Here is a 143,545-nt window from a genome sequence, read left to right as displayed (position 1 = left end):
AAGAGGGAGCTAAACTTACAGTCTTAATAGTTACAGCTGAAAACGTCAGACGTGGCATCTCCACAAATATGGCCGAGTAAACTGACGTGAGTCTCCAGCAATTTCTGTAGCGGTAATCCTGGTTTACACCAGTACAAATCAGATCAGAATCATGTCCTCTGTGTGTATCATTTGGACAAAGGCTTTTCCTGTTTTGTTCTTCTGTAATAAGATACACCCAGGGGACTAATTAGGCAGACAGCATTGCCTGGACCCAAGTTGCTTAGCAACCCCCCAGTTTACCTGCAGGTACCATGGTGTAGTCGCAGTGTTTGTTCAATTGCTTCACGTCACCAACTAAAAACAATTCTGCAGAGGCCAGTTTACATGTTCACGCCAAGTTCAGCCGCCAAAGAGCACAGAGTGAAGAGTAACGGCCCTCGTGGCTTTGAACACCTCAGCCAGCCCAGCCCTGCTTGACCTGGGTGATGAAATGCTGCTGCTGAATCAGGGAGTTACGGATGTGCAGAGCCATATTCACTGCTCTGGAGAGTGCAGGTTAATAAGCCAACATGTGAACCAAACCTACATAACTGGAGCCATCCTAGGTCTGGTGACAAAATAGCTGTACGGAGCTAGACTTCGCTGCGCAACTGCAATCCAGTGCAGGAGCAGTCCGTACCCGCGGCCAGCAGCAGCTCCAGCTGATGGAGGCTAATGCATATTGCTACTCCCCCTACTAGCTAGGCCATGAGTGTGACACTTAGCCCTGGTCTACACTAGGACTTTAGGTCGAATTTAGCAGCGTTAAATCGATGTAAACCTGCACCCGTCCACACAATGAAGCCCTTTATTTCGACTTAAAGGGCTCTTAAAATCGATTTCCTTACTCCACCCCTGACAAGTGGCTTAGCGCTTAAATCGACGTTGCTGGCTCGAATTTGGGGTACTGTGGACACAATTCGATGTTATTGGCCTCCGGGAGCTATCCCAGAGTGCTCCATTGTGACCGCTCTGGACAGCACTCTCAACTCAGATGCACTGGCCAGGTAGGCAGGAAAAGAACCGCGAACTTTTAAATCTCATTTCCTGTTTGGCCAGCGTGGCAAGCTGCAGGTGACCATGCAGAGCTCATCAGCAGAGGTGACCATGATGGAGTCCCAGAATCGCAAAAGAGCTCCAGCATGGACCGAACGGGAGGTACGGGATCTGATCGCTGTTTGGGGAGAGGAATCCGTGTTATCAGAACTCCATTCCAGTTTTCGAAATGCCAAAACCTTTGTCAAAATCTCCCAGGGCATGAAGGACAGAGGCCATAATAGGGACCCGAAGCAGTGCCGTGTGAAACTGAAGGAGCTGAGGCAAGCATACCAGAAAACCAGAGAGGCGAACGGCCGCTCCGGGTCAGAGCCCCAAACATGCCGCTTCTATGATGAGCTGCATGCCATTTTAGGGGGTTCAGCCACCACTACCCCAGCCGTGTTGTTTGACTCCTTCAATGGAGATGGAGGCAATACGGAAGCAGGTTTTGGGGACGAAGAAGATGATGATGATGATGAGGTTGTAGATAGCTCACAGCAAGCAAGTGGAGAAACCGGTTTTCCCGACAGCCAGGAACTGTTTCTCACCCTGGACCTGGAGCCAGTACCCCCCAAACCCACCCAAGGCTGCCTCCTGGACCCAGCAGGCGGAGAAGGGACCTCTGGTGAGTGTACCTTTTAAAATACTATACATGGTTTAAAAGCAAGCATGCGAAAGGATTACTTTGCCCTGGCATTCGCGGTTCTCCTAGATGTACTCCTAAAGCCTTTGCAAAAGGTTTCTGGGGAGAGCAGCCTTATTGTGTCCTTAATGGTAGGACACTTTACCACTCCAGGCCAGTAACACGTACTCGGGAATCATTGTAGAACAAAGCATTGCAGTGTATGTTTGCTGGCATTCAAACAACATCCGTTCTTTATCTCTCTGTGTTATCCTCAGGAGAGTGAGATATAATTCATGGTCACCTGGTTGAAATAGAGTGCTTTTCTTCAGGGGACACTCAGAGGAGCCCATTCCTGCTGGGCTGTTTGCCTGTGGCTAAACAGAAATGTTCCCCGCTGTTAGCCACAGGGAGGGGGGAGGGTTGAGGGGGTACCACGCGGTGGGGGGAGGCAAAATGCGACCTTGTAACGAAAGCACATGTGCTATGTATGTAATGTTAGCAGCAAGGATTACCCTGAAAGAGTGTAGCCACTGTTTTATAAAATGTGTCTTTTTAAATACCGCTGTCCCTTTTTTTTTCTCCACCAGCTGCATGTGTTTCAATGATCACAGGACCTTCTCCTTCCCAGAGGCTAGTGAAGCTTAGAAAGAAAAAAAAACGCACTCGCGATGAAATGTTCTCCGAGCTCATGCTGTCCTCCCACACTGACAGAGCACAGACGAATGCGTGGAGGCAAATAATGTCAGAGTGCAGGAAAGCACAAAATGACCGGGAGGAGAGGTGGCGGGCTGAAGAGAGTAAGTGGCGGGCTGAAGACAGGGCTGAAGCTCAAATGTGGCGGCAGCGTGATGAGAGGAGGCAGGATTCAATGCTGAGGCTGCTGGAGGACCAAACCAGTATGCTCCAGTGTATGGTTGAGCTGCAGCAAAGGCAGCTGGAGCACAGACTGCCACTGCAGCCCCTCTGTAACCAACCGCCCTCCTCCCCAAGTTCCATAGCCTCCTCACCCAGACGCCCAAGAACGCGGTGGGGGGGGCCTCCGGCCAACCAGCCACCCCACCACAGAGGATTGCCCAAAAAAAAGAAGGCTGTCATTCAATAAATTTTAAAGTTGTAAACTTTTAAAGTGCTGTGCTTAAAGTGCTGTGTGGCATTTTCCTTCCCTCCTCCACCACCCCTCCTGGGCTACCTTGGTAGTCATCCCCCTATTTGTGTGATGAATGAATAAAGAATGCATGAATGTGAAGCAACAATGACTTTATTGCCTCTGCAAGCAATGATTAAAGGGAGGAGGGGAGGGTGGTTAGCTTGCAGGGAAGTAGAGTGAACCAAGGGGCAGGGGGTTTCATCAAGGAGAAACAAATAGAACTTTCACACCGTAGCCTGGCCAGTCATGAAACTGGTTTTCAAAGCTTCTCTGATGCCTACCGCACCCTCCTGTGCTCTTCTAACCGCCCTGGTGGCTGGCTGCGCGTAACCAGCAGCCAGGCGATTTGCCTCAACCTCCCACCCCGCCATAAACGTCTCCCCCTTACTCTCACAGATATTGTGGAGCACACAGCAAGCAGTAATAACAGTGGGAATATTGGTTTCGCTGAGGTCTAAGCGAGTCAGTAAACTGCGCCAGCGCGCCTTTAAACGTCCAAATGCACATTCTACCACCATTCTGCACTTGCTCAGCCTGTAGTTGAACAGCTCCTGACTACTGTCCAGGCTGCCTGTGTACCGCTTCATGAGTCATGGCATTAAGGGGTAGGCTGGGTCCCCAAGGATACATATAAGCATTTCAACATCCCCAACAGTTATTTTCTGATCTGGGAATAAAGTCCCTTCCTGCAGCTTTTGAAACAGACCAGAGTTCCTGAAGATGTGAGCGTCATGTACCTTTCCCGGCCATCCCACGTTGATGTTGCTGAAACATCCCTTGTGATCCACCAGAGCTTGCAGCACTATTGAAAAGTACCCCTTGCGGCTTGGTGCTCCGGTGCCAAGATAGGGATATGGGTTCCGTCTATGGCCCCACCACAGTTAGGGAATCCCATTGCAGCAAAGCCATCCACTATGACCTGCACATTTCCCAGGGTCACTACCCTTGATATCAGCAGATCTTTGATTGCATGGGCTACTTGCATCACAGCAGCCCCAACAGTAGATTTGCCCACTCCAAATTGATTCCCAACTGACCGGTAGCTGTCTGGCGTTGCAAGCTTCCACAGGGCTATCGCCACTCGCTTCTCAACTGTGAGGGCTGCTCTCATCTTGGTATTCATGCGCTTCAGGGCAGGGGAAAGCAAGTCACAAAGTTCCATGAAAGTGCCCTTACGCATGCGAAAGTTTCGCAGCCACTGGGAATCGTCCCAGACCTGCAACACTATGCGGTCCCACCAGTCTGTGCTTGTTTCCCGAGCCCAGAATCGGCGTTCCACAGCATGAACCTGCCCCATTAGCACCATGATGCATGCATTGGCAGGGCCCATGCTTTCAGAGAAATCTGTGTCCATGTCCTGATCACTCACGTGACCGCGCTGACGTCGCCTCCTCGCCCGGTATCGCTTTGCCAGGTTCCGGTGCTGCATATACTGCTGGATAATGCGTGTGGTGTTTAATGTGCTCCTAATTGCCAAAGTGAGCTGAGCGGCCTCCATGCTTGCCTTGGTATGGCGTCCGCACAGAAAAAAGGAGCGGAACGATTGTCTGCCCTTGCTCTGACGGAGGGAGGGGCGACTGACGACATGGCTTACAGGGTTGGCTTCAGGGAGCTAAAATCAACAAAGGGGGTGGCTTTACATCAAGGAGTATTTCAGGCGGGACTTCACGGAGGGTTCCAATAGGAAATGGTGCACCTAAGTTATTGTTCTTATTGGAACAAGGAGGTTAGCCTGGCCTCTGATTGATACATGGCTAGATTTACCTCATTGCACCTTCTCTGTGAGTGACTACAGTGTGACCTAGAGGAATGAGTCCCCTAGACAGGGGAGGGGGGGAAGCAAATGAGTACAAAACAAATCTGGTCTATTTCTTGTTTTGATCCACTCCATCTATCTTTTACATCTTTGGCTAGCAGCAGACGGTGCAGAAGGACTGCATGCCATCCACATCTCATGGCTGCTCGCAGAAGATGGTACAATACGACTGCTAGCAATCCTCATCTCTTGCCTGCCTGGCAGAAGATGGTACAGTACAACTGCTAGCAATCCGTATCGCCTGCCTGCTCACCATAAGACGGTTCAATAGGACTGACTGCAGGACTAAAGAGAATGACCTGGTCGAGTCACTCCAAATTTAGTCCCTGCGCCCATGTCTGCCCAGGCGCTCCTGGCCGACGTGGCCAGGAGCACCTCGGACATGACGATGACGGCTACCAGTTGTATTGCACCGTCTGCTGCCAGAAGGCAATGGGTTGCTGCTACTGTGTAGCAAAGCCATACCGCATCTGCCAGCACCCAGGAGACATAGGGTGACGGTTACCTGAGCGGGCTCCACGCTTGCCGTGGTATGGTGTCTGCACAGGTAACTCAGGAAAAAAGGCGCGAAACGATTGTCTGCCCTTGCTTTCACGGAGGGAGGGAGGGAACGGGGGCCTGACGATACGTACCCAGAACCACCCGCGACAATGTTTTAGCCCCATCAGAGTGCTCCATTGTGACTGCTCTGGACAGCACTCTCAGATGCCCGATTGTTTGCCATTGCTCTGACGCAGGGAGGGGCGACTGAGGACACGGCTTACAGGGTTGGCTTCAGGGAGCTAAAATCAACAAAGTGGGTGGCTTTAAATCAAGGAGTATTTCAGGCAGGACTTCACGGAGGGTTCCAATAGGAAATGGTGCACCTAAGTTATCGTTCTTATTGGAACAAGGAGGTTAGCCTGGCCTCTGATTGATACATGGCTAGATTTACCTCGCTGCACCTTCTCTGTGAGTGACTGCAGTGTGACCTAGAGGAATGAGTCCCCTAGACGGGGGCGGGGGGGAAGCAAATGAATACAGAACAAATCTGGTCTATTTCTTGTTTTGATCCACTCCATCTATCTTTTACATCTTTGGCTAGCAGCAGACGGTGCAGAAGGACTGCATGCCATCCACATCTCATGGCTGCTCGCAGAAGATGGTACAATACGACTGCTAGCAATCCTCATCTCTTGCCTGCCCGGCAGAAGATGGTACAGTACGACTGCTAGCAATCCGTATCACCTGCCTGCTCACCATAAGACGGTTCAATAGGACTGACTGCAGGACTAAAGAGAATGACCTGGTCAAGTCACTCCAAATTTAGTCCCTGCGCCCACGTCTGCCCAGGCGCTCCCAGCCGACGTGGCCAGGAGCACCCCGGACATGACGATGACGGCTACCAGTCGTATTGCACCGTCTGCTGCCAGAAGGCAAGGGGTTGCTGCTACTGTGTAGCAAAGCCGTACCGCGTCGGCCAGCACCCAGGAGACATAGGGTGACGGTTACCTGAGTGGGCTCCATGCTTGCCATGGTATGGCGTCTGCACAGGTAACTCAGGAAAAAAGGCGCGAAACGATTGTCTGCCCTTGCTTTCACGGAGGGAGGGGGGGAACGGGGGCCTGACGATATGTACCCAGAACCACCCGCGACAATGTTTTAGCCCCATCAGGCACTGGGATCTCAACCCAGAATTCCAGTGGGCAGCGGAGACTGCGGGAACTGTGGGACAGCTACCCACAGTGCAACGCTCCGGAAGTCAACTCTAGCCTCGGTACTGTGGAAGCTCTCCGCCGAGTTAATGCACTTAATGCACTTAGAGCATTTTCTGTGGGGACACACACACTCCAATATATAAAACCGATTTCTAAAAAAACGACTTCTATAAATTCGACCTTATTCCGTAGTGTAGACATACCCTTAGCTTGTCCTCTCAAACTAATACCGGACAATATTCTCCAAGCAGAAACATATCCAAATCTAGCACTGGCAGATCACCCAGTCCTGGGCCAGCTTTCTATCGCCATTATTTCAGTGGGTTCCCATTTTAATTGCAGAGGCAGGCAGAAAACACAGGTCTCAAGTCCAGGTCCCGTGTCTTAACTAGAAAGCCATCTCCTCCCTGTCCTGTTTCTTCTCTCCCCGCTGCTGCTCCGTGTCACCTCCAGACAAGTCTATAAAACAGGAATGCAAGATGCGCAGGGTACCGCACTATGCTGCTCACACGTTTCCAACTCCTGCATCTGCCCGATAACCAGGTTTATATGCATAATCAACAAAAGCCATTTTTTTCTGCCCAGAAAGGGGCAGATTCTCAACCCCACCTGCTTTCAGTGGGATTGCTCTTGAGAGATGTTCCTCGGCCACCCCGTAGTCTGTGGCATGGAAAGAGCTACAGGATGAGCCTGACACAGGGTGGAATTGGGCTCTGATCTCTGAAGAAAGAGCATGTGTGTGTGTGTGGGTGTGTGGGTGTGTGTGTGGGTGTGTGGGTGTGGGTGTGTGTGTGGGTGTGTGCATACACACACAGGCATGTGTAAACCTCATCTGGAATGGATTTGAGCCACAGGCTCCAACAGCTGCAGATTCTGAACTTATTATCTACACTAACATGTAGAAAATTGATTTCTCCGGTGCCTTTAAAACTCTAATGGTGCCTGGTCTGTCAATCACTGTAGCATCTCGGTTAAATCCTCAGCAGCATTTAGATTGAGGAAAGGACTAGAAGGCCCGTTAGGTGCCTATGAAAATATTACCCAGCATGCCTCCCCCTTCCCTGGCTGTCTCAGTGGGTTACGGTAATGCAGCCGGAGTAAAAGTCTCATATGCATTCTATATCTCCTCTGCATGTGGTTTGTTTACATTGCCCTGCTCTTTAGGCTTGCTCATAAGTGTCCATGCTTGCCAGCTGTTCGTACAATGCTTTGTTTACATTAAGAGGGCCTTGAAATGCTGTACAAATAAACCCAGTATTGAAAAGTTCTTTAAACTTCAGGCTGCCGGGAGGGCTGTGCAAATGATAACGCTTTCGGGAAAGATTAGGCGCGAGATGGCACTCAGCATGTGTTCTCTAGGGCATTCCTGGAGCGGATACCCGTGTCTGAGTCACATATGCTCGTGGTCCTTGGGGGCTATTTTGTAGGATGAACTCAGAGAGGAAAATCGAGCTATTTGTGCATCTTCCTCCCTTGGTGCTTGTGAGTAACATGTAGCCACCCCACAGGCCCATGAACTGCCACCCCCCACCTAATGTCAAACCTCCCATCCCTGAGCAAGATTCTAGAGAAGCTAACCAAAGGCCAACTATACGGTCATCTCCTGAAAGCTAATATTCTAGACCTGGCACAAGCTGGATTCAGGCCAGGACCTGGGACAGAATCAGTTTCAGTGGCACTGATGGAAATCTCCCGCTGTCAGTGGGTATAGGGCAGCCCTCCATTGTCATCCTCTTGGGCCTCTCTGCAGCATTCAACTCTGTTGACCACGATATACCGAGAGAGGTGGCAGGGGAGAAGGCCCGGGGAATGTGCTAAAAATGGTTTGAGTCCTTCCTGGTGGGCTAGTGATGGGAAACTGCACCTCCACCATGAGACCCCTCACCTGAGGAGTCTAAGATAAATTCTCCCACTGGTTCTGTTCAACAGCTATACGCAGCCACTGGGTGCCCTGGTCAGACAATGCCGACTCGTGCAGCAATATGCAGATGGCACACGGCTTTACCCACTCTTCACCATATATGTCCACACCACTACCACCAAGATGGCCCCATGCTTGAAGAGATCAGCTCATGCACGAAGTACAGTTGACTGAACCCAAACAAGACAGAGGTGATGCTGATGGGCAGAGGAAAGTATTTTGGTGAGTTTGCAGACGTGGTGCTGTGTCCTTTGGGTGAAAGCACACACACATAATAGGTCAATTCAGGACATAGTTTAGGAGCCATTTGGTCATATCATTTAATGCCATACCTGCAGGTGCTCAGATACTACAGTAGTAAGCAGTGGTATAAGAATTTATATGGGGGGGCTGGTAGTACTGTCTATTATTAAAGTTGCTTATCACATCCCATTGTAAGACGCCGTTTCCAGTTGTTTGTAACTTAGCCAGGCTTGGGCTGGGCTGAAGTGTTCCATGCCAGATGTCTGCTGGAGATTGCTGGGGGGGGCAAAGCAGCTCGGCCAGTTTGGAGAATGAGGTTAGGGGGAAAACACACTTTTTTGTCTATGTTAAACAATTCTCTGACCTTTCCTTTGAACGGCTCTAGTGCGCTTTGTGCTTTGGAGCAGAGACTGGGCAGCTGGCCGGGGACAGCCTTTGTTTCAGGGATGTGGCTTTTGTCATCCTCGTGAACATCTGCCTAAATAAGCCCAAGTTATCAGCCTTTGAAAAACTGCAGTTTGCACAGTTCAGTAGAGACGTCTTGTGTTTCAGCAGCTAAACTCCCTGCCGTGTCTGTCCTTGCTGAGAATGCTTGAGGCTCTCAGAGCTCCTGGTGCTGACCAGGCCGCCCGTGCACCGAGCAACTGAGCATGCTCCATCTCCTCCCGGCTCCTAATGCTCGTCAAATGGCACACCTGCCATCCCCGTGCCGCCTGGCTTCCCGGGAATGGCTGCTCTGGGCTGGGCTGCAGCAGGCATCAGAACCAAGAGCAGGGTGTCGCGAGGAGGCAGCTCCCCAATTCTAAAGCAGAGGCGACAAAAGCCAGGCCGGGGAGAGGGAAAGAAATAGAGGGGGAAAGGAGGGAGATTTCTTTCCTGCTCTCAGATATGACCAGGCTAGAGGGGCGTTCAGTCTGATACTCACAGGATACGAACAGCTGGCTGCCGTGCTCAGCCCAGGAGGAGGCCTGGCCACGGCCCACGCTATGCCACCCCTGTTGACTAGAACCACGACGTTCACTGTGCACCACAGACTACTTTATATTTAACCATTTCGCTACATTAGAAACTTCTGTTCACCTGCCCACAGCCCCACTGCACACTTAGCAAAGTAATTCTGAGCAGAAGCGACATGCAGGGCAAACACTGGCTAAAGACACACCGGTTTTCCTAGCGAAGCCGCCGCGTGGGGCGTGCGAGAGAGACATCTCTCCAGCTGGCAGGTCCTAAGCCAGTTAGGGCTTTAAAGAACAAACGCCAACCGTTGCGTTTTACATTGAAATGCAGGTTCCTATGGGGAAATGCCTTTGGGAGACGTAGTTTGAATCCCTGAGGCTTCCATTTATCTCATATAAACTAGGGTCCCTGGCTGGACTACATCTTCCATGATGCAACACACTTCCCCTCTGACCAAATGGGATGGCGTCCAGCCAGCGAGCCCACACTCGCTGAGAATGGGGGAGAATGGCATCAGGAATCCAAACGACATCTCCCACAAGGCAATGCACCATCATAGCTTAATGTTGATCTGACTTGAAACGAAACATTTTGCCTTAGGTCAACAAACTGAATGGATCATTTCCATTTGGGACTAACAAACTGTTTATATAAAAAATGGCAAAACAAAATATTGTCATTTCTGAATCAAAATTTTTTCTAACTTCTCATTCTGTAAATATTTCAATATCTCAACTTTGTTTTCTGATTTTGGAGAAAACACAGATGTTGAAATATCAGAATTTCCTGGGAGATGGCAAGTGACATTTTTGCTCGGCTGTTACTTCTGTGCCTTCAGTACACAGCCTGGCGCTCCGGAGCATTGAAGCCAACCACTTCTCAATGTTCTTTCTGAACCCACCGCAGCTCTGCCGCGCTCAGACTTCCAGCACATGTGGAAATCATCATGTTAGAGGTTTGCAAAGCAGGTTTGCGTCTCTGCCTCATGACAAATGCTGACTAAAACAGGGTCATCACCGTTTTCTAGGCAGGACATACTTTTCTACATCCTCCTCCAAATGAGCTCATTAACACACTCCACACCAAAATAATGCAACCGTATAAATGACTTTGGATTAGATAGCATGTTTCCCTTCCCCTGCCCCCCCGCCCCCTTAGCTTCTAGGGCAAACTAGATAAACCATATCACTTTAATTCCAGACTAGCTCTCTCTTGAGAATGGTCCCCCTTATTTAAATCTAATCTTATGAAAAAATTGCCTACTTAAAGCATATTTCTGTTAAGTGCCTGGGTTAAATGTGTATATCATTTTCTGCTGTTGCAAGGAGCTGCAGAATAATTGTTGGCTCATTTATTCCTTTATTGGCACTGAGTATAAAATGACTATTCTTCTATATCAAATATTCTTAATCAGAGAACTCTGCCCACATTGTTAGAAAGGCAGCTCTCTCTGTTTCAATTTTGAGGAGGATTAACCACCACATTACAGTCTGAAGGTAGGCAGCATGGTCAAGCAGACTAGCCTGGGATCTGTTATTGGCTTTGCCACAGATTCACTGTATGACCATGGGCAAGTCACCTAACTTTTCTGAGCTTCAGGTCCCCATCTTTGCAATGGGAGGTAATCATACCTGCTCACCTCTGTAAAACACTTTAAGGTCCTTGAATAGGAAGCACAATGCAAGTGCTAAATATTAGCATAGGTTAACACTGCTTATAAACCATTTTATTAGACATTTGATTTGTATTTGCCACAGAACTCTTTCCTAAATTGTTCCCATCTCATAAATTGTGTAGAACTCTTCATCTGATACATAAATTTTGATGGAATATAAAATTTAACACCAGGTATTCTAATGGTGTCCTGTCACTTCATTTCTCACTTAGGGAACACTCTGATTGACTTCTGGTGGAATTCTTCTTGAGAAGGAGTACAGGATAAGACTCTGGAACAGATGTTTTAAGTATTTGGGAGGAATTGAAGAAGAAAAGTGCAGAGACTAAAGGGTGAGCTACATCTTGGGCTGAATTTGAGCAGGTTGCAGTTTTTCGATTGTGAATAACCATTAAAATTTTCAAAATATATCGGTGACAACATTTACTTCTTTTGACCAGCTCTAGGGTGAATGATTGTGTCGGGTGGATCTAGTCCAAACACTGAGCGAGGAAAAGGGATTTCTTTCTATTAAATCATTTGTTTGCAGGCCATGACTGAATTATTTTACTGGTATTATATAATCCCATTTCCCAGTCTCGGCTGGCATTTGCTTTTAAGTACAGCTCCGTCACCGATTCAGGAAATTTGAGATACATCAATCATCAAACATCAAAACTCAGGAGACGGAGGCTGAAATTTTTGTTGCTGAACTTCTTGACAATCCAATCCTCGGCAAAACCTCCATTAACATCAAAGGGGCTTTTCCTGACTACGGGATGCTGAATCCGACCCTGTATTTGGACAGAACATAGTGCAGACTCCTTTTCTGGAGTTGGTAGAGAGAATATTTACTTTCCAAGGAGAAAGAGCACATTTAACTCTGTGGCCCAGCCACGAAAGTCAATAATAGGACTTAGGATTGTGGTTGATACAACACACACACTGCTTCAAAACCATAATACCTTTCTAGCCTTGACCCAAAGACCATTTAACTCTCGCTTTCAAATGTCTCAATAAATAAAAAATAAGCATGTTGAAGGTTATGCAAACAGAGTGGCAAAGTTCTTGCAGTTTAGATTGCCTTTCATATCAATTCCCATTCCTATTTCATGACTTTCATTAGCTTGCAATATATATTCCCTTCTGTCTCTCTGCAAGTCTTAAGGCGACCCCAGCAGAAGGAAGGTGAATTTTTGCCCCTTTGAAGTCTGGTTACAAGCCTGCCTCTTTGGCCCAGGATATCACCACCCAGCTTGTTTTACTTTTTGTCTGGTGACAATCCACCCAGACCAATTCTGGCCTTGGCTATGCCTTGAATTAAAACACACTGAGGACCAAATTGTCACTAGTGAAGCTTTGCTCATAGAAAGGTGTACAAACTAATGGGCATGGTCCTGTTCCCAGAGCCTCAAGGGCAAAGTGTCCATTTGGAAATTGAGTGGGAGTAGGAACTGGTGCAAAATTAGCTTCCGAGCGAAGCATAAACATTTCATTTGTGGCTGAGAAAGTAACCTTCATTGTCTAGAAATTATTTTTGCTCAAAAGCTAGTTGTAGATGTTATCAACGCCTGCTACATACTATAAGGACATATCAACCCTACCTACTTCGCTTTGCAACGTGCAGTGCGATTTCTAAAAGTGTGTATATATAGCTATATAGGGCGTAGAATATAGTTGTTAATGAAAGATTTCAAACATAGTATCCTTTGAATACTCAGCATAACTTCGTTCTTCCCCAAAAGCTGCAGGAAGCAAAAGAGTGGAAAAAATATATTACTAAAACAGGTATTGCCTAGTATAGGTGGGCGTGAATTTTTCAATGAAACAGTTTTCATCTGAGAATGCCAATTTGTCAAAACCAAAACGTTTTGCAGGAAAGGGCTGGTTACTGGTTTTGGCAAAGTTATCAACTTGAAGTTTTTTGTTAAAAAAAATTTAAAACTATTGGAAAGTTTCATTTCTTCATTTATTTTAAATGAAAGATTCTAGTTTTCAGGCTCAGTGACTGATTTTTGCCATTAAAATTATATATATTCAAAATCGAAGCAAAACAGTTCAAAATTATTGAAATGAAACAATTTGATTGACCTGAACTAAACTTTTTCTTTTTCTTCAGATTTTTGATTTTTAGATATTTTGACTTTTTGTTGGGAAGGGAAAGTTTTAAAAATCTTGGCAATTTTCTCAGGACAGGAAAATCATTCCACCAACTTGTGGAACTCATTGCCAGGGGATGTTGTGAAGGCCAAAAGTATAACTAGGTTCAAAAAAAGAATTAGACAAGTTCATGGGGGATAGATCCATCAATAGCTATTAGCCAAGATGGTCAGGGATGGAACCCCATGCTCTGGATGTCCCTAAACCTCTGACTGGTAGAAGCTGGGACTGGACAACAGGGGATGGATCACTTGATGGTTGCCCTGTTCTGTTCATTTCCTTTGAAACATCTGCCACTGACAGAAGACAAAATACTTGGCTAGATGGACTATTGGTCAGACCCAGTCTGGCCGTTCTTATGCTATTACTGCCTACAATAAAATAATAGCTCAAGCAGATGACTTGTGAATTTTTTTAAAGATACAGACACACCCACAGCCTGATGTAGATGCCTGAAGTACTGCAAAAGGAGGAAATCTGAGGCAGAAGAGCTTCCAAGTGCTAATCTCAGTGTGGCATTTTTTTCCCCTGCAGAACTTAATTGGTCAGCATTCATTTGTGCAAAACCAAACCCAAGAGTGGTTCAGATCCTGTGCTGGAACCATTTAAATAGTTGTGGGTTTGGCCCATCTCCACTCATGTTACGTTTCTGTTCAACCAGCCAGTGACGTGAACTCCAGGATCATTTTGATGAACACCAGCTGAGGTGAATGCAACTCAGAAGTTCCAGAAATATTTATCCCGCACCACTGAGCCTACCCTGACCCCTGTGTAATTCATCAGACGTGATTCGCTGAAACCACAACCAGGACTTGATCCTGCACTTCCTTCAGGCAGAACTAGGAAGCCAGGCATGGAGCACTTGAAGATTTGGACTCTGAATCATCTCTGTAGGGCCATACAGTGTCTTTAGTCCACACACGAATAGCCCTTAGTTTGCTATGTCTGTACACAAAACACCTGACGTCTCCGGAAGGTTAAATGTTCAGCTCTTTATACAGGATAAAACTGCAGTCCTCAGGAAGGAAAGAGGAAACATACAATTTAAGGATGTAACTGAATTAGACCAAGGGTATAATTTGCGTTTGGATTATTTACGACCTGTGCTCTTAGAGTTGATGATATTCATTAAAATGAATATAGCCTGAGAGGTGTTTAAACTCAAAGCCAGGGCAGCTAAAAAACAACATTATGCAATGGGTCTGTGGCTGCTGAGAGCTGTGTGAAATGCCGGGGAGCGGAATGGCCTAGCCAAACGGAAGAGAAGGGGGTCGCTCTCCTTTCTGAATTGCACTGTTTCAGGATGAGGGCAGGACAAACAAAACAATCACTTGTCCCCATTCTTTTTAAGGCATCCTTGTCTAAAGGCAGAAGGGGGGGCAAGGGGGCTGGGGGCAGAATCTTAATATTTCTAATATGTCCTCAGCTGGCTCCAGACTTTACCCAGTCGCGTGTTCCCAGCTAGCAGCAGTTGCGCCAGAAATATCAAACACAGTATGCCCACCAGTGTGCAGGCCAAACAGCTCAAACTCCTCTCTTTGCTGCGTACAGACATTAGAGGTTACATGCCTTGCTCAGACTGAAAGCTGCCTTGTCTAGACCCTGCAATATACTAGTTGTCCTGTACCAGGAAAGTGTCCCAGAGGCATTTAACTCTAGACCATTTTTTTCTTCTGGCTGGTATAGTGATTGCCTCTTTGGAAACTATTTGTTGCCATCAATGGGGGTCAATAGATGATATTTCAGTAAATCATTGGGGCAGGCTCTGTCCTGGTCCCTAGAAGCTGCTGTGGTGGGATATGGGGCGGAACTGTACTGCAAGGGTGCAGGAAAGAATTGCCCGGGTGCAGGCACAGCCCGGGGGCAGCGTCCATCGGGCCATGGAGAGCTGCCCACAGGCCACGCAGGGAGGCTGCCGTCATGTGGGGTATGTCTGCACTTGGAGCTGCGAGTGACGTTCGTGCAGACGCTCTCGCCTGAGCTCTCGTTGAGTTAGCAAGCTAAGAGCAGGAGAACAGCCGGGGTAACATGAGCGGCGGTGAGCAGCTTGGGCAGTCGTGCCGAATACACGCCTGCCTCCACACTGTGGGGATGTGCTCACCATGGGTAGCCTAGTCCCCCATGGCTGCCCTTCTCTTTGTAGCCTGCTGGGTCGATGAGAGCTAGCAAGAGTACGTCTACACAAGCTGGGAATCACCTCCTAGCTCCAAGTGTAGCTGCAGTTCTAGGTCCCCAGGGCTTGTCTACATTACACCGGGGTCTATTCATCCTCTGGAGCAGCCCGGGATTGGCAGGGTGCAAAGGTGGCTGAAGGTACTTCTCCCCAAGTCACGAGTTCGACGAGGCGCCGCACAGAATCTCACCCGACAAGTCTAGACAGCAGTGAATTGCCAACCCATTCTTGCTCCCTTCGATGCCAATCATAATCTCAGCGGATGCAGGCTCTGGCACCTGGAGTTATTGATCATAATTATTGCAGCTGTGGTAACACCCACCTCATACCCGCACCAAGAGGCACCTGTCTGAGACCATGCATGGGCAACCAGCCACTTATAAATACATATGAACTGGGACAAAATCATTTCACTTCCTAAAGGCCAACGCTCACTTTTATCCATATGTGTATCTTCACTTGCTTCTTTGGCTGTTATGAGAATACTTTCCAGTTCTGTCAAACTACTTAGTGAGACATCAAAACAGCAGACGAATAGGATCCCAAGCCAAGGAATGGGTCCAATCCTGCAAACACTTATTAACGAGTCTCATGCTCTGTGTGGATCATGAATTTCACTTTCAGCTCATTCAGTATTGGTAGCAATTGTAAACATCAGTACTTGGTGCACATAATTTCCGATAAGAAAAGGAGTACTTGTGGCACCTTAGAGACTAACCAATTTATTTGAGCTTAAGCTTTCGTGAGCTACAGCTCACTTCATCGGATGCATACTGTGGAAAATACAGAAGATGTTTGTTTTCATACACAGAAATCATGAAAAAATGGGTGTTTATCACTACAAAAGGTTTTCTCTCCCCCCACCCCACTCTCCTGCTGGTAATAGCTTATGTAAAGTGATCACTCTCCTTACAATGTAAGGATTATTACTATTACTATTACCAGCAGGAGAGTGGGGTGGGGGGAGAGAAAACCTTTTGTAGTGATAAAAACTCATTTTTTCATGCTTTGTGTGTATAAAAACAAACTTCTTCTGTATTTTCCACAGTATGCATCCGATGAAGTGAGCTGTAGCTCACGAAAGCTTATGCTCAAATAAATTGGTTAGTCTCTAAGGTGCCACAAGTCCTCCTTTTCTTTTTGCGAATACAGACTAACACGGCTGTAACTCTGAAACCTGTCATAATTTCCAATGCGATCATATTGCTACAATATTGCTGGGATTGTCTGTACATTCAGGGTTTGATTCAGAAATCAGTGGGAGTTGTGGGTGCTCAGGATCAGGCCCTTAAAGCGCTGTTTTAAGTAAAGGAACAGTCACGTTCTGAATGTTTCCTTTCTCAGGCAAGGATATTGCAGAGTAAATAAAAGGCAGAGAGAATAGATCCAGGCTCCTATATTTATACAAACCCTGAGCAACCTGTAGGTTACTGTTCCCGTCGTTTCATTGCCCAGAATGGCAGACCTGAGCCAAGACATTTATAAAAAGAAACGTAAAGTTAGGCTCTTGCGTCTAGCGTTCAGCGCCTGCCTGATTGTCAGGGTTGCTGACACCCAGCAGCCGCGCTGAGGCCAGAGAACATTTCTGAGGTCCGTGGGAGCAGCCGGGTGCTCAGCCTTTCAGAAAGGCAGCCAAGTGGCTCCATATGGATTGAGGAGTCTCACTTCTTGCTCCTCTTTTTAAAAATCTTAGCCATGGTCGCAAAGTGACCTCCCTCCTCTTTTCCTGTCAGAGAGAGAGTTGCCAGATTCAGAGCGGTGGTTTTCAGTTGTCCAGCTCAGGACACATCATCCACACAGCCTGGAATGCACTCGCTCTCTCGCCTTCAAAAAGAGGAACGTGCGCCAAGCCGTCAATTATGATTTTAAAAAATACTAAATAAAGATTTTTATATTTGCACCCTCTTTTTAGTGTGGATGGCACAGGTTTCAAATGTCTGTATAATTCCTAGTGTTTAACATTGTTCTAATTTGGTAATGTAAATCTGTATGCTATATAAAAATAATACTGTACTTATGCCATTGCAATCCTAGCTGTATCATCGACTATACACACAGTGAGAACACAATTCAGTATTTTTCTGGGACATGTGCATATTTAACATAGCACCAGCACCGAGGGAAGGGGTATTGATCCAATAAGGGGCAAAATATAAATCTTTGTTCAATGAGCCTCATAGGTGGTGGGCATAATAGGCCAGGGGAGGCTAAGAACACAAGTCAGAATTCATTGCACTGGCAAATTGCTGGGGGGCTCCTACCGCCAGCCCACCCTGGGTGACCGGGGCTCCTGCTCTCAGTCCGAGTGAACCAGAAACATGCGGGGGAGCGGGAGGCCTCCGGCTCGCTTGACTCCTGTCCCCATCAACTGGGTCCAAGAGGGGAGCAGAAAGGGTGGGGTGGGCCAGTGCCCTAGCTAGGCTCTCTCACAGGCAGCTATCGCACTGCACAGAGCTGCCAGCACGAGAAGCAGCTGGTTCCCCCCCTTCTGCTCCCTGCCCAGCCCAGCTACCAGGGACAGGGGCCGAGTGTGCCGAGGGGCAGGCGCAAGCAGAACGAGGAGGACATAGCCCTTCTCCCCCCCCCCCCCACAGCAGGCCAATCTGGGGGTGCACTTGACCCCACATACCCCCCTACATGTTTCCTCTGACCCGAAGTTACAAGCCAGACAGTAACAGAACCCCTTAGCGGCCTGGGTGATCGTCAAACCCTCACACTTGTCTAGGCCACTGAGTATGAAGAGCCACATCAGCACTGGTTGCAGGAGTAACAGCTCCTGGGTGAAAAGGTGCAAGAACAGGAGAGACGTGCTGAACTCTGCCCTCAGCAGGGCTGGGTGGGCATTTCCCAGCAGCATCAGAAAATACCAGTGCATCAGAAGTAAAAGCATCACCCGGCGACGTGTTCATTTCAACAAAATTACACTGAAGGGGAAAAGAAAAGAGTCTGGATAAGGTCAAAGCTTTCTGTGGCAGCGGTTTTGGAATGAAACCTGTCCGCTTTTCAGTTCAAAACAACGGTTTGTTTCCAAACTTTTCACTATAAAAAATTAAAAATTGGAATAAAATGTGTTGGTTTTATTGCCCTGGAATATTTTTAAAATGTCATTTCATGGGATATTTCAATTTTGGTTTTGTTCTTTTTGCACAGTGCCATTTTTTTTTTAATTCATGCGATTTCCCATGAAATAGAAAAGCCTGGTTCCCACCCACATCTAGCCCTTGGTTATGCGTGTACAATTTCAGAGAAGGCAGTGGGTGTTGTGGACGGAAACCAAAGGCACAATTTAGGCAGCTATTTCTAGGCCAAATCCAGACCTGTCTGAATGATTGAGTGGACATGGGAGCTCATTTATGTTGCTAAAACCACAATTAATATTGGCTTGTATTCTACAGCCAGATAACCCAGGCAAGTTTACTCAGAACGGGCAACTCCAGGAGGGGATGATCCAAGGGACGTATGTTACAATGAGTCGATCTGGCTCCCTCAGTCCAGGGCCCACTCTGGAATGCTTCCTCCACCGAGAACATGTGGGGTGGGTGGGGTGTGAATCCTGTCCTCTGTCTGACCACCTCTCTTTGGACAGACGTTCAGGAAGTGGCCCGAGTGAATCTGGCTCTCAGTTTTCTGTACGTATTCTCGAATGGATTCCTCCTCCTCCTCTCAATCCAGCCTCCAGCTACCAGCAAAGGGCACTTTCTGCAGAGGGGTCACCTGGGCAGTGACTCATTCAGTGCCTTTTGTCTAGCGATGTTGTTTTCATTTCATGTCCTTCCTCGGGAGGGCTCGTCGCCACTGCATTACAGTGAGTATGAAAATCTATTTTAGCAGCTGCATGCACTGAGCAAGAAGCACGTTACCCCGATTTGAGAGCGGCAGCAACTGTCCATTTCACAAACAAACACTCATCTAAGCCAATCAACACGTGACTCTTGACAGGCTTATCAGGTTTGGCTTTTTGCCACCAGGCAGGTCACGTGCTTTGGTTTGCACCAGATACAGAAAAAATATCCTAACATAAGCCAGTGTAATTCAGTGAAAGGTTGTCAAAGGATCTAGATTAGAAAAGAGATTCTAACCTCTATAGGCAACAACACGGCTTAGTGTAACTGGAGAGTAGGGTTGCCACCTTTCTAATGGCTGGTAACTAGACCCCTGAGGCCCCACCCCGTGCCCCACCTCTTCCCCGAAGCTCCGCCCCTGCAGGCCATGTGCCGCCGCGAACCTCACGAGCAGCCTGGCCCTGGAAGCGAAGGTGGCGGCTGCTGCTGCGTTGCCTCCTTCCTTCCACTTAGGGTTGCCACAGATCAAAAAATAGCGGACGTTAATCAGAGCTTGTCAAACGGCACCCTAACACACCAGCTGAAGCCTGGGCTGTCCGGGTGAAAACCAGGCATGCGGCAACCCTCCTGGATACTCAGCATCACTTTGCAGTGTGGAGTGTAACCATTTTCATCCGCCTGAACCCATGTCAATTTCATCCCATTGGTTGGTCCCTCGCCCTGCCCCACATTTCCCTGTGCGCTTTAGGTTCACCTGCACCTCAGAACTCAAGCAGAACTCGTCTAAAATCACCGCCGTGTATCAACAGGGCTCACAGTACAGGTTTTGCATGGCCTGCATCCAACCCTGCAAATCAAACCAGGCCTGCTTGAAATGGAGTCCCAGTTTCACCCAGATGGTTCTTGGCCCTTCCGATGAACAGGGCCTGAGTTTTTAATGGTTTCAAATGTGTGAACTTTTAGCATAGGTGTAATTATTATCCCCCCAAACTTCAACCAGTGCATCTCACCCAGACAGCCACAGTCTTAGATGAATCCTTGTTTATGCTTGTGACACCCTGCACTCCATATTCACCATAGTGATATGATCATGATATGGTTATAATATCATAATGCTGCCTCTTGAACAAAATATGTCATGTGAGGTGTCAATGGAAAAGTTATGATTTGCTGAATATGATTATCCTATTTGTGTGCATGTATCATTTATGTATCTGGAGTTATAAATATTGACTATGCATCTGTATTTCAAATGTGCTTGCTCATGGGTAACACACACAAAGCATTACATCCAGTCTAGCCACCACATTGTAAATGTCCTATTCAAGTGGAAAGGCCCATCAACAAAGACAATGGGCCATGGGAAAAAGCTTATCCTCACCTGTGGATCCTTCAATCAGCACATGGCTAATGACCGCAATGTCTCATTGAAGCATGTAAGGCCATGTGATTAGATCATGTGACATCACCATGGGGCCTCACTCCCTCTACAACATAACACCTGGAAATACCGTTGGAGCAAAAATTGACCTGGGGAACTGCTGGTCCCGGGCTGGAAAAGAGGATTCCTACCTGTGTATGCAAAAACTAACCCGCTCGTACTATCTAACTGCGTGAGACTCTGCTTGATTCAAATCCAATCTAGTGTCTAAGACTTAGACTGCGATTTTGTTTATTTCTTAGGTAACCATCTTTGATCTGTTTGCAACTCTTATAATCACTTAAAATCTATCTTTCTGAGGTCAATAAATCTGTTTTATATTTTTTACCTATAACAGTGTTGTTTGCTTGAGGTGTGTGGGGAATCTGCTCAGGAACAGGGGCGGTGCATTGTCCTCTCCACATCAAGGGAGGGAAGGACTGGGTAATAAATTTATACTGGTCGGGCTTTTGACCAGGGCAAGAAGGTACAGCTGTGGGATCCTAAGGGTGAGCTGGCTGGAATCTCTATTGTTAGTTCATGAGTGACTGAGGAGAAACCTTCATGTAACTGGAGCTGGGTGTGTCCCTGCCTGTGAAAGTGCTCGTGTGAGTGCAGGACCAGGAGTGGTCTGCAGCTTGCCACAGCAGCACAGCGTGAGAGGGAGCCCAGGCTGGTGAGACAGAGGGTTCAGCGGTACCCCAGTTCTAGGTTGCACCCGAGGGGAGAAACCCATCACAATGCTATTTGAGGTAACAACATCAGTAATATCATAGAATGCTACAGGGGATCTTCTCTCTCTGCCAGCAGTGAAGGGCAAGCCCTGCCAATATGAATGGGAATTATAGCATCGTTATTAGTAGCAAATATTTATATTCTGGTAGTGCTGGAAGACCTACACATTCCCTTGTGAACTGAGTAGAGAATCTATCCCACTGCATGTCACTTTGAACACCAACATATTTCAAACAATATCATGAAAAGGGAAGTTGGACAACATATCTCCTCAAATGCTAAGGCCAGAAGAGACCATTAAGATCATCTAGTCTGACTCCTACATAACACAGACCAAAGAATTTCACCCAGCAATTTCTACATCTACCCCCAATAACTTCTGTCTGAGCTAGAGCAGACAGCCAGTCTTTATTTAAAGACTTCAGGGGATGGAGAAACCACCACATCCTTAGGCAAGTTGTTCCAATAGTTAACTACACTCACTGTTAAAAATTTGCACCTTACTTCTGGTCTAAATTTGCCTAGCTTCAACTTCCAATCATGGGTCCCTCTTATACCTTTTTTGACTAGATTAAAGAGGCCCCTCCTATCCAAAATCTCTTCCCCTTGTAGGGTCCTTATAGACAGTAATCAAGTCACTTCTTAGCCAAGACGCAAGAGCCTAACTTTCTCAAAGAATGGGTCACAGCGGATGTGCAAATGGCATTTTCAGTTCTGAAGTGTTCTACACACTCAGCAGGGTATAATGCACTTATCACTTCTTAGCCAAGACGCAAGAGCCTAACTTTACATTTCTTTTTATAAATTCTTGGCCCACGTCTGCCATTCTGGGCAATGAAACGGCGGGAACAGTAACAGTTTGCTCAGGGTTTGTATAAATATAGGAGCCTGGATCTATTCTCTCTGCCTTTTATTTACTGTGCAATATCCTTGCCTGAGAAAGGAAAGTCTCAAAAAGAAATGCAAGTATTCCATTCACTCGCTAGACTCTTAGTCCACTCACACTGAGGAAGCACGAGTAGTGAACGAACCTGCCGAAAGCTGCATATGATTACTACAATTTTGTAACTGTATAGAGTGAGAGGAAGTGGAAAGGACGACCGAGCATACGCCCTTTAAACTGTTCTCCTTCGTCTTTACCTTACTGGACTGTGGAAATTTGAAATGCTGATTGAACTCTGTTGGCCTCCACTCAATCGCCTTGTGTATTAATACCCAGTACAGACTGTTATATATTACTGCCAAGTCATCGTGGGTGACCCGCAAAGGAGCTTTTTGGTTGACTATAACATTTGGTACTTCTGAAAAGGGTTACATTCGTTGTGTGCTGGGCAAGATTTAGTGAAATGACTCTGTTGAGGATATTTCACAAAGTCACTTTGAAACACTTGGCTGCATATTTTATGGCTTTCAGTCCATTAAAGATTAATCAAAAATGAGCTTCGGATCACCTCAGTGTTTTCAGAACAACCCATTATCTGCAATCGCTTTTTCCCCTTCCTTTTCCGTATTCCTTTCATTTTCAGGTTATTCGTTAATAAAATTCCTTAACAATCGAACACTACAGGGTTCTTGCCCCAGACGTGGACGTAGCTCCATGGTAAACTGTTGGGCTTTGGACGGTTACTGGATAGTACTCTAGCACTTTTTAAGGCAAGGGCCAGGATGACAAGGTTTCATTCCTCACCCCTCTCTGAACTGCACAGTTTGAACACTGCATTTTACAATATGACTATTCAACAGGCCAAATTCAGCCCAGGCTGGCTCTGTTCTAGTGTTTAGGAAAGAGAGCTTTTCTTCCTCGGCTTTTCTTCCTCAATTTCAATTGAGTTCAGGTGGTTAGCGAACCCCATGCAGATGTGTACTGTGCCATGAATGAGTCTGAATGCAGAGTAGATAACCTTTGGCTTGTCACTGAGTAGACTCTTACAAAAGTGACCCTACCTGTTCATTGGTGTCAGGATCAGAGATGTCTGCGGAAGTGTGATGTCCAAGCAGAGGCCTGGCCTTTGTGACTAGAACCATGATAAGGAGGGTTTGCAGTCGGCTGCTGAGAATCAGGAAGGGACCAGGCACAGCTAGGCTCTTGGATGCATGAAGGCAAAGGTGCGCAAAGCTCTTGTTAACAGGACAAGCCAAAGGCACCCCTCACAGCCTGAGCACAGCCTAATTAGAAGTCCAGAGAGCCCTCCCAGCAGTCCGACACCACAGCGAGGCAAATCTTTCTTCACGTGGCATATGGAAGCACTGCTGGTCACTCTGACTTGGTCATGCAGCTAATGCAGCAGGAGGAGAGGAAAGTGGGGGAGGGAATTCATCTCCCCAGCTATTACGGCTTCAGCATGTTTCCAGGGAAGTGGCGAAAGGCACTTGCAGCTGTCAGAGCTGTAGAGTTCTGACAATAGCAATCCGAGGTTTGGAGTGTTTTTGCTATTCTGAGTCTGGCTATTTTTACAACCCCCCACCTTGCATTGCCAAGAGCCCTTCCCAGAGCACATTCATTTTTCCTAGCACCAGAGCTTTATCTCTTCCAAACTATCCGTCGCTGGCGTGTGCTGGAAGGCCTCTCATTTGTTCCCAGGTATGCAGGTGGCCCCCTAGCAAGACTGGGACGTAGCATGCCTTGCCATAACACAGCCTGCTCCTTGATGAGAAACCCTCTTTAAAGCAGACTGTGCCACCAACCAAGATTCATGGCGTCAGCAGGAGAAACAGCTGAATGATGCTAGGATAGGTAGTGAGCCAATTTCTTTGGGGTAAACAGCTGCTGATTCGTTGAGTTGAGTGATGTTGCTCCAGTTTACACCCGCAGAGAACTTGGCCCTTTGTATTGTCCTGTAGTACTACAGAGAATACACAGGCCTGGCAATACTGACAGACGGTGTACAAGAAAAATCCAGTCTCGTCTGAAAAATAAAAATCTATTCTAACCCTGGGGGTGTAATTTGAGAGAGTGTGAGAGGTATGCGCAGTGCAGCAAGGGGACTGTTGCAAGGTTGTTGTGTGTCTTGATTCTTACCGTTAGAGAACTATGACAGAAGAAAACTGCCAACATCATTAAAACCCATTGCTTGTATCTGAGTGCGTATACTGGCATCCACCAATTTATAAACGGAGTCCCAGATTTTTAAAGGTATCTAAACATTGAAAGTCAATGAGATTTAGGCTCCTACAGCCCAGATCTTCAAAGGTATTTAAGCACCTAACTCCTATTGAAATCAATGGGAGTCAGTTTTGAAAATGAGATTCCCATGTTTAAATCACTTAGCGGTTGTAATGCTTAAATATCTTAAAAAATCTAAGACCAAGTGCCTAAGGATTAAATGACTTGCCTAATGTCTACGGGAAATCCATGGCAGAGCCAAGAAATGATCTCAGAGCTCATGACTCCCCATGCTGTGCTTTAACCACAAGACCGTCACACCTCCCACCCTGTCCGTGGCTATGGAGAGGACTGAATTGCTCAGATACTAATGTTATCAAAGAAGGGGTCACAGCGGATGTGCAAATGGCATTTTCAGTTCTGAAGTGTTCTACACACTCAGCAGGGTATAACACACTTAGCTGTGGGTTTTCTTCTTTTTACTTGCCATGCTCTGTTTGTCTCATTTGCAACAAGAAATGAAATGATAATACTATAAACAGACTTTTAAAAAATGGTGTCAGCATTTTTAATACAGATTTGTCTGCCCAGGATTTAAATCTCGGGGTTGCAAATATTTAACAGTACCCTGGGGAAGATCCTATATGGTTAAAGGGCAAAGTCTCCTTTCCTCTCTTTCATTTTTTATTTCAGTAGAGCTCTCTGTGTGTATTATGGTGTGGTATCAAAGACTTAACTGCCATTTTTTGAATATTAAATGGACCATATTTTTCCTACAGATAGTTGGATGTTACATATGCAACTGGGTGTTTGAGATCCCTATTTTACACTACATTACATATTTATTTTTAACAACGGCCCTCTATAAACTGTTATCATAACCCACTTGCCTAACAGCATGTAGCCAAACTGTAGTCATGGAACAAGGCATTATTGTTTTCACATGTGTGGCTGGTTGTTCTTTTGCAGTCACATTGTCTTCATATGATCCTGTTGCATATTTTTTATGCCTTCAAAGTTTGCCCAGTCCAGATGGTATCTAAGGAAAAAATATCATTGTGTAATAGAATTGACAGTTTCTCTTCAAATAGCTTTGAATATAAACTAAAGAGGAATTCAGTGCACATGGTACTAAGGAAACCAATGTGTTCCGTTTGTACTCAATGCAAACCATATTTCAGTAATAAAAGCCTTTTAATCCAATTTTATTTCATTAACATGATTTTTCTAACAAGAATGGTAGAAGTGTCAGGATTCTGTGATTAAAGGGCATGCTGTTGCTTTCAGTTACATTTTGGATCTCACACTATTAGAAGGATATTTTGGAAACTGTTAAATATAAGGGAGGCAGGGTTTCCTAGTGGTTGGAGCACTGGTCTAAGACTCAGAAGACATGGGTTCTATTCCAGGCTGCTGGGTTACCTTGGGCAAGCCACTTCCTTGGTACAGTGCTTTGAGATCTACATAAGAGCTAAGTATTATTAAAACATTTTTTTAAAAACTCCTTGGAAACGTAGGATGAAAAACATTGTTCTAAAAGCTCTTTTCTTCCTAGGACTCCCATACTGATGCTTTGGAAGTTACCTTGCCTGCTTTAATATTGCTATCTGCTACAGTCTCTCCTATTAGTTGGGGATTGGTCCTGCTTTGAGCAGGGGCTTGGACTAGATGACCTCCTGAGGTCCCTTCCAACCCTGATATTCTATGATTCTATGATTAGCATCTGCTACGGTCTCTCCTATTAGCATAATGTCATAGTTCCCTGAGTTTCTCAGCTAGACCTTTGGTTCAGGACAAGCAAGGCCACCTTTACCCTCTACTGATCCTTGGGCTGTTCTTTGCATCCTGGGGCCCTGAGCACCCCAAGTCACTCTAGAACAGATCCCCCTCTGCTTCATCTCGGTCTCCATTACTCTCAAGTGGCAAAGACAACAATAGGCCCTTCTGTGCCGATGCTTATTGCCTAATTCTACAGTCACACAAGTGATCTGATCCCTGCCCAGTGCTCGGGTTATCTAGCACATGAAATCTCAACTTACTGGTAATGTTCACTATGAAGTATCATGGGCCTAAGGGCTTCTGGCCAGGTGGAGCTTGGCAGCCCTGAACTTAGTTTCCCCTTCCCTCAGGACCCTAAAAAGTCCACAAGCTAGATATTTAGAACTTCTGGGGTCCAGCTTATTAAATGCTGCACAAAATCTTTCAAAAGAAAACTCAGCCTTATGTCTCATCCCAGTCCCAAACTGGGCCTAGCCCCTCCCCGTTGAGGTCTGTCTTCATGCCCTCCCAACTCCTCTTGCCTGGAGTCTTCCCTACTGGTGCCTTCTCCCTGCAGTGTCTGCAGCCATCTACCTGCCACCTACAGCTGTCTCCCCTTTATAAGGCCCCGGTGCCTTCCCCTAAACCCTATTGGGCAGCAGGTGATCTGTCCAGCTGCTTTTAAAGGGGCCACTCACCCTGGGACACTGTCCAGTGACGAAGGGGGCGTTCGCCCAGCGAAGCTCACGCTCCAGTACGGCTGTTCGTCTGTAAGGGCCACAGGACTCTTTGTCGCTTTTACAGATCCAGACTATCACGGCCACCCCCCTGATACTTGTCCAAGGAATAACATGCTGCGTACATTGTAGGGTGTGTTAATGCTCTCCTTATTGTACAAGGATTTCAATGCGTGTCTACCTCTCCTTCTATTGAGATAAGAAGGCAAATGCCTACAGACCTGCTTACCAGGGACTGGATCACTGACCAGCATTTGTATTTATTGTTCAGATGCCAATTTTAATTACATAAATGATGCAGGGAATGGAAATTAAATGAGACTTTTTAGAGTGCATTGAAAGAGTCCTACGAGGAGACAGCTTTTCTCAAACGCAACTTAAAAGCTCTTCATATGAGGAGTGCGTCGATGGGATTGCTCAGCCATTTCAGACATGACCGCACGTGTGACACGGAAAAGGAAAAATCGGTTTCTTTCATGGCAGGAACCAGCCATTTATAGTGTTCGGCATAGGAGCTGGAACCGGGGGGGCTCAGGATGCTGCCGCACTGCCTGGCTTGAAGTGGTTTCCATCACATACAGGGTTTGCAGTGGCTCTCAGCACTCCTGCTATACAAAGTGTTCCAGCTCCCCGCGAGGCTCGGGAAACCTGTCTTGGAACCGACGCATTTCCGAGCCGTACGAGGAGAGCAGTCTGTGCGGCTAATCAGCCTGCAGTAACTGAAAGTAGCAAAACCTGATTCTGAAGCAGAACTACAAGCAGAGGTAGATAAAGGGACTGTATGTGCACTGCCAAGGGACTGTCAGTTAAAACTCCAACGTAGTCAGAAGACAGCTTTGGATCTGGGTGACGTCTCAGGCAGAAGGGCCTGATTTGTACCTGGGAAAGATCAACGGGCCAAATCATGGTCACAAAAGTCCCATTGGATCCAGGGTCGAGCTCTGCCCCTCTTGGACTTGTGCCAAGTGCAGCTTGCCCAGTCCAAAGAACCTGGTCCTTCAGCTTTCTCTGTCACTAGGGGAAGATCTCCTCCATCGTCCCTGTGCAGCCTTGGTGCGGTTCCCAGACTGACCAGGGTCAACAAGTCCTGACTCCACGAACTTGTACTGTCTCCTGCTTTCCAGCTCAAGGCTTATACTACCCGTACACTTGCCACGCTGCCTCCTGCATCGTCGGTCAGCAGTAAACCAAAGAAGTGACCTATTAGGGTGGAGCCAGAGAAGAGGGCACGAGGGGGGCCATTGCACTGCTGACGATTACGGGATAAGTCCTACCAAACCGTCGGTAGAATGCCCTGTTGGAGGAACAGCGTATTCCCTCCAGGCCTCTAGGAATATTCTGGTTCCATTAGCCTTTGAGGTGGACCACAAAAACAGAGCCCTCTCCCCAAAAGCCTAGATGCTCCCCAACCTCGAAATACAGGAGATAATTGTTAGTCCAAGACAGTGATCTAGTTTCCAGCTGCCAAACTCCAGGTCAAGACTGTGACCAGTGGGGCAAGTTGAGCCAATAATCACCTGGCCATAAAATCCACAGCTGTCTCTCTGGATTTCTTATCCAGGTGGATAAGGTCACCCACCGCTCTCAGTCTCTTTGGTGAGGAACTTCATCAGCTCCCACAGGGACTTTGCACTGCAATGGGGAATTGATACCCGAACGCCAGCCAGGACTTAACCCCACAACAAGCGAGCACACTGTTCTCTTCAGCTTTGGGATTGGAGGCTTCCTGCATTTCAGACTGGATGTAAACAGCACAGCCGCACCACCTCTCTGCTTATCCCCAGTCAACTGTTGCTGCACGAGATCCCCAGATAGAACCGACGGTGCCGAACCCAGTCCGGCCAGCTTTCGGCAATGAATGCAAGGTCGGGGGCCTCATCCCTAACTGTTGTCTCCTTACATTTGTCACAGTGATTTCTGTGAACTTTCCCAACCTTTGTACAAAACCAAATCTGAGGAAAATGAAAACAATTCTGCAAAGCTGCCCTTCACCATGGTGCCCCTTGGAAACGGTTGACAATTGCTGTTGTAGGACACCCTGAGCAAAGAACCTCTGAGCTCCTCTGTGCACCTGAGGTATAAACATAAAGGAGGGGCACAGTTTGTCCAAACTGCACAGCACTCAAATGCTTATGAGATCTTCGGAGCTTTGTTGAGCTGTGAGAAGCTATGGCCTTTCAATAACCACAGAAAATTTAGAGTCAGACATTTCAAATAGACTTTGGCAGAAAAATAAAGAGAAATGCAGGATGAACAAATCCAAAAACTACAGCACAGATTTCCTTTGCTCCTCCTGGGCTACAGCACTCTTTTCCATAACATCAGTCTCTGTCTCTTCTTGTGCACACACACAGACAAACGCACACATCCCACTTCTGCAAAGGAAAAACTCCAGTCTGAGAACACTAACTGATTTACAACCTGTCTGCGTTACAACTCAAGCTGACAAAGTAGGAAAAAACAATCAAAGCTTCAGAAGGCTCTGGAAAATTCAGCCTACTGGGGCAACTATGGCTCAACATCACAAAGCATAGCTTTCCTGCCACTCACATGATACAAACAACTGCCCATTCCATGTGTAAGACCAGTTGGTTGTAGCCAGAACTTCTTTCAATGTATCTGCCCTGAAGGAAAAGAGGAAAAACAACAGTCTAACAATGATTTTGAATGGATAGACAGGAGCCTGGCGATCAATTTCCTCTTTCTTCACATCCTTGGAGAACAAATTGTTCAGAGCAGTGGGATATAATTCTGGAACATTAAAGGGGAATGGCTGCTCAAAAATTGGAGCAGAAAGAGCATCTGGGAAACCATTACTCTATTGCTAAGTTTAGTAAACCATAACCAAAACTTCAGCACAAATGATTCAGGGCATTATTTCATGAACAGCTTGGCCTGCACTTTCCCCAAACTGGGTACAGATTGGTCTTCTAAATATACACATTTGGTAACCCGTGTAAGCTTGCTTAATGCCATCTCTTCATGAGGCATGAAAATGAGGCTATAATTTGCTTTATGGGTTTAAAGGTTTCACAAAGCAAATCATAGAAAAGCTGAGGAATGAATTCCATCCACAAGTGCCACTTCCATATCCAGACTATGCACCACAACACAGCTCTACTGAGACAATAAATCAGAACACAAAATGGTATTGAAATGGCTGACTCAAGGGGGAATTCCATCAGCGCAGTGAGTGGGGGTTTAGCTGGGTGACTCCCATTCTGCTTGATACAAATTTCAAGGCTAAATCTCTGTTTGACTCTGAACATTTCTAGCTGCACGGTTGACTCACTTTCAATTTGTGATCCACTATAACCCCCAGATCCTTTTTCATCACCTACCTATTTATTTCCCATTTTGTAGTCATGCATTGAATATTTCCTTCCTAAATGAAATATTTTGCACCTTATTGAATTTCATCCTGTTGAATTGAAGCCAATTCTCCAATTTGTCAAGGTTGTTTTGAGTTTGAATCCTGTCCTCCAAAGTGCTTGAAACCCCTCCCAGCTTGGAATCATCTGCAATTTTTATAAGCATATTCTCCACTCCCTTATCCAATTCATCAATGAACATTTTGGATAGTGCTGGACCCAGGGCTGATGGCTGTGGACCCCACTAGATACAGTCTCCCAGGTTAACAGCAAACTATTGACAACTGCTTTTTGAGCATGGTCTTGCATCAGCCTTATGGTAATTTCATGTAGGCTGCATTTCCCTAGTTTGCTTACGAGAACGATTGCACATAAGTAAGGAAAGCACAGAGCCCCACCCCCCGCCATTGCACAATGACTGTCATCTTCAGAGGCAGCAACAAGAGCAGGGTTGTCACCCCACTCTGAGAGACATAGCAACACCTGCCCCGTTTCAAACGTTTGTTTGTCTGCAGTGCTGGGGATACAATGTGAACTCTGTTCTGTTGTTCGTGTCTGTTGTTGGGCCTTCCAAGTCAGGCATGATTCCAGTTCCCAGATAGTCAGGACGATGGCTGCCGACCCCACCCCCAGCGTCACGGTGAAATTATTGCATTCTGCTTTTGTTTCCGTTTGCTGAGCGCCGCAGCCCGCGTGCGCCCAGGAGACACAAACCAGGAATTTTCACGTGGCATAAACACACAACTGAACAAAAACTCTTTAAAGCACTTATATCCCTGGGGACATTCACATGCCGCTTCCATAGTCACATACCAGCTGAGGGGCTGATGTTTGTTATGAGGTCCGTAGCAAGACAGAAGGATTACAGTCTCATTTACCAGCCTGCACGAAGCTGGTGTGCCCAGTATTATAGGAGCATTCAAAACAATAACGTATCGTACAAGCCCCTGTCTCAAGCGAACATGATAGAGTACGTCACATGCTGGTGCAATGTCTCCAGTTGGGTTAAGTAGGCCATATCCATGCTTCATGCCCACTGTAACGGTGCTCTAAGCCTGCTACTCCTATGACACGCTGTGGCTCTGGGCTGAGCATGCTGATGTTCACTTTGACTCTAACCAAAAACTATATTTTTATCACAGATCCCCTGCTATAGAGATTGTCACTGTTCAGGGCACTTGCACCTGTATTCCCTCTCCACAGACCCTCAAAGGCACCCAGCTCCAGGCTCCTGGCCTATCTTGGGCAGAGACCCACATCTCTCTCCCTCCTGACCAGGAATATTTCCAGGTGGCACAGTTCCCTGCCTGCACTGTGATATCTCCAGCAAGCCAGACTGCCTAAAGAGGCTGGTGTCAGCACCTTGCTTTCTCTCCCAAGGCCATGACCAACCGTAATTTCCAGCAGTCACAAGTCACCACACAGCTTCTAAGCAAGTACATTTATTCTTAAGGTGAAAACCTTACAGAGAAAACATGTTACAAACAACAAAAGAGCCTACATGGATAGATTCAGACTCACAGACTCTAAGGTCAGAAGGGACCATCATGATCATGTGGTCTGACCTCCTGTACATCGCAGGCCACAGAACATTACCCATCCACTCCTGTAATAGACCCCTAACCTCTGGCAGAGTTACTGACGTCCTCAAATCATGGTTTAAAGTTACAGAGAGTCCACCACTGACACTAGTTTAAACCTGTAAGTGACCCATGCCCCATGCTGCAGAGGAAGGCAAACCCCCCACCAGGGTCTGTGCCAATCCTTTCCGCCCCCAAATATGGTGATGAGTTAGACCTTGAGCATGTGGGAAAGACCCACGAGGTGGACACCTGGAAAGAATTCTCTGTAGTAATTCAGCACCCTCCCCATCTAGTGTCCAGTCTCCGGCCATTGGGGATTTTTGCTACTGGCTGTCGCCGATGGGCCACACACCATTGTAGTCAATCCTGTCATACCATCCCCTTCATAAACGTATCATGCTAATAAGCTTACCAGAGCTCACCCTCCAACTTCAATCTCAGGTAGGAGCCAGTCCTTCAAACACCATCAAGGAGTTTCTGTGGTTACAAGTTCACAACAGCCTAGCTCAGAACTCACACCCTACCCATAGGTCAGTCTTTCCTTTAGACAGCTTGAGCCTTTGATCTTGAGACTCTGGGAACAGGTAGTCAGCAGACAAGGGCCCTCTTCTCATGGCATAGCTTCAGAAGGCTGGTTTTGTGCATGACTGGGGGGAGGGGGGAAACTGGCATTCACCTGCCCCTAGAGATGACCCTGGCAAACCCCTTGACATGGTTTGTCCATTCTTGCCTGGCTCACTGTTCAATACAGTCCTCTGAAGTTCATAATGCTTTCAAGGGTTCAGAGCCCATCTCCTCCCTAAAGAGGTCACACATAATCATGGCCCACAAGAATATGGAACCTGTGCATTTAATACAATGGACCCCAAAGATACTGACACTTAATTCAATTAGACTTTTAAAGAATATTGCAGGAAATTGCCATATCTGTCACAGAGATATGCTAAACGAGGGACTTCTTTTTTTTCTTCTTCTCTCTTTTGGTTTTAGAATATATATATCACATGATAGCCTCATACCGTTTAGCTATATTACTCATAAAATGCCCATAACAGAAGTCTAGAAAATGGTTATTTAACTCTCACAAAACATAGCAGCTGGGAGAGAGCCATCCAACATAAAATAATACCCCTGATTTATACATCGCACAGAAATTCCAGACAACTTTATAGTCTAACAAAGTTAAATGCAACACTGACTTAGTAGCTGTTCAATTCAATATGGAAGCTGGGAAATTTTGCTGCATTCTAAGGAATGTGTATAGACTGCCAAGGAAAAAACAGGCCAAGGAAATCATTTGTAACTGAATTTCTTTATAGTTGCAGGGATGAACTGCATGTAACAACATCAGTTCCCAGGATCAGTGAAAGTAAGGACCAAATAAAATATTGGACCAACTCTTAATGACTCTGTTAATGACAACCTTACACATTAGAAATGCAGAAGAATTCAAGAATTCAAGATAGTGAAATGAACAGTGAAGTACCTAAGGTCATGACATGATTATGTGGAGTGAGTGTCGCAGTTTTAAAATGGCACCCTACTGAGCTTCCCAAAGGAAAGAAGGATGTGGAAAAATTGGAAAACGTCCAGTGGAGGGCAACAAAAATGATTAGGGGACTGGAACACATGACTTATGAGGAGCGGCTGAGGGAACTGGGATTGTTTAGTCTGCGGAAGAGAAGAATGAGGGGAGAGTTGATAGCTGCTTTCAACTGCCTGAAAGGGGGTTCCAAAGAGGATGGCTCTAGACTGTTCTCAATGGTAGCAGATGACAGAACGAGGAGTAATGGTCTCAAGTTGCAGTGGGGGAGGTTTAGGTTGGATATTAGGAAAAACATTTTCACTAGGAGGGTCCCTAGGTATCCCATTCCATAAACACTGGAATGGGTTACCCAGGGAGGTGGTGGAATCTCTTTCCTTTGAAGTTTTTAAGGTCAGGCTTGACAAAGCCCTGGCTGGGATGATTTAGTTGGGGTTGGTCCTGCTTTGAGCAGGGGGTGGGACTAGATGCCCTCCTGAGGTCCCTTCCAACCCTGGTATTCTATGATTCTATTAAAAGGACCCGATAACAGAGATGGCTAAATAATTTAGTCTAACTTTCCTTCTCTTTTTGTCTGTGGTTTGTTCACTGGTAGCTTCCATTTTTCTCACATTTATTTGCTTGTTGAAATTTCTTTCTAAATCGTCTTCACTGAAAAAATCATGCTCACTAGATTATCCGCGGGCAGTTTGTTGCTTCGACTCTTTGACATTTGATATTCGAGGTGGGGTGCTTCGTTTTGATTGGATGCACAGGTCACGTGGTACGTTTGAGTCGCTCCATCTGGAAGGGCGCGGCGTCTTGAATCAGCCAGCCAGCGGGAACGCTCATGCTCACAAGCTCTGGATGAGCTTTCTGGGAACCTGTGGGGCTCTTTGCATGACAGTCTTGCCAACAAACTTGTTCACTGGAATATTTGGGGAAAGTGAATCATAACAAAAGGATCTTGGACACAGCTGGAATGACTTCAGGGCTTGATCCTCACCTCACTCACTTGCTTTACCCTTGTAATGCTCCACTGACTTACTCCTGGTTTGCACCAATGTGAGAGGAGGATCAGGCCCTCAAAACTCTTGACTGAAGCAGGTTTGTGCACAGTATGCGCCCGGCTGCTCTGGGCAGCAAGATGGTCGTTACTCAGAAGGGAGGCACTGGGTACAGCTTAAACAAAAATAAAGTCTGTGTTGTGACTGCAACACCTACAGGCCCTCTGAGCCAGGGCAGCAAATCACACGCTCTGGTGGCCGAACGTCCCGCACGTCGACACTATTCGTCTCACTGATGTTTGCCGTCTGTCGCTCAGCAGCAAGGAGCTGGGGGTGCTGCCCCGCTGCCCAGGATAGTCCGTGGCGCTGAGTCCACAGTGCTAGTGGGCCTGCTCTAAACGTGGTGGCTGGCTGAGTAGGCAGGACGGTGCTTGGAGAGCCCACAGACAGGGGCAAACCCCAGCGACTGCCGGTGAAGGTCTGTCCGAGACACCTCAGACTGGGAAGGTGGAGGCGCGGGGAGAGGTATTCGGTGCTGGGAGGAGGGCAGTGTTAATATCTGGCTGCAGATCGCAGCCTCAGAAGGGCTCCAAATCTCTCCTGACTATTGGGGCCCGAATGCAGAAAGCATCTCAACGCCAGCCTGCTCCTAGGTGCTCAATGAACACGCCACACCTGCTGGCTCGCTCCCTCAGCAGCTTGTAGGAATAGCAACATGACCAAGGGCCTGCAGCAGGCCCCCCTGGAGGGGCGGTGTTACGGCACAGCCATTCTAGACTCAACCCATCCCCATCCGTCTTCATTGTCCTCACCCCTTTACACTGAACAGAAGTGCCGCCAACGACAATTTCAGGGGGATTCAGAATTAGCTCCTGCGACTTGCCGGTAATCGCCAGGAGTCAAGTGTGGTAGCTACTTAGCCAGAGGCCAAGTTCCAGATCCTATGGCAAAGAGATGCATGAAGAAAGGAGGTTACAATGCTGGCCTAGGGCTTGGGAGACCAGGGCTCAAGTCCCTGCTCTGCTACAGGCTCCCTGGGTGACCGTGGGCAAGTCATTTAGCTTCTCTGGGCCTGGGTTCCTCCCCCATACTATGGCGATAAGAGCCCTGCTCTGCCTCCCAGGGGCTGGGGAGATAAATACATTCAGAGTTGGGAGGTCCTCAGACACTCCAGGCCAGGTAAGTACCTCCGATGGAAATCGGGCCGACGCTAGGTCCTGCCCTTGCAGGGTAGGATGGCTGAGCCTGGCCAAGGGAATGTGATGCGAGGCACCATTTGCTGCTGCTCTGAGGTGGTGCAGTGCGCGCCCGTGGCCAGCACAGACATGCATCCTGCAGGCTAGTCCCCAAGGGATTGGATTTGCCTTCGAGACACACAAGCACATTCCTGGTGGGAACCCAGGTCTCTTCCTCGTGCTTCCCAGAGAGACTCTGTCTTACTGCTTGCTGGCAGAAAAGGCATCCTCCTCCCAAGCACCTCTCTCCCCTCGCACACCCAGGTGGCACAGCCCCAGGGCTTGCCCCACACTTCTCCCCACAGAGGACCTTGCGGGAATTATGTCTGTCATTGGGAGTTGGGAGCTTAAGTGCCTTTGGGACTCTCCTCCTGTGCGTATTGGTACAGAGCAAATAGGTAGACAAATCACCTGCGATGGTTTCTCTTCCCGTCCCCCTTTTCTCTAGGACCCTAATTCAGATATTAGCTCTCCCCTTATGGTTGCCAAAGATTAGGGGTAAGTGCTTCATAAGGGCTGCTAGTATCTGAGGTACAGCAAGTGACTCGAAGAGCTATGATTTACCTTATCAAAGAGTCTCTGGTACTAACAGAGACTGCGGAGATTTTGTGTATTTAGAAGGGTATTAGTCTGGCTTCCTTTGTTCTGCTGTGGATTTGGTCCAAGGTACAGGTCAAACTAATATGAGTTCTGTCATATCTGCAACAAAGACAGCGCTGTTGTCTCTTGCTTACTTCCTCCAGTTTTTAATTGCATTTCCATCCGAGAGTGGAAGCAATTAGCAGGGGAAATCCCTTTGCCAAAGCTACCCAAAGAGCATTCCAGCATGCATCCTAAGCACCGATGGCTCTGGATTTTCAGGGATCCAGCCTTGCAGTGGGCATGTAGGATTTCTTGGGAAGTGGGCTGAGCCCCCTCATCTCTCACAAACTTTTTTTCCCCATACAATTTCCTTGGTTTGTTTTTAAGATAAAACAACATTGCAAATCACTGAGTCAGAAAGTGCCATTAACAGAGGATATCTTCCTTATTTGTTGAGAGAGAATCATAAAGCAAGATTCCACCAGGAAAAGTTTCTCATCAGCCCATTGGCCCTTACTGGAGCTGAGGTTCTCACAGATCCCATTTCGCTCAGAGTGAGAAGACGTTCCCTTTACGGAGTGCTTCCCCTCCCAGTCTGTCTGTGCGGTAATGGGCCTGTGGACCACCACAGACAGCGCCTTCTACTACAGAGCCCGGCTCCGCAGAGCAGGGGTGAGAAGCGCTGTGCTCCTGTTCAGAGTAGGCAGGACAACACTTTGCAAGACAGGAGTGCTCCAGGGCCGTCCCTCCTGCTCAGAGCCTCCTGCCAGGTGCTGGGCAGCAGAAAGGGAGCTCAGGGCACTCATGACCCCTCAGTGTCTTGCAGGCTGCTGTACAGAAGCTGAGTAAGTGGCCATGTGCTGGAGCGTCAGAGTAGCCCCATGCCCTCTGTGTGCCCAGTCTGAGGGGCAGGGCCAGCCAGTGGCTGTGTAGTGGTGGGTTCATCAGCCCCAACCTGCTCCGGCTCTGTGGCTCCTGGTAACCCCCTGGGGCTGTTCTCTGCCTCACAGAGAAGAGCATTGCCTCTTAGAAAGACAGCTCCTTACTGCTTTATGGAGACACTATTCTCTGCTACAGCTGCGGGATTGTCTCCCAGGTCCTGAGACACTGAGAATCCTGTCTGAGCTCAGCTGGGTGACCGTGTTTCTCTTTGTCTTCTGGAAAGGGAAACATATGAATAACTGTTCCCGTCAACGTTCGGAAGCTATTCAGTCAGAAAATGCAGGAGGACGGTCCTCTGTCTAAACAGCTAGCCTCGTCCCTTTCATTCCCATCCCTTGTCGTTACAACCTACTTACAAGCAAATGAAAATAAACCCTCTCCAAAGCTGTTTGCAATCAAAGGTTCCCCTAAAGTGCTCGTGTTTCCTCACTGGAAGGGTGACAGTTAATTTCAGAACTCAGGGCAAAGTACCATATACTGCGGTCAGCTCCTCCAGGGCAGCATGCAGAGCACCACTTCCCAGTCTGCATGCCAGGGCGGGGGGAATGGGTAACACAGTAAAGCCCCATCTGCAGAATTCCCTACTGCAAGATTCAGCTGTTTCAGCAGAGGTGCCGGTTTCTACGGCCAGCTTTCCCGAGCACTGCTGCAGCTCTGTCAGGCTTGGTCTGCACGAGGAACTTCCATCAGGTTAACCGTCCTGAGCGAAGCAGTCGGAGCGTCCTAGCCTCCGGTGCAGACAGCACTCTGTCGGGAGAGCTTCTCCGGGAGGTGGAATAGCTCCCGTCGGTGCAGGCGACATCTTCACGGACGTGCTCCAGCCGCACAACTGCACCGGGGCAGCTGTGAGCGTAGACGAGCCCTCAGTCAGGGTCACAGGGCCGTGGCGGGGCACGAAGAGACATTGCACATCTGGCTGCACCCTGCCTGCACGACACTCACACCAGCAAGTTCGAGTGCTACCAGGAACCCCGGGGAGAGTCGTCTTTGCTCTCCCTTGATTGCAGTCCACTAGCTGGTGTGGAACGGGGGGGGGGGGGTGCTGAGGCCACAACCCCTCCCCCCACCTGCTCCTCTCTGCCCCGCTTTGGGGGCATTTAGCGTTGCTGTGACTAGCGCTGTGTGGGCAACCGATTCCTTGGTTTGCTGGCATTTCCAAAAAACTGAAAAAAGTCAGTTAGGTGTGGAAGGGAGGGAGTGTGGCCTAGGAGATGAGGGCACTGGGCTGGGACCCAGGAGACCGAGTTCTGTTCCTGGCTTGGCCACTGCTCTGCCTGATGTCCTTGGGCAAGCCACTCCCCTATAGGAGACTCAGTTTCTGTGAAATGGGGATAATGGTCCTGACCAGGTAAAGCACTTGGCGATCTGCTGAGGAAAGGGCTATAAAGAGCTGGGTATTATTAGTACATCTGACATTGTCCGAACAACAGGGTCAGTGTCGGCCATTACAGTGACAAAGCCAATGGGAACCTTCTGGTCTGTGTCTGGTGCTGAGTCCCAGGGCTGATTCCTGGTTCCTGATTCCTTCCTGACTCCAAATATGGCGATCAGTGGGACCCTGACTATGTGGGTGAGACCCACCAGCCAGACACGTGGGAAAGATTCTCTGTAGTAAGTCCCTTCCCATCTTGTGTCCCGTCACTGGCCATTGGAGAAATTTGCTGCTAGCAGTCGCAGATCACAGTAACCTTAACTCCAGCTCTCTCTCCAACACAAATCATTACAAGAAGTCTACTTTCCCCCTCACATTACAAAGACCTTCAGCCTTGCCACCATCTCAAGATAGGAAACCTTGTCCTTGATGCCACAGAGCATTGGACTGACATCCAGCCGGGTGAAGTGATGTTCAGCTCTGCAAAGGAAAGGAATGGGCGGTGCTTAGTTGGGGATTGGTCCTGCTTTGAGCAGGGGGTTGGACTCAATGACCACCTGAGGTCCCTTCCAACCCTGATCTTCTATGATTCTATGATTCTAAGGCTAAGGTTTGCAGTAACAGGGGAACGTTGCTGGGTTCAGGGACCCGCAGACCTTCTGCACTGCTCACTACAGCCAAGCTACAGGCTTGAATGAGGTAAGGGGCCCGACATATCGACGTTGATCCATTCGGTTGGCACTAGGTTCTCTGGCCACCAGCAGAGATGCACAGCAGTGGCTGACAAACAGGGTATTGACTCCCAAGGAGAGTTGGGAAAATCATTGATTTTTTCGGTTTGGTGGCAGTCCTGAAAAATTGAAAAAGAAATTTGTGTTGGGGTTGAACCGAATCTGACTTTTCCAGGGGCTCAAAGAAGCCTGTTGGGGGTCTGTGCTCAAACAGGGATTTGAACCTGCATCTCCCAAATCTGAGGTGAGTGCCCCAACCTCTCAGCTACAGATCAAGGGGTAAGGCTGGGAGGGCAGCAGGGGCTCCACCTCCTCCTCTGGCTGTTTGGAGAATGGCTGATACAATTCATGTCAAATTCAGGTTGACTGAAAACACATATTTCAGCAAATCACCCTGCTCTGCTCTCGGGGGCACTTCCCCAAAGAGGCGGCTCCCAGCTGCCCCTGGCTCAGTGCTGCCATAATAAGGTGGCTCTAGTCACAACCGTTTAACAGTGTCGTTTCCTCCCTCTCTTTAGCAAAGATCACACAGCAGAGTCCTTTGGAGAAAGTCGTTCACTGATGCAAAGATTGCCAAGCACATTTACTGGCAGTATCTCAGCCAATTATAAGGAAAGCTGGGGTGCCCGGATACACAACCACGGCACGTTTAGCGATGGAATATCCCTATTTACTCACTTACTAATTAGAAAAATCCAACAATCTGCAATTCAGTGGGAGTCTTTGGATGTTCAAGGAACGGACGACAGACACATGGAAGCAAGAATGGCCCAGCGCACATTCCTGTGCCCATGGGGTGTTACTAAGATTTATGGCATCTGCTTTTCTAGGCCCATGTGAGATTAGTGCGTATGGATTAGTTACATGACCAGGCTAGATACCGTGGTGGCTGGAGGCATCACCTTTGCAGTGTTGGTCCGGACTGGGGAGTCCCTAAAAAGAAGCCAGATTGACTCCCTCCAGTGCCTGCCTCTGAGCACCCGTGGGTGCAGAGGGATGGGATGACGGCCCCCACAGCCCCACTCCTTTCAATGGGAGATGCCCAAGGAGGCTGCCCAAGCCTGCCATCTCCCTGCACACGGGGTGCAAGCACCCATATCCTGTCTGGGTTTGGGCACATGCACAAGAGGATGAAAGGGTTTTCTGGATCTTCTCCCTCCACTCACTTTGCACAAGCATAAAAGAGCCACAGTTTGCCCCTGAATGACTCTGTTGCCATGCTTGCTGTGGGCACGGTAGGCAACAAGCATTTCAAATGCTAGTCCTTGTTCCTGGTTTATTTCAATGAGAGAAGATGTACCTGACCCCCGAAAGAGAAACCAGACTTTCATATAAAGCCAACAGGGAAATGGCCATGCACCAGCGAAGGGCGCTGTATGATCATCGTGCATTAGCACGGCTCTCTCCTTTCATTTCACGATAAGCTGTGGGATGACAGAGAGAATAAAGGATCTGATGAATAATTATCAAAGAGCATCTCCCAGAGAAGGATGGGGAAGTGGATTCAGAGCGAACCATTCCCTCCCCTTCCCACACCTCGCTATTGAAACGGGAAGGTGCACACCTGCGAGGGTACAGTTAGTTCCTGCTGTGGATGGTAGTCAGGAATGGCTGTCAAAACTCCTGAGTTAATGTGCGACATTGCACAGTACTACCTGTTTGTAAATTGCTCTGGAGGATGTTTGCTGTGACCAGCCTAACACTGCAGGACTCATACACTTATGAGAATCAATCTCTGTCCTTTACCAGACCTCATGGGAAAGCAGAATAGTCCTTCTGAATTCTTTGTTCCACTATTATTTCCTGCAATTCATGTCATACCATTTCCTGGCACCGCTTTGTATGAGGGCAAACACTTATCATATGCCCGTAATCCTCTGTAAATATCTACCAGGGCTGTAAAATGTTTGGGCTGCCTCGTTCATTCGGAGCAGCGCTCGGCAGTGTGGAAGGGCTACTAACGCTGGCATCTCTGACTTGTTTAATATTCTCATCTCAGAAAGAATGTCCCTGCTCCTCGAGCACTGCTCATTTACATTCCTCTCCCCGCCAATGTATGCTTTGGGTCTGAGCAGGTCACACGAGATACTGCTCATCCACACAGCCATAAACCGACTCAGCTTCTGTGGGAGCTGGCACACCCTGTGCACTGGAGATAACCGCCCTCTCACAGGGGAGATAGCACAGGCCACACAATTAAACGGAGTGAATGTTTGCACAAGACTTTGAGGGTGTGAACTCTACAGAACTGCATGCTCTGGGAGGAAATGCAGGGGCAGCTCTGTGATCCAGAATGGCCCCTCCATGAACATACCTACAGGAGGTGGTTCAGTGGGGGAGGAAAGCTCAGTAAAGTTCTCCTGGCACCACCACCCCTGGCAGGAGGCGACAGGGGCCCGGCGGAGTTTGGAGATCTTGCCTCCTCCTGATCACACAGATCTTGGGATCAACCCCTACCCCCACTGCGAGGAGCCCGAAGTTTTCTTGCCAGGTTAACTGCTGCTCTGCTGGCCTCCAGCCTTTGGGAGCATGTGTCTTGCTCAAGTCAGGCTACCCCTGGCTGCTCTCCGGACATGACCCCAGAGCGCTCCCCTCCCATCTCAGAGAGCCCCAGCTGTGTGGAGCTGCTGCTGGGGAGGAGGAGCGGTGCAGTGACATCAACAATAACAATTGACAAGAACAGACTTAAAAGTGGCCATTCTTCAACAAAAAAACTTCAAAAACAGACTCCAACGAGAAACGGCAGAACTGGAATTAATTTGCAAACTGGACACCATCAAATTAGGCCTGAATAAAGACTGGGAGTGGTTGGGTCACTTTAAAAACTAGTTTCCCCCTGCTGGTACTCATACCTTCTTGTCAACTGTTTGAAATGGGCCACTCCCATTACCACTACAAAAGTGATTTTTCCTCCTTTGGTATCCTACTGTTAATTGAATTGTCTCATTAGGCTGGCCCCCTACTTGGAAGGCAACTCCCATCTTTTCATGTACTATGTATTTATACCTGCTACTGTATTTTCCACTCCAGGCATCTGATGAAGTGGGTTTTAGCCCACGAAAGCTTATGCCCAAATAAACCTGTTAGTCTCTAAGGTGCCACAAGGACTCCTCGTTGTTTTTGCTGATACAGACTAACACGGCTGCCCCTCTGAAACCATTCCCTATTTCTGTGCCCCGTGGTGTCAGGTCTCGCAGCTCTCCACCTGCGTGAGGGGAGGGGAGCACCAATCCTTAGACGGTGCATTGGATCTATTGGCCCTGCTCACTTTACTTCACTCAAACTCCTCCCTGCCCCTCTCTTTGTTAGATTCATCCACCTCTTGCCATTAACCTATGCCCCCAGTCTAGCACCAGCATGCAGCCCCCGACAGCCCCCCGGAGCTCCGCTCAAGTCACAGGGGCTCTGTGCAGGCACAGTGGGTCACCTGCATGGAGCTCATGGGCCCTGGACTGTGAGCTCTTTGGGGATGGACTGTCTTTTTCCTTTGTCCTTGCCCATGGCCCCACATAATGGGGGTCCTGACTGGAGCCTCAAAGAGCTATTTTAATGCCATAGAAAAATGACTGTCAACAATGGTACCTCCGACTTGCACTGTATCTGCTGCTTTCAATACTGTGCTTGTTCTATCATGTGAAAAAAATGACGGTCTTTATTCCACCCCCCCAGTGCCAGCATCTGCCGATGTGAAAGTGACAGGGCACTTCATCAGTCCTCCAGGAAATGTGGACTTCGTAAGAGAAGCAAGGAAAGAACACAACTTCTCCTGTGTTTTATAGCTTACTTTTAATAATGGCAATTAAGTTGCAAATCAAGTTGTGTATGCGTGTAAATGAATATTGACCCTGAGCCATTCCTGTTTCAACAGGTGCGCTTCATTTGGTCTTTATCCCTCTCCTGCTCTTGCTCTGTTGACACTCAAGTCAACAGCTGGGGCCCTCGTTTGGTAGCTGCGTAGGCTTGGATTACTTTCTCTGCCATATATTGTGTCAGCAGTTGTATCTGACTAATTCCTCCCTGAAACTTCTGTTAGCTCTTATGTGGCATTCTGCTGGCTCGAGAACAGTAATCTCCACACCTACCTCGGGATCAAGCAGCTGAGAGTTTGGCTGGCCTGTTTTTCAAGGTTTTTTTTTAAACTTCTGTCAAAGGTCAAGTCCTCTGAAGAAAGGCCTTTTCTTCACCCAGGTGACCAAGAGTGCTGAGTGTATCATCCCAGGCAGGGGAGAGGAGGCTTCTTTCTGGCATCAGGTCATCAGCCTGAGGTAAGAACTAGAGCTGCCTGGACATTTCCTTGTGAAACCTGAAATTGTGAAACCCTGAGGTCTGCCCTCAGAAAACAAACCAGCTTTGAGTTACCCTCACATTTCCCCCAGCCCGTCACCCTACAGTGCATCCTATTATTGTTACTATCATGCGCATCACCGTGACACCCACAGCCCCAGTCACGGACCAGGATCCTTCTATGCAGGGTGCTGTATGAACACAGGACAAAAAGACAGTCTCTGCCCCACAGCGCCCGACAATCTACGTGTCAGATGAGAAGCAGCAGGTGGATTCAAACAGGCAGGGGAGCATAAGGAAACAATGAGGCAATACCAGCTGGCATGACCCTGGGCAGTGGCATCCACACTCCAGCTTTCTCATGGGTGTCAAGTGTTTTGCAGGCATGCTGGGGAAGGAGAGATTTCAGAAGGGTTTTCTGGGAGGACGAGGAAGTGGTTCCTGGGCAGCAGAGAAGAAAGCACAAAGATGCTTGTTTGAAAATGGACCAAGTGGGGGATGAAGGCAGATATCCGGGCACACTCGGCGGTGGGAGCCAGTGGCAAATGAGGAACAGTCAGTCAGGAGTCAGGCTGGGAATTCAGCCTGGCCTGAAGGCGACAGGTCTATGAGGGAAATGGTCAATGAAAATAAATGAGACTGAGTGTCTCTGGCTCGTTCAGGTTACAGTGGGAGGGGTTATGCGGTGTTAACGATGTTGTCGGGCTTCTGAGTCTCTGATTGGTTGAGCCAACTCCCTGTCATCAGGAGGGCCAGCTAGGAGGCTGCGCCTGGTTGAACGCATACAGCGGGACTGACCAAGCCACAGCGGGCCACAGGAGCCCTGGACACTTGCTGCATTGCACCCAGCAAGACCGGACGTTTTGTTACTCCGGTAATTACAGGAAGGCGTCCAAAAGCAAAACGCCCTTTTCTCCACTCCCAAATGCTATAGGTAGGTATGTCTTCCCAGCGCCACGCAGGGCCCAGCCTTGCCACACCTGCCCCGTGAGCAGTGGCATCGGAATCCCCGGGAAAGAGGGAGGCCCTGCCTTTGAGGAGTCGGAGCCCGGCATCAGAGGAGGGGCAGTGATTACAGTGCTATCTCTAAGTGGAAATCAGAAGGGATTTACAGGCGTCTGAGGCCAATGGTGCGGAGACCCAGGGCCCACGTGCCAGCCTTGTGCTCCAAGTCTCCACCCACCTCCTCGGCAGAGAGGCTCCGGGTGCTACCGCCTTTGCTTCACCTGCTTCAGAATCCCCTGGGGGAAAAGAACCAGGCTGAAAACTTTGGGGAAAATTCTCAAAGCAATTCCTGAATGTTTCCTTGGCATCATGCACCGCTGTGGCTGTGAGTCACACAGCCGAACGGCTGCACGGATTAGACAAGAGAGAAGCACAGAGACTGAGCTCTGTGAAAGCAGAATGGCACGAGAACTTACACTGAAGGAGACAATCCTGCACTGGGGAGGGCTGGGAATACCCTGGGACTTGGCCACCTTGCCCTTCCCACGTTGCTAAATGAGATGAGGGTCCTGACTCAATCCAGGCTAGGTGGGACGGGGATCACAGAGTTCCCCAGAATGAGAATATCCGAGAACCGCTAGCTAATTGGTCTTTTTTAATCTCTAATTTCTGTGGTTTTAAGACAGGACCCTCCTCAGCATCCCTGGTTCCAAGCAGAACTCTTAGGATATCCTCAGCTCACTTTCCAACTCTCTCTATGCCAAACCCACAAAAAGAAAAGCTACAGGATTTTCTTCTTCTGTTCTTTAAGCCACGTTGCAGCTATTAATACCTTTCTATTGGCCGCAGACCCTGATCAGACATGAATGGAAACGGTCGGATGGAATTCTGGGAGAAGTTCCTTTTTTATGCAACCCTGAGACATTTTTACAAGCCGTTTACTGCGCTTTGTCAGTAAGTGGTTTGTTTGTTTGTGTGGACTGCACTGGTAGGACTCTCAGGCTTCTTGTCAAACAGGAATGTGAAATGACAGCGTAGCATCAGCACCAAAGGCTGCCCCATGCAGAAGTCACAAAACTATAGCTCAGGAAGTTTCTCCCGATTATTACAAATGTCTTGCAACACCAATCGTATCCACTTTCTATGAAACATACAAATGAGTCATGAACCCATAAAGAATCATCTGCAAAGCTACACTCTCCTCCTCACGCAATTTCTTCAGTTGCCAAACACTCAACCCACACCTGGGGCCACACACTCTCCTCAGTCAGCACCTGAAAAATTTCCACTTGAGTAACAGGCCAGCCCGCAGGTTACTCAAATTTTGCTCTGTGGCCTCCCGCATACCCTCCTGAAGCCACGCCCTCTTTCTGGGCGCGGTCAGCTTTTGCGCGGTTCCATTTTTGTGTTGTAAGCTAGCAGCCGCACCCAGCAGGATGTTAGAACTTGTGCTTAGAATTTGGAGACAGGTTATGGTAAACGGTTACAGGTTTTGGTGGGATTGCTTGCACTGAACTCTTCCCTTATAGGAAACATGACGCCAAGCTTACCCATTGGGTACACATTGCCAGCTTAAGAGGCGTAAGATGGGACAGTTACAACGACTTTAGGCAGGATTGGAAATAATCAAGGAAATGTTACCAAAAAGTAAACCAGGAGGCAAATGTACTGGCCCAGCTGCCCTCTTTGCATTCCTTTTTAAAAAGAGAGCTGGCAAAGGAAAACATCGAGAGAATCTTACTACTGGTTAGTCTTCATTACAAGGGAGGTATTCAGAGAGTTACAAATCCCCAGCCTCATGCAAATGAATAACACAGTCAACAGTTGAGAATGGCAACAACCTAGGAACTGTACCTGGTCTACTGAGCGTCTTGCCTGAGGAACCTGTGGAGAATTTTATTTTCAATACATTTAAATCGATTGGAGATAAAACATCAAGGGCTAAGCAGAACCAGAGCAGTAAGTTCCACAACACATGGCCAGGGCACAGGCTGGAGAAAACTCCCATCCCTTGGGTCCAAACCCTCTATGCACTGTGCAACCTGAGCAATGCTGTCATACAGGTTCATTCACACCACTGTGCAGAGGAGACGGGGCTTGGAAAGGGGAGGACGCAAGGCGTATGGGGATAGGTGCATCTTCTAGGTCTTGCAGCAGCCTTAGCCACTACTACAGCTTTTGGGCTGCAGGACGGGCCAGCTGCTGCTGCTGCACAGCTATGGAGAGGGGACGTCGCAAAGCTCGCTGATTCAGCATTGCTCAGAGGGGGCTCGGACAACGAGAATTTCCCTTTGAGATCTCAGGGGAAAGCAATCTTTTTCTCCCAGGATTCCCCTAGGACCAGAGTGATGCCTGATTAGTATGAGTTTGCTGCAAAAAAGGTTTCAGCAGCACGCATCCTACATCATGTTTTTACTTCGTGCACCTCGCTGTGCTGTGCAACCTACAGGTGTGATTTCACGCTCCAGAACAGCATGTGTGTCCCCTATGTCCCTCTCTCCCCATATCATCGTCTCCCTCTCCCCATCCTCCCCACCATGGCAGGAGCTCGGTGTGTACCCAATTTCCCTTTTTTACCCCCATTCCAGGGTCCTCATTCTCCTCCTGCCAGGGATACTGTGTCTCTCACATCCTCCCCTCCTCTCACACCAAGGTCCCTCATTCGCCCCCACCATGCCAGGAGCTGTGTGCGGCCACCTATTCCTCCCTTCCTTCCCCCAGCCCTCTTTCTCTGTCAGAAAATAAGTCATTCAGGATGCCCACTTGTTAAATAGTATTGGGAGGATGGGCAGAGTTGAAACAGAGGGTGTTGTTATGCTGGAAAGTGGCATCGACTGGTTCTTTGATCTAGCCACAATTACAGAGGTGGTTGACGTTGCTGCGTCTGCTAGCCATTTGCCAGGGGTGCTGTGTCCCCACATCTCTCCCTTCCAGGTGTCTGGTTTTCACCCAAATCAGTAGGGCTCTACCTACTGATGCTTAGAATGTTCACTTAATTTTGGAATTAATCGAATGTGGCATTCAAAAGTGATTGCAGTACATTCAAACAGACAAACAAACGTTCCAGGGTAGGGCCTCCCATCATTCAGCCAAATAGTGAGCTTCCAACACAGAGTAATTATTCCGGAATAGTGTGTCCACAAAGGGAGCTATTCCAGAATAGCTATTGCTGAATAGTTTGTTCCCTGTGTAGAGAAACCCTTATTTGGCATCACAAGTATTTTGGTAACTTAAATGCCAAAATTGTGGGTGCAGAATTTCATCCCAATTATTGCTGCCCATAGAAATGGACACACACACACACACGTGAGCGTGTGTAATATTGGATATAAGCATATATTTATAAAGATAAGGAAAGGTTATTTACAAAAAAGGGTTATCTGAAAATCACCTTATTGGCTTTGAATTACACGTTTTATCTTGCTCTACGATTTTCCTGCCTTATGAAGTCACCAGTGGGTCCATGTTTATTAGCACCGGCACTCATCCAGGCTGTCTCCCCAGCTCTAGGCTTGCACGAATGCCCTCTTCCACCCTGGGGGGACCTCAGAGGCTGAGAGCTGGTTGGGAATTTGGAGTGCTACTCCACCCCTGAAGCGGAGCAACGACTGTGCCAGCATTAATAAAGTGAAAGAAGAAGTAAAGGGATGAGGAGAGGGATAGAGAAAGAAAGAAAGATGAAGGCCAAAAGACAGTAGAGACAAGGAGGAACTACAGAGAAAGGGAAAGAGAAACTCACAGATTACTCTATGGCAAATAATCACACTTTGTCATAGATTCCAGGACAATAACCAGAACAAATTCCAGAACAATTACCACCAAATCCACTTAAAGAAACAAAGTTTACTTTTAGGGCATAAAAATTCCAAAGCAATAAGAGAACTTGTCCTGATATCTCTCCTCCACACCCCCCTTCCTGCTTTCCATCACATACAGGATTAATCCTGTTCATTACCCCTAGCCAGCCCTGTTAGACCTCATTTCAGCGGGGCTGAGCTAGGGGAAGGCAGACAGGGGCTGAGAGAGGAAATGGAGGTTATCACATTCTGTGGCATTGGGCTGCTCTCACCATGTCTTTGTATGGGATAGGAAACACACTCGCCCATTAGGATATTACCGGGAGATAACTGTCTTGTGTTAGCAATTTTGTTATGACCCTAGCCCACACCCACACTCACCTTTGTAGCAGTGAAGACAAAACCTATGTTTTGATCATCTCCTGTCTTGACTGCTGTGACCTCCTCTCTGACCACCCTGATTCTCACATTGCCCCCCACCTCCAGGCCACCCAAAATAGGGCCACTAACTCTTCTTTGTCTACTCTGACCACAACCCACCTGTGAGATGTGCACCATCCTTCTCAGGAGTAGGAGAGGGAAACCCGGCAGGAGTTAAGAGATGATGGGCAGTAAGCAGCAGCTAGTTGCAAAATAACCCCTTTAGGGCTGCAGCTGCATGCCTTTATCAAATTTAAAGGGCCAGCCCACAGAAAGGCATGCTGTAGGGGAAAGAAACCCTGTAAAAGGCAACCAGGGTTGTAGCGAGAATCAGTCAGGGAATTACAAAGGAAGGTGGTCCTAGGGCCATGGTTTTGGTGCATTTCACATTTCTTCTTTCCATTATTTTCCTGATGGAGCAGAGCAGTCTTGCGGACTCTTTAGGAAGTGGGACATGTGCATTGTTAAGAGATTCTCTGAGCAAGATATTGAATCTGGTTTCATCTGCCATGTTGCAGAGCTAGTTATGTGAAAGCATTTCATAGACACTCCTGGCTTCCTCAGGGATATAACATCTCACTTCATGCTGCATTGAGTTTAAATTACATGTCCTCTCTTTTAAAGCCCTACACAGCTCTAATTCAGTCTAGCTTAGACTCTTTCTTGTGTCACATTTCCTTTGGTTCCCCAGCAATGCCAGCCTCAGACAACCCTTTCCCCCCCGCACAGCTTCCTCTTCTGGCTCTGTGCTCCACCATTTGTACGGAACACGGCCCAATCCCACTTGGCCAACCCCCTGGCTTTTCTCCTTCACATCCTTCCTTCAGACTCATTTCGGGGCTGTGTTGCCCAGCGCTGTGCATGTGATCAGCACTTTAACAATAAGAGGCTAGAGGCGTAATTTCAATTCACAACAATGACCAAGTTGCTGCATGTGAAATGTTAACTTAGAAGCAACCACTTCTGGTTCCATGTTTGTACAGCTCCTAGCTCGGTGGAGCACTAGTGCATGACAAGGACTCCGAGGTCTCTACACAAGCATAATGAGTAGTGACTATATTTCACCCCAGTTTGCAGCTTGGTTTATTGATCCAGAATGTGCTGGCCACTGGTTCCTGCCCCTTCACCACATGCTGCTTTCTAGAGATGAGATCTCAGAGGCTTGTGCTTTGGAGATAGCCATTTGTCAGCTCCCCACGCTGGAAGAAGTGAGTGTGGATGCAAGCCACCGAAAGCAGAGATGGCTGGGCTTAGAGGGGATCATATGGTCAGGCAAAGTGAAGACGGAGGGAAAACTCCCAAAGCTGCTTTGTCTCAGTGTAAATATCGATGTGGGACCCTGTGGCTAGGAAGGAGGAAAGTTCAGCCTGTAGATATGAGCTACAAATAAAGGCTTCAGTCACCCACTCTCCTACATGGTGAATGCCCCAGAGGTCAGTGACTCCTCCAGAAGCTCTTCCTTTTAAAGGTTTTTAAAGTGCCACAAGGACTCCTCTTCATTTTAAAGTCTATCAGAGTTCTGCGGCGCACACAACTCTGCCTTGCACCCTGTCCTTTTGGAACGACACTGTGACTTCTCTGCTGCATCCTGGCTCCAATGAGGGGAAACAAGAGCATATTTTTTGAGAAATAACAGTCTGACTGCAGACTATAGACTGCGTGAAACCTGGGCAGCCCCGATGCCAATAATGAGCTTATCTTACACAAGCAGAACAAACAGAAGGCACTGGTGATTTCACAATACCATTCATTTTTATTGACAAGTCCCATGACATGACCCACCACTTACTTAGCTTTCAGTAGAGCAAGTGAACGTGCAGCGACTGAGAGCCAGCCCGCTGTAATAACCATCCAACAATCCAATGGACTGACCTTGCAAGCCTTACTTTCCTGAGTAATCCATCCTTCCACCAGTGATCTTATTAACTTGAGTGGGTAACAGTTCTTCCTATGACTCAGGCTTGCTAGATCAGGCTCTTTTAGATCTCTCTGTAAGAAGTTGTTTGTAAGTAGGCAAGTGTCCAGAACTATTCAGGGAAATGTTTCTAACAGAAGGTGAATCCTGTTTGCTGCAGCACCAAAACATTACTCAGATTTTTCTGTGCTTTCTGCAGTTGGGGGAAAAAAAAAAAAAAAAAAGACCACCCCACCAGTGCAGGCTCATTAATCTACGCAGCATGCCACTTTAATTGTTCTCTTTATCGGATAACCTTAATGCAGGTTTTTTTATTACATTACTATTTAGTATTACAGCTCTTGGACAAACAATCTCGAGTGCTGGAAAAGTTGTGAATAATTACAGAAAATAAAGTGGTAGTAAAAAAAAAAAAAGATGTCGTAAAGCACAGTAACGGGACCAATATTGTACCCTTTGAAGCCAGCAGGGGTTTTGCCACTGACCTCAATGCGTGCAAGGATGTAAGAAGCCCACTTCCACTTGATCTCTGGACACATCCTCTTTCCATTCTTCTAATGTGTTCAACAGTCGTCTTCCCTTTCTGCAGACTGCACAGCCTTGGGTTACCTTTCCTCCGGAGCATCCCCTCCTCACATCTGGGATCCTCTTGACCTTAAAGAAGCTCTCTTATACATGATCATATCAGACAGACCTCACAAAGATATTACACAGATGCCACTCTCAGCTGGTTATCATGGTCCCTTATGACATGTGCATTGTCCGTTTCCTCATTTAATTTACTTTTAGTAAAATCCTACTTCTTTCATACTTGTATTTTAGCCCTGCCTCCGTGCAGGGGCCTGGACTAGATGACCTACTGAGGTCTTTTCCAGGCCTACATTTCCAAGATTCTATGAGGTTACTAACAAAGAAAAGGAGGACTTGTGGCACCTTAGAGACGAACAAATTTATCTGAGCATAAGCTCAAATAAATTTGTTCGTCTCTAAGATGCTACAAGTCCTCCTTTTCTTTTTGCAAATACAGACTAACACGGCTGCTACTCTGAAACCTGTCATGATGTTACTGTTGATTTGGATTGTTTTGGTTCCTGTTTTCTTGCACAACTTAAAAGGTGACAATAATGGTCTCCAGGCCCACCTTTGCATTTGATTGCCAAAGGGCCATTTGACCTTTGCCCTAACCTAATGTTCACGCTTTTACATGTTAATGGTCTCGGCTAGTGGTGTCTGCCTGAAAACAATCTGATCTGCCATTAAAGAGACAAGGCTCATTGATTCCTTATAATGCCGACTTAACTTTATTTCACCCTGTTACTGACATCTTAAAGGCAATATGTCACATGCACCAACCAAAATGACATGATAAAAGCACGGACAATTAAATAACTTGGACAAGAGTGAAGATGACATGATTTTTATAAGGAGGCAAAGCAGATACAGATTATGTATCACCAAACTGCCAGCTAAGAGATTTATGTTTAAGCAGGTTTCAGAGTAACAGCCGTGTTAGTCTGTATTCGCAAAAAGAAAAGGAGTACTTGTGGCACCTTAGAGACTAACCAATTTATTTGAGCATGAGCTTTCCTGATCTACAGCTCACTTCATCGGATGCATACTGCAAGCAGGTATCATTAGAATCCATAACATTTACTTCCGTGAAATACACAGTTACTATGTTAGCACTAATCTGACCATGGGAAAGCATGTTAAAAGGCCAGCCCTGCTCCCACTGAAGTCAAAATGCCAAGGGAAGCTGGAGCCCTTTAACATGTCCAGTTATATACATTCTAAACAAAGTGGGTTTAAGCAAATATGTATTCCTAACATTTAAACTGTTTAACATACAAATACTGTGGATGACCCTGTTCTTGCTGAGTTTTATCCAGGATGTCCTCTCACACCTGTTAATTCCAGGTCGCTCTGCTGAAGAAGCAAATTACCTCTCCCTTTTCAGAAGTGGGTCAGTAATTGCAGGGTTTCTATGAATTTAAGGTCCTGGTGAGTGGGACAGGCAGGCTGATGATAGAAGTCAAACGCATCTTGCTTCCCTGGTGCCGAGAAGCTGGTGGAAATGAGGCGGTTCCGGAGCACACCCCAGAAGCCCCTGGGCTCTTCACGGAGGACGCAGCTCGGCGGCGGTCCGAACGCGGCGGGCGGACTCCCGGGGACGGAGTTTCTCTCCAGGCGGCTGTGCCCTGGGTGCGCACACATCGGGCTTCGCGCGGACAAAGGGGCTGCCCGGCTCCCGGCTCCCGGCCCGGCCCCGGTCCGCTCCCGCTCCTGCTCCCGCTCCGCCCGCCGGGGCTCAGCGGGGCGCCGGGACCCCAGCGCCGGCCTGGGCAGGGAGGTTCCCGGCCGGCCCGCTCCCGCCCCGCCCCGCCCCGAGCGACTGGCTTGACGCGCCGGCGGCCGGCCCAATCCCAGCGGCGCTGCCCCCGCCGGCCGGAGCCAGCCCGCGGCGCGGGAGCCGGCTGGAGACGCGGGGCGGCCGGAGCGCACGGAGCGTGAGTGGCGGGCGGCCGGGTGGGGGTGCCCCGGGGCGGGAGCGGCGCGGCCGCGCCGGGGGGGAAGTTGGCGGCGGCCCCGGAGCCTGGTGCGCCCCGGCGCCAGCCCGGCCGGAGCGGGGACCCCGGGGGGCGCCCCTGGGCCGGGCACGTGGGGAGCCCGCCCGCCGGCCCGAGGACCGTGTCCCGCCGGCTGGCTCCCCGCGGGGGTGGGCGGCTCGCCCCGGCCGGGCTGCGGGTCCCCCCCTGCGCCCCGCAGAGCGAGACGCGCCCTGTCCGGGGCGGGGGGTCCCTGGGGGGCTCCGCGGCCGCCCCTCGGCGCGGGCAGGGCTGGGAGCGCAGTCGGGAAACACCAACCCGCCTGGCTGCGAAGTCCCGCCCCCGGCCCGGCCCGGCCCGGGTTAAATAACTGCGGGCTCGGGCGCCCGGGCAGCGGCCTCGGCGGGGCTCGGGCAGGAGGGACGCTTCCCTTGGAGTCTGCAGCGAGGACCCCGCTCTGCCGCGCTCGGTCTGTCTCTCTCCCCCTTTCTGTGTGTTTCTGGTTTGTGGCTAACGCCGCTGGCCCTCTCTCCCCTTTCCAGGGGGATTGCGCTTCTCTCCGCCCGGGGTTTTATTGCCCTCGTTCCCAGAGGCTGTAAAGAGACGCATTCTTTATTGGGAGGGAGGGGTCCTGCTGCACCCTTCGCCTGGAGTTCCGCGTGGGTTTTATTCCTCCAGGGCAGGCTTTTAAAACGTTCCTCTCGAGGGTGCCCGCTAGGCTCCTTCTCCGGGGATCTGCAGGAGTTGCCTTGAATAACAGCCGTACTGGGATGCCGATGCGAAGCCCCGCTCTGAGGTGCTGGAGCAGTTTTTTCTTGACTGGATTTATGGGGCCCGATCATTCGGCAAATGTTCTGTGCTGAAAATTCCCAATGACTTCCGGGCAAGTTAAACCTGTGGAAAAAATGCAAGATCAGCCCCTTCCTCTGGGGGAAGGAGGCTGCTGCTGTGAATTGCATGTGGTATTAGGAAACCATACATTCATTGCAATTTCCCTTCTAACTTATTTCTGCAGAGTAGTGTCCCAGAGGTAGACCAGTCACTGGGCAAGGGAAATGGCAGGCACAGATTTAATCCAACAGACCTGTGTTGGACTAAAGGGAACTACTCAGGGGACTGTTTTGGTTTGTTTTTATACATCTCTAATTTGGGATCAGAAAGGAATTGTGACTTCATTGTGTCCACTGAATAATGATTGTGCATGTTAAGTGTTTTGGTAGGGCAGAGCTGTGAGGAGTGGACTTTTTCCAGGGGTGCTGGATTACATTTCCTCCTCTTACGAATTTGCAAGCATTTAGCTCTAGCTGTAAAAAGAAAAGGAGGACTTGTGGCACCTTAGAGACTAACCCATTTATTTGAGCATAAGCTTTCGTGAGCCTCAGCTCACTTCATCGGATGCATCCTGTGTGGACACTGCAGAAATGTCTTCTGCAGTTTCCACGGTATGCATCCGATGAAGTGAGCTGTAGCTCACGAAAGCTCATGCTCAAATAAATTGGTTAGTCTCTAAGGTGCCACAAGTACTCCTTTTCTTTTTGCGAATACAGACTAACACGGCTGTAGCTCTAGCTGTGAATGTCTAACCTGACATAGTGTTGGATCTTGATGCTTTAACTGAAATTTAAATCTTGCTTGGGGCAGAGGTGTGTGTGTGTGTGTGTGGGGGGGATTATCGAAAGACCGGAGTGGGAGAGCTGTATTGAGAGTTTTCCATATGTATGCAAAAAACAAAACAAAATAAGCAAAACCCCCAACCTCCTGTAGGGAAATATGCCTGCTTGCTTTATGGTACTTTCCTTACTTTATATGAGGACATCGCTGTTTTGATTTATCTAAAGAGCTATTGTTATAGCTCTGAGAAAATGCCATTGAATTATAACCTCTGAGACTATTATTACATGTTACAAAATCCCAGTGGAATGTATGTGCACAACCAAAGCTATGCTTCCTGTTTTTGGTCTCTTTTGTAGATGGACGATAAAATATAATAGATATTTCAGACGAAACATTTTCTATGAGAATTGAGATATATTGTTCAACCAATAACACTTGTGAACTTTCAGATGAGTCTAGTTAAAGGTAATCCAAAAAGAAAACCTTCAGACTGACAGAATTACATTCATTAATTTTAAAGACGACAGCTGGAATGTGGATGTGGCTAGGAAATAGCTGCAGAGATCAACATGTGTGTATATACTGCGGATCTTAATGTATAGAAGTTGTCAATATTTAAGAAGAGAGGCCTTGTTCGGAGGGGACCTGTTGGTAGCCCTGCAGTCTAGGGCAATATTTCTTGGATGCTAATGGACAGAAGCATGATCATTTATTTAAGTGTAATGTTCTGCAACTGTTTATTCATCCATGAGTGTTAATGTACAGTTATGTATATGTGGTGGATCTCTGATTCCAGATCTACTGGAATGCTTCCAAACATGCTGTAAGGGGCAGAATGACTTCTTTTTTTTAAACAAATATGCTAGAAAGTAACTTACTAGGAGTGTTACAGCACTGCTCGTATCGCAGTTTGCTAATCTTACCGAGCTTGATTTGTTTAAACAATTTGAGGATGTTGCCTAGTGGTAACTGAACTCTTTTGAAGGAGTTCTCCTTTTATGGACGATGAATCGCTAATTCTTTGTCTAGATTAAAAGATCACAGCAGTGATTATTGAATTCACTGCTCTATATTTAGCCTTGGATGACTGTACTCAGATCCTCTCTGTTCTTTTATCAAAATGTATATGACAAGGTTTTCCTTTTTATAAAGATTGAAATAACACTGGATGACTAGAACAAAGTTTCTAGAAATATACACATTCTTCGTTAGCTTTATGTTGCTTTTCTGTAGTTGGTTTCAGAATGGGGTGGGGCATTGGGGCTGATGACTGCATCAAATAGCTAACTGATGGGATGCTTGAATATCACACAAAAATCCAGAGGAACTCCCTTCCCCTGACACTTTCCGTGCTAATTTCTGTGTTCCCAATTTCACTTCAGAAGTGTAAACTTGTTCTGGAATTCAGAATGTTTGTGGAGGTGACTGCCACCCTGTTAAATGTTTTTTCTTGCTGAGCTTACCTGTAGAGGACTTTCTAGTGGCTGTCTTGCTCTGTTGACCTGAGCTCTAGTAACAACTCCTTTGCTTTGCAGGAGTTGCGATACAACCGTTTCTAATTGATAAAGACGGCTACATTTCTGGTTTCTTCCCTCAACGCTATCCTCCCTGTCTGTCAATCCCTAAAAGATTGATTGAATGGAGTTATTGTTCCTAGCAGCTGCCAGAGATCCAGCAAATGGTAACACTGTTGCATACAGCTGTATAGATTAAACCTAATTTTAGAATGATTACTTGTGCCACAAAAGCTGCACAGGTGCTTAAGTGTTTGTTTGCAGGATCAGCACCTTCGTTACTTTTCTCCCTGATATTTGTGTGGATATTAACATAACGGGAGAGAAACCTTTAACAAAATAAAGAAACAGTTCCCCCCCCCCCCCAAAAAGAGAGAAGGAAAAAAAGAAAATATGACTGTGAAAGTACAAAACTGTCTTCATCAAATGTCTGACCATCTTAGTTACTGGGATCTTTATATGACAGACTGACTGTAGTTGCAGTGTTCATTCAGTAAATCTGTTAAAATGCCAATTAACACCTCAATTAAAGTCCAACCTGCTGCTCAAAGCAGGGCCAGTCCCCAATTTTTGCCCCAGATCCCTAAATGGCCCCCTCAAGGATTGAACTCACAACTTTGGGTTTTGCAGGCCAATGATCAAACCACTGAGCTATCCTCCCCTCTATGGTTTGAGCATTGGCCTGCTAAACCCAGGGTTGTGAGTTCAATCCTTGAGGGGGCCATTTAGGGATCTGGGGCAAAAATTGGGGATTGGTCGTGCTTTGAGCAGGGGGTTGGATTACATGATATCCTGAGGTCCCTTCCAACCGTGATATTCTATGAAAGTCATGGACAATGATTTTACCTTTACTGTCAAATGAGATTTGTACTTAATGGTTTTGTAAATGTAGGTGACTGAGCTAAGGCCATGTAAAGGGTATATTTTCAGTAAAGGCAAAAAAAATACACATCGTCCCCAGCTTTCATCAGTACAGTCGTGTTGCTTAAACAAAAAAGAAAATATTCATTATGGTCAAAACTCTTCCTGAGTTGGGGAAATCACTGATTTGTTGACGTAAACTAGCTTTTGTGGTCCTTAAACTCCAAGAACAATATTATCGATTTTTAAAATGCTCAAAAGAGAAACGTCTGTGTCTCTTGTCCCTTTTCCAAGACAGTTTTCATGTGAACTGCCAGTGGCAAAGGAAATGGTTGTATTACAATGTTTGGCCTGCTCGTGATGGATTGGGTTTCATAGAGCCCCGACAACACTCTGTAAAATAACAGGTGCAGTTTGCGCTGCACCCCAGAGCAGAATGCCAGTTCTGGGACTGAAATATGTGTCAACCAGCTACGCAAGCTGCTAAACTGATAGGTATTGGTGAACATGAAATACTGCCAAATCCAGAGATTGAAGTGTCTCGAGCGTTATGGCCAGAGAATGTCTTGAGCAAATGAAGATGTTCTAATTTCACATGCTAATACATGATTACCTCTGCATCCTCCAGAGTAGGACTACATTATAAAGTCTAGTTTACTTTGGCTGGAACTTAATTTTATCAAAGACTATTATAGTGAAGTAATGGAAAAGTGACAAAACAAAGTGTTTAAATTAGGGGCTTGTATCTTCCTTTAAACCCAGACTTATCTGTAATGTTCAGTAATAAAAATCAAAGACCTTAATTGGTGAGTTAGGCTCATAATCAATGCCAGTTGTGTAACTGACAACCAGGACTACATGATAGGTTAAACTTTTGCACTTAATTTTGTAACAAAGAAGCTCTCTTCCCTCTAACAAATGTTGGAAACAGCTGCTGTGTGAGGTATGTGTTAGTACTTATATGACTGACTACACAGTAGTTAGTATATACCAAGCTGTGTTCTATGGAACTTGATGATGGCTGTATTCATAAAAGATTCATTTGAAAAATAGTTTAATTAACCTATAAAAGCAAAACACAACCGTTCTTCAGAAACTTCCAGCTCTGCAAATGGCAGGTTTAGTCCACACCAGAGTTAAATGCTGTAGGTGAGATGAAGTGAGCTGTAGCTCACGAAAGCTCATGCTCAAATAAATTGGTTAGTCTCTAAGGTGCCACAAGGACTCCTTTTCTTTTTGTAGGTGAGATAAGCTTTTAAATCTGCCAAATAGTCTGAGCAGAAATGCAGAACAAAAGCTGTTACTGAATATCCTTTGTTTCAAGTAGGGTACTGGTGCAACCTGCTTGAAACAAGAGAGTGAGGGAAGCTATCTTATGTTAGGGCAACTCATGAGTTTCTAATTTCCCTTTACGCTGTTTGTCTTTATTTCATAAATGACAGGTCCTCTCTCCTACATTCCCATCCCAAATATTTAGACACGCATCTGTTGTCAGTATCCTGATGCATCTGCTCTCCTTGACATGTGAGGAGCTAGGCTATTGTATAAGCAATGATGACTGTATTTGCATTTGTTGTGACTGGCTCACAAGTGAGCTTTGTATACAAATGCTTCTGTCAATATATGGGGAATGGGTGGTTCCATGCACACCTGTCAGGCTTGGTTAGCTGAGGGCAAATAGCCTGGTATCAGGCCACTCTCAACTAACTGCCCCAAAACTTTAATGCAGAGGTGGGTTGCCTGGTGGTGAGGTTTTGTGCTTTTCCAGGACATAGAGTTCAGCCACACGCAGAACTCTGAAAAAGAAGAAATACAAAGGTAAGGTACATGCCACCCCTGCAGTATCACCTTGCTTCTGCCCCCTGGAGCTGGTGGTAGCCTTCGGGAATGTTTCCGTAAGGGGGGGTGCTGTAAATAGACAAGGACACTTGTGCTCCTCTGGTTTGAATGCCAGCATTTATCTGCATGCACTTTAGCTGCATTCACTGTTGCGTAGCTATATTGAATGGTGAAGGGATTTCGGTATGAAATGAGAGGTGCACATGTATCTTGATGGCTCAAATATGCCTCACTTCAGTGCTGAGTTCCGTAGGTTGTCTGAGGTGCACAGGGTTGTCTTGTCATGGGGATTGTCAGCGGTCTGGTCACATATGTAACTCTGGTCTCCAGGGCTTAGTGAGGGGTAAGTGAAGGCAAGTAATGTCACAGAATGATCCCTCAAAGCAAGGGTGAAGGGATGTTAACATGTAGCATGTCGGAGGTTGGTGGTGGTTTGTGTGATTTGTGCAGAGCTTGAGAGTAGCCGGGGGTAGGTAACACCTGTTTGCTCTGCCTGACCTGAACCTGAGTTTTGCCTTTTCAGTGGTCGTGTGCTCCGTCCCCAGAGAGTTCGGTCACATCTGGAAGGACAGAGTGCCGGTATAGCTTTGGCACACTGAGACATTGCTCAAAGAGGGCAGAGTTAAGGTTATGTTACAGGGGTCCTGTGTACCTTAGCACCTTGCTTTTGGGTTTTCAGACATTTGAGTGTAGCTGAACTTGTCTTGTGCCCTTCCAGAGTATCACCACTGAGCAACCGTAACTTTTTGTTAATTAAGTTTTTGGGCAGTTAACTTCAGTTTTGGTTAAATAATTTCTCAGCACTCATGTGGCCCACAGCCTGGCTCTCCTGCTCCTTGGCAATGATTGAGTGGCACAATAGACACTGGATGGCTGTTAGCTCCTTTACTGCCCTACATCATCTCCTTATTTCCCATCTCTCTGCCTCTCCAGCACACGCAGGTCCTCTCTCCGCCCCATGGGTTGAGGACCTGGGAACAGGGTGCAGGGACTGAGCCTGCCCCCCCCCCCCAACCCATCATCCCCTGTAGGGCTCCAGCACCCTTCGTGTCCTCCCTGCCTTGCCGTCCTTTGCTCACGCGCAGCCCCGTTGTTCAGGGAAAAGGTCGAGGAGCCGGACTCCTGCTTACCTGCCCCTAATACAGGGATACTCTGGCTGAGGCTTGGGAGCTGCAAGCAGCTCTTTCATGTGTCTCCGGCTGCTCTTGCAGCACAAGCTATTAAAACACTGGGTGAGTTCATTATTAACCCGGGTGAGTTATTAGCCAGTCCAGATGCATTTACTGTATTGTAGTTAATAATAATACTTGGTCAGTCCTTTCGCTGTGAGAAAAATATATATATGAGAGAGAGACCGACTCTAAATATTTCCCCGTCACACTGTTTCAATGTGATGAGAGAGTAGTAAATAAAACGGTGAATTCACACGACGGTGACTCTTGTGGGGACTGTTGATCTCTAATTTGGCTCCGGAAGCCCTGAGGTCTGAGCTGTCCTGTTACTAGAGTCTCTCATGTTCCCTGTACTTCATTAATGCTAATTTCCTTGGCAGTACTTCCAAAGTAAAATCTGCATCTGCAGGTGGGGTTTAGAGCACATTAAAACGTTTTCTCTTAAGCCAGGGCAAAGCTGCCAAAGGAAGCCCCAGCAGAAGGCAGGCAGAGAACCGCTAATGTGCCTGGCATGCATTCTCTGAAACCTGCCATGCGTAGGGCTTGAGCTCACAGTCCGCGGGTGCTGCTAAGGGTCAGTGGCCACAGCATGTCCTCTTAAGCCACCCAGTTAATGTGACAGCAGGCGGCCTGCAAACCTCCTGGCCTGAAGAAAGCACTAGCCCTGCTGCACGTGTGGCTCGTCAGTTAGGCTCCGGCTGACTGGGAAGTCTGACCTTTCCCCACAGCGGCTTTGGAAACGTTCCATAGGCTGTGGAGCCAGAGGGGCCATGGCCCGACCTCCTGTAGACAGTGGCCCCCTATGAAACCATTACCGCTGCTGCTGGAATGACCTGGAGCGTCCCGGGGGACGGCTGGGCCAAAGCTCAGCGCGTGGTGGTGTGACCTAGCATGCTGGGGGGCTGTTCTGTATGGTGCAGCACAGGGGAGTCCGCTGAGAACCTGGCAGCACCAGCTGTGTGGGTTAGAGGGGGGACTCCGAGGCGAGGGTGGCCTGGGATCCCTGCGGAAGGAGCTGGGGGACAAGCAGGACTGGAATGAAGTCCCTGCGGGGGCGTGTGATGTCACTGCTGGCAATGTCCCTTAGTAACTGTCAAGCGTTTGCTGAGAAGTGGCTGTCTTGAGCCATTCTTTCCGCCTCTTCCCTGTTTTTCCACACACACTCCTGTTGTGTGAACTCGTATGTTCACACCGAGAACGACCCGGCCACCAGGCCAGCATACCGTATTCCTAAACGATTACAAAGCAGCCCAAAGCCCATCACTCTGGGATTTAAGAGCAGATATAAAATACGCGGGCTCTGGGTGAGACAACCTGTGCGGGAAGGAATATGGTGTGGTACTGTATTGCACAGGGATTTGGTGCCACCTTGTTATCGTGCTACCTAATTCCACATTAGCACGTTGGGTCTAAACCCTGGACTGTTTATTAGGGATTGTAGCAACAAGATGTCTGTCCCCAGGCTGGAACGTTGCTATGGGGCTTCTGGAGATTTCATGGCCATTGTTCGCTCAGGAGTAATTGGCTGGTGGATTTGTGTAGCCTTCCCCTGGCCCGAATGTCCCCTCTGTCCTACTGAGTAAGGCGCTATGGGGCTTGCGCCTTCATGCAGTACCTCGGTGATGTGCTAGCTGGGTGCTCCCGGGGGGGAATTCATTGCTTCATAATTCTGTTGCCCGACTCCCGTTCTCTCCCCCAGTAAGCTGCACTAGCTGGGTACTGTTCTGTACTGTACCCGTGTTTCAGGGATATTGGGGAAGCAGTGACGTGGGAGCAGTACAAGGGCTTATTGATGTTGGGGCCCTTCATGTGATGCTACAGCTGGTTGGCGTATGGGGAGGGCAGCGTGTGAAGTGGATGTTTTAGTTCAGCGCTGTTGAATCTTGTGTTTAATCTTTGTGGGCCAAATGTACCTTCTGGCCCGTCCTCTTGCCTATCCTTGGTGGGGCTCAGAATTCCTTTCGTGGCGTCTCAGCAGCCTGGAAAATGTCCATTAGTCATGCAAGTTATTGGGCTTAATCCTGGGGTAAGTGGGCGAAATGTATCGGCCAGACATAGAATCATAGAATATCAGGGTTGGAAGGGACCTCAGGAGGTCATCTAGTCCAACCCCCTGCTCAAAGCAGGACCAATCCCCAATTAAATCATCGCAGCCAGGGCTTTGTCAAGCCTGACCTTAAAAACTTCTAAGGAAGGAGATTCCACCACCTCCCTAGGTAACGCATACCAGTGTTTCACCACCCTCCTCGTGAAAAAGTTTTTCCTAATATCCAACCTAAACCTCCCCCACTGCAACTTGAGACCATTACTCCTTGTCCTGTCCTCTTCTACCACTGAGAATAGTCTAGAACCATCCTCTCTGGAACCACCTCTCAGGTAGTTGAAAGCAGCTATCAAATCCCCCCTCATTTTTCTCTTCTGCAGACTAAACAATCCCAGTTCCCTCAGCCTCTCCTCATAAGTCATGTGTTCCAGACCCCTAATCATTTTTGTTGCCCTACATATGCAGGAGATCAGACTTGGTGACCTAGTGGTTCCTTCTGGCTTTAAAGTCTATGAATACAAATAACCACACTCAGCTGAGGCTCTTGTGTGCAGTTGTAACTTAACTTAAATATGGTGCTTACCCGTAGAAAATACACTTGTTTGTGTTCCTTTGCCTTGAAGAGCACAAGTTTAAGGCAGCATCTTAAAGTACTGTATCCAAAACAGAAAATCAAGTACTTTCTTGTCCTGAGCTAAACACAGGGCCCATCTCTTTGAAACTTAACACACAGGATAGATCTGCCTTTCCATTCTGCTCACTTTTCATAGAGATTGGAGTTGGTTCTATTTAGGGAATATGAGCTTGCTTTAATACTAAATGACAGCCTATACAGAGAGGTCACCAGATCTCAGTCTTGCAGGATAGAATCGAATGGCATATTCTTGGCCTGGCTAGAGACTGAGACACACCCCATCTCAACTAGGATAAAACCTATGTTCTTTCCGGTAAGCTAGCAGCTGTGCATGATGTGTTCGCATCTTGGTAGATGGCTCTAGACCATTCGGCGCTATGGGAAGCCCTTTACCTGTGAAAGACCTCAGAGGAACTGTTCCTCACTGAATCTGCAGAAACTGTTATGTTGCTCTAGGTCACTGAGGCTGTTAATGCTAAGATCTGATTTACATTACAGAGTTCGCTTACGTTGACTTAACTCTGTAAGCGTCTACAGCAAAATGTAGCTTCCACTGATGTAACGACTTACTAACGCCATCTCCGAGAGTCACAGCACTTAGGCTGATGTAGTTAGATCGACCGTGTCAGTGTAGACACTGTGTTGCTTAAATCTATGGTTGCTGTCTTTCAGAAACCGTCATGCGATGCCCCAACTAGCAGTTAAATTGGTGTAAGTGTTCCTGGAGGGGACCAGCACCACAAGAAACATAGTGTGGATGTGTAAAACCGATTCAATTACTGGGATGGTTATACATCAACGTAACTTAGGTCAACTTAAATTTTGTCGTGTAGACTTGTCCTAAGTGTTTGATTGCAAACCAGCAAAAGCGAGGTAATTCAGTTATGACTGAATATCAGTTGATGGTCCGGTATTGATTCTTGCTGCTTTTCAGAAGAGGCTTGGAGAAACGGGAACTGTGGCACATGCTGTAACAGGTCCTGTGAGCTCTTTAAAAATGCAGGTTGGCGACTGTAGATTTCTGTAGCCCACGTATAAATTCATAATACTTGGGGTCCTATCTCTGCTCCCTAGCAGAGTAAATCAGTGACTGCAGAGGTGGGTGCTCTCGCTTGCTGACTCTTCCCTGCCTCTAGGATTCAGATTTTGTTTTTTATTTTTGGAAAAAACTTACCCAGGCTTCAGCTATGCTTAGGAAAAACCAGACTGAATGAACTACCCTGTGAATCGTTAGCACTCTCCGCATTCTGTTTGCCTATTCCCACAGTGTCTTACAACTCCCACATAAAATCAATAGCAGTGTCCCTGCATTGTGTGTCTGGCCCATCTCCCTTTTAGGGTTGAATTCTGCTTGCAGTGGGTAGACTGGCTGCATCGCCCGCAGCATGTTTGGAGCTAGGCTATGAGCGTCCACACTAAGAAAGGGATGAGGGTCACTGGAACCTGTGTGGCGTCCCAACCCCATGCTGCAATCGGAGAGGAAACCCTGACTTGCCACAAATCCTCCTTCTCTGGGCAGTGGTAGTGACGGGCTGGGTTTGAGGCCCGTCGGGGCACTTTCTGATCTGTGTGGATCTTGGCTCTTGGTTTTTCCTACTTGGAGCTGTTGTCTGCAGCAGAGAGAACCGGGTTACAGCTGTTCAGGGAGTGCAGGAACTTCAGCTGCTTGCTGCGCTTCCCCCTCCTTTCGATGCAGGGGAATGGTGAGAGGGACCACGAACATCCTCCATGTCTGGAATGCAGAAATGTGCAGTCGCAATCAGGACAGCTACACTTGGGGGGGAGGGGGTGGGGTGGAGGAGGCTTATGGAAGCCACCAAAGCAGTGGCGAATTAGCCGTTGGGCCAACGGAGCCCATGCCCTGGGGGGCCCCGGAAAAAATCTGCCACTGGACAGCAGACACTCGAAGTCCCTGGCCATCGGGTGGGCAGGGCAGGAGAAGCCCTCAGACCCTGACCCTGCTCGTTGGCAGAAAAGGGCAAAATGGGGGCAGGGCTGCAGGCAGAAGGGAGAGAAGGCTCCCCCACTTGCTCTGGTCCAGGGCCCCAGGAAACCTTAATCTGCCTCTGAAAAGGCTGGAGGGTAGAAAGGCTTGGCCATAAGCACTGATGTATGCCCTGCAGATGAGTAACTGGGGAGTGGTTAAGAAGAGATGGCTGTGCATGAGAAAGCCAGAATGACTTTGGACTTGGTGTCTGAGCCCACAGACCGCTCTGGGCTTCATGCTTTCTTTGCTTGGAGTGGCTTCCCTCTCCTCTGCCAAACACCTGATCTTGCTTCCTTTGAAATCACAGGGCCCCTCTTTCTCCTGGTCTGTTCTGTGTCTGATGGTTCTTAATTTTGACTCTAAGATCTTCAGGGTGGGAAATGTTGAGCATCACTTCTGGAAGGCACTATGTAAATATACTCTAGGTGGCTTATGACTCCCTTTTGTAGCAGTAAGGACTCAAGTTGCCCAGAAGTCTTAAGGGCTGGAGCCTTTGCTGGAATCATTTTCAAATTGCTTGATACTACTTTAGGTGGGATTAAAGAGTTTGTGTGTTCGCTTAGAGGTGGAAAAAACTGACTCCTGCTGTAGCAAGATGATAGTCTTCAATGTAAGAAGCTGATCCTCTTCAGGAGCGTTTGAACCAGGCTGTTCTAGACCATATGCAAAAACCTTAAAATACTCTAAATAGGGAAAACGCTAAAGCCACAGTGAGCCCTTACCCTTTGTAAGAGAAACATGTAAACGCTGAGATCCTCGTTGTATGATTGATCACAAATTCATGCCCAACTAAAGGCAAAATTCCCTGCAATGAGATAAGGTGGAAAGGGCAAAGTTGGAAAACGGAGAAAAGGCAACAGAATGTCCAATGTCTCATGCTAAACGCTGCTGTGAATTTGGACAACTTGGCATTCCACTTAGAAAGTGTGAGTAAATATACATGTCTAGAGCCGTGGCATTCACTCTTGACTCTCAAAGTATGGAATGCAGTGGGTAATCCCCCCAGCAACCTGGTTCCTATTAGCTATGGAGTTTGTGCTTTAACTTTGTTGCTTGATCAAACTGGTTCTGTTGCACTTACTCCCAATGATAGCTACGCTATCTTTCTGTGAAGAAAGAATGGAAGTCCAAAATGTTGATGTGGAGCTGGTAACAATGTCCTTTCGAACTCCTATCAGAAGTGTGGGTTTTTCTAAAAAACAAAAAACAACCAACCAAAAAAAAAACAAAAAACCAACCAACAACAACAACCCCTCCCTTAAAAACCTCTTACTTTTCCATTAGGATTGCACCAAGTATAAACGAATGAAATATATTTAGATACTAATGTGTAGCAAAGCTAGCAGGAAAATAACAGGGTATGTAATCCTGTAACTAGGCTGTGGCGTTGCATGCACAGAAGGGGACGTGCAACCTTTGACTCTGGCATTTGCACGCTTTTGGGTGCCTAATGGCATACCTTGATATTCTCCCAGTTTTCTGTGTGGAATAACTGTAAGACTTGGAGAGCAAAGTCACTCTAGATCCCCACCCTTTCCCCTCAAATCAGGCACATAGCCTGACACCACAGTGACTTGGAGAGAGGACAAGGTTATGCTCTGCCTCAGTGTGGTGAAACTACCAAGTGATAAGGGGCATAACTTGCATAGTTCATTCAAATGTAACACTGACATGTTGCAACTATTCAGCTTTATCAACAATAGCACTGTGTGTAACTAACACAAATTGCAACACCTATAGCGATTGTAATGAAACACAGATTTGTGTGTGTGGATTTTATTTCACAATGGCAGCGGCTGTTAGCCTCTCCCCCTGTGATGTACGATATGTAGGACAGGTCTTATTCTCCTCTTTGCAGGAGAATCAGCTGAGAAAGCCCCTTAGCGCAGAACATAAGCAGTCTTTAAAAGAAGTTAATCTATTCGCCCTGCCCATTGCTTGCTGTGACAGTAATAACATGGCTTCCATAATGTGCGGTTCTGCTGCCTAACTTTCGTGTGCCTCTGATTTGACTCTGCTGGAAAGAGGGAGGCAAAGCTAATTCCTACCCACTCGTCAGGGCTGTGTGTCTGACTCGCTGGGGAGTGCTGCTGTGAGAATTGAATGCTGTCTCAAGGCAGGTAAAGTTGCTGGATCAGCAACAAAGTTAACTATGTTCATAACTGCACTGACACAATTGAGTGGAAATTTGTATTGAGATTATTCATTCCTGTAACTGGAATTCACATCCTGGGAATCCACAGTTCAGACTAGGATTGTTTGGTGAAGAAAGTTTTGGAAAGAATGTAAATACTGGGTCCCCATTTACTTTGCTTTCATAATGATCTTCCATTCTCTTCCCTGCTAATCTGTTGGTAAGGGTCTGTGCAAAACAGACTTTATCAAGTGAGTATTTGTGTTTGGGTTTTAAACAGGGTTGTGGCTTTGAGATTCCAGGACGCTGACTCTTCTGGAGACAGGCTTAAATATTCTTCTCTTTTGGAGCACTCCCTGGAATCTTGAACAGGAGTCCAGTGGGCAGGCAGAGACTCCAATCTGTCACTGTTTTTCTTGGGTGAAAGCAGTGTTTGTCTTTGCTATAAGTAATGCAGCTGTGTAGAGCGGGCCTGCAGAGTACCAGCTACTGTAGAATATGTAGTAAAACGTTGCTTTGAGCCACAGTGTAAAACAATGCGCTCCTCTCCAACTGATGTGGTGGCAATAGGGGTTAAGCTAGTGGTAACAATATTACCCTTCAGTCCCCATCTTCATGGCTCATGCACAAAGCATTTCCCCATAAATACTAAATTAAAAGGACATTGCTTCATTTAGGCCCTGAAATATGTTGTTAGTTGTGCCCACGGTTATCAGCTGGGGATCAGGGTCCTGCTGACCTAGGTCCTGTGAGGACACGCAGTAAAAAGATGGCCGGCTTCAAAGGGGTAGCCGGGTATCAGCAAAAACAACAAGGAGTCCTTGTGGCACCTTAGAAATTAACACATATATTTGGGCATAAGCTTTTGAAAGCTTATGCCCAAGTAAATGTGTTTAGTCTCTAAGGTGCCACAAGGACTCCTCGTTGTTTTTACAGTAAAAAGACATTCCCTGCTCCTAAAATCTTACAGTCTGGGTTGTGACAGGATTCAACAGGTAGGTGTAGTGAACAAAGGGGGTAGGAAAAGGAGAGAATGGTAAAGTGACCATGTTACTGCTATAACTTCCACCATACCGCCTTGGGGAAGGCAAACTCCTGGGCCCTGATTTCCATAAATGCTATGGAGTGGAGGGGGCGATCTGGACCCTGGATGTGTTTCTCATGTCACTAAAGCTCTTGTGACTGAATCTCTAAGGTGCCACAAGTACTCCTTGTTCTGTTTGCTGATACAGACGAACACGGCTACCACTCTGTAATCCAGACTGCAGTTTATACTGCTTACAATCCCTCTGCGCTGTTTGGCTGGGGGATGTGCCAACCCCTTTCTTGGGGAGAATGATCAGGGGAGATCCCAGCACAATATTGCTCCCACCCTCTAATCGCCCCTCCTTGTTGATCAAATTTTGAGCTCAGAATTTCTCTGGGATACTTGCCACTGCTTAACTAAGTCAAGAACGGCAGTGCACTTGAATGTACCACTCCAGAGCTTGCAAAACTTGCGTTGCTGATATCCAGCTGGGAAGGTTTTGGAGGTGTGGGCCCCTGTAACCTTAACCCTCCTGGAGAGATGGCGTCAAGTTACATCTGCCACTGAAAGTGAGTTGTAGAATGATGTGAAGAAGGCTTATCTCAGCCCTTTCTCCAAAGATCAAAGCTAGCATGGTTGGTGATGTATGTCTGCTGGGGTTATGTAAGGCCCTGTTCTGGGGAGGATCTGAAGGAGAAAGGGAGCAGAGGGATTACAAGAGGGTTGTGGGAGGAGAGGCCTCACAGGTTAGATAAATATGAGCCGTGACCCTTGTTTGTCCATCACCAGTCACATAGGAACATCTGGAGATTTTGGTGCGATCCAAGTCTTTTCTGACTAGTCTGTATCCCTTTATCTTCCCACTTGTCAACGCTTCAGCTTCATGATAAAGGCTCTGTCTTGCTTTAGGGGAGCCGTCAGAAGTTCAGCAGAGGGTAGGAGGGGCAATACCATGCTGTGTGTAGTAGCGTGCTATCCTTCGGTACGTGGAGTCTTCTGTATAGAATGCACATGAGTTAGTGTTGGCCTTGATCCATGTTGGATGCTTTTGGTGCAGTCAGTACGCTGATAAAGGGTAAAAAATGCACAATAAATATTTGAGTTTTATCTCTCTGCAAAACAGATTTGTGTTCTTCCGGTCAAAATAGGTTTTGTATGCTTTAGAATCTCTCTTTAATTTCTTAGTTAGAAAACAAGCTTAGCAAAGGGGAAACACAATCCATGAAGTAAGTATAAAACATTGAGTAGCGAACCTGTTAAGTGAAGGGTCTGGTTTGATTGCAGCCATCTTACACTAAGTCTTTGCCTTCATTTCAAAAAGTGGTGTTCTCTCTCTCTCTTTTTTTTTTTTTTTTTTTAAACATTGAGCTAACAACTTATTGTGTAGACCTAGTGGAACAAGTCACAGGTAGCTAGTACCTCAGTGTAGCCAGTTGAAGTCAACCCAAAACCTGCCACCTGGGATTTGCCACTAATAACTACACCTAGGTAACAAGTATCGGGGTAGCCATGTTAGTCTTTATCCACAAAAACAACAAGAAAAGGAGTACTTGTGGCACCTTAGAGACTAACCAATTTATTTAAGCATAAGCTTTCGTGAGCTACAGCTCACTTCATCGGATGCATTCAGTGGAAAATATAGTGGGGAGATTTACATACATAGAGAACATGAAACAATGGGTGTTACCATACACACTGTAACCAGAGTGATCACTTAAGGTGAGCTATTACCAACAGGAGAGCGGGCGGGGGGGGGGGGGAAGAGGGAACCTTTTGTCGTGATAATCAAGGTGTACTTTACTTTACTTTACGTTACTTTGTGTAATGACCCATCCACTCCCAGTCTCTATTCAAGCCTAAGTTAATTGTATCCAGTTTGCAAATTAATTCCAATTCAGCAGTCTCTCCTTGGAGTCTGTTTTTGAAGTTTTTTTTGTTGAAGAATTGCCACTTTTAGGTCTGTAATCAAGTGACCAGAGAGATTGAACCAGTTCTCCGACTGGTTTTTGAATGTTATAATTCTTGACGTCTGATTTGTGTCCATTTATTCTTTTTCGTAGAGAGTGTCCAGTTTGACCAATGTACGTGGCAGAGGGACATTGCTGGCACATGATGGCATCTATCACATTGGTAGATGTGCAGGTGAACGAGCCTCTGATGGTGTGGCTGATGTGATTAGGCCCTATGATGGTGTCCCCTGAATAGATTTATTTGAGCATAAGCTTTTGTGGGTAAAAACCCACAAGTCGCAGGAGTGCATGGGGAGGGGAATCTGGTAAGTTAATGCTTGAATGTAAATATCCCTGAGATACATGGGCTCCTGCTGCTGAACAGTAAACTGTAGGAGGCAGAGAGAAACCCGACTTCTCTATTCTATGGGGACTGGTTACGTGGCTGCTAATGCAAACTTAGGGGTAATGTATGAACTAACTCATCAGGGGCTGTCACGTGGGGCTAGAGCTGGTTACACTGAATGTGGAAGGCGGGAAGTCATTTCAGTTCTTCCTGGGCCTGAATGCTTTGGGCAGTTAACTAATTAACAACATCCAGAGAGCTATGGTGATAGGAGACTCGCAGTCTGACAGATAATGACCTGCATTGTGTGTGTGAGCCAGGAGAGTTTGAGTCACATTAAGCATTTAAAAAGCTTTCAGAGCAAGCTACCAAACAGCCTGGGGCTCACTACTCCAGCGGGCCATTGTCACAGTGGATTTTCCAGCAGGGGCTTAAGAATTAGATGGAAAAATTTTTAGCAGAAACCAGTAAATCTAGTCCTGAGCTAAATAGCTGGAAATGGCTCCAAGATGTCTGAGGCATGAGTGCTCATGATTCTGGTTCCTGACTTGACCAGTTTGACTTAAATGAACTGATAGGCTAGCTATTAGAGGCGCTTAACAGACTGATGAGGTTGACAGCTGGCCATATAAAATCTGGGGGTTCTTAAGTAGGGTGACCAGATAGCAAGTGTGAAAAATTGGGATGGGGTAATAGGCACCTATATAAGACAGGTTTCAGAGTAACAGGCGTGTTAGTCTGTATTCGATGAAGTGAGCTGTAGCTCACGAAAGCTCATGCTCAAATAAAGTGGTTAGTCTCTAAGGTGCCACAAGTACTCCTTTTCTATATAAGACAAAGCCCCGAATATTGGGACGGTCCCTATAAAATCGGGACATCTGGTCACCCTGTTCTTAACACCTGGAGATACTGATGAGTTCAAAGTCTGTCCTTGTCAGAGTGAAGGTGTGGACCCAGCTGGGAGCTATGGTGGTGGGGTTACTTTAGAATTTGTATACAATTTTACAAGTGTGCATTCTGTAAGAGTGTTTCCTACAATGGGTGAGTTACCACTTCTGCCTTTTCATTGGTAGGTGAAGTATTGTGTGTTGGCAGCATTTCCCATCAATAGCTACTCAGACAACTCACATCTGCTCTAGTGTAAAGATCTCTCCTGGCAAACTGGAGAGAGAGATTATGTAAGACCGGAGGTCAGGTGATGCCTAATTGCCATTCCTGCTGTAGTCATGAGTCATGGGCAGAGCCACAGCCTGTTCCCTGAATAGCAATCCTGCCTTGTCCATTACAGCAATTTGCTTTCTGTTGGTAACTTAATATAGTACTTCTGCAGTCGCTCACTGACCAAACCATTCAGTGTCCTGTTCTGTTTAAAAAAAATAAACAAAACAAAGGTGTGTTTAATATTAGGCAAAATCCATAAGTCTGACTTAAAATGAGGTAAACATTTTAAAGTACCTGTTAGCATTTTGGTGTCTTTATTTCAAAAGTGAATTTGTGCAATGAAAGATACAAGCACAAATGACTGGTGAGTGTGCGGACTTAAGTTGCTGCCGTTCACATGGCAGAATATCCCTTGTGACAAGGAAAGCTGAAAGGCAAGGACCGTTTCTGACACTCTCCTCATACCCACTCTGGGATACTGAAAAGCCAGGTTAACTACTGGTTATATCTTACTGGTTTTAAATGATCACAAATGTCCCACTTTTGCTGCATGTCAAAAGAAGACTTTGCTACTTACACACTTGTTTGACTTTTTAAGGAGCACTTTGGTTAACTTGCAAAAGGTGAAGCTCATTCTGTGAAGACCCAGCGTTCTATCTGGGTTCAAAGTGTGAACTGTTTAAGGACTTGTCTACACTGGAAAACTGCCTGGGACAGCTCCCTGTGTGGACACTACTTTGGAATACAGTACGAATGACTCCTACTCCAGAACTGAGTGTCCAAGCAAGGAGCTGTTCTGGAGTAGCTGTTCCAGTCAGTTTCCTCATGTAAACAAGCCCTCTCCATTCATTCACCTTCTGTGGTTGAGCAGAACAGCACCCCGGTAGTCCAGCAGCTGGCTTGGAGGTGATGATGCAGAGTCCCAAGCAGCAAGATGAGTGGTACTGAGAGGAGACGTCAGCTGAGCCGAAATCTGCCGATGTCTCTTGTTGATTACCATGCATATTGTAGGGAGAGTGGTCACTTTGGATGAGTTATTACCAGCAGGAGAGTGAGTTTGTGTGTGTATGGGGGTGGGGGGGTGAGAAAACCTGGATTTGTGCTGGAAATGGCCCACCTTGATTATCATGCACATTGTGTAGAGAGTTGTCACTTTGGATGGGCTATTACCAGCAGGAGAGTGAGTTTGTGTGTGGGGGGCTGGAGGGTGAGAAAACCTGGATTTGTGCTGGAAATGGCCCAACTTGATGATCACTTTAGATAAGCTATTACCAGTAGGACAGTGGGGTGGGAGGAGGTATTGTTTCATGATCTCTGTGTGTATATAATGTCTGCTGCAGTTTCCACGGTATGCATCCGATGAAGTGAGCTGTAGCTCACGAAAGCTCATGCTCAAATAAATTGGTTAGTCTCTAAGGTGCCACAAGTACTCCTTTTCTTTTTGTCTCTTGTTGGTCTTCCTGTTGCACTGAGAACTTTTTTGGAAGACAGGTACTCCCTCTTCCTGCTCCTGGCTCACTGCTTGTCTCTTTAAATCTGCTCCTTTTGCATTTGTCCTTGGAAAACTTCAGCTACCCCTTCCCCTTCAGCTCTCCCTGGCTGTAGCAGTAAAGTGCCTTTTCTGAGCAACCAATTTACTGTAATTGCTGTGCTTTCTGATTATAGCACAAAGTGCACCTTGCAGGGGAAGTTTGGTTTTTGGCTAAAAATATTCTGTGCTTAACTTCTTACTAGCGTCACCTCCCTCTTTTTAAGACAAAGGCCCGCTCTGCTTTTCCTCAATCTCCTGGTGGTAGAGCAGAGGTGGGAGAGTCCCCGAAATTGCTGGTGTAGGTCAGGCCTTGTGACACTGCTCAGATGCCAGTCTTAAACCATTCCCAGTAGGGCAGCAAACTCTGAGTTCTCTGCAGTTTGGCCGTGCGAAGGATAACGTCGCTGGCAACTGCCTCTTGCTGTGAAATCTGCAGAAGTGTTGTAAGCAAAAACTGGAGGAGAGATTTCTTCCCCTTGCATGTAGTCTGAGTCTCAGTGTGCTCCTGGGTTCACTGGACAGCATGTTCTCTTCCCTTTTCAATCCCCCCGTTCCATGCTTCTCACCTGACATTTCTGAGATGTAAGAAAGTGGGTGATTCAGTCCCAACCATAACATATGCTTCCTGCTTGTCAGCATCAGGAAATTAGTGGACACGGAGCTTATTCGAGACTCTGCTTACCAAATAGCAAGAAACAAGGTGCCCTCTACATTGTGTTCAGGTTACACCTTCAGCCTCCTGGAACATCTGTGATCACCTGCCTGAATGAATAGGGGTTTAGCTACTACACCAAACGCTGATATTCAGGGCTAGCGAAGAAGTGGAACATAGTCCTTAATATCCTTTGTGAGCTGCAGAATCCTACTCCAGTGTGTAACCTTTGTTAAAGGCAAACACACAAACTTCTAGCCCCGGTGATTGTGAACAAATCCTTGAATGCACACAGCACAACTTCTGTGGTGGTGTCTTCTGGATGCAGGCAGCCTGAAACGATTGCTCTGAGATGTGTTAAGTCTGAAACCGCAAGAGGGCAACTGCTAAAGTTAACCTTGGTGTTCCTCCCGCTCCCTAGTTGTCAGACTCTTCCTACACCTTTTATATTGATATAAAATTCTGCAGTATGTCCACAACTGAGACTCTGGGTGGGGGCGGGAAAAGGGGAGCGACGTGAAATGGAATGTGGTATGAAAAGAACACCGGGGAGAGGGTGCTGTTCGAGTTTTGAATTGAATTCCATATGAAAACAATTTGCAAATGAGGCTGCCACCAAAGTCAGGTGCTCCCGAACCCGGAGCTGGCTTGCTGAGCACTACACAAGACTCTGGTGACCGTTTGTCCTGAATTGCTTGTGGCTCTGCATGGATCGCAGTCAAAGTCAATAATAGGTGGCTGGAGAGAGGACGGGCATTAGTTGCCAAAACTCTGCCAAACTGACTTTTGGCACGTTCTTCCTGACGAAGAAGTGGGCAGTACAGGCGGTCCTGTTCCGGAGTTCTAGCCTCTGACCTTCTCTTCCCCTGCCACTGGTTCTCTGGCTAGTAGGGCCATTTGTTTTCTCTTGAGAACCTAATTATACCAATCATCCTGTAAATGGTCCAGGATACTGAATGTGAGAAGCCTTTAATGGAGCAGGGCAGATGGCCTTGTTTTTGCTAGTTAAATGATGCTTTGAGCACTGACTTTAGGGCAAGGCCTCAAGGACAAGTTGATGATGGTGACTGGAGTGGCCCAACAGCCACCTGCTCCACCCCCCCCAACCCCCCCCGAGTTTTGGGTTTGTATGACCCTGAAATCTCAGAGTCGGAGCCACAGCTCCTTCAAGCTCTGTTTGCGCTGCTTCAGTGGCACAAAGGGGCTTCATGCAGCAGCTAACTAGCCTCATCTAGGGCCTAGCCTAACCTACTGGCTGCAGGGGGCATCCTGGTATGTGTGTCAGGTGTAGGCTGGGAGCTAGGCCACTGATCCTAGCTAGCAGAGTGATATTTTCAAGACTCTTGTCGGTCAGTGTAAGTTAGAGCAGTCCCAAGGCTGCTCTAAATTGTTCAGGTGGCCAGTTTGGCCCCAGCAGCCTCCCAAGGTTGGAAGGAGGAATGTGGAAGCCACCAGTGCCTCCTTCCCAGGAGGCCTCTGGCCCTGCTCTTTTGCTTCTGGGGATTTGTGAATTTTGACATCAGGGTGGATTTGATTTAAATCACATTGATTTTAAATCACTAGTCAGGAAGACTTGATTTAATCATGCGTTTCTACATAAAAGTGCATTCTTTTTGGTTGTTATAACCATAATACATATTCTTCACCACTCAGAGGTAGATGTAGGTTTCATTTTTAGAAGGTACATGCTATATACATTTTTAAACAGTGATTTATTCTGAAAACTTTTCAGATGAGTTTTACAGATATATCAGAAAATGAAGGATTGTTTGGTTATTTCATTTACCAAAGGTAATTGAAGCAGATAGTTCACCTTCCAATTATTTCATAAATATCTCCAATTCAATAGGTTAATCATTAACATTTGGAGGATTTTCTTGCCATGCTGTATTAGGAGGAGAACATCACCAGACAGACATTTAAATTTGTTTTATTTAACTAAAACAACAACATTAAGTATTCTGGATTTTTTTCTTCAACAGCAAACATATAATATTTTAACAAAACAAGCATATGTCCCTCGCTTCTCACATTTATCTCCAGACTTCTTCTCCTTGTCCAGATCTATTCCACCCCCAACAATCTTCTATTCGTTGAACTGTTTGAAACTTTGCACTTTTAGAAAGAGGTAAGGGATTGATTCTGTGTACACAAATTTGCAGAGGGACAATAGAGTTGTGGTCTGTTATTTCTCACCTCTATGTATTATCTATTCGTTTAAAAACATTTTTGTTGTTAACAAGCATGTTACCTCTGGAGATGCAAATCCACAGTTTGAGAACTGCAAAACTAAGCATCTCTGATGGTATCTTCTAGACTGAACACTGAGTCCCATTGGGTAGATAGAAAGATTAACCTAAATAAGTGTTTGTTTGTAATTTAAACCTCTCAGGGATTTCTGTATGCCTTTGGGATGGTCTGGTTGGCTCTTACAGGAGCAGGTATGGTTAGTCTGTCTGTCCAATTACTGCTAGACAATATCGGTGCGCCTAGTGCGGAGGTGGGCAATTACAGCCTGCGGGCCACATCCAGCTCGCGGGACCGTCCTGCCCGGCCCTGGAGCTCCCAGCCGGGAAGGCTAGCCCCTGGCCCCTCCCCTGCTGTCACTCCTACCCCGCGGCCAGTGCACTGGGCGGCACGCTCATGCAGGGCAGCACAGCAACGTGTCTGGCTCCGGCACGGTCAGGGGGCGGGGGCTCCCAGGGCGGCAGTCAGGGGACAGGGAGCAGGGGGCAGCTGGATGGGTCAGTGGTTCTGGGGGGGCAGTCAGGGGACAGGGAGCAGGGGGCGGTTGGATGGGGTGGAGGTTTTGTGGGGGGTGGTCAGGGGACGGGGAACAGGGGGGTTGGATAGGGCATGGGGAGTCCCAGGGGGCCTGTCAGGGGTTGGGGGTGTGGATAGGGGTTGGGGCAGTCAGGGGACAGGGAGTGGGGGGCTTGGATAGGGGGTGGGGTCCCAGGTTACGGGAGGGGGTGGTCAGGGGACAAGGAGCGGGGCGTTGGGTGGGTCGGGGATTCTGAGGGGGGCAGTGAGGGGGCAGATAGGGGGTGGGGGCCAGGCTGTTTGGGGAGGCACAGCCTTCCCTACCTGGCCCTCCATATAGTTTTGCACCCCGGTGTGGCCCTCGGGCAAAAAGTTTGCCCACCCCTGACCTAGTGGATTGAGTGCATTGCAGGGAGCCAGGAATTTCTTAGGGCTGATCTACGTTGGCACTCGCTCAGGGGTGTGGAAAGCAGCCCTCTGGGCGCTGCAAGGCTCAGCGCTGTGACGTGCCAGCCCCCGGAGGCGCGCCCCTCGCGGACGTGGGTGTTTTTAGAGGTCTGCACCATGCCCGCACAAGGCACGTTAAAGAGCTGCCATGGCAGTGTTTTCATGTTGCCAGGGAAGACGCGCCCTTACTTCTAATCCCCAGTGCTTGACTCGGTTGCTCTTTGGCCTTGAGCAAATCTCTTAACTGCTCTGCCTGAGCTTCCCTGTGTCTAAGATTTACTTCATTTCGGGAGGGTGTGGGACTGTTAATGTTAGGGGTAGTTGCACTGTGAGGAATGAGTCATTTGTCAGAAGTGAAGGGGACAGTTCAGGGTTTAATGGGAGTTCCTGCTGTGTGTGTGTGTGTAACTGGCATGTCTTAGGGCAGGGCTACACTGGAAAGCTCAAAGCGCTGCTTGCTGCGGGAGCGTTCCCACACTCACACTTCAAAGCGCTGCGGGAGAGCTCTCCCAGCGCTCCCGGTACTCCACCCCTCCAGGGGATTAGCTCCCAGCGCTCGGAGCCTGTCTACACTAGCGTTTTAAGGCGCTCAGCCTTGCTGTGCTCAGGGGGGTGATTTTTCACACCTCTGAGCCAGCAAGTTAGAGCCCTATAAAATACAAGTGTAGAGGAGCCCTTAGTATCACTAGAATCTCTGCTAACTAGCTCAGATAAGCATGATTGTGCTCTCAGATTGACAAATGGATTTGCTTCCCAGTAATACTCCATATGGAGAGCGAGACTTTGACTTGTGTAAAATACACTCTCTGCATGTGCAAACACCTCCGCTTTGGGTAGCGAACTACAGAATTTGGAGAATGGTATTAATTATGAAATTGACAACATCCCGATTTTGGAGTCACTTCAGATTCTGTAAATCTCCCTGAAAGACTTTTTTTCCCTCTTGAGATCATATGTTGAGTGGCTGTAAGATTTCTCTTGTGCAAGAACTGGAGAAACCAAATCTGACCAGGCATGCCCTAGGAAGCGACGTGGGAGTGTTCCTGAAACTGTCCACTCCACAGGCTCCCAGAGATGCTCTCGCTCCAGGGTGTGGCTGAGAGCATGACTTTGGAGTGACTAGCACTGGCTTTAGTGCTGGTTGAGGTTTTTGAGCAGAATTGCATATGTATCGACAGTACTGGATTCGGAGAGATTTAGAGAGCTGACTGCTTCTCAAGGTACAGATCGACTAGTTAGCACTTAACCTCCCCCTTCATACTCGCGTCTTTACAGATGTGTGAAGAAGTAAGGGATGTGTTGCGTCATGCACCGATGGTACGTTCAAAGCTTGCTATCGATGGTTCTGAAGCCCCCTTAGTGCTCACAACCGCGTCCATGTTGACTAAAAGGGCTGGGAGCTGACCTCCTTTAGCTCTCCCACGATGGGAGTGGCTTAGGCCACAGCACTGCACGCGGCCTTGTCTTGCTGATGCTCAGCTTTCAAAGGGGCCATCGCGTTGTTCTGAACCAGATTCAGCTGGTCTAGGTACAGGAGGGAGAATGACGTTATCGAGGATCCAGCCGAACTCAGAAGCTGTAGGGTTTTTGGTTTCGGCTATGCCTGCTTCATCCCTGCTTCTGTCGCATGTCCTTTCCCACACGAGAGCTGCTGCTGGTGTGCATTTCTTCTCCAGTATCCCAGCGCCGTCGGACCCCGGTGGCCAGAGGAGGAGAGGGGTAATTGGAAGAAGCTGGTACTCAAGTGCTCCGTAACCCCTTTGACCTTTCTCTGGAGAGTCGAGATGCTGGTGCTTAGAGTTCAGAGCTTGTCTTGGGAGCATGCAAAGAAGTCATGAAATCCAGAGTTTAGTTGTACAGAGAGAACATATAAAAGACACCCACGATACCAAGAGATTTTGTAATGTCTGAAAGCCCATGTGGTAAATCTGCAGTATCTAAGTCTTGCTGTCATGTGCGAATCGCTTGCAAAGAACCAAGAGAAAACCGTTCAGACTAGTGACCTGTAAATGTCTGTCTTGTTGCATATTTGTAAACTGAAACTTTAATAATGGTCTGGGATAGAACCACCAGATAAGGACTAGATGTCCTAGTTAATACGCTGTATTACTGATAATGTCTCACGAAGGCATAGGACAGCATGCATAGTGTATGTGGTGACATGAATGGAGATAATTCATAAAGGACACCTACACTTTAGCTGTGAGACTTGTTGCTGGGTTGGGCAGAAGGCTGGGGGAATCAGGATTATCTTTTAAAAAAAAATAAAATAAAATAAAATATGAATCTTATTTAGTTTCTTCAGTAGTTTTGCCTAGACTAGCTCTTTTTTGTTCTATGTAGCACACTTCTTAACTGCTCATAGTGCTCCCCAAAAGTTCAGTGTCAACATAGCTATCTCCTGAACCTCCTCGTTCAAGGGAAAGGGTAGCAGTACTGTGTACTTCCTCAGGCAACCAGGTACACCAGCCTATGTTATCCACTCCTGTACCTGATGTAGAATGCCTGGCTGTGATGTTCTTATACGCCCTGTTTGTTCCAGTTAGTATAAGTTAGAGCTGCCTTTAGACTGCCCTAACGTGAATAGTGGGACTGCCCTGGTGCACAGCCAGCCCAAGATCAAGGGAGTACAAAAGGTAGTTTTAAAGCCACCTTTGTATTTCTCTCGCTGTCTTCCTGACTTCTGCTGTGTGCTCCTCGGCTGCAGTTGAGACCAGATGACTCATTTTCCTGGCTGAAGTATTTTTGTTAATAAAATGCAATGAAAATCTGTTAGCAGAGTATTTAAATCTTCAGAATGACCACAGATTCTTTACCACTCTCAATTCTTCAGTCACCTGACAGTTTTATTCAGGGTGGAGTAAACTCCCCTGCTAGCATGGGGTGGGAGGGGAATGGATTGATCGCCCTCTAAAAGAGGGGCTTAATAAAAGCAATTTCTTAACATGAATAGTGTATAAAACCTGCCTCACTTATCCTTGATGGGGTTTGTATTTCTGTGCATCAAGTCAGAGATCAAGTCAATGTAATAAAAAATGCTTGCTTGGTAACTTGCCTTTTGCTTGTGATGTCTGATGTGAAGCCTGTCTGTCGTGTTATAGGACAAACAGCGTGGGTTTGTGCTTTAAAAGTAGCTGGACTTTTTATTAATATATTTATTACAAAGTACACAGGCCAGTGTTGAACTGCGTACACTCGTAAGGTTCTGGAGAGGCAGTGATAGAAGTGGCTGTTGTGGATGTGGGAGAAATATGCCACTTTTTTGTAAATGTTTTGGAGTGTAATGCTAGCTTCTCAGGAAGAGTATTTTAAGTGGTAGTATTCGGTCAGCATGTTCTCATTTGCTGGCAGGAAGTGTTGTAACTTGCTGTTTAGAATTGCAATTGTAAGAGGAATGCTGGATTTCCAGATTAACTTTCTGGGCGTGGGTCTGGGTGAGGTGCCATTAGTCCCAGGACTATGCAAGGGAGCAGGGTTGCTCTCCTCTCAGAACAGGAGGAGGAAAGGTAAGGATGTCTTATTCTGTGAGCCAGCATTATAACCTCAGCTTGAATTTACTACATTTCCTGGTAGCCCTGGATGCTGGTAGTTTGTACATGAATTTGTGCATGCTTGAGAGAGATGCCTTTCCCTTATTTTTTGTAGTAGCTTCTGATGCTGTAGCCTGATATGCAAAGCAAGTAGCTTTAGCCGAAGAAAACCAAATCCTAGCGAACATGGTTTTCTTCTGTGCTCCTGATCAAATATCACTGTATGTTAGCTGTGTCTCGTTTGTTTGGAGTGCTGTGATGTAAATATAATTCAGTGTTCATTAGTTGTCTTTGTTAGAGAGTGAAGTGACAAGACATAACTCTTTTTTAAAAACTAGCTGGACTGTGGTCTTCCCTTCCACCCTCCCCCGCAAGCACTTACCGTAGTTTAATAATTTTAAATGGCTTTCTGCAATGTTGAAATGCTAGTACCATTTAAGCTTGCATTCCACTGTAACTTGCTGAAAGGTGCTAAACATTTAGTGCTGGTAGCTCTATGCATCTGCTTCTGTATATGAAGGATCTAAGCAAGAAGAACAAGTTTTTAAGGGAGTATCTGGGAATACTACTGGCTCTGGAGTCCAAATGCTCTTTTTCAGAGGATTACAGCAAACCGGAGTCAGTACCCCTCTGATCATTTATTTAAATACACATTGCTGGCATGATATGAAACAGTGCTTTAGTGAATGGAAGGCATCTGGCATTGTAGGTTAGGAAGCGTTGATGTCTGAGGCTGAAATACACTAATCTTCCATAGAAGTTTCATAGTGGAAAAATAGCCCTATGGCTTATTTGAAAGCCATAATACACTAGTTATAAATACTTAAACAGAAGCTGTCACTTTGACTAATGGTGCCTGTTAAGGTTCCTACCCCGCTCTGAACTCTAGGGTACAGATGTGGGGACCTGCATGAAAACCCCATAAGCTTATTTTTACCAGCTTAGGTTAAAACTTCCCCAAGGTACAAACTATTTTACCTTTTGCCCTTGGACTTTATTGCTGCCACCACCAAGCGTCTAACAAATATATAACAGGGAAAGAGCCTGCTTGGAAACATCTTTCCTCCCCAAACCCTACACCCCCTTTCCTGGGGAAGGCTTGATAAAAATCCTCACCCATTTGCATAGGTGAACACAGACCTAAACCCTTGGATCTTAAGAACAATGAAAAAAGCAGTCAGGTTTTTAGAAGAAGAATTTTAATTGAAGAAAAAAAGTAAAAGAATCACCTCTGTAAAATCAGGATGGTAAAGACCTTACAGGGTAATCAGATTCCAAACATAGAGAATCCCTCTAGGCAAAACCTTAAGTTACAAAAAGACACAAAAACAGGAATATACGTTCCATTCAGCACAGCTTATTTTATCAGCCATTAAACAAAACAGAATCTAACGCATCTCTAGCTAGATTACTTACTAAGTTCTGAGACTCCATTCCTTTCTGTTCCCGGCAAAAGCATCACACAGACAGAGAGAGCCTTTGTTTCTCCCCCCTCCTCCAACTTTGAAAGTATCTTGTCCCCTCATTGGTCATTTTGGTCAGATGCCAGCGAGGTTATCCTAGCTCCTTAACCCTTTACAGATGAAAGGGTTTTTCCTCTGGCCAGGAGGGATTTTAAAGGTGTTTACCCTTCCCTTTATATTTATGACAGTGCCATTTTCAGGTGCAGCTAGCAAGAGATGTTCAGAGTAACAAGAAGGGTTTCTTCAGGTATGTTAGCAACAGGAAGAAAGTCAAGGAAAGTGTGCGCCCCTTACTAAATGAGGGAGGCAACTTAGTGACAGAGGATGTGGAAAAAGCTAATGAACTCAATGCTTTGTTTGCCTCTGTCTTCACGAACAAGGTCAGCTCCCAGACTACTGCATTGGGCAGCACAGGATGGGGAGGAGGTGACCAGCCCTCTGTGGAGAAAGAAGTGGTTCGGGACTATTTCGAAAAGCTGGACGAGCACAAGTCCATGGGGCCAGACGCGCTGCATCCGAGAGTGCTAAAGGTGTTGGCAGATGTGATTGCAGAGCCATTGGCCATTATCTTTGAAAACTCATGGTGATCGGCGGAGGTCCCGGACAACTGGAAAAAGGCTAATGTAGTGCCCATCTTTAAAAAAGGGAAGGAGGAGGATCCGGGGAACTACAGGCCAGTCAGCCTCACCTCAGTCCCTGGAAAAATCATGGAGCAGGTCCTCAAGGAATTAATTCTGAAGCGTTTAGAGAAGAGGGAAGTGATCAGGAACAGTCAGCATGGATTCACCAAGGGCAAGTCATGTCTGACTAACCTAATTGCCTTCTATAACAAGATAACTGGCTCTGTGAATGAGGGGAAAGCAGTGGACATGTTATTCCTTGACTTTAGCAAAGTTTTTGATACGGTATCCCACAGTATTCTTTCCAGCAAGTTAAAGTAATATGGGCTGGATGAATGGACTATAGGGTGGATAGAAAGCTGGCTAGATTGTTGGGCTCAATGGCTCCATGTCTAGTTGGCAGCTGGTATTAAGTGGAGTGCCCCAAGGGTCGGTCCTGGCGCCTGTTTTGTTCAGTATCTTCATAAATGATCTGGAGGATGGCATGGACTGCACTCTCAGCAAGCTTTCAGATGATGCTAAACTGGGAGGAGAGGTAGATACGCTGGAGGGTAGGGATAGGATACAGAGGGCCCTAGACAAATTAGAGGATTGGGCCAAAAGAAATCTGGTGAGGTTCAACAAGGACAAGTGCAGGGTCCTGCACTTAGCAAGGAAGAATCCCATGCACCGCTACAGACTAGGGACCGAATGGCTCGGCAGCAGTTCTGCAGGAAAGGACCTAGGGGTTACAGTGAATGAGAAGCTGGATCTGAGTCAACAGTGGGCCGTTGTTGCCAAGAAGGCCAATGGCATTTTGGGATGTATAAGTAGGGGCATTGCCAGCGGATCGAGGGACGTGATCGTTCCCCTCTATTCGACATTGGTGAGGCCTCATCTGGAGTACTGTGTCCAGTTTTGGGCCCCACATTACAAGAAGGATGTGAAAAAATTGGAAAGCGTCCAGCAGAAGGCAACAAAAATGATTAGGAGGCTGGAACACATGATTTATGAGGAGAGGCTGAGGGAGCTGGGATTGTTTAACCTGCAGAAGAGAAGAATGAGGGGGGATTTGATAGCTGCTTTCAACTACCTGAAAGGGGGTTCCAAAGAGGATGGATCTAGGCGGTTCTCAGTGGTAGCAGATGACAGGACAAGGAGTAATGGTCTCAAGTTTCAGTGGGGGAGGTTTAGGTTGGATATTAGGAAAAACTTTTTCACTGGGAGGGTGGTGAAACACTGGAATGCGTTACCTAGGGAGGTGGCGGAATCTCCTTCCTTAGAAGTTTTTAAGGTCAGGCTTGACAAAGCCCTGGCTGGGATGATTTAGTTGGGAATTGGTCCTGCTTTGAGCAGGGGGTTGGACTGGATGACCTCCTGAGGTCCCTTCCAACCCTAATATTCTATGATTCTATGATTACCTGTAGATGTGGTGGATGCTCTGTCAATTGAGGCTTTTAAAGTTAGAGCAGCTCTCCTCGAGGCATACAGCTGGAGGTTATGGGTTTGATGCAACAATCACTGGGTGAAATTCTCTGGCTTCTGTTATATAGGAGGTTAGACTAGGTCATAATGGTTCCTTCTGGCCTTAATATCCATTAACTTCTGGTGCATCTCACAAAGGTTCACAGCTGCCTCTCTTCTCTGTAGCAGCAGAGCTTGGCTGATCTTGCCTTGGGCATGACTGTGTTGGCAAGTATATTCCCTTGGCTCCCTGTGCCTTTCCTCCTTTGTAATTAATTTACTCTGGGGAGGAGAGTGGAACGCCTTGCTGTCTTTAAGGAAAACTTAATTTCACTACAGCAGATACAAATTTAATTTCACAAAGGTTTGCAATCTTTTTGGGAGGGAAAGGCTGGCAGAGTTTTTCTGCTGTTCGGTACTTCAGTCTAACCTTTTTTTTTATCTGCTTCGATTAAAGATTCTGTCTCCTCCTTAACAGCCTCTCTGCAGTAAAGGAGCATCGTTGCTCTTTCAGTATTGCCCTCCCCTCCACTAATCTTGAGAGGATTACAAAGAAGTGCTCAGTTGTGTGTGGTTGTTTTTTTAGAAGAACCATCCTAGGCAAGAAGTTATTTTCCTTTTTGCTTTCTTTAGTTCTTTTTGGTACCAAGGGGAGAGAATTCTTTCTATTGGCTGAATGGTCTCTCTTCCCTCAAAATCAAGTTCTTGTTTTCCTCCCATATCTAATCTATGCCCTTTTGATCAGCGTCTCTCTCTAGTAAGGAAGCTGTCAGCTGAAATTCTTCTTAAACCCCTGAAAATACAGTAAGTTCTTGGTCATGATAATGGTCTCTTGGGTTTCACAGTGGCTTGTTTCTAGTTCAGGAATGTATTCACTGTGTGGCGTTTTTCTGTTAAAATGTATTGTTTGTAATCTGCATAATGGGTACAAATCTCTAATATGGTGGCATTTTGTTCCTGGCTTTACAGCTTGAAGACTGCTTCTGTTTGACACTCAAATTGATCAGATCTTGTTCGAAAAAATGCTTGGAGAGTGTTTCTATATTTTTGAAAAGGGTTACACAAATGGAGACATGAAAGCAGTTGCTGAAACTTGCTGTAGTCTAACTCCTTTACGGGCCGGGAATGGAACAACACTCAGTTATGAATTAAATAAGCTTGTTTGCAGGGATGGGGTAAGCAGTGTCTAAGGGCTTGTGTACATTGTGCCACAGTGTGCTCAACAAGGCTGAGCGTTCGAGAGAGAGCACAACACATTAGGGCCATGGCCCTGTCTAGACCCTGCTGGCACAAACTGGAAGATGTCTCATGCACATTAACATAGTCCTGTGGGATCTCTGTGTAGGAGAGAACGTGCTCCGAAGTATGGATAAATAAAATCAAGACCTCTTGGGTTCAACCCATTGTGTTGGCATGTGAGCGTAACCCACAGGCTGGTCATTTCCCCCTTGTGCCCCGTTCAGAAGATAGGAGTTACAGCCCCCAGCTAGAGAGCCTGGCTCAGTCTCTGGAGACTCCTGTTTCTTGCTCTGGAGGTCCCTGGTTCCGTTACTGGTGTTGTGCTCTCTAGAATTACACCGGAGGAGCAGTGCTTAGAGTCTAGCTTCTTGTGAGCCTTTAGAGAGGCAAATTTCCTGTCTAGAGACCAGGCTGTGCTAGGGTATGGTTTTGTGGCAGCTCTGGGGGTGGGATGGGGAGGACAGGATTGGGGGAGGCAGTGTCCTCTCATTCCATAGCCAGAAAGAATGAGTTCCCTGTACGCTGAATGCTGGCCAGGTCAAGCTGGGGAATCTCCAGGGAAGAGCAGCTGCTTGGAACCCAAAGGGTCAGGAAATGCTTAGGATCTGATGCGTGGGGGCCAGAGGCTTCTGGGAGGAGGCAATGTAGTCTGATTCACCTTTGTCAAGGAGGGAAGTGCCTGTGTCACCCAGCACCTGGAGGCCCTGCTGTGCTCGGTGTTCTCCGTACGCTTAGTCAGAGAGGCTTCCTGCTCGAACAGTTTCCATTCCAGACGGTTGCTGGGAGGAAGGAAACACTGCCCACAGAGGGAGAATGAGACTTGCCTAAGGTGCAAGCACCTGCTGAATACCAGCGCCTTAACGACAAGATTCAGAGTAGCAGCCGTGTTAGTCTGTATTCGCAAAAAGAAAAGGAGGACTTGTGGCACCTTAGAGACTAACCCATTTAAAGTGAGCTGTAGCTCACGAAAGCTTATGCTCAAATAAATTGGTTAGTCTCCAAGGTGCCACAAGTCCTCCTTTTTCTTTTAACGACAAGAACATCCTTTCCCTCTCTCCTCCCTTCCCACACTCCGCCTGAGAAAGGAGCTGAAACCTGGTGAGATCAGGTGTTATAAATTCCAGACAGAATCAACAGTTTGTCTCCCCACCCCACACGCCGCCATGGGAGATGTCTTGAAATGAGCACCTGCTCCTTGCAGTACGTGAAGCCATGAGTTCAGTTAACAGGAAAGACTGCCACTGTATTTTCACAGTTGATGTGAATAAGTCTTCTTGTAATCCAGTGTCAAGGAAAACAATTTAGCAGGTTTTGTTTTTCAGATGGCCCATGCGTTAATGCGGGAGTGGCTGCTTTGCTAAAATATAGACGTTAGCTAAACTATAATGTTTCGGAAATAGTTGGCAAGCAGGTCTCTTAAGATTGAGTTAGAGCAATAGTTTAACTGGTTTCTGCTGCATGCTATACAGATTCTGAATACTTTGTTTATATTGAAGTTTTTGGAGTATGATCATCCTACCACTTAAGGTACTAGATTTATTTACAGTTGGCAAATGATAATCTAACCTATTCACTCCATCTTCTCCCCGTTATTCGTGGAAACAGCTCCCTTCCTTTCAAGGTAGCACTGTCTGTAGGTACTCCGTACTTCTATTACTCCCCAGTGCAGGTGTTCTTTTGAAGGGCTTGTCTGCATGACAGGTTGTCAGTATAATTTGTCGCTCAGGGGTGTGAATAAGCCACCCCCGGCATGATGTAAGTTACACGGAGCTAAGCGCCGCTTGCAGGCGGGGAGTCATGATGCCGACAGGAAAGAGCGCTCCTCACCTGATGGGCTTCAGTGGCTCAGCTTGTTGCTGCAGCTTGTGGCCCTGCTTCAGCTCCCGCTTGGGTGGGCGGTGGTGGGAAGCTGTAGATGCTGTCGCCGTGTCTGTCTCTCCACTTCCCTGCTTCGCCCCCTCTTGTGCAGATTGATTTCTGGGTTTAACTTTTCAAGGGGTTAGCATGAGTCTTAATAAACAGGGCTGTAACCGGTTCCTGCATAGTCAACTTCCGCCGTCTCTCTAGCACTCTCCTGTCTCTCTGCCACCAGGGTGGGAAATTATCTGCACGCTGTCACCAGAGGGGCCTGCTGATAGGAAACGAAGGGAGCTTTTACTGGGAGGCCGAATCCCCGGGGCGTGGCTGGCCATCTGGATCTGGCTGTCCTGAGGCCTGAGTCTAAAAGATGCAGCCAGAGTCTCTCTGCCTTTGAGGATTCCCACCGGACAGTGCTTCATCCTCCCCTCTCTCTGGCCCTTCCTGGAGAGATGTGCTGGTGCCATCTGTCAGGCAGCAGGCGAAGAGGTAATACTGGGACACGTATCTGTAGCCCCAGTCTTCGTTTCTGAACAACTGCTGCTCACCCCTAGGTGCAGCCTCCTTGCTCTCAGTGTGCCAGGTGAATTCCCCCAGGAGAGCTTCTGCTGCTCCACGTTTGGAGTGAGCAGGGTCCTGTCCCGCATTGCGTGTCGGGGGTAGAGCACACAGCATTGAGCAACCTTCTCTCCTCAACCTCCCTCTGCTCTCCATCTCTGCCAACCAGACAAAGAGCTGCTGTGAAGCTACAGATTGCGTGCAGCAGGTGTGACTGATCTCTCCTCCGACTTCCCTGCCTCTGACAACAGCACAGTGAGGGTGCTAGGTGGGGCCTGTGGCTGCATTCCCAGGAGTAATTGTGCTTTTAACATGAGCTTTATTAACTACTTAATTGCTCCGGTTGGGATTTCCTGCCAGCTGAGCTAATGCTAAATGTCTCTGTGCCTAATGGCTTGAGTTTCACAGTCTCCAGCACTGGACCCAATCTTGCTGATTGTATAGCCAATGGATATAGCTGTACATTGGCAAGGCTTGCTTGTGTCATAGAAATCTTCGAGTAATAGGAACTGTCTGAGCCCTTCCTAGAATAAGTGGTGGCAAGTCTGCCCCCAGCCTGGGTTTTCTCCAAGACTGCATGGAGAAGCCAACACTCCTTCTCGACCAGCTCCCCAAAGTGAGGATTCTGGACTTACCAAATCAGCTTTTTGTTTTTTCTCTCCGGGAGATAAGTTTGAGTGTGGGGAGTTCCCAGGGACATCCGGAAAAGCCTGTTTGCAGCTCACACGCAAGAGGGCTTGGGGGATTCCACCCTTTGGTCTCCGTCCCTCCATCTCACACTGCCCCAAACAAATCCTTGTTCTTGAAGGAGCCCCAGTGCATCCACTCCAACACTGCAAAAATCTCTCCCAGAACCTATCGGCGGAAAAGTGAGCTCTGGTAGAAACATCCCAGCAGGAGAGCTATTTCGATAATCCCCGGCTGCTGGGGGAAAGTGCATCTGCATGGTGGAACTCCTGCAGCGCTCTGTCCCATAGTGACATGGCTCCAAATCCTGTCGTGATCCCCTGCCAGTGCCCTGGCAGGGCTTGCCGCGACCAACTCCAAACTGTATTTCAACTCCCCTGATGAATTTGGCAGATCCCCCGGATATTGGAAGCTAGCGCTATAGTCTCGGGAGCGAAATATCTTCCAGTCTACACGCAAATCAGCAGAGCAGCAGCAGAGCAGGTCTCTGCCTCTCTTGGTGTGCTTGTCTTCAGTGGTTTGCCAGCTGCACCCTGGCAGGGTTCATGGAAAGGTGACGTTTGTCAACATACTCTAGGTGACCTTATTGGATTTGATTCTCCTCTGGATGCTCCCTGCCCGTGTGTCCCATGCCACTTTCACCTGTTTGCCTCTTGGGGCACGTCTACACTGCAGTGAAAGACCTGCAGCGTAGCCACAGCAGGCCTTTGTTGGCTGACTTGGACTGTGGCTGTGGGGCTAGACGCTTGGGCAGGAGCACAGGATATGAAACCCCATGACCTGGGCTCCAGCCCACGCCTGAATGTCTAGGCTGCTATCTTTAGTACTGCAGCCCAAGCCCTATGAGCACCAGTCAACTGAGCTGGGCCCTGAGCCTGGTGCCGGGTGTTTTGCTGAAGGGTAGGCATACCTATGGAGAGCTCTGGGAGTCCCTGCATATCTGGCCGGAGACAAAAGCTCAGTGTAAACAAATCCAAGTACTTTTATTCCCATTGTGAGAGTACTTCCTAGTTCCAGGAAGCAGGAAAATTGGGAGTGGGTGAAGGGGGAGGGAGACAGTTGGGACAAACAATGGGATTTTTTAAAGTTTATAAATTGTCCCATAAACCAAGTTCTAACTGACATTAAATCAGAGTTAACCATCTGAGCCGCTGCAGAAACAGGGAGCAGTGGATTTAAAAAGTACAGATAAGCGTGGAATTCAATTTAGAGCTGGCTCAGCATCTTTAGAAGAAACTTCAAATGGTCCCGCGCTGCTCAGCGGCAGAACGTCTCCGAGGTCCCTTCTGGCCTTGAAACCTGTAATGAGTACTCGGTTATTCCCTTCCTTAATGGGGAAAAGAGGACTGCCTGCATTGGCCGCAAGATGCTCACAATAGCTAGGTGTTGGAAGGATGATATTTTTCGCGGTAAACACGGATTTCACTGAACACACAGGCATGCGCACACATACACGAAAAACCATTTCCACTGATAGCAATTTTACAGATGGGCAAAGGAAGAGCCGTGCTGCTTGGGAACGTTGAGTTGGATTTAAGAATATATACTTGCCATATTTTGACGTGTGATGTTGACAGATTGTTTTAATGGTTTTAGAGCTTTAACTCTTTTTGAATCTTAAAATCTGTCATTAAATAACTAATAGACCCCCCCCCCCCAATTTCCTGCAACTGTGAAAATTTAAATTGATAATGATGAAATAAACATTGATGTACATCAATTATTTAAAAAAAAATAGAAATTTGAACACTTCCAGCTGTAACTAGTGCTGGTAGAAAACATCAGAAATGAAGGTAACTATAATAAAATCTCATGCTTCAGAGCTTCGGCCGATTGCCTGCAGGAGTCAGGAAGGAATGTCTCTCCCAAAGTACATGCATTTGATTTTCTCACCTTCCTCTGAAGCATCAGAGATTGGCCACAGGTAGACATGGGATACAAGGTGGGGTGGGTCAGCGCTCGGAGGCAGTACAGAAATCCTTTTTAGATGCCCAACTGGTGTCTTGCTCATATGCTCAGGGAAATACCAAGTGGGGGCCTACAGCGATCAGTTCTGGGTCCGGTTCTGTTAAATATCTTTCAGTTATTTAGATAATGGCATACAGAGTACACTTATAAAGTTTGTGGACAATACCAAGCTGGGAGGGGTTGCAAGTGCTTTGGAGGATAGGATTAAAATTCAAAATGATCTGGAGAAATGGTCTCAAGTAATTAGGATGAAATTCAATAAGGACAGATGCAAAGCACTCCATTTAGGAAGGAACAATCAGTTGCTCACGTACAAAATCGGAAATGACTTCCTAGGAAGGAGGACTGCGGAAAGGGATCTGGGGGTCCTCGTGGATCACAAGCTAAATGTGAGTCAACAGTGTAACGCTATTGCAAAAAGTGTATTAGCAGGAGTGTTGTAAGCAAGACATGAGAAGTAATTCTTCCACTCTAGTCCACGCTGATTAAGCCTCAACTGGAGTATTGTGTCCAGTTCTGGGCGCCACATTTCAGGAAAGATGTGGACAAATTGGAGAAAGTCCAGAAAAGAGCAACAAACATGATTAAAGGCCTAGAAAATATGACCTATGAGGGAAGATTGAAAAAACTGGATTTGGTTTAGTTTGTAGAAGAGAAGACTGAGTGGGGACATAACAGTTTTCAAGTACATAAGAGGTTGTTACAAGGAAGAGGGAGGTGAATTGTTCTTGTTAACCTGAGGGTAGGACAAGAAGCAATGGGCTTAAATTGCAGCCAGGGCAGTCTAGGTTGGACATTAGGAAAAACTTCCTAACCGTCAGGGTGGTTAAGCACTGGAATAAATTGCTTGGGGAGGTTGTGGAATTTCCATCATTGGAGATTTTTAAGAGCAGGTTGGACAAACACCTGTCAGGGATGGTCTAGATAATACTTAGTCCTTCCATGAGTGCAGGGGACTGGACTGGATGACCTTTCGAGGGTCCCTTCCAGTTCTATGATTCTGTGATTCTATACTGACCAACAGATTTGGGGTTGGGAACGAATTTCCCCCCGTGTTGGATTGGCAGAGGCCCGGGAGATTTTTGCCTTCCTCTGCAAGGTGGGGTGCGGGTTGCCTGATGGGATCATCTGGGCATTTCTTACCTACTGAGTTCTCTGCCATGGCAGGGGACTCAGATGTTGGTGGTAGCTTTGTCTGTCCTGTTCTCTGCCTGTGACACAGCAGGTCATTCTTCTGACACCTGATCTGCTTTAGTCTAACTAAACTCATTGGACTAAACTTAGGGGTAACTGGGTGAAATTTAATGGCTTGTGATATACAGGAGCTCAGATCAAATGGTTTCTTCTGATCTTAAACTCTACAAAACTTCATTTGGGAACAGAGCTGAAATTCATAGACCTGAAACTTGATGTGCACTGGCTTCTGTATGCAGAATTTTGTTTCTCTGACAATACTCTAGGGATGTTTAAAGCACTTCCAAACAACGAACGAAGGGCCGGAAGTACAGTGACTGCAAGCAAAGCTGTGCCTGCCCAGGAACGAGTGCTTGCTTAACGCTTCGACACCAGACCCAAGCACAGAGGAAATGCTGGCCAGGTCGCCAGAAACTTTTCCCATTTACACATGGACAGATGCGAGATTTTGGCCATTGTCCCTGGAGAGTCCATGTCACTGAACATAAGAACGGCCAGACTGGGTCAGACCAAAGGATCCATCTAGCCCAGTATCCTGTCTTCCGACAGTGGCCAGTGCCAGGTGCCCCAGAGGGACTGAACAGAACAGACCAGACCACTGGTTTTCCTTTCCCCAAAGCTAATAGCTCAGTTTCTCTTTTTGTGCCAGCAGCCTAGGACCTTTGAGTAATCCTGCAGTAACAAACGAACGTGCTCCTCCTGAGGCTGGGAAAGGATTTGGTAAACAAGGAAACACACTGTAGACTTCAGACTTCCAAATGGTGATACCAAGAATGAGAGGACAGGTCACATCATAGGTTTTCATGTGCTGGCAATGGCTCGCTGACCGCTTCTGGTGTCTGGGGAAACGAGTGTCTGATCAGTCGCATGTGCAGGGCAGAGCTCCACACTCTCATGTCAGGACCGATCTTGTTGGCAATAAAACCCCAGATAATTATCTCCGGCTGGACCTGAATCAAAGGAATCTGAGGAGCCTTTGCAAGTATGTACTGTAATTGCTGGTAGCCAGGGGGCAAACTCTCCCCGCCCTCTCAGATGTCTGCAAACCTGGCATTTAACCTCTGGCCCAAAGCAACAGCTACCTCCCCAGAGATGTCATCCTCTACTAGGCCTCACGCCCAGCACACCTGGCTCCCTTTTAGCTGAGAGGAATAGAAAAAGCAAGCTTTCAGCTTGCATCAAATACTCCGCTCTTTTCCGGGTGTGTGTGTGTGTATATGGCAGCATCAGTGCTGGCCTTTCTGACCTAGTATGGCCATACGAGGGGTAAGCTGAACCCCACGGCAGGAGGCATGAAAGCCTCACAGATGTGACTTTTCATTGTTGGGGAATGGAGAGAAGCCTTCTCAAACTGCTCTGTAGAAAGGCCTTTTGCCCCGGATGGTTGAAAAGACCATGTGGCCATCCAGGCATGAGCAGCCCTCTCTAGAGTTTCCGAGGAGATGGGGAAGAAGGCAGAGCAATGTCCCATCATCCTCGCCACATGGAGAGAAGCTTCTGGAGAGGGCCTGTGCTCCTCCGAGAAGATGGAGGTACGGGAGGAGGTGTAACTCACAGCAGGAAACACAGTGGCTGAGGCTGGGAGCTGAGGGGAAGGCTTTCTGCAAATTAATGGCAGCTTTTACTGACGCCAGGCATGAGTGAAAGGGCAGAGGGGGAGATGCTGCCACTGCAGAGTGTACCGTATAGCAGTGAAGGGAGTCACTGGGTTACAAAACTGGAAAGGGCCGTAGTCCATTACCATGCAGCTGACTAATGAAGAAAGAGGGGTGTGAAACCAGCTGGCATGCTGTCCATGCAGTCCCTCGTTCAGGGTTGGAGTGCCCTGAGCTTGCTAATATGGTCGTTTTAATTGCCTTCTAATTTTTTTTTTTTTTTTTTTTTTTTTTGAGGAAGCCACCAGACAACTCAAAATCACAAGTCTCATTAGCAACATGCCGCTCTCTTCTCAGGGAGCCATTGCTCCTAGATGAGTCTCATTGTATGGGGTGGGGGAAGGTGCATGTTCCTTCCTTACTGCTTGTTTACGCTTTAAAATCTCTCTCTCTATGTTTGCTTACTGGAGTAAATGGGTAAATGCTGGCTTCCTGCTAGTTTTTACCCTGAGGTACTAAGATGATGGGGCACGTTTAGGAATACTGGAGTTGCCTGGCTTTTAAAGTAGCCTATAGGTGCTAAGAAGGCAACTTCCACAAGAAGCAGTTAGAACTTGTTTTTCACCTAGAGCCGGAAGTGTTTAACGTGGGCTGTCAGGATGTACGTTGTTGCCTTGTACTAGACTCTCTAACATTACAATGTTGTGCAGAAATTTTAATATTGCAGAACTTTTAAACTTCTGCTATTAGCTCCTTGCCTTAGCCCAGACCGGTTAGCAGGTTTTTCTAAATCCTGCTGTGCCGCAGATCCAGACACGCCCAAAGCTGAGCCGTTGGATTTTAAACGGGGCGTGCACGTCTTCACATGGCTAGTGGCATAATGCTGCCTGGCACTTCCAGCCGTCGTAGGAGTGGCTTGTACTATTGGGGAACTGTTTGCCCATAGGTTCCTCCAGCTTGATGGAGGATTCCTACTTCCTAGGTTAAGTCGCAACCTTAAAACGTGCATGTGTGTGGTTTTGTATCCCATGTGCTCAGTGAAAGCCGGTGACTAATCACTCGTGAATCATGCTAATGGTCTCTAGTAGTTCAGTTGTGAAAATCTGAACTGATCTCTCCACTGTGGCTTTTGGTGAATCGTCGTCCTCCAGGAGGACAGGGGCCCCATTGCCAAGCCCCAGCTCAACCTGACCCAGCCCGCCCTGGCTCTCCCACACTTGCTGTGCCCGGTGCTGTCTTTTGTGTTGGAACTGTGATGGCTGTTGCCCCTCCCTCCACCTGCAAACCACCCCTGCACACAGATATCACTCTCTCCCCACTCCCTTCAGAGAGAGCTAGGGTCCTATTCTCCCTCTTGCGCTGTCCCTGCCTCCATAAACCTGATTTTGACCCTTCAGGGAAAGTCGGGGATGTGGCGGGTAGATCTGCTGTGCCCACGTGCCTTGCTGCTGCTCCTGCCCTCCCCAGGAATGTCTGTTTGCAGTAGCCACAGTCCTTTAAAAGACTCCTCCTAACCCAGAGCCTGAGGCAAAGGGCCCCTGGATCCTGGCTGTGGGGGTGCTGCATGGAGGGGAGGACCCACAGCCTGTCGTCCCCCCCACTCCAGGGAAGATTCTGACTGGGACGTGGCTGGAAGGAAGAGCAGGCTTAGCTTTCTGATCCCCTGCACGTGCTAGCGAGGAGAGGGCTGGTCCGGACCGCTCTCCCTCGAACAGCTGGGAGGTGTAGCAGGCAAGCCAGCAAGCTCAGGCGGCATGTGAGGGGAAAGGGGTGAGCTTGGGGGTATGAGGAGGGGGCTTCTGAGCGAGCGTAGCCTGTCTAATCAAACCAGTCAGACCGACCTGGCTTCAGAGGGTCAACCTGAGTCTAGCCGAGGGCCGATTTCCCAGGGCTCCAGCTGGCTACAGTGAAGAGCAGGGCTCTGAGGGGGTGTTTGCTGGAGCAGCAAGGAGCATTAAATAGTTCAAGACCAGGCCAGGTGTTTAACAGCTGTGAATACAAATCCCGGGGTACCTTTGAGCTTGTGTGGCTAATGCCATAACTCCCTAGCTCAGTGGCTGGTGCGTTTAGAAGTGGTACACTGTTTGACACAGAGTTCTGACCCAGTGCACATCTGGGGAGTGACTTGGTATGACACCAAGTGGCAAAGTCGGAATGGGGCAGCGGTAGGAGATATTGGTCTGCCAACTCCTTGCTTGTATTCCTTGCCTCTGCCCAGACGTGCAGTAGAAAGCCATGTACTCTCCGGGCTTTCCGTCCCCAGCTGGGGAGTGTTGCTTAGGCCGGAGTAGTTCCGTTTGCTTGCTCCAGTTCGGGACGATTGTGCTAATGACGTAGATGAGGCTTCACTAGCTGAATCCTGTATTTTCCATCTGCAGATCCTGAAACCGCTCTATAGCGCAATTCTCCATCGGGCCGCAGTCTGCTCCTACGCAGCCCTAGCTGGGACGTTGACCCCAACAGAAATATAACTCGGTAGGTAAGACTAGCATGGCAACTGGGGAAAGAGAAGGCTAAAGTGGGGGGAGGGAGGGAACGAAGCAGGGGAGAATGCCCCAGCAGACAGGGCATTGTACTGGAACTCTGGAGGAGCTTGGTTTTAGCCCCACCTCTGCTGCGTTCTATCTCTATGTCTGTGACTGGCTTTGTGCCAGCAGGCAGGTCACCACCGTGCCTCAGTTTCCCTGCCGTTAAAGTTGGGAGGGGGCCTCACTGGTAACTTGCCTTGCACGGTACGGATGGAAAGGGCCGCACAAAAGCGAGACGTTCACTCTGATTTGCGGGGCTGTCTCACATAAAGGACTTCCCTTGCTGCCCCGTGCTCATGCTGTGTCTGCTGTGCTCAAGTTCTCCGCCAGGTCGGGTTAGATGGCCAGCTCACATGCTCTGACTCCGGTTAGCAGAGCCTCCCATCCGTGTCTTCGCTGCCTTGGATGGGGGTGGGGTTGAGGTAAAAAGCAGGGCAACTAATGTGCATTAGCTATTAATTAATTCGCTGTCCTGCTGCACAGCTTTAATGGGGCTCTTCCACCTCTTACTGGGAGAGGTCAGCACTGTACCTTTGCCCGCAGATGACCTCTCCCACCTATCTCATGGTAAAAATGCCAATTTTCTCTCTCTCTCTCAAATTCTTGTGCAAATGTGGCACCATCAGGCATTGGTTTACCCCACTGTCCAACCTGCCCTTTGGGCAGTGTAGACACAGCTTAAACACTGAACGTTTGATCGTTCAAGCAGATGCATGGCCAAGCCCAAACCGTATCCTCATCCAGAGTGCTTTCCACGCTCCCTCACTTGGAGGTCGCAGGAGCTGGCATTTCAGGTGCAGTGTCAGTCCCAAGCACGCTGTAAAAGTTTGCTTTTACTGTGTCTGGCCTTTATCTGGCTAGGTCTGAAGTGTCCAGAAAAATAGCCTACCCCTTCTTTGTGCTGGGTTTGTCTGGTGCCTGCAGGACACCTCTTCTCTGGTATCCCATGAGGCAAAATGCACCATAACTGCGGATGAGGGTGTGAGGTCCAGGGGACTCTGTCCAGCTGGTGACAGCTTGGAAGGGAGCCCACTGTATTATATAATTCCATCGCGCCAGTGGGATGAACTCTAGTGTCATGGGCAACTTGTGTTCTATTTAGGTAGTGTAGCTGAGAATGCAAGGCAAGTGCTGATGACCGAGCCCCAAGAGCAGCAGACGTTCTGCTGACGTAGTGCAAGGAGGGTACAGCAGTCTTCCCCATCCCTCTGCCTTCAAAGCAAATATACTGGTGACTTCTAGCTCACTAAATGTGGGCTGAATTATACCCAGATGAGAGCCTTGCAAAGCCACACCCATCCAAAGGGCCAGTTCCTGCAGAGTTTTTGGTGCTATGGTTTGGTAGAGCAGTTAAAAATAGCTTCAAATACGCTTCCAGTCAAATGATATCTGCTGGGAGAGCAATACAGCGGTGCATAGACAATCCAGGAAGTTTTTGGAAAGTGTAGGGGAGAATTTCCTGGTGCAAGTGCTGGAGGAGCCAACTAGGGGGGGAGCTTTTCTTGACCTGCTGCTCACAAACCGGGAAGAATTAGTGGGGGAAGCAAAAGTGGATGGGAATCTGGGAGGCAGTGACCATGAGTTGGTTGAGTTCAGGATCCTGACGCAGGGAAGAAAGGTAAGCAGCAGGATACGGACCCTGGACTTCAGGAAAGCAGACTTCGACTCCCTCAGGGAACAGATGGGTAGGGTCCCCTGGGGGACTAACATGAAGGGGAAAGGAGTCCAGGAGAGCTGGCTGTATTTCAAGGAATCCCTGTTGAGGTTACAAGGACAAACCATCCCGATTTTTCGAAAGAATAGTAAATATGACAGGCGACCAGCTTGGCTTAACGGTGAAATCCTAGCGGATCTTAAACATAAAAAAGAAGCTTACAAGAAGTGGAAGGTTGGACATATGACCAGGGAAGAGTATAAAAATATTGCTCGGGCATGTAGGAATGAAATCAGGAGGGCCAAATCGCACCTGGAGCTGCAGCTAGCGAGAGATGTCAAGAGTGACAAGAAGGGTTTCTTCAGGTATGTTGGCAACAAGAAGAAAGCCAAGGAAAGTGTGGGCCCCTTAATGAATGAGGGAGGCAACCTAGTGACAGAGGATGTGGAAAAAGTGTACTCAATGCTTTTTTTGCCTCTGTCTTCACGAACAAAATCAGCTCCCAGACTGCTGCGCTGGGCATCACAAAATGGGGAAGAGATGGCCAGCCGTCCGTGGAGAAAGAGGTGGTTAGGGACTATTTAGAAAAGCTGGACGTGCACAAGTCCATGGGGCCGGACGAGTTGCATCCGAGAGTGCTAAAGGAATTAGCGGCTGTGATTGCAGAGCCATTGGCCATTATCTTTGAAAACTCGTGGTGAACGGGGGAAGTCCTGGATGACTGGAAAAAAGCTAATGTAGTGCCAATCTTTAAAAAAGGGAAGGAGGAGGATCCTGGGAACTACAGGCCAGTCAGCCTCACCTCAGTCCCTGGAAAAATCATGGAGCAGGTCCTCAAAGAATCAATCCTGAAGCACTTACGTGAGAGGAAAGTGATCAGGAACAGTCAGCATGGATTCACCAAGGGAAGGTCATGCCTGACTAATCTAATCGCCTTCTATGATGAGATTACTGGTTCCGTGGATGAAGGGAAAGCAGTGGATGTATTGTTTCTTGACTTTAGCAAAGCTTTTGACATGGTCTCCCACAGTATTCTTGTCAGCAAGTTAAAGAAGTATGGGCTGGATGAATGCACTATAAGGTGGGTAGAAAGTTGGCTAGATTGTCGGGCTCAACGGATAGTGATCAATGGCTCCATGTCTAGTTGGCAGCCGGTGTCAAGTGGAGTGCCCCAGGGGTCAGTCCTGGGGCCGGTTTTGTTCAATATCTTCATAAATGATCTGGAGGATGGTGTGGATTGCACTCTCAGCAAATTTGCGGATGATACTAAACTGGGAGGAGTGGTAGATACGCTGGAGGGCAGGGATAGGGTACAGAGGGACCTAGATAAATTGGAGGATTGGGCCAAAAGAAATCTGATGAGGTTCAATAAGGATAAGTGCAGGGTCCTGCACTTAGGATGGAAGAACCCAATGCACAGCTACAGACTAGGGACCGAATGGCTAGGCAGCAGTTCTGCGGAAAAGGACCTGGGGTGACAGTGGACGAGAAGTTGGATATGAGTCGTCAGTGTGCCCTTGTTGCCAAGAAGGCCAATGGCATTTTGGGATGTATAAGTAGGGGCATAGCGAGCAGATCGAGGGACGTGATCGTCCCCCTCTATTCGACATTGGTGAGGCCTCATCTGGAGTACTGTGTCCAGTTTTGGGCCCCACACTACAAGAAGGATGTGGATAAATTGGAGAGAGTCCAGCGAAGGGCAACAAAAATGATTAGGGGTCTAGAACACATGAGTTATGAGGAGAGGCTGAGGGAACTGGGATTGTTTAGTCTGCAGAAGAGAAGAATGAGGGGGGATTTGATAGCTGCTTTCAACCACCTGAGAGGTGGTTCCAGAGAGGATGGTTCTAGACTATTCTCAGTGGTAGAAGAGGACAGGACAAGGAGTAATGGTCTCAAGTTGCAGTGGGGGAGGTTTAGGTTGGATATTAGTAAAAACTTTTTCACTAGGAGGGTGGTGAAACACTGGAATGCGTTACCTAGGGAGGTGGTAGAATCTCCTTCCTTAGAAGTTTTTAAGGTCAGGCTTGACAAAGCCCTGGCTGGAATGATTTAATTGGGGATTGGTCCTGCTTTGAGCAGGGGGTTGGACTAGATGACCTCCTGAGGTCCCTTCCAACCCTGATATTCTATGATTCTATGACTTCTATAAACTTCTAAAACAAGCTTGGTGCAACCTGAATGGAATTTGCAGGGACATTGTCAGCTTGCAACCAAGATAGAGCTTTTAACTTGACAAGGAAGCTTGGAGATGGGTGTGGTACTTAAAGCTTAGCTTTCAAAAGCTGTCTTCTGTTGATAGACCACTAATTGCTTCAGATGTAGTTAGTTTTTTTTATAGGTACCGTCCAGAGCATCAAAGCTGTACAAACAATCAAGACTTTAGCAGAGGTTTTATTCAACACTATTTGTAAAAAGACCAAGTATCAGGGGGTAGCCGTGTTAGTCTGTAGCCACAAAAACAACAAGGAGTCCGGTGGCACCTTAAAGACTAACAGATTTATTTGGGCATAAGCTTTCGTGGGTAAAAACCCCACTTCTTCAGATGCATCAAGACCAAGTATTTCCAGCTTAATTCTTTGGTTCAAATCCCCCTCTCAAGTACCTAAACACTCCCTTGTCAGCACATGTATAAAGAACAACCTGTTTTTCATGTAGTTTTCTTCCTCTCCTGTCGTCATAAGACCCACAGAAATGACTGTTTCTCCTAAAGCATCAGTGACACTGCACATATCCAGTATTGAGTAGCTGTCACTTACATGCAACGCCTAAGATCACGGAAACAATAGTAGCTAAAAGATTTTCATTCAGATGTAAGTTGTCGACATTCTTTTTGAATACTAACGTGGTTACATTACAAACCTCTCAAAGGGCTTTTTAAGGAAAATCTTAGTAGAACCTTACAGTGGTAGAGCTGTACAAATAAAAGGAAAAGGGAAGGATGGTAATTCAAGGTAGGAAGTCTCCTAAATCTGCAGTAATTTACAAGAAAACTTCTGTGTATGCAGAATAAAACCTGAAGCTTTTTCAAGCAATAAATCTGCACCCTATTAGACTTTCTGCATTCTCACTTCTGAGAGTACTCTGTGTTTGCTGCCTCAAGTTCAAGATTCACTTTCTGCTGAAGCTCCTGTTCCTTTAATGAGTACAGTGTGGCAGGTCAAACACTGCTTTCCTGGCTGTGCTTGCCAGCCTAATGACCTTGTTGTGATGTTTATAGAATTTCAGCTATGTGTGGAATCAGTACATCCAGGAATATATTAAATTTATGCTTCAAAACAACTGGAGGCAAACATCTATTAGCCACAGCACAGGTAAACACTAGCAGCCCTTGAGTTTACTCTAAGAAACAACTCCCAATCTCTGGGAAAGCTCAAGTAGAAGTTCAATAACCAAATGAAATCTCAGTCTGACGTGTACAGACTAGACAGCCAGAGAGCCGTGGATGAATGGATTTCACACAGTTTACATGCATTGAACAGGATATTGACAAACCCTCAGTCTTTGCTGCCTGTTTGGCATTGATATTAAAGCTTGCTGAAGTTTGGATGACATCTTGCCATAGCATTTGCCCCTGTCACTGTGCTGTACTTTCCCCCTATTTCCTATAGTCCAATTACTGACCTCATTGAGTGCTGCTGTTGATGTAAGCGGCATCATAGAATCATAGAATATCAGGGTTGGAAGGGACCTCAGGAGGTCATCGAGTCCAACCCCCTGCTCGAAGCAGGACCAATTCCCAGTTAAATCATCCCAGCCAGGGCTTTGTCAAGCCTGACCTTGAAAACCTTCAAGGAAGGAGATTCCTCCACCTCCCTAGGTAACGCATTCCAGTGTTTCACCACCCTCTTAGTGGAAAAGTTTTTCCTAATATCCAACCTAAACCTCCCCCATTGCAACTTGAGACCATTACTCCTCGTTCTGTCATCTGCTACCACTGAGAACAGTCTAGATCCAGTCTCTTTGGAACCCCCTTTCAGGTAGTTGAAAGCAGCTATCAAATCCCCCCTCATTCTTCTCTTCCACAGACTAAAGAATCCCAGTTCCCTCAGCCTCTCCTCATAAGTCATGTGTTCCAGTCCCCTAATCATTTTTGTTGCCTTCCTCTGGACGCTTTCCAATTTTTCCACATCCTTCTTGTAGTGTGGGGCCCAAAACTGGACACAGTACTCCAGATGAGGCCTCACCAATGTCGAATAGAGGGGAACAATCACGTCCGTCGATCTGCTGGCAATGCAGTCAGTTGCCCTGCTTTTTAACTCAACCTCACCCCCATCTGAGGCAGTGAAGACACGGATGGCAGTGCCCCTACTTATACATCCCAAAATGCCATTGGCCTTCTTGGCAACAAGGGCGCACTGACGACTCATATCCAACTTCTCGTCCACTGTCACCCCTAGGTCCTTTTCCACAGAACTGCTGCCTAGCCATTCGGTCCCTAGTCTGTAGCGGTGCATGGGATTCTTCCTTGCTAAGTGCAGGACTCTGCACTTGTCCTTGTTGAACCTCATCAGATTTCTTTTGGCCCAATCCTCTAATTTGTCTAGGGCCCTCTGTATCCTATCCCTACCCTCCAAAGTATCTACCTCTCCTCCCAGTTTAGTGTCATCTGCAAACTTGCTGAGGGTGCAATCCACACCATCCTCCAGGTCATTTATGAAGATATTGAACAAAACCGGCCCGAGGACCAACCCTTGGGGCACTCTACTTGATACCGGCTGCCAACTAGACATGAAGCCATTGATCACTACCCGTTGAGCCCGAAGATCTAGCCAGCTTTCTATCCACCTTTATAGTCCATTTATCCAGCCCATACTACTTTAACCTGCTGGCAAAAATACAGTGGGAGACCATATCAAAAGCTTTGCTAAAGACGAGGAATAACATGTCCACTGCTTTCCACTCATCCATAGAGCCAGTTATGTCATCATAGAAGGCAATTAGATTAGTCAGGCATGACTTGCCCTTGGTGAATCCATGCTGACTGTTCCTGATCACTTCCCTCTTCTCTTAGTGCTTCAGAATTGATTCCTTGAGGACCTGCTCCATGATTTTTCCAGGGACTGAGGTGAGGCTGACTGGCCTATAGTTCCCAGGATCCTTCTCCTTTTCTTTTTTTTTTTTAAAGATGGGCACTACATTAGCCTTTTTCCAATCATCTGGGACCTCCTCCGATCGCCATGAGTTTTCAAAGATAATGGCCAATGGCTCTGCAATCACATTCGCCAACTCCTTTAGCACTCTCAGATGCAGCGCGTCTGGCCCCATAGACTTGTGCACGTCCAGCTTTTCGAAATAGTCGCGAACCACTTCTTTCTCCAGAGAGGGCTGGTCACCTCCTCCCCATGCTGTGCTGCCCAGCGCAGCAGTCTGGGAGCTGACCTTGTTCGTGAAGAGGCAAAAAAGCATTGAGTACATTAGCTTTTTCCACATTCTCTGTCACTAGGTTGCCTCCCTCATTTAGTAAGGGGCGCACACTTTCCTTGACTTTCTTCTTTTTGCTAACACACCTGAAGAAATCCTTCTTGTTACTCTTAACGTCTCTTGCTAGCTGCACCTCCAGGTGTGGTTTGGCCTTCCTGATTTCACTCCTGCGTGCCCGAGCAATATTTTTATACTCCTCCCTGGTCATTTGTCCAATCTTCCTCTTCTTGTAAGCTTCTTTTTTGTGTTTAAGATCAGCAAGGATTTCACTGTTAAGCCAAGCTGGTCGCCTGTCATATTTACTATTCTTTCTACACATCGGGATGGTTTGTTCCTGTAACCTCAATAAGGATTCCTTAAAATTCAGCCAGCTCTCCTGGACTCCTTTCCCCCTCCTTTTGTTCTCTCAAGGGATCCTGCCCATCAGTTCCCTGAGGGAGTCAAAGTCTGATTTTCTGAGGTCCGGGGTCCGTATTCTGCTGCTCTCCTTTCTTCCCTGTGTCAGGATCCTGAACTCGACCATCTCATGGTCACTGCCTCCCAGGTTCCCATCCACTTTTGCCTCCTCTACTAATTCTTCCCGGTTTGTGAGCAGCAGGTCAAGAAGAGCTCTGTCCCTAGTTGGTTCCTCCAGCAGTTGCACCAGGAAATTCTCCCCTACACTTTCCAAAAACTTCCTGGATTGTCTGTGCACCACTGTATTGCTCTCCCAGCAGATATCAGGGTGATTGAAGTTTCCCATAAGAACCAGGGCCTGCGATCTAGTAACTTCTGTGAGTTGCCGGGAGAAAGCCTTGTCCACCTCATCCCCCTGGTCCGGTGGTCTATAGCAGACTCCCGCCACGACATCACCCTTGTTGCTCACGCTTCTAAACTTAATCCAGAGACTCTCAGGTTTTTCTGCAGTTTCATACCGGAGCTCTGAGCAGTCATACTGCTCTCTTACATACAATGCAACTCCCCCACCTTTTCTGCCCTGCCTGTCCTCCTTGAACAGTTTATATCCATACATGACAGTACTCCAGTCATGCGAGTTATCCCACCAAGTCTCTGTTATTCCAATCACATCATAATTCCTTGACTGTGCCAGGACTTCCAGTTCTCCCTGATTGTTTCCCAGCCTTCTTGCATTTGTGTATAGGCACTTAAGATAACACACTGATCATCTCGCTTTCTCAGTATGAGGCAGGAGCCCTCCTCTCTTGCGCTCTCCTGCTCATGCTTCCTCCCGGTATCCCACATCCCCATTTACCTCAGGGCTTTGGTCTCTTCCCCCCGGTTAACCTAGTTTAAAGCCCTCCTCACTAGGTTAGCCAACCTGCTTGCGAAGATGCTCTTCCCTCTCTTCGTTAGGAGGAGCCCGTCTCTGCCTAGCACTCCTCCTTGGAACACCATCCCATGGTCGAAGAATCCAAAGCCTTCTCTCTGACACCACCTGCATAGCCATTCGTTGACTTCCACGATTCGACGGTCTCTACCCAGGCCTTTTCCTTCCATGGGGAGGATGGACGAGAACACCACTTGCGCCTCAAACTCCTTTATCCTTCTTTCCAGAGCCATGTAGTCCACAGTGATCTGCTCAAGTCATTCTTGGCAGTATCATTGGTGCCCACGTGGAGAAGCAGGAAGGGGTAGCGATCCGAGGGCTTGATGAGTCTCGGCAGTCTCTCCATCACATCGTGAATCCTAGCTCCTGGCAAGCAGCAGACTTCTCGGTTTTCCCGGTCAGGGCGGCAGATAGATAACTCAGTCCCCCTGAGGAGAGAGTCCCCGACCACCACCACCACCCGCCGCCTCCTTTTGGGAGCGGTGGTCGTGGAACCCCCAACCCTAGGACAATGCATCCCATGCCTTCCAATCGGCGGAGTCTCCTTCTGCTCCCTTCCCTCAGATGTATCATCTGGTCCACTCTCCGCAATGGTCCCTGTGGAGAGAACATGAACACGGTTGCTTACCTGTATCTGCATTGCTGGTACATGAACGCTCCCCTTTCTTCTTCTGGAGGTCACATGCTGCCAAATTCCTTCACCGTCCTCCTGTCCCCGTGGCGGAGCCTGCTCTGAATCTTCAGAACGTTGTGCCCATAGAAGCATATCCTGACGTCTGTCCAGGAAATTTTCAGTTTCTCTTATGCAACGCAGGGTCGATACCTGTTGCTCCAGACCTTGAACCTTCTCTTCCAATATGGAGACCAGCTTGCACTTCGTACAGACAAAGTCGCTTCTGTCCTGTGGAAGAAAGACAAACATAGCACATCCAGTGCAGGTCACAACAGCTGAACCCCCCCCCATCCATATTACCGTCCTTCTACAACCTTCCTCAGGAATTGTAGTAACTACTCAGAGAAGTTGGCAAGATGAAAGGCTCAGTGGGCTCTCCCCGGGCGAACTCCCTCTGTTAGCCTCTCCGCTGTTCCCCGCTCAGCTGGTTCGCAGCTGACTGTCTTTTTATAACAGTCAGGCCCACTCTCAGGATAAGGCTTCTCGTGCTGCCATAGTTAAAGGACTGTCAGCCGGTCCGTGACCGCAATATTGTTAGGGATTTTTATAAATGAGTGTAAATAAAATTCCATCTTCAAATTCCATCTGCTGAGAGCCAGTAAATTAACAAGTTGCTCCCCTGCAAAGTATGTTGCAATAAGGCAATGGTGACTAGCTCCCATCTGCTTTGCTTTCCCATCGGTCTGCCTCTGCCCACCCTTTCTTGCCTTGTTAAACTATTTATTGTCCCCAAACCAAACAGTGTAACAAGGTAAAACTTCGTATCTACAGCCCCAGGCAAATACACATTCTGAACGTTCGAATCCCAACGAGCCACGCTTTGGAACTGAGCTGTTATATAACTCTGGGTGACAAAGGAGGCTTGCAGATCAGTGCATGTGCAGGCTTATTGGGTCAAAAGGCGCTAAAGTGGAGCACGACCTTCCTCTTGCCAGCCGGCAAAATGTAGATTGATGAGCTCCCTTCCCCTCCCCCAACCCCCGGCTCATGGGGACGGCCCCTCTAAGTGGGGGAGAAACTGTTCTGCTTGGCTCTCTCCAGCCGATGGCATTCAAAGCGGCCTTGTCGTGTCCCCAAGTCCCGGTGAACGTGGGGCCTGTCTAGTCTAGCGTGTCCGGCTGGGGCGGGATTCGGGCAGGCAGAGGTACTGACAAGTACTACCTACGCCACCAGCCCCTGACGCAGTGAGAGCCTTGGCTCTGGTAAAATAAAATCTGCCCCAGCTCTAAACCTTGTAAATATTTAACCAGGGAAAAGGAGCCGCGCAGCCTGCCGGCCGCTCTGACACATGGCCCTACCCTAGGATCTCCAAGGTGTTGGCACCGCCCAGCAGAGAGGACCCTGGTGTGTTGGGTGCCCTCCCTGCTCTCACTCCCCCGTGACCCTGCTGTGGGTGGCCGCTGACCCGGGCCGGCCGCAGGTATTGCCTTGCAGCGTAGGCATAGCCTATGCGTGTTGTGCCTCGGACTTCCATTGCCTTGCCCCCTTCTTGCATGCTCCTCCAAAAATGCCTCTGAGGGGCGGGGGTCAGCTGCAGCCCACGGAGAGGCACCGCTCCACTCTGTGCTTCTGAAGTACACCCAGGGCAGAGGAACTGTCACTAGTCTGAACAAACTAAGACTTAGTTTCCATATGCTCTTATGTTAAGCATGGTATAGAGCCCCTTGTCCCTCTGTGTGCTCGCCACTGTCCCATGCCTTGCAGAACCGTGCTGCCAGGAGGCCTGTGTCAGTGGAAATTAGCCCCTGGCTCATCCGTTCCTCCTCAGGATGCTGACTGCTAAAGACAATTGATGCTTTTCAAACCGGTTTTACAAAGTAAAAATGGCCTCTTTGTGGAAGCAGTTTTTGTTTGTGCCATTTTGGGTTTTTTGCCTTGTCTGGGGACTTTTTTCCAAATATTTTTGAATCTCTTATTTTGCCAAAAACCAGGTTTTGGGTAAATGAAAAATTTTGAGAGCAATTTAATAATCTGCTTAATTGTTTACGTAAACGTGGAAGAAAATAATATTTTGAAATTGTACTGGGGACGGGGAGGAACGTAGGTGGTTCTAGTTTCAGGTGATTTGAGATTTTTCATGCAACTAGCTTTCCATTTTTCAAGCAGCTCTGACTATGGCACACACCTGTGACAGATGCTTTAATGGAACAGGAAGAGCAGTTGCAGTGTGGGCTGCCACTATTAAAACGAACACAGAGATGGATAAATATTAACAAGGCTGGCAGGGCTGGGCATCCCTTTCCATCTGTGCTCAACAGCTGTTTATTTTGCCGCCTAGAGAAATTCAACTACAAGACCTACTGAGATGATAAGTTTTTGGAAGAATAGCCCTTGCCTTTAGCTGCATGCAGAGTCTTTTGTAGCATAACTGCGGAATCAAATGCACGTGAACAAAACAACTTTGTTTCATGAACTCTCTTCTTTCTCTGCAGGTACTTACTAAGTTCTGAGATGGCCAGCACCACGCAGATCTCCAAAGATGAGCTGGAAGAACTGAGAGAGGCCTTTGCCAAAGTTGGTAAGTAGCTCTTCCTGCTTTCAGTGTAACAAGCAGCTTATAGAGATGAGATCCTACCACCTCGCTTGCATCTGCACACTCAGAGCCACCAACACAGACTGACGGGTTCGTTCTCTCTCTGCCAACAGCAACACCAGGAAAGTGGCAGGTGGGCTTTTGGTGCCATTTTAGTGCCTTGCAATTTTAGTGCCCCTTCACGTGAACCATTTAACAGCATCCCCCATGGTGTTGTGGGCAAGCTGGTGGAATACATGCAATGCCTGTTCCTTGGGCAGTCCTGTCTTAGTCAGCAGATGCCGGACTGCCCCAGATCCCTTATTGGCCAGGTTCTTCGTTATCTCTTGACAAGGGTGGAAGTGGAATTCTCCAAACAAACAACATTATTTTAGGCGCTTGGCGTGGGTGATGTCTTAGCATTTGAAGGCCTGCCACGTGCTGTAACCAGCTTCAGAGAAAAACCCTCAAGCACAGCACTGAACCTTCTGGACTGGGTAAAACATGGGGGCAGAACAAAACTGGCAAGAGGTCTCCCTTGTAGGCACCGGGGGTAGTTTCATCTGGGATCCTTCAACACCTGCCAGGAGGCTTTGCTATCCGAGCAGGGTCCAGCACGACCTGCCTGTTCCAGGATAAGTGACCCTGCAAAGCTGCGTCTCCTGATGGGAAGTGTGAGCATGCTTCCATTCCGGCATCTTTGCTCCTTCTCCCTTGCTCATGCTCACTTCACCCTTACTAGAAGTTGGGCACAACCCGGTGAACGTCCATGCTAACTTTCTGTCCTAAGGGGACAAGTGAGCCATTGAGTGAGACGTGACATTTTAGAAAGCAGGTTCCCATGGCCTTTGGGATTAGAGTTGGCAGGAAAGCCACAGCACTGAGGATCTAGTCACAGCTCTTAGAGCATGAATCGGCTGAGTGGGGACACCAAACTTGTGGCTATGGGAAGACCAATTCTTTGGTTAGAAAGGTACTGTCATATTGTGACTCTGGTGTGAGTACGCTGCTGCCCTCTGTTGGATGGATTTAGGCCTGCTAATGCACCTTTTTTAGGGGCCAGGGTAGTCCACAAAGATCTAGTGCTAAGTGACAATGAATTGCGAAGGTGAGGAGGTCTGAGTCCATCTACTTTTTAATTGAGTTCCCCTGGGAGGTAAGCAGCGTTCAGTCAACGAGGAAGTCCCTGTTTTACACATGCTTCAGGCTTATTTCAAAGTAGGCAGGGATCAAATTCTTCTCCTTCTATGAAGACCGGCCTAGTGTTTCACTTCCAGTGGTGTTCCTATAAGCTTTCTCTGTTAGCTCATGTTTAAGATCAGTCAGTATGAAATCTCTCTGCTGTATGAACATGGTGAGACTTTGGTCTAAGGCATTTTATTTACTGATAGAGGATTCATTTAAAGCAAAATGACTTAAATAAGTGATTTTAAACTTTTTTTTTGCATTTGTACTTCTTAGCTCTTTTACTAAAAGAGAGGGTTCAATGGGTTACCACCTGAGAATCAACACATTGGTTTGCAACTACACAGAACTTTTACACTGAATTTGGAACTCTTTTCCTAACCAGAAGGATACACATCTATAAACATTTAGCTAGCTAATTATGTAAGTTAGCCACCTGAATAATATGTTAACTTACATCTTTGTGTTAGAAAATGGTGAATGATGCATTTATTTTACAAGATAAATTTTTTTGTGCATGATCTGTTTCAGACTGCACTTGGATGGAAATTGGAATTCAATTAAAAATGCACAAAACCAAAACTTTATTAAAACAAAACTACCTTAAATGTGCAGGATCTGTAAGAAACAAGTACAGTTTTCAAAAGATGCATTTGAATTTAAAACTGATTTACTTAAACAATGAATTTAATTAATTGAACTGATGGATTCTGGTTGTGTCATTTTTGTGTTTTTTTGGGGGATTTGTTGGTCTCATCCGCTCATACCTCCATTTTCCCTCTTCCAGTCTCTGAATAAAACAAGATTTCCTGCTTTTTCAACACCCAATTGATTCCTCTGCTTTAAATGAAGTAGTCACTGAATTGAGCTAGTTCAATAAACGGAAAATGCGCTTCTCTGAACCTGCAGAAGAGACTGCAGCTGTCAAAAGCTAGCTGAGCTCTTCAGCCATCTTTGGTTCGAGGTGCTTAGTCAGTGACTTCCACTAGTTCAGGGCTTTGACTTTGGCAGCCACATGTACTGCTTAATATTTTTATTTCATGGAAATGATTTTAATAATTTTAGTTTAGTTTAGGCATTAACCTAGGTTGTCATAATTTCAAATTTCATTTTAAATGTTTTAAAAAGTAAAATGTATTTAATTGTAAATAAAAAATATTTTTTGGGCTTTAAAAAAAAATACCAGTTGGTTTTTGTTTTGTTTTTAACCCCACTCTATTCACTGATCATTTCTGTAAGAACGAGCTGTGGGGGAAGGGAAATTTAAGAGAACAAACCCAAAGTCTTTCAAGTATATGATGCAGAGATCTCTTCTGTTTTATTTCATCACATACTGTGTGCCATGAGTCAGTTTTACTTTGACTGACCAGGAGGCAGAGGCTTGAACAAATTCAAAATGTAGACATACCCTAAAGACAGAGCCAGGCAACAAGGAGCGTTACGTACATAATGGCTTTTGTCGTGAGCTCGCTGCTCTTTGGCACATTCTGAAAAGTTTGAGTTCTGGTCTGCAGAAATTAAAATGGCTATTTTGGACAGTGAATTTGTGCATTTTCCCATCTGGTTCTTTTAGCCCTACCCCCAGATATGCTCCAGGTAGTGGGGCAAAAAGACTAATTGTTGCTGAGTGAATTTCCAAGGATACATGTCCTTACCACTTTGGGCGTAAATCTCTGCCATGTGATTGCTTCAGGAGGTCCATGCATTGTGTGCCAAAGGCTCATGCGTTATGTGATCTCAGATCAGCTCCTAACAAGAGTCCCCACTAGAATGGGAGGATCACTACACTGACTCCCCACACAGTAAAGCAGTCTCTTGTGTGACCAGTGTGTAAGAGCTTGTCTACACTACTGTGCAGGGTTGATCTAAGATACGCAACTTCAGCTACGTGAATCGCGTAGCTGAAGTTGAAGTACTTAAATCTACTTACCGTGGCGTCTTCACTGTGGTAAGTTGACAGCTGATGCTCTCCCGTGGACTCTGCTTGCTCTCCTCCTTCTGGTGGAGTACCGGAGTCAATGGGAGAGAGCTGAGTGGTCGATTTATCGCTTCTATACTAGACATGATAAATCGACCCCTGCTGGATCGATCGCTGCCCACCGATCTGGTGGGTAGTGTAGACAAGCCCTAAGAGGTGATCAGAATTAGATTTCATTCCTAGTTTACAGAGGCAGCCAAAGACTGAGGGATCCAAGTCAAAAACAATTTTATTCTGGGAAATTCCAGGTCACTGGTAATTCTGGAGATAGCCTCTCTTTAATTAAAAATGACTTATAAACCTTTGAAACATCATCGCTATCTTCAGGCAGTTACAACAAGAGTGACTTAGGAGTCCTTGTCCCTCAGTAGATTCCTTTGATTCCTTCTTGTCTCTCTTGTAACCATCTTGTCTGCATAAAACACAGGGCAGTCTGGTTCAACAATGGAAATGCCTGAAGCTATCTGAAATGTTTTGAATGTCATGGGTCTTTTTTGCCTCAGGATTTATGGCTTGTTTTCTGGGAATCTTTCTTCAGTTTCTTTTACAAATGTGAAAATATGTAACTCTCTTTCCAAAGAAATCCTCCTCTCACCATGGAGAGTCCAGCTACGATCCTTGGACATGAGTGCAAATGTAGGAAAATTGAGCTCTTGGGGTTTTTAGAAAGTGTGTGTGTGTGGATGGGGAGAGGAGGAATTCCATGGAATGACTGATAAGTAAGTCACTCTGGAGTTTTGATACTTGACTTTATGAGCATCCTGCCAATGAAGCGAAACTACACTCTGTATCAGAACCACTTTGAGTATAGCATCTAGCAAATCGCTGTTCCATTTCAGTGGACTTCCATTTATAGTGCTGGTGACACTAGCCGCAGATGGGCTCACCTGGGCTGAGGTACGGTTGTGATAGCCTTATGTTCTAAGAGCTCCTGGGTGCAGTATTGAACAAATGTAACATCTGGCACTTGTCACTTTTCCAGCCTCTCTCTCTTGCTACGCTGGTAACTCGTAGCAGCTTCTTATGTGCTAGGCTGTGAACACCGGGCATGTTTTCATGAGTAGCTAGCTTAACCTTCCAAACCAGCAGCTTTCAGTGCTCCTTTCCGAGGCAGAAGGAGCATTGATGGTCACCCCTGTTCTCAGTCACTGTTTGTTTGTCTTAAGCCTGGTCTACCCTCAAAAATTAGGTCAGCCTAATTACGTCGCTCCGGGGTGTGAAAAATCCACACCCCTAGCAGCCTAGTTAAGCTGACCTAAGTCCCTGTGTAGACAGCACTAGGTCGAGGGAAAAATTCTTCTGTCGACGCAGCTACCGCTTTTCACGGAGGTGGATCACCTATGCCAACGGGAAAATCCCTCCTGTCAGCATAGGTAGTGTCTACACTGAGGCGCGACAGCGGAGCAGCTGTTCCGCTGTAGCGTTTTAAGTGTAGACAGTCCCTTAGCTTCAGTTCTTCTGGTTAGTGTCCGAGATCTCTCCTTTCCATAAAGAAATCCAGGAAGGAGATCACCTGTGAAAGGTTCTCTAAGAACTGGGCAGGGGGTAGTAATCTGGTTGCTCTGGTTCACTGGCTTCATCCAGATTTAAAAGGACTCACACCCTGGCCAGCTTCACTGTGCAGAACTGGTCCTGCCATCTCCTTTCTCTTCAGACCTGCCACGCGATGGAGGGGAAAGGCAGCAGGCAGAGGAGAGCTGGGGTTTGTTTGGAATGTGAGAACAAAATGGAGGTTTCGGCTGCGTGGACAAACAGCCCTACAAAACCAGGGACTGTCGTTGGGGGAGGAGTGGGAGGACAGAAGCAAACGGCAGCTTTGAAGGGACCAGTGGCTGAAAGTGCAACCTTTAAAATGGCCCCTTTATTGATGTGCTTGTAATGCAATAGCTTATGGCAGTAACTTGATTTGGGCTGCTGAAATGTTGTGCCCTGACTGGCTGTGTCCAGATTTTGAGTGATGCATAGTGCTTGGGGCTTGCTCCAAATCTCAAATAAGGGCAGTCTCGTAATGTTGGGTTCTTTATTGGTCTGTACTTGGATGTGAGCAGCATTTCCCCCCTAGGAGACAGGTACAGAACAAAATCTGTTCAACTTCTTCTCTCCTGATTTTGTGTACTTCTGTAGGTGACGGCCCTCCTGCTTGGAAACACCAAGGATTTAATATTTGTAATTTACTTCAACACTTTTTGCTTGCTTCGGCAAGGCAATAAAAAAATGCTCCAGAAAGTATATTAAAGCAAATATAAAGAGGATTTGTGATGCTGAAGGAGTTTGTCACGCCAAGAGCACATATCCTTAAAAGGAAATGTGTGGTTTACTTTCCCCTCTTGCATCCTGTTATTTAAGCTATTTTAAGTTTTTTGTCTGGAGGAAGCTGAGCCAGAGCTGAAGTGGCTTTGATTTTTTCTTTGCTTGTGGTTTTGTTGCACCACCTGCATATGGGCAGAGCCTGGTGCCCATATATCATCGCAGTGACCTTTGAGTGGGTCCAGCATGTGGGCGTGGAGACTCCTTCAGCAGAAATAGGAAACTTTGGATGAGCTGTAGTTTCCTTTCCATCAAAGTGTAATGCTCACAGTCTGTAGTTTGCCTGTTAGAACGATTCCATATTTGCTTCCTTGTAGTCCTGGCTCTTCTGATGCCCAAGCGTTGGTTCTGGCACAGGCTTTCTAACTTGGGACCTTCAGCCAGCGAATAACTTTTACTACACTAATAATGAGCTGATGTCAAGACAACCTCCCGTCTTAAGTCTGGCCAAATAGTAGAGGGCATCCAGAAATGCAGGAGATTAGCATGCAGTGAATTTGTGGAGATGGTGTACAGTAGCCTACTAGAACTTGCCAGCACACAACAAGGACCCTTGTAAACAAGTCTTGAATCCTGTGTGCTGTTGTCATTTTGAAAATCTCTATTGTGCAGTGCCGGAACGAGTGCGGAGTAAGCCTCTGGAGGAGTAAATGTCCTGTGGTTCAGGGGCTAGAGCTTTTTGTCTTTTTATGGGAGTTACTTTCATTGGGTCACCACAAGGACCTGCTGAAATTTGAAAGGAGAAGGTTATGTCTCCAGACCATACAAATTAAGGTTGTGTATGTGTTCGTTCGTTTTCTTTCTCTGTCTCTCTCTCGTTAAGATTGCCAGACTGTATAGCCCATACTAATATGCATCTCCATTCTGCTTATCAGTTTCCCTACCCAAACTCGACAGCCTCTCTTCTGCCCATATCTCCACTCTCTCACTTTTCTCCAGAACAGGCGTTCTGTATTCAGTTGGAGTGCTTGAATCACATTGTAACTAAATGTGAAACTTCACCTGCTACGCAGGAGCTTACAACTTGGTCTGAGCAATGGTGACCATGCCAATGAGGTACTAGGCCCCTTCCATGAAAAGGTAAATGGTAGACTTACTGCTTTCTGTCACAAAGATGGTCTGTGGCTTTCCCCTGCCTAGTAATGACATAGTAGCTTTCCATAACCGATCTTTAAGGTGTTTCAGAGCCAGGCTGCAGGGTCACTCTCAACTGTTTTTGTAAGTGCTTGGGTGCTTCTCAGTTATTCAGCTAGATGCTATCCCGGCATTCCTGGCTTCCACTCTGACTGCATTAAAACTATTACAATTCTGGGGCAGCGTATCCATCCAACTTTAAAAACCTAAATCCACTGCTCTGTTGCCAAGGAGTTAAGACTGAAAATGCAAAAGCCTCTGTGTATTGTAAACCCTCTGCTGTGCGGCCTGGTGTCTTGCAGCCGAGGCAGGAGAAGAACTATTTAAGTTGTAAATCCCAATCGCAAAGCAGCTGGGACACTGATATCCCTATAAAACAAGGTCCAATGGCAACACCGTAATGCAGAGTCTTAAAATATGTTGTTTGTTTCAGGTTTTTGATCAGAGTAGTAAGCAGGAGATCCTGGCATATCTCTGTAAATCACTGTAACTGCAATCCAACCCAACAGAGCTGGGATCAGATTTAAATAACACTAACTTAAGCTAAAAAGGGACCGTGGGGCTTGTTTACACAGTGCGTTAGTCCTCATGAGTGGGGTGCAAATTCTAGTCCCCCCAATGCGGTGTGCACTAACTGGCCCGCGTGGACCCTGCTGGCGTGCACTACAAGCTTCCCAGAGTGCGTTAATGGGTACTCTTGTTAACAGGCACGAGGGAGCTGTTAGTGCACACCAGTAGGGTCCACACATGCCACTTAGTGCACAACATGCTGATGCCAGCGAGAGCCTTCCCCCCACGGCCTCCCATCTGCCCGAGCCTTTCTCCGGCAGGTGTAACTGCACATGGCTGTGCGGGCGCAGCAGGTAGCTATGTGTATGCTACACGGCTACCCCCGGTGGTGTGCGGTAATGTAGATGTAGCCCGGGTGAGTCTCGACGGCAATTAAACACCCACCACGTCTGTATCGGGTGACTCACGTTCGTGGAGCTCAGGCTGTTGGGGCTGTTTAATTGTGGTGTAGACATTTGGGCCCGGGCTCCGGGGCCCTTCCGCCTCGTGGGGTCTCGGAGCTCGGATTCCAGCCCGAGCCCAGAAAGCTACACTGCAATTTTACTGCCCCACAGACTGAGCTCCCTGAGCCGGAGTCAGTGGAGACAGGCCAGCCGTGGGTATCTAACTGTAGTGTCCAAGCATCTAGCCGTGGTCTGTCTGCTTGCAGGCTAAGGAGGAATTCTTGGTCAATTCATCATCCGTTTTTTACATAAGTGTTCTGAGAACCTGGTTAAGAGAATGTGCCATTAGGTTCCTTTGAAATGACCAGCCATTCAGGATATGGTTGGTGATATAAATAAATTTTTATTTTTTTTTCCCCCAATAAGCAAATATTTGATTATTTTGGAGTAATTTTTGATCTGCAAGAAATCCCAGAGTAAATGATTATCAGAAGCATGAGGAATTCTTTTTAGTGATAAGCTTAAATGGTGGTATAGTCAGCTGAAATGTCTCTGTTACGGGACTAGCTTAAAGTAGCATTGTGTGTCTGTGATCCTTGCCTTTTGGCTAGAGTTGGTGAGCGTTAGAATAAATCGTTTGCCAAGAGATGGTGAGCCAGACCCTACAACTGAAGTTCTATATTATCTGTCCGCATCAAGTTGCCCTTTTGTTTTTCTTATAAGGCTGTCCCATCATTCCAAAATAAAAGAAGCTTCCACGTGTCTGTCTGTCTGTCTCTCTCTCCCTCCTTCCCTCCCCTCCCCCGCCCCCCCATGCCTTTCACAAGAGAATGAGCGGCCATTTAGTGAAAATGTCTTCTGTAATAAGGCACTTATGAGGGCAGAGCTTTCCTTTCTGGTAAAACTATTCCTGCCTGTTTTTAAAGGTAAATCTAATCTATTTGAAAGCACCTGATGATAGGATGTGGAAAGCAGTTTGTATAGACCGGATGGGATTTCAAATGAGCAAACCAGGGCTTTAGAAACAAACTAGTTCAAATAATTAGTCTCTCTTGTGGCCAGTCCTTGCTTACGGTATCTCCTCTAATTGTGGAAATGGTGGTTTCTGTTCTGTTCTGCAAGAAATACGGGGGGGGGGACGTTGTGAACCCACAGCTGGTGACATCCCTGGAGTGGTATGTACCTTTAGGGGAGTGGAGGATTTGCTGGACCTCTGACTTAGGCCTGAGCTCCAAATAGTGCCAGCTGGCATTAAAGGCTTTCTCCTCTGTGATGCAGGGTGGGGATCCAAAGCAGCTGGCCGGCACTGAAGGTTGGCTGGCCTCTTTCCTGAGCTCTAGGGTTGAGGACTTTGGAAGTAAAACTTCCTCACTACATTCCAACTAGCTTCCCATCATGTGAACTCCCATTCGTCACCTGTCCCGGGACACCTCTGGATAAACACAGATGTGCTGTAGGCAAACCTGGGTTGCAAATACTTTTTTAGATACAAGTTTGAGGTGTCAGAAATGGAAAATAAATGAGGAATAGAAATAAAAATCCCAGCTGGCCTCCTGCCTTGGCTAAGGTCTGTATTTAAAGCTTCAAGGAGGCAGCTTCCTTTGTAGAAAATGGTTGGCAGTCGTGACTTGGACAAATGTTAGCTTAAGATTCAGCAAAACTCTGCACAGGTGTCTCTGGGCTTATCTGACTTATTTGGCACAAGCGCAGAAGGTTCTGGTGGGTCATTGTGAACCAAGACTCCAAGACTTAGCACTGATTTGCAGAGCGATTTGGGGTGAAATTGAAGTACCACTTAAGGCCAGAGCTGGCCCTCTACACGGGGGTGAATTGCCTCCTTTATGCATTGGGCATTTTCATTGGTTTCTAGGCAGTGAAAGGATCTGCCTTAAGGAGCTAGTTTGTGCAATGAGACATTTTAATGAAAGAAGCTGTGATTTATCTCCAGGGGAAATAGCTTGCTGATGACATCTGACTGCTGGGCTTAATAAAGCTTGCTTTGTAAGCTTATATTTTTGGAATAAAGTTCTAAAATTGAAGGCCAGACAGCAGTGTTTTTCACTAAAATTACTCTTCGGTTAAAGCATGTTTTATTTTGTCAGCATTATTTTAAGTGCTGCAGTTGTGAATAGGATTTTAATCTTTTAGTAATTCACTTTGGAATACTTTTGATTGTATTACATTTTAAGGAAGAATTTAGGAGTGACTACAGGGTTGTACTATGGTACCTTGGACACCTGCCATTAAACCATTTGCATTTCATTTTCTGGTGAACTTACTAAAATGCCTTAAAATACCATATGGAACTGGGAAACGGAGCCGGCTGGGGCGGGGTTTCTTTACTAGAACACTTGCTAGGCAAGATTTAATCAGGCTTACAGCGCTGTTGTTAAATTAACTAACATTTAGATAGTGGATCAGGCTTTTCAGTTATTTTAATGTGCTGTTGGCTTTTCTTTGTTTAAAGGTGGTTGTCTGTGTTAGATCAGTAAAGACTGACCTTGATTATTATTTTTTTGGCTTGGTCTTGGCTGGGGAGGGATAGTTCAGTGGTTTGAGCATTGGCCTGCTAAATCCAGGGTTGTGAGTTCAATCCTTGAGGGGGCCATTTAGGGATCTGGGGCAAAAATTGGGGATTGGTCCCGCTTTGAGCAGCGGGTTGGACTAGATGACCTCCTGAGGTCCCTTCCAACCCTGATCTGAGCAATTCTGTTTGTTGCCACAATCCAGTAGAGTCTACAACAACCTGGCATCTGAATGTGCACCAGTGACATACGTTGCTTCTGGGGCAGGCTGTTTAAATTCTGGGCGCTCGTAGGAAGGCAGCTGTGTTGTGAGTAGAACACACGTTTTGTCGAAGCACCACTCTCTTCCTGGAGAGGGTATGTGGAGTGAAGACTAAGGGTGTGCTTGTTGATCTTAAGGCATAAGAACTTACGTGTGTGACTCTCACAGATGCATTTGGCTGAGTCCAGCTGAAAGTACCTGTGGCTGCCGGAGCTGCTAGGCGTGTGGTCTGTTTTCTGCAGCAGACCAGCTCTCTGGGGGAGGCAGTCTTGGCAATACACAGCGGATGTGACTGGTGGCTCTAACTGCAGAGCTGTCAAGGGAAAAGAATTAAAGACGACCGCCCTAATGCCTGTACTGGGGGAGGAGAGGAGGGGAAGAGAGATGTGGGGCAGTTGCTTTGCTCTCAAACAAGAGCAGCTGCTGTATCTAGGAGACTTGCCGGTCTCTGCCGTTTTCTCTGGGACCAAGGCCCTTTGTTGTTTCAGAGAGTGCTTGTGGATGTTAAATGACTCTTTTTTGCTCCTGAGGAGGCCGGTGGACAGCACCGGAGAGGGAAGTCCTTCCTTCCAACTCCTAATTCCACATGGGCAGCAGCTCAGCTTCTATACCCTGCCTTGCCCCTGGGCCTGGTCTAAGCGCTATCCAGGGGGTCACTGGTGAAGTGGCCCCCACCCCTAGAAACTGGATTAACCCCTCTCCCTCCGCACCTTGCATTGATGTAGGGCACAGTCTGTTAATGACGCAGGGCTGCTGTTGGCCTTTGCGGTTTAGCCTGCGAAGGCTCTGTACACACCGAACTGTGAGGTCGTCAGCCTTCAGGGGGTTGGTTTTATTAATACCTGGTAAGAGTCCTCCCAAGAGAAGCCGTGCACAACGAGAAAGAATGGCGCGTGAGTCAGGAGGCGGCAGTCTTTGGTCTGCCAGTGAACCAACACTCCTCCGGCCGGTGGTGGAGGAGCAGTCTTCCAGATGAGACCCGTAGGGGGCGCTAGACCCAGCACCTTTGGTAAATTCTAAATTGCACAATTATGTTCTGCTGATCCAAGCTACTCTTAAGATTTCTGTGGGATGCAGGATAATTGTTTCTTGTCCTTGAACTGTTGTATAGTGTGTTGGTGTTAGTTCTGACATGCAACGCCTCGTATGCCTGTGTTTCGGTGGCAGGGAAAACATTTGCTACATGGCATTGTGTGATTATAAAATACGCGGGATCCATTTGTATGAAAGGCAGTAGATAAACTGAAAGTCTTGTCCCTTGTCCCAGTCTCTTCCTTACCCAAGGAGGTGTTTACTTTAGCCTATTTCTGAGTATCCAGTGGCACTGTAACTTGATAGCTGATTATCAAACCAAATGTCATTGCATGGCGCTCTTTGGCAGCTCACAGTAGGTGGCAATGTTACTGAAGTGATTTAATCAGTTCTGTATTTGATTTTTTTTTAAACCTGTTTAGATTCTGAAAGCATGGAACCTACACCAGTAATTTAAATTAGAGGGAGGTGTTTAGGATGTACGTTCTTATTCAGAAAATATATTAAAATGGGTTTTATACAAGCCGGGGGCACTGGTACTACAAAGACTTTTATGCAATGCAAAACCTTGTGCATGGTGAGCAATCCCATTCAGATCAAGTCTGAAGGCAGCTGGCTTACGTGCACCATGTAAAGTCAAGCCCACTAGTCCGTGCAGGATCGGCGCCTCGCTGCTGGTGCTTGCCTGCTAAATTTAAAGTCCATGCATTGAATGCAGGACCTCCAAGTCCCAGGTCTGACCCTTGTCATGCATGGAATGAGACGTCTCACAAAAAACCATGATGTTGTACCAGCTGGCTCCTGTCAGCGTGGGCAACCTTTCTTTTGTTCCTGCTGTTTAATTCACATTCTTGGTGAATCCAGTTTACATTTATGAACAACAAGTTTGTGTGATACAGGTAGATTTAGATCTAAATGAGTAGACTACTTAGGATATTTATCTCCTGTTCAGTATTATCATCATCTCTGTGCCTTACAGAAATTACAAGACAAATGGTTAGACCCCTTTTACATTTCAGTAAGGCATGCTGGGGGATTTGGGGTTAATTTATTTTGGTGACAACAGGGATGTACTTCCAGGAGGATTAACTTGTTTCTACAATTCTCTCCTTTTTCCTCCCCACTGTGATGTAAAGATCTCAACAGCAATGGATTCATTTGTGATTATGAACTGCATGAACTCTTCAAGGAAGCTAATCTGCCTCTCCCAGGATACAAAGTGAGAGAGATCATTCAGAATCTTATGATTGACAGTGACAAGAACAAGGATGGGAAGATTAGCTTTGAAGAATTTGTGTTTGTAAGTATATTTCTGCATTTTCCTGCAATTGAGCTAACCGTGTTTTTGCTATAGGGTTTTGTGACAAATACACAGTCTGAACTGCCTTAGATGAAGTCTAATAATAATGGGTGTAACTTCTCCTCACTCCATTCACCCTGATCAGACTGTCTACTTTGTATTAGGCCTTGATTTTTTTTTTTTTTAAAAGACTGTTTGCAGTAATTCTTGTGCTTCTAGAAACACTAGCTGAATAGGCCTAGCCTTTCCTACCAAAGCACTGGCCTTCCCAGGGGAAAGAGCAGGGTTACTTTTGAAGGAATGGATCAGAGAACGTCTCAGAACTTTTCCAGTATGAAAACTGTCTGTCTTAGAGACGCTGAAGGGTCGTTCCTTTCTAGGGTGACTTGGTGTTGTTTTCTGAGTAGAAGGAAAGGTTCTTTCACTTATCAAACCTCAGAAGATACTGACTTGAAATCAACTTGATCTTTCCATACACTTTTTAGGTCCCCGACCCAAACCAGAACTGATATGATGGGATCTATGCGCTCATGCCACTTCACAGCTCGCTAAGGCCTGGTCTCCACTAGAAAACTAGGTCAGATTAACTACGTTGGTCAGGGGTGCAGAAAATCCACACCTCTGCACGTCGGAGTTAGCCCGACCTAAGTCCCCGTGTAGACCGCAGTAAGTCGTCAGAGACTAATTCTTTCATTGACCTATCCTCTGTCTCTTGGGGAGGTGGATTACCTACACCAGTGGGAGAATTTTAAGTATAGATAAGTCTTAAATTCTGTCCTAGTTCCTGGATTGTGGCTAGTTAATACTTGGTTCCCCAGACTAGTGGAGCAGAAGGAAAGGAAAGTTTTTTACCTCTCAAGTTCATGTGTCTACAAATCACTTGAGAATCTTCTCTGTTTGTTACAAATGAGGGTGGGAGGCGGGTTTATAAGGTACACTTCAAGGTTAGTTCTAGTTGCTGGTCTGATTGATTTAACTTTCACCATTGGCCTGCTTTTCCCTTCGGAGGAGGAGTGCAGAGCATGATGATCTGGTAGAAAAATCTAGAATCTGGCCTTTGACTCTAAAAAGGGATCAGAAAAAGTGTGGTATTTCTGGCAAAGGCTTTCTCTGAAAGACGGGTTAAATGCCCCCCTGTACCCTCTTTACATTCTGACAGTGATGTTGTGACAGCAATGCCACTAAATGTGTGGTGTGAGACGGACAGCTGTTTTTATGTGCAACTTCTCTTGATTTCTTTTAACTTAGCTTTACCTTTTTGTTCCTCGGTTATTTTCAGACCCTCTGAACTCTTGAGTTCGGAGCTGAATAGTAAGTTGGAGTTCGTTTGCGGTTTGTGAACACTTGCATGTTGGGTGCATGTTTCAAATGCCAGTTTGCACTGGTTCATAATTCTAACTTGCACTAGAAAACGGTTTAAAAGATTCTCATCCACATAAGTGAAGTGTTTAATAATTTTGTATGTTAATAATATGAAGATCTCCTACCAGCAACTAACCTCTGCGGGGAGACCATCAGATTTAGCAACAATTCCGCTTATAAAGTTTGTTTATAAAAGTGTAGAAAGAGGGAATGTTACAGCTTCAGCATAATTACTTGGAGAAATAATATGAAGGAGGAGGAAGACTTATCTGAGGTTGACCAAGATTTCATTGCCAAAAAGTGGTCTTAAAATGAAGGGTTGGCTAGCCGTGTTCATTTGAATGACTTAAACAGTAGGGTACTGGAGCAGCTCCTTGACTGGTCGTGGAAAATAAAATGAAAAAACACCTAGGTAACTTATTAAAATGAAAGTAATTCATCTAGTGAACAGCTTGTTACTTTTCAAAACGGTTTGCAGACCGGTCGTAGTAAACATGCCATCTGAAGTGCAGTGCTTTTAAAAGAAGATTTAAAAGGGTCCGTTTGAATAGTCTAACAAATACTTCACTGTGTGAGGCTGCACGTTTCCAAATTCGTAATAAAAAGAACTGTGGCACAAACTTACTCCTAACCCTGTGGAGCCTGGATCCTCTGGTCCAGCCAAGCTGTCCCTGGCGCAGGAGCAATGCAGGGAGGGGCGATGTTGCTGAATGCCACCTTTGTGCTACCCCATCCTGGTGGCAGCAGGGGCTGATTCAGCATGGTGTCTAACGCTGTGCTGACTGGCCATGTCTCCGGGGTGAGGGCTTTAAGGAGTACGGAATGGGGACACAGAGCTAGCTACAATCGCTCTGCTACTGGGGCTTCCCTCTGCTGCCTGGTTAAGACAGGCTAACGGCCCTGTTCTGCAACCAGAACTGCAATTCAAGAAAAAATTGAAAAATAGATAGGGCCACTAGAGAAGTGCTTAGTCCTGCCCTGACAAGGGAGTCCACCAGGCCATGCCAAAGGATCACACTACGGGTTGTACCAGAAGAAGGGGGATTGCTGAGACCGGCAAGGGACAGAGAAGTTCTAGAGGGAGAATAGTGAGCACTGGGGTCAGGAAGGAGCTTGAGCACCAGACACTGAAATCTGAGACCGTAATTGAGAGCCCTACCTGAGCCTTGCCACTGAGTCTCCAGGCAGAACTCTGAGCACCATGCGAGTTTGTCTGGCACCTACGCGATATTGAGAGCATTTCAGAGACGGCTGTAGGTGCCCCTTGCTGAAGACAGAAGTCAATCCCTTCAGGGGGATTGAAGTCGATCGAGAATGGTTGGGTAGGGATATGTTCTGACATGCACTTTCTTTTCTTTCCTCCTCTCCCCAACCTCACGAGGAGTCCCAGCCCTGAGGGCTTTTAGAAAGGTGCTCCATAACCAGCGTTCTTCTGAGATTCTGACATTACCCCAGGTCTCCTGGACTTGCATTCAGTGTGCCCGCAAATGCTGCCTTTGGAATTCTGAAATGCTTAGCGAGGCTGCCGGCTGCCGAGAGCTGCACACAGGAGTAAACATTAGGTTTAAGCTAAAATACTGGATGGGTCTGAAATCCCGACAGGAGACTAGCCTGCTGCCGCCTTGGTTAATCTGTGGTGCCCATCACAAGGCACCCTTGAAGTAGTAGCTTTGAGTTAGCCAGGATATGGCAGGCTAGCTACTGTGTGTGACTAATGCTACTGCTCCAGCTTGGTATGTGGAATTGTGCCACACTGGGACCAGATCGTTACAAGAAATGGGGGCTTATCTTCAGCTCCTCAATGCCAAAACTGTGCCTTTTACACAAGAGAAGCAGAGGGGGAAATGTGTGTACCTGGTAACTGTAGAGAGGAAAAGGGAAATACGAGAAGACACCATGTATCTTTAATGCACCAGGGAAAGAGGCAAAGCTGTCCTGCATGGAGAGCGTTCCTCTGCGGAGCAGAAGCTGGAGCTGAAAGCTCTTGGGTGCTTTTCCAGTAGGATGTGCCAGCTGGGAAGCTTTCAGTAAGAGCGCAGAAAAACTGGATGATTGTCAAAACCCCAAGAGGATGACTGAGTCTCACTTAGGCAAATATTTCATGGAAGATACAAGGTGTGATACAGAGATTGCTGTAAGCCAACACAGATGAGCAAATAGGACTGGGGCTCAGCAGGGACTAGCAAGAGGAGAGCAAAATGGTGAGCTCTTGGAGGTTTGGACAGCTGATTAGGTTATGATAGTTCTAGGCAGAGGTCACCTCTGAGGAGATGATTTCTTGATGTTTAATTAGTTTTTCTTTCCTAATCATTAGTTCAATAGACATTAATAGTACACTAATATCTACAAAGAAATCCCAGCATAAACTTTTCCATGCTGAAGATTCTCTGTTGACCTCAAACATAAAGAGCATGTATTGATTTGATCTGTTGAAAAGTTTGTTACCTAGCAATAGCCTAATATGGTAGGAAAGTCACTGCTGCGGTCCATCTTAGAGATGTTATTTTACACTTGCTCAGATGTGCTTTAAAAATCTCAGATTTTTGTCTTCTGTGGGGTGTGGACAAAGTCACATCTGTGTGAACTAAAGACACATCCCATGAGCTGTCCTGCTTACACAAACTGGGTTACAATTGTGCAACAGCTTTCTGAATTGTTTTGCTCACATGGAGACTGCATGTACACTTGCTTTCAGACTGCAGAGTTTTGAGCTCTTCTGGTGGCCTCTTGAAACCGAACTAAAATGATGATAAATGTATGTAATGGCTTCTTAAGGCCATTTCAGTAGGTGTTTGTACTACTTAACTTGATTAAATCTAATGGAACCACATTGTTTTCCCCCATCGTAAATTTAGATCCAGCATTATTTTGCTAAACCATTCTTATGTTTACTGATTATACTACAATGTTTGCTTAAGCACGTGTTTTCCAGTTTATAAAAATGAATGTTTGTCTAAACAAAACTTTCTGAACTGTAGATTTTCCAAGAGCTGAAAAGCAGTGATATTGCTAAAACTTTCAGAAAAGCCATCAACAGAAAAGAGGGAATTTGTGCTATTGGTGGTACATCAGAGCTCTCCAGTGAAGGAACCCAACATTCTTATTCAGGTATTACTCTGACATTCGAATGCTTTCTCGAGTAAACAGACCAAAGCCTAGAACTAGCAAGTTTAATGACCTGGCAGAAAACAAGCTCACCCCCCCCCCCCCCCCCGCCCACCCCCGCCCTGAATAGTTAAATTGAAACAAGAGCAAGGCTAAATATCAAGGGATGTCACATTAGCTCTGTTTAAGTTGAGTGACTGAGTATGTCCACATTCCTGAGATTTGTCTTGTAGCAGTTTCAGTTTGCTGATATATTCCTCTTGCATTTGGCTATAGCCAGCTCAGTGAGTGACTTGTACTATGAAAATTCCTCTACTACTACAGAGGATAAAAAGCTCTGAATTTGACTTTTGTGACCAATCAGTTCTTAATTTGTAATGATAGAGGTGCCGGGGTCAAGTTGTTTTTTTACATTCATAACTGATGCAGCAAGCCAAAGGTGACGGGGCTCTGAATGGCCAAGCCTAGAGGTGCCGGGGCTCAGCCCTAGCACAAATGAAGCACTGTGACCAAGAAAGTGAAAATGTAGTACAATAATTACTGTGCACAGTTCAAACGTATGCTATGCTGTAAAAAGCCTACATTTGCTTTACAATTGCACTCGTTTTAGAGGAAGAAAAATATGCCTTTGTAAACTGGATAAACAAAGCCTTGGAAAATGATCCCGACTGCAGGCATGTTATTCCAATGAATCCAAATACAGATGACCTCTTCAAAGCTGTTGGAGATGGGATTGTACTATGGTAAGTCTGTTTCCTACAGAAGCCCTGTCATTGGGACTTGACTCTTCAATCTAGGCTGCTTTTCTGACCCTGTATGTTTGGATAGAATTCGTAGCTCATATAAAAAGGGGTACGTAGCCACTTCAGACTTTCAGTGCAAGAGCATGCTTTTGCTTTGCTGCCAGCTTTGATGACGTGGGGGAAACTGGTGTTATATATTGTCTGTGGATTCTCGCTTCTCTTTGGGTCTTGTTACACACACTGACTTCAGAAAAGTCTGTCCTACAAAAACCCAGCTACATTCATGGATGCACAGAAATGTGTGACAGTGACCTGTGGGGGCATGTTCTGACATCAGTCCAGTTTCCTTACATACCTGCATCTCGAAGCACTGTCATGTCCCGTGTTGGAAGCCTCAACAGAGGCTAAGGATGAAATGCGTCTAGCAACAGGATCTCTGAATACCAGATCTACTTCCCATTGGCTCTAATGATAGCTGGATTAGGCTCTAGGACGAAGGTGGGGCCCATTAGTAGGGAAACTTGCTCTGCTGTTCACTGCAAAATGTGGAGTCTACTCTCCAGGGCCATCAAATAGCCTACATTTTCACTCTGTAGAAACGGCTTTTAGATTGAAAAGCAAGGTGACATGGTATTCCAGCGGCACTGTAGCAAAAGGCGGAAGATCTACTCTAGGTTAGGCATTGCCTATTTTCACTTTGATGATGTCTTTACCTGCCTTGTTTTGACACCTGCCTACCTGTGATCTACAAGTAGGACCAAGTGGGGAATAATTTATAATGTACAGCAAAACCTCTGCTTCGACTCCTCTTGCCTGTAGATGCAGGAAGCATTGCTCTACACGCTGAATAGTAGAAAAACCCATTCTGAGCCTTTTGTGAATTCGCATCACACGCCATCTCTTCCAAATGTTTGCACTGTCTGGGTTTTTATTTTGGAATTCCTATTTAATATTAGCAAGGTCTCTCCCTTCTAGGTATGCTGAAACACACAACGGGGTTAAATTGGAAGAAAACAAGTCTTCCCTCTAGAATTTACAGCAGAATAATGGGTCTTCACTAGTTTGCTGATGGTATTCTGATAATTCATCTGTTTTTACTCAAGCAACTGATCTAGTTCAGTGGTGGCTGTTACTGTGTTTAAAGTTTCATCAGGCTTAACTATAAATTACAAATACATTCTTGATGTCCCAAATCTAAACCTTTTATTTTAAACAACTGAGTACAAAGTGTCTGATCAAATCTCATTGTTGTTCTGTTTATTTGCAACAACTTGTGTTAGGATTAAGCGCTTAATGGTGTTTGAATATTTTTGTCTTTGTCAGTAAAATGATCAATCTTTCTGTTCCGGATACAATTGACGAAAGAGCAATCAACAAGAAAAAACTCACACCATTTATAATTCAGGTATGGTATAATATACTTTCATGATCTCTTACAAAGATTGAAATCACACAGGGTTTGTGAGGGGAGATTAATACAGCAACTCACGGAATTAATTCAGGACTCTGGTCCAGAGCAGAGATCAGTTTTAATTGTATTTAATAATTTAAAGGAATCTCTGTACTGTGCATTAAATGGAAATCTTAGTGCGAAGGGTAATGTTCTGTAAATATTCGTAAGGGCACGAGGAATGACGTAATGCCAAAAGCTGCTAAGGGTCCCCTTCACAGACTTTATCAAAACTGAAATGCTGTAGCAGTCTACGTACCTCAAGGTTTATGCTGCTATTATCAGAAGGGAGGCCGATAGCTGTGCATGTATGTTTGTATTAGAATACACAACGTAGTAAATTGATACATGTTGTAATACGCAAACCTGTGTGTGCACATGTAGCATTTTAATGCACACTTTGATGTTCCAGTCTTAATCTTGTTGATGCCACTTGATGTGACTCAGAGGCTGAAACTAAAAACCAGAGACTGAAATTAAACCCTTGGGTCTAATTCAGTTCTTATTAATTCAGTCCACTTCCATGAGACTTCTTTTAAAATACTCCCTTGGAGTCTAATGCAGCTGTAGTTACTGTAAAACTGCAAGTTTTCTTCTACTAAAAGCAGGGAAGTCCCCAGGCTGTCTGCACGGAACAAAAGGCAGAGAGAGAGACCTCTCATTTAGCTCTCTTGTTTACAGGAGAACTTGAACTTGGCATTGAATTCCGCCTCCGCCATTGGGTGTCATGTTGTCAATATTGGAGCAGAGGACTTGAGGGAAGGGAAACCACATCTGGTGCTGGGGCTTCTCTGGCAGATTATTAAGATTGGCTTGTTTGCCGACATCGAACTCAGCAGAAATGAAGGTAGTAACACACTGCAAATGATTGTTTATCCTTAGTCAAGCCTAACCTTAGGGTGACCAGATAGCAAGTGTGAATTGGGATGGAGGTGGGGAGTAATCGGTTGCTTATATAAGACCAAGCCCCTGGTCACCTGATCTGCCTGATCTTGACCTACTGTCCCGTGGGGAGGGGGAATATCTGAACGAGACTTGAAATTACTCATTTCAGCGGCACAGCTCAGCCTGACAGACGTTGTCTTTCAACAGCAGGTCCTTCATGCCACGTTCTTCTCATCCAGCCAATCTACTCTTCATTTTTCTTCCCCTTCTCTGCAAAGGGACTTCTTTTACTGCTCACTTTGATTGTGAAGAGCCTGCTTTGGGCTCTCGGACTGAGAGGCCATTAACCCTCCCAGGACTCTGTGGAGTTGGCTGGAATAGGCTGGATGGCACGCACGGGTAGCATGGGCACCTTTCAGCTGTAGCAGTAGCCACAAGGTTTTCTTGTCACGGGTCCACCTTGAGCTAAACCAGCGCAAGCTTCGAAAGGTGTGAATGAGCTCGTGTTCTTTGAGCAATGATAAATTCTGACTGGGAATGGGGGAACCGCTAAATGTCCATAGACCATTAATTAGATGTGTTTCTATCTGCAAGTAGATGTTCTCAAATCACAGGGCACCATTGTGTGATGCTTAGAGCTGGTCAAAAAGCATGCCTTCTTTTCTCAGATTTGTTGTAACTAAAACTTTCTGGCTTTTTGACAAAAACCTCCCAAAACTGACTTTGTTGCTCTTTTTTTTTTTTTTTTAACCAAATGGAAATTTTCACAAAACATTTTTTTTGTCATGATTAAATGAAAAATATTCAACCTGGTCTGTGAGTGTCCACTGTGCCTATCCTGAGTGTATCGATGCTAGCGTGCCCCTTGCTTTAAAACACCAGGCATCAAAGAGCAAGTGCGTTCACTCTCTCTTTCGTTATGTCCTGGTGCACCTCTCCAGTTGTTGGAGAAGTTTGTTACAAGACAGATCTTGCTTACTGAATATGTAGCCAGCTGACTCAAATAAAAGATGTAGTCTTTCAATCACAATCTTGAAACTGGGTTGGATGTCAAATCAAGCAAAATTTCTGGCTACCTGGTGGTTATGGCACGTGGACTTGTGACATCAGCTCTTCTAAGCGAGGCAGAATTGGACCACGCCAGAACTTGGATGGGAACCCCTTCCGTGCCAGCAGTGGTGTTAGTCATTCGGCGAGTGGCATTTTCTTGGTAGAGCTCGAAACGCTGACTCTTAGGGGGAGACTTCGGAAGATGTTTGGATCACAAATAACTGCACGTTGGCAGTTTCCCTTCTTCGACCACCTAAATTCCCCTGGCCCCTTTTGGTAGGGTAGCTTAGCTTTCCTTTCCCTTGTCAAAGACCGTACAGTGATGCTGCAGGATGCCTGCCACATGTAGCTGCTAAGTGATCCCACCAGTCAACAAGCTCTGGGATCCTTGTGGGCTAACTGTGTCACACAAAGGCTTCTGTGTGACTTTGGTTTTCTTTGTGTTACATTTTCCCCTCCCCTGTCCCTGCCAATGTAAGCAGCCCTTGGGTATAGAATTTCCAAATCCTCTGCCTAATGCGCGTCGGCAATGGATTCACGGCAGTGGTGGTGATTTTTCAGAAAAACACATGTGAAATCGCATACACACTGATTTTTTATAATGGAAGGGCCGTGTACCAAATAAGCCAGTTAAATTGCCTCGACCTGGAGGGTTGTAACTGGAGCTGATCAACAAATGTAAGTATTTTCTGGAGGGGAAAAATAAAATCCCTTCTAGAAAGATGTTGCATGGAATAGTACGATTTTTTTAAAATTATTTTTATTGGCAGTACCAAGGTATGTTGGCAGAATCTGAAATTATTAGAGGAAAAACTTGGATATGGTCAGTCATTTTTTGTCCAAAAATACTTGGGTGACATTTTTTTCAGCCAGCTCTAGCTGTAACTTAGAAGAAGTCCCTGTTTTTAAAAAGCAGTACTGTCCTGTATTTATGCACATCTGTTTTCTTCCAGCTTTGGCTGCCTTACTTCGCGATGGTGAGACTTTGGAGGATCTTATGAAACTGTCCCCAGAAGAGCTGCTTCTAAGATGGGCCAACTTCCATTTGGAAAATGCAGGGTGGCAGAAAATCAATAATTTCAGCTCCGACATCAAGGTAATTGGAGCTCCGCTTCTGTGAGGCGCAGCCAGGTGAATCTGAGCCAGGTTGCTGGGGTGAAGTATGTGTGTGTGATTGGGCAGTACTTGCTTCTTTCCTGAATTCTTACATAAATTGTTAACCAGTTGGGCCCTGATCCTGCAAACACACACATGCTTTTAACTTCACTGCCCTGAGTTTGATTTCAATGAGACTCTCAGGTTGGTAAAGCGAAGCATCTCTTAGTGTTTGCAGGATCCAGGGCTGCCTTACTTCAACATAAGAGCTGACCCTGTCCTCGTACAGTAGAGAAACGACAACTAGCGTACTCAGGGGTTCTGCCCTTGAATCCTCTCTGCTTGGTACTGATTCTCCAGCCATGAAAACAAGTGTGGTGTGTCTTTGTTTATGGATGCCTTCATCTTCAAAAGCTGCAGATACCAGTTCAAAAGCCCTTAAGGGTTTTTACTGTACGAGCGGGGAAGCAGTACATAGCTAGGATGCTTTCATGTGGCTAAAAGGCACATTCTCAAGACGGTTCTCTTTCAGAAGCTGTTTTCAAGGGTCTGTAGAAAGCACTGGATTAAAACTCATCCAAAAACATGGGGAAAATGTTCACAAAATGTTTTGACCGTTTCTGCAGGGGAGAGCTCGTTCATTGTATGGAAATGCTAACCCTTGTTAGCAAATACTGATACTTTACCTGAGATGTACAGGCTGAGGCACTGCAGGGACCTCTAGTCCTGTAGTCTTCGCATGGGACCTGGTGAAATGGGGGGTAGGTGGGGGAAGACATGTCTCCTAGAGGGCCTCAACCCTGATGCTAGTGGCTGATCTTGTGGCTTCCTTCCAGCTAGCAGCCCTCCTGGGTGTGATGACTTGTGACCTTTATACAGCAAGGGCTCCAAACCTGCCTGGAATCCAGTGACATGTCTACGGATTGGGGGGTTAGAAGCAAGTGATTTATGTGACTTTTTAAAAATATTTAAAACTTTCTTCTGCCTAAAGGGAGCTTCCTTTGGTGCAGGGAGTAAATCGATGCCTAACGCTGGCTGGGGGTGCAGAGAATGTTGCATAAACTTTCAATTTTTTTTCCCCATTTTCAAAATTAGAAAAACTCCAAGTGCTCTGCCCAGACAGCTCTGCTCAGTGCAGGCTCCCAGCTGGTAGGCTCTCGTGGGACACTTCATGGTCCCAGTAAGGGAAAGTGTTTTAGTTCTTCATTTTTCCTCTCTCTCTCAAAAAAAACAAGCTCAGGCCTGTATCTCCCCCCTACTACTCCCCCGCTTCCCACTAGACGAAAGGTTTGTACCCCCAAATCATCTCTGGAATGGCTAAAACGTTCATGTGAATACACAAAACTCATATCTTGTCTTGGGATCTGCTTTAAGAGAAAAACCCAAACCCTGCATTTTGTAAATGTGATGCAACAAGAAAAACCTGCAGGCTCCATGTATTCAAAATATCAACAACGCTGTCTTCTCTTTACTGGTTTCGTTTAGGAATGTGGTAGCCCTGCAGAAGGATCCCTTTCTGATTTGAGGTGGGGAGGATGTGCCAATATGCCTGAGAAATTATATAGTAATTGGCATCAGGAGCATGAAGCTACTCTAGAGGTCAATCTATATGGGCTGGATCTCTGCAGGCAGTTGTTTAAGACCAGGACCTCCAACTTGCATTTTTTTTTTTTTTTTTTTTTTTTGCAGATTGTGGTGGTGTAAAATATTCAATACTGACCAGTTATTTTTAACCGTTTAAGTGCTGGTTTATGGTTCTAACACTGGCTTAATGTTTCTAACTTTGTTCTTCTTTCCGCTCATGCCTCCGGGATTTCTGCTGTGGTGCTCTTTCCCTCTTTCTTATCTGTCAAGCTCACTGACTTCAGTAATTCAGTCAAGGTATTGTATTCAGTGACCTGAATCAGACAAGTCTGCGATGTAATGTTCGTGTGTGTTCAGCACCATGTGGGAGAGTTGAATATGCCACTTAATCCATTTCAGGATTCGAGAGCCTATTTCCATCTCCTCAACCAAATTGCACCAAAGGGACAGAAAGAAGATGAGCTGCAGATTGACATTAACATGTCTGGTTTCAATGTAAGTACTCAGTACATCTGTCTGGGTTTTTTTCCTTGTCCTTATGCTGTAAAACTGAAAGCTGGGTATGGACGTTGCAGGCTGCTTATGGCCTCTTGATCGCCTGGTGATTGTCAGACTTAGAATAAATAAAATATCGGTGTGGGGAAAGCAAGACAGACACACATCTGGTATCCAGTTAAATGAGGACATGTTTAGACCTGGGCATTAACGGCCAGTGTAACAATTGGAGTAAACCAAATGTCTGAGAATTCAGTCGTCTTTATACCTGGTGATATATTTGCGAGCATGCTGAATCACGAGTTCTAACTATTATTCTAGCTGGCTACTGTAAAGCTTGAGAGGGGAGCTTTCTAACCAAGCGGGTAGATGGTGACCAGTGCATCCATAACGCTATGGCTTATTACTACAATATTTATTCATTGCTTTGCTTTTATTTGGCCTAGTTAGTCAATGCCCCATGTCTCCTGAAAGCAGGTGGACTTTTGTATTCAGTCCAGCAAAGGCAGTGTTCAGGAAGAAGTTCCTGCTCTTTATAGCTGAGTGACGTCCTCCAAATCTGCTGGCTATTCATGCTTCTGTCACCCCAACAGGAGAAGGATGACTTGAAGAGAGCAGAATACATGCTTCAGCAGGCAGACAGACTGGGCTGCAGACAGTTTGTTACCCCTGCTGATGTTGTCAGTGGGAATCCCAAACTGAACTTAGCCTTCGTTGCAAACTTGTTCAACAAGTATCCGGCGCTTACCAAGCCAGAAAATCAGGACATCGATTGGACGCTACTGGAAGGTGATAAAACTTCTCTCCTATCATGATGTGTGAAGGAACAATACCTAATGGAAATGGTTTGTACCACAAAAGGCTTTTAGCATTCTGATGAGCCATCAGGCTTTTAAGAGTGCAAGTAACGAAAGGTTCAGCCCGATGGTGTTTCGTTTTCAGCGATGCTGTTTACCAGTGTCTGCGTGTGACCAACTCTTCTTGCGTATTGGCACAGGGGTCAGATACCAGGCTGTGCACTGACGTGTGACTGTAGAGTCACCTATGGTGTGCTTTAAAGAGACTAATCAACCCCGCAACAGTGCTGAGAGGCTGGGAAGGTAGGAGCCCATGTGTAGATGGGTTACCGGAGACACTGAGCTGTTGCTTTTAGGGGCATCGCTGAAAGCACTGGGCTGCCTGGTTCTCGGCCATTTATTATTAATGCTAATAATTTAATGGTGCGTAGTCTCACCTGGGGTATTGCACCGCTTACCGGTCGTGCATACATCATAGTCCATTTTATTGACCCTCAACTCCTTAACTTCCCAAATCCTAGTTAGATCTTTCAGCATGGAGAAAAGATGTCCAGGTAGCTGCCCTACAAGTTGGTCCTTTTATGAATCATTATGGAGGCAGCTGGTTTTCAACCTTCAATGTAAGCTGCCTGGTACGGCGCTTCCTGCCAGGGCAGGTGGGATGCTCCGTGTCCGAAAGGCATGATTTCTCTCCAGAGTGGTGAGAGGCACCCGAACAGGCGGCATAATGTCTGTCTCCTTTAACGTAGGAGAGACACGTGAAGAAAGGACCTTCCGTAACTGGATGAACTCTCTCGGTGTGAATCCACACGTAAACCATCTGTATGGGTAGGTTTTCTGCATCTTTCTTCCACTAGAGCTGTTGGCTTTTGATCGAATGCAACTTCAATTCTTAGTCGACCAAAAAAGAAACCCTACATTTAAATGAACTAAAGTAGGTATTTGAACCTGTTCAGATCTCTTTGGTTGTGTTTAAGGATACATTAGGGCACCTAGAGCCTTGGATAGGTGTCTTTCTTTTTCTTTTTAAATTAAAACTACCTAAAACAGGTGGTTCTCAGTAAAACTGCAAGACTAGTCAGTATATCAGCTGCCAGTCACTCTGGAGGTGCACTGGAATCTAGATTTGCCATATGATAGCCAGGGGTTATGTCCCCATGTCAGAAGGTGGGAGAAGTTTGATATTTTACTCTGGGGTGGTTGTTTGCTTCTTTTTTGCATTGTTGTAACATAATTAGTCATAACATTAAATGTAAACCTAAGGAAAGTCAAGATATGCTTCACTCTCAGAACACCAGGGCTAACCAATGCTAATCCATTCTAGTGACCTGCAAGATGCACTAGTAATATTGCAACTATATGAAAAGATCAAAGTTCCTGTCGACTGGAATAAGGTTAACAAGCCACCGTACCCCAAGCTTGGTGCAAACATGAAGAAGGTGAGAACTTTAGGTTACTGTAAGAACAACAACAAGCCTAGGTTAGAAATGTAAGATTTGGAAGCCTCGTTATATATACATTTCAAATTTTTTTTTGTTCTTTTACATATTTTTTTCCCCTGTGCGTGTAGCTTGAAAACTGTAACTACGCAGTGGATTTGGGAAAGCGTCCAGCCAAATTCTCTCTGGTGGGCATTGGTGGACAGGACCTGAATGATGGAAACCAAACACTGACGCTAGCTTTAGTCTGGCAGCTGATGCGGAGGTACAAAGCTCGTTTAAAATATCTAAGCTGTGTGGATACAGCATTTGAGTGTAACATAGTGTATCCCATGCTCCCTGCTCTCCCTCCCTCTATGGGGGAGACCACAGATAGAGATCTGACAAAATACTTCTGGAGCTCAGAACTTCTCTCCCTCCCCCCCCCCCCCAATCGAAAAGGGAAAAACAGCAACAAATTTCAGTTTTTTTGAAACTTTTTAAATTTTTTTGTTCTGAAATTGTAGGGGTAAAAAGCCTCCCCCCCCCACCCCAGGCCTTTCCTTTTTTTAAACCCCCTATGGCAGGGGTGGGCAAACTATGGCCCGCGGGACCGTCCTGCCCGGCCCTTGAGCTCCCGGCCAGGGAGGCTAGCCCCTGGCCCCTCCCCCACTGCGTCCCCCCGCCCTCCGCCTCAGTTTGCCGCGCCACCAGCGCTCTGGGCAGCGGGGCTGTGAGCTCCTGCCGCTCCGAAAGGCATCGTAAGGGAGCAGGGGGGTTGGGTAAGGGGCAGGGAGTCCCGGGGGCAGTCAGGGGACAGGGAATGGGGGGGGTTGGATGGGACGGAGGTTGGGGGGGGTCAGGGGATGGGGAACAGGGGGGGTTGGATAGATATGAGAATCCCGGGGGGGGCTGTTAAGGGGTGGGGCAGTCGGGGATCCCGGGGGGCAGTTAGAGGCGAGGGTCCTGGGAGGGGGTGGTCAGGGGACAAGGAGCAGGGGGGGTTGGATGGGTTGGGAGTTGTGAGGGGGGCAGTCAGGGGGTGGGAAGTGGGACAGGGTGGATAGGGGGTGGGGGCCAGGCTGTTTAGGGAGGCACAGCCTTCCCTACCCGGCCCACCATACAGTTTTGCAACCCCGATGTGGCCCTTGGGCCAGAAGGTTTGCCCACCCCTGCCCTATGGGGAAAAAGGAAACAAACAAAGTGATATTTTTTTCCCACTAAAATGAAAAACTTAATGACAAATTCTTTATTAAATGGAAAAAGCTATTTTCCAGGAATTTATTACAATTAACTAGCATTTTAAAGCCAGCTCTAAATGATTCTAGTAAGATACAAAACTGAAAATATGTATTGTACAGATCAAATGAGGCCACTTAATAACATTCAATATGCTAGCCAATATTTTCATTAATGATTTGGATATTGGAGTGGAGAGGGTGCTTATAACATTTGCAGAGGACACCAAGCTGGGAGGGGTTGCAAGCACCTTCAGGGATAGGAGTAGAATTCAAAAGGACCTTGACAAATTAGAGAATTGGTCTGAATTCAAGGAGATGAAATTCAATGAAGACAAATGCAAAACTACAAATTGGGGAATTACTGGCTAGAGAGTAATTCTGGAAAGGATTTCGGAGTTCTAGTGGATCACAAATTGAATGAGTCAGCAATGTGATGCAGTTGTGAAAAGGCAAATGTCATTCTGGAGTGTGTTAGGAGTGTTGTGTATAAGACACAAGGGGGAATTATCCTGCTCTACTTGGCACTGGTGAGGCCTCTGGTGGATTCTGTGTCCTCTGGGCGCACGCTGCAGGAAAGATTTGGAAGAATTGGAGAGTATCCAAAGGAGAGCAAGCAAAATGATTAAAGGTTTAGGTAAACTGACCTATGTGGAAAGGTGGTTTTTTTTTTTTTTTTTTTTTTTTTTTTAAAAGGGCACCTCTAGCCTTGAGACAGTAAGATTGAGAAGGGACCTTCTAAGTCTTCACCTGTGTTAAGGGCAAAGAGCCGGGATCCATTGTCCGACTGTCAGTGCACATGGATAAGAAGAAGTAACGTAATCTCCAGCAAAGGAGATTTAGGTTAGATATTTGGGGAAAGTTTCTAACGCTAAGGGTAGTGAAGCACTAGCAGTCGGGTTCCCAGGGAGGTTGTGGAATCTCCTTCATTGGAGGTTTTTAAGAATAGGTTAAATCAGTGGTTCTCCCCCTATTTATCATTGCGGGCCGCATATGCGTTACCTGGGTTGAGAACCACCGCATGCCCTACCTTTCTGTGATTGGCTCTAAAGAATTTTATCTGCCTTTTTAGTAATGTAAAGCTTTGGGCGTGTTACCCCTCTGAAATAACTCCTGTCAACCGCAGTGCAGTCACTAGCTTCGTCTGAACTGATGGAGCTTAAAAAGTGACTAAATACACCGCATCAATTCAGTGTTGTTCAGGGTGCCCTAACTGGTGGGGCACATTGAGAGGATGTTGGACAGCAGAATCTTTCTCTTCCCTTGTCCACCAAAGGTAATGTAGAGCAGAGGCTGAAGTCAGGGCTCCCAAGATGGGCCTGCAATTGCAGGTTGCTCTTTTTTTGGCTCAGTAGCCTGAATCCTAGACTGCATTGAGAACGTGGTTTTGTTCCTGAACCATATCTACCCTGCGCTGTAAGGAACTGTCTCCCACTCATTCTCAGATACACCCTGAATGTTCTCGAGGACCTTGGTGATGGTCAGAAAGCAAATGATGACATCATAGTAAACTGGGTGAACAGGACACTGAGAGAAGCTGGCAAGTCAACCTCCATTCAGAGCTTTAAGGTACCGGGCTCCTTTTTCCAATGGGAGGGGGACTGGCATCTCCTTTGCAATGCATTGTGCTACAGTGTCAGCCGCAGACTTGGGCACCTCCGTTGCAAGCCGTTGAGGGACATGGGTGGAGATTTGCTGCCTGCAAACCAGTTATTGTTTGTTTAGCATAGTTTAAGCACTTAGCCGCAGCTAAACAGAATAATAATGGTAATGCGGCATTGTAACTGGCTTGGAAAGGATCCCGGGGGGGGGGGGGGACGGGACTAATTATTAGTAGATGGTAGCAATTTTGTGACTGTTTAAAAAACCCTTAGTTTTGTTACCCATTCCACAATCAATTCCGCTGTTGTGGAATCAGAAACCAGACTTGTTGAATCCTCACTGTATGTCACTGTGTTCTTCTAGGACAAGACTATCAGCACTAGCTTGGCAGTGGTGGATTTAATTGATGCCATACAGCCTGGTTGTATCAACTATGATCTTGTAAAGACAGGTGACTTATCAGAAGATGACAAACAGAATAATGCTATGTAAGTGTCTGTAGTCTGTGAATGGTGCATTTTATTGCAAGAGTACTGCTGTCCTATTCATGACCTTCAGGCTGCAGATGGGTGTGCTCCAAAACCCACATTCTCAATCTTTTGCCATACTGGGATAATCCAGCGACACCGTCCCATTTAGCAGGTCAGAAGGGCAGGCTTCTTGTGATGCCGGCTTTTGGAAGGAACAGAGAACTGCTTTAACAGTTTCTAGCAGTGTGATCCCCTATCCATTAGCAGATAGCCCTGTGAACAGATCAGATTCTCTCTAGTTTGGTTCAGATTGATTTAATAAATACTTGGCCTGTATCTCAATATTTGATATTTGAACTATTGGACACATGGGTCACTATGGCAAGTCTGTTTCCGGGTGAGAACAGCACGAGTCTTCTTCAAAATAAGTTTCTAGTGGGAGTACTGAACTGGAAAGTTGAAACTTGCTTTCCATGAAGATTCTGTAATAACTGTAACAGCAAACTTTCAGGTAACTTTCAGTACTCTGCTTGCTTTAATATGGATAGAAAGCAAATGCAAGGAGCATGAACAGAAGGAGAGAGAGTTCAGAAACTTAACTATTCACCAATAAGCGTTAGTATTTATTTATCTTGAAGGGATATTGAATAACTCAAGGTATATGTATTACACTTTCTCATCAACTGTTTGTAGAATGGACTTAGGTTCAAAATATCAACATGTATATTAAAAACTGCTAATTCTCTGTAATAAGGTTATTTTAAAACCAGTTGCTCTATATTAAAAACGCATGTATAAAACCAATCTACTTGCCAGATCTAAACAATCACACCTTGAAATCGGGGTTAATACCTTATTAAACTGTGCGTTAGTGATCATTGAAATCGCGCTGCAATGGCTGGCTCTTTGGCTAACAAGTTCAGGTAAAAAGGGGATTTGAAATGTTTACATGTACTCATTTCTCTTGACTGGTGAATAGGTATGCTGTGTCCATGGCGAGAAGAATTGGAGCCAGAGTATATGCTCTTCCAGAAGACCTTGTGGAGGTGAAACCAAAGATGGTTATGACAGTGTTTGCCTGTTTGATGGGCAGAGGAATGAAGAAAGTGTAAGATGCTGACACACGTGCAAAAATCCCAACCTGCCACCCCAGTGCATGACTAGCTGATCAGCTGTGTCCGGGATGAAATGCTGTTGGCCTAAGAACTGTTGAAGTTTCAAGGATTCTCAGTTTTGCTTTGCAAGACTAGAACATTATCAACGTTTTCAGGGAAAGGAGTTTTTAACCAACAGATTTGCTCTTTTCCCAGAATGGAAGTTTGATTTAAAGTGCTCACGGGAATGCATTCATATCAGACCAGCATCTCAGAAAATGCTGCACTGGACCTATTTCTCAGATATTCTGTGTTTTTTCTTCTGAGGGTTGCTAAGGTGGTTGGCATGAATCTTAATAGAAACAAATTTCACTTGCTATCTAAAAGACAGTTTATCTTGTGTCTTGTGGTCAAATCTCGTGTGTTCGGGGTTTGAGCTTTTATTCCTTGCCTCTGTAACCATAAAGTTACAGAAGTAACTGGGATCTGTAGCGCAATTTATAAGGTTAAATGAGAAAATTATATTTCTGAAGATCAGTCTTCCTGCAGTATTCTCTCTACATGGTGCTTTTTTTATACACATAACAAATATTTTGATTACTTTACAAATAAAGCATAGTGTTTTTTTTCTTGCTACCTTTTATTTAAAGGTCTTTCAAGATAGAGTATATTTGAGAATACCACCTAAAACTCAGCCTCTCTGGCAGTAGTGGACATCTGATGGCATCCGATAACATGCTGATGGCATCATTACATCTGAGAATCCAAATGAATGCATTTTTGTACGCATCTTGGTTCAATTGTGTGCACCTAGAAAATAATTTTTACAAATCCTGCATGTAAACTTCTGTTACTTTTTTATTTAAAATGCTGTTGGGAATAAAACAATAAAACGCTGTAGGGTGGCTGTGAAGGGAACAGGCAAATGTTATGAACAGCAGGGTTAAGTAATCTGAACTGCAAAGTGCCGAGACCTAAAACTATTTTTTACAAATATGCAGGAAGTGGTGTCACCAAAGAAGGAAGGAGCTGTATCCATAGGAGTTAATGTACTCTTGCTTTGGCAAGCTGTTGGCTGTATTTTGAGATCACATTGCTATTCTGAGCTATTCAAATGCTGTAATATGGTGGCAAAGCATTAGTTGAAATAAAAACATTTAAATACAAGCATTTTTTTTGCATATTTAATATGATTCACACTTGTCAGTCTCTCCTTACTGACCATCCAATTTTACAACTTACTTCCATGGTTTGGACTTGTGGCATTTTTGTGCTGGTCTTTTGGTTTGCTTTCTGGGAGCTGCAGAAGAACTATTCCCCACTCCCCCCACTTTCCCTTTTGCTCAGTGATGTTGGGGGCCAGGAAGGTTGACAGTAAATCTCAAGCTAGTTACTTTGTGAAAATGTTGTTAGTTATAACTGTGTTTTGTTTCTTGTTTAAAGATGACCTGCGAAGGGAATGCTATCCTGTACAACATCGGTGTCCTTATTCACCTTGACCCTTCCATAAAGGATGCTCAGAACGCTAACCATTAGAAATCTTATATGGCTGTCTCCCACTCCAGTGTGCTTCTCCAGAAGGGCACATGCTGGGTCTGTCACAGCTACCACTGAACCCTCTTGAATTAGGGAGCTAGTTCATAAGTCACAGAGGCTGGGTAAATGCTGTTTAGGCTGAGGTACTACTAGTCCCCAAAGGGCGTAATAAGGTCAAATAATGAGAAAGGGAATGGGGCCTTGGATCCGGCCTCCCCTGTTTGGTAAAACTATAGCTGCTTGGCCAGCCCTGTGATCTGAATTCCCACAGGGGTTGGTGGAGCTGTAACATTGCCAGCACGGTGCATGCCACGCATTCTGCAACAGCATGGAGAAGTTAGTCGTGCAGCCAGATGTTGTGGGACCTTAAGAGGCAGGAAATTGGCCTTTGAGCAGAGGCTGGATATTGTCGTAGATCAAGCATTGGCGTGTCGATCCACATGGCCAGCATGGATGCAAATTTGTTAATTCGGTTTGCAATCCCTTTTGCTGATACTCTGCACTTCATGCCAGCTTTCATAAGCATCATTAGTGAGATGGTTGAAGTCTGTGCCCTAAGAGTGAATTCAGTGTTCACCAAAGGTGACAGATTAACCATTGCCCAACTTCCACAATGCAGCATAAAACTGTTCAGAGGGCATGTTGGTCTAACTTTTGTTTTAATTGTCCCATAGTTGTCTCAGCTGTTTGCAAGAAGATCTTTGCTCCAGGCCTGGCCAGCATGCCATATGGTTTAAATGCACACAGATACCTAGACCTCTGTCTTTTAGCTTTTGTAAGTTTTCATCCATAATTAAGGCTGCAAGTTAGTGTTTGCAGAATTCTGGCAACATGTGAGGACCTTGCTTTGCTATGGAGCATACTGTGATCAAGTAAACATTTCCGTATGGGAAGTCCAGGCGATGATGATTTGAAGATTGATAGGGAGCAGTATTAATGTGATTGATTACATATTTAACTTCCATTATCAGAGCATCTGATTCTAGTTCGTCTATGAAGTTGCGATCCTGATGGTCTCAGGGGAGGGAGATATGCCCTGTCAGGGCTGTTCTCTGTGTGTAGTGGGGGGTTGTGGTTTGTTTGGTTTTGCAATACTTGCTTTCTGTTATGAGCATTATTGTGTAAACTGCCAGATAAGGCTGTCCAAATATTTTCAATTCTTGGTGAAAGGTGACATTTTTACTGTCTAGATCATTTCGTTTCTCTAAAGACTTGCTGCGGCAAGTAACGATAGTCTTAGAGCCAGCACGGAGAGGTGTAAAAGTGGAGATTCATCTAGGAGGAGTTTTTTGCAGAGTCAGATTTATTGTGCTTGGACCCTAGTAATGAGTGAGCCTTACAGCTCCTCTCTGCACTTATTTGTAATAATGCTGCTAATGTCTCCTAGCGAATGTATTGTGAAGAGGTGGCTTTTATACTTCAGCAAAAACATTTCCTAGGTATTTGTGGGTATAAATGCTGTCTGGCTATTTGAGTAAAGCATTCTGACCTCTCCAATTTTTCCACTTTGAAACCCGTATCTGTCTGGTCTTTTTTAAATTTCTTAATTACTGGTTTTCTCTTTAAATTTCTGCTTTTCTTAGCAGTATCCACACACACAAGATGATTTGAGGGCTCAGCTTCACTAAGAGTTCAAAAGTGAATTAAGTACTTGAGCTGCAGATGACTGACTTTCAGTGAATCTCTGTAATGCAGTTAACGTCGGCCTGCATTCCTTGTCAGATTTATAATCTGTATAATGGAGACAGCATAGCCGTATTTAAAGGGAAACCAGAAACCTTTTCAAACTAAGCAGCATGTCTGCTTTCAAAGGGCCATGCGAAGCACCAAATGTCCAGTCAGATGTGTGTAGCTTGTGAAGCAAAGTGCGTATGGTTACAGTGTGGTGCACCTATTGATAAATGTCACCATTTTGTGAGGTACATGGGCACGAAGAGTGTGATCATTTCCTCTCAGATGTCTGTCTATCCTGGCTCCTGGTTTATTTCCCCTTCCGCCTCAATCACCGCATCTACGCTGTGACTGTAGACGGACAGCAGGGGCAGTGTCATGGCATTTTTTTATATGTTGAGAAGGTGAAGTCGATAACAGGACCTGCAGCAAAGGCCGACAAGTCCCATGTCTGTTACTCAGTGAGGAATCCAGCATGATAACTGAGGAGGAGGCCCAAAGCCCAGAGAACAGGGAGTTGGGGGTAGAGAGACCATAGTACTCGGCTTTGCCAAGTGCACGTGGCCTGTGAGTCCTGTCTGTCGAGGTCTAGGCCACAGAGTAGCCTGTTTCTGAGCTGTGAGAACTGTCCCTACGCCAGGCCAAGAGGAGGGCCTCAGACAGTCTAGAATGTATGTGTTAATAGGGGAGAGAGCATGTAAAAGGGCCGTAGTAAGTGAGGGCTTGTCTCTCCTTATGGCCGTAAGCTGGGAGAGAGTCTGGGCATGATGGAGTGCTGCAGTGTTGTGCCAGGCACTTCCAAAAGAGGAGAGCGTGTCCGGGATTTGTCATTCTCTGCAGCAAAATGGAAAATAATTCCTGGAAGCTACAAAGGTGGAGCCCAGGTTTCATCCACAGTACTGATAAATCTTACCTTGAACCTCTAAAATCCATTTCACCACGGAAGGCCTTGGACCATTCCAGCTTAAACGGAAGTTAGGCAGCATCTCTCTTCGTTCTGTTTGAATTATTGAAAACATGTTCCTCTTTCAGATGGCCGGGAAGGGAATACAATCCATTAGCAGCTCCAGTTACACGGCTTTCTACAAATGCTATGATTTGTGCCTCCAGAGAGAAGCCATTCTAAAATGCATTTCGATTCGATCAATCATAATTTTTACAGCAAATCTTCTTGAAGACCAGTGGCAAGCTGAGACGAGTGAGCCAAACTCCTGTCTCCTGAAGTGCCTTAGAATGTGATGTTGTGGGGGTTGGTTTCGTTGCTGTCTGAAGCATGTGAGTTATCCTCCATAAGTGAACTCCTGGTTAGAAAAGCACATTACTGGATTAATTCGCAATCTGTTTGTTTTATGGCATTGTTTAGAGACCCAGCCGGGGCCCCGTTGGGGTAGGCACTGCCCAGATGGATGAAACAGAGACCATCCCAGACACGACTGGTGTGTTGAATGTACGTTCAATAGTTCTAGTGGTGAAGGAATAAACCTGAAGACAAGGGGACTAGAGTCTCGTGGCTGGCCAGCGTGCTCCAGAACAGGGGTGGCGAGTTAACCCACTGGCTTAATCTTTAGATTCATGGGTGTTAACGCCAGCAGGGACCGTTGTGATCATCTGGTCGGAACGCCCTGTGACCTCACTCCAGTTCCTGTTCAATCTTTAGCTGTCCCCCGCAATCGTTTGGCATCCCGGACCTGTGGATCCTCCCCTTAGGCTGGGGGGAGGTCTCTTAGCAGGGCTCCACCCGCCCACTTCCTGGATCCCAACGGGACACCTCTTTGCCACATTTCTTTACAGTCATTCCCCAGTAAGATTGACAATATCTAGGGGGCATTCACTGCTGAGGGGCAGCCTGAGGCCTGTGCACTGTTCAGACTTGAGAATAGAACTGAAAAGGTGGCTAGCTCTTGTGATGTCTCTACTCCCTGCCGATCTCCACAGGGGCTGGGTTCACCCATGGAGAATAACAAAGCCTTAGCCAGGGGGCAGATGGTCCGGGAGTCCTGTGAAGTCTTAACTCCCATCTGAGAGTCTGAATCAGCGGGTCTTGGACGTGATGGCCCAAGTCTCTGAGTCACTGCGGCATTGTTGCTC

At 46.7% G+C, this 143,545-nt stretch overlaps 1 protein-coding gene and 1 long non-coding RNA gene across 7 annotated transcripts; one reads left to right on the top strand and one right to left on the bottom strand.

Moving 5' to 3' along the window:
* Positions 1–50,508: 50,508 nt before the first annotated feature.
* Positions 50,509–53,055, bottom strand: LOC144269796 (uncharacterized). Of its 2 annotated transcripts, none has more exons than XR_013347039.1 (2): positions 51,179–53,055; positions 50,509–50,886 (listed from the first exon to the last, which is right to left on the bottom strand). It is a non-coding gene; the product is annotated as an uncharacterized LOC144269796 (long non-coding RNA). The 2 variants fall into 2 exon arrangements; XR_013347040.1 differs by having other exon boundaries at positions 50,509–50,767.
* Positions 53,056–53,077: 22 nt separating this feature from the next.
* Positions 53,078–139,417, top strand: PLS3 (plastin 3). Of its 5 annotated transcripts, none has more exons than XM_077825635.1 (17): positions 53,078–53,200; positions 95,447–95,543; positions 107,107–107,192; positions 119,699–119,862; positions 124,203–124,332; positions 124,940–125,072; positions 126,396–126,477; positions 127,204–127,369; positions 129,411–129,553; positions 131,536–131,631; positions 132,225–132,420; positions 133,178–133,256; positions 133,753–133,867; positions 133,999–134,132; positions 136,530–136,653; positions 137,050–137,174; positions 138,136–139,417. In XM_077825635.1, the coding sequence occupies exons 3-17, from the start codon at positions 107,126–107,128 to the stop codon at positions 138,266–138,268; spliced, it is 1,887 nt and encodes a 628-aa protein (XP_077681761.1). In that variant the 5' UTR covers positions 53,078–53,200; positions 95,447–95,543; positions 107,107–107,125; the 3' UTR covers positions 138,269–139,417. The 5 variants fall into 5 exon arrangements, with proteins under 5 accessions (XP_077681761.1, XP_077681766.1, XP_077681762.1 ...); XM_077825636.1 differs by lacking the exon at positions 53,078–53,200 and adding an exon at positions 53,610–53,708; XM_077825638.1 differs by lacking the exon at positions 53,078–53,200 and adding an exon at positions 56,516–56,534.
* The last annotated feature ends 4,128 nt before the right edge of the window (positions 139,418–143,545 follow it).

The sequence above is a fragment of the Eretmochelys imbricata genome, chromosome 9 (assembly GCF_965152235.1).
Source record: "Eretmochelys imbricata isolate rEreImb1 chromosome 9, rEreImb1.hap1, whole genome shotgun sequence".
In the NCBI taxonomy this organism is placed as follows: domain Eukaryota; kingdom Metazoa; phylum Chordata; order Testudines; family Cheloniidae; genus Eretmochelys; species Eretmochelys imbricata.
This window is presented reverse-complemented; position numbering and strand designations above follow the sequence as displayed.

Coding starts and splice junctions, on each gene's coding strand:
- PLS3 (XM_077825635.1), top strand. CDS start 107,126: ATGGCCAGCACCACGCAGATCTCCAAAGATGAGCTGGAAGAACTGAGA. Junction 131,632..132,224: donor TTAACATGTCTGGTTTCAAT/GTAAGTACTCAG, acceptor TCACCCCAACAG/GAGAAGGATGACTTGAAGAG. Junction 134,133..136,529: donor GTCTGGCAGCTGATGCGGAG/GTACAAAGCTCG, acceptor ACTCATTCTCAG/ATACACCCTGAATGTTCTCG.